At 38.9% G+C, this 144,179-nt stretch overlaps 9 protein-coding genes, 2 long non-coding RNA genes and 2 pseudogenes across 16 annotated transcripts in view; 8 read left to right on the top strand and 5 right to left on the bottom strand.

Annotated features, from left to right (window-relative positions):
* Positions 1–3,027: 3,027 nt before the first annotated feature.
* Positions 3,028–5,158, bottom strand: LOC121770876 (piriformospora indica-insensitive protein 2-like). Of its 2 annotated transcripts, XM_042167661.1 has the most exons (3): positions 4,754–5,158; positions 4,416–4,572; positions 3,028–4,203 (listed from the first exon to the last, which is right to left on the bottom strand). In XM_042167661.1, exons 2-3 carry the CDS (start codon positions 4,524–4,526, stop codon positions 3,037–3,039), a joined length of 1,278 nt encoding a protein of 425 aa, XP_042023595.1. In that variant the 5' UTR covers positions 4,527–4,572; positions 4,754–5,158; the 3' UTR covers positions 3,028–3,036. The 2 variants fall into 2 exon arrangements, with proteins under 2 accessions (XP_042023595.1, XP_042023594.1); XM_042167660.1 differs by having other exon boundaries at positions 4,416–5,158.
* Positions 5,159–6,531: 1,373 nt separating this feature from the next.
* On the bottom strand, positions 6,532–8,006 carry LOC121771556 (annotated as a pseudogene).
* A 465-nt stretch (positions 8,007–8,471) lies between these two features.
* Positions 8,472–13,109, top strand: LOC121769701. The gene is made up of 11 exons (XM_042166436.1): positions 8,472–8,939; positions 9,026–9,112; positions 9,221–9,388; positions 9,629–9,711; positions 10,951–11,039; positions 11,148–11,251; positions 11,341–11,440; positions 11,529–11,604; positions 11,721–11,835; positions 12,137–12,668; positions 12,747–13,109. The coding sequence occupies exons 1-11, from the start codon at positions 8,690–8,692 to the stop codon at positions 12,832–12,834; spliced, it is 1,692 nt and encodes a 563-aa protein (XP_042022370.1). The 5' UTR covers positions 8,472–8,689; the 3' UTR covers positions 12,835–13,109.
* A 10,274-nt stretch (positions 13,110–23,383) lies between these two features.
* Positions 23,384–24,571, bottom strand: LOC121771265 (transcription factor DICHOTOMA-like). Its single transcript, XM_042168046.1, has one exon. The coding sequence runs from the start codon at positions 24,407–24,409 to the stop codon at positions 23,468–23,470; it is 942 nt and encodes a 313-aa protein (XP_042023980.1). The 5' UTR covers positions 24,410–24,571; the 3' UTR covers positions 23,384–23,467.
* A 4,839-nt stretch (positions 24,572–29,410) lies between these two features.
* LOC121769704 (aspartyl protease family protein 2-like) lies at positions 29,411–31,209 on the top strand. The gene has a single exon (XM_042166441.1). It carries the CDS (start codon positions 29,575–29,577, stop codon positions 30,913–30,915), a length of 1,341 nt encoding a protein of 446 aa, XP_042022375.1. The 5' UTR covers positions 29,411–29,574; the 3' UTR covers positions 30,916–31,209.
* An 11,387-nt stretch (positions 31,210–42,596) lies between these two features.
* LOC121771170 (transcription factor bHLH30-like) lies at positions 42,597–44,835 on the top strand. The gene is made up of 3 exons (XM_042167956.1): positions 42,597–42,752; positions 42,920–43,329; positions 44,030–44,835. The coding sequence occupies exons 2-3, from the start codon at positions 42,922–42,924 to the stop codon at positions 44,498–44,500; spliced, it is 879 nt and encodes a 292-aa protein (XP_042023890.1). The 5' UTR covers positions 42,597–42,752; positions 42,920–42,921; the 3' UTR covers positions 44,501–44,835.
* A 1,489-nt stretch (positions 44,836–46,324) lies between these two features.
* LOC121770161 lies at positions 46,325–54,900 on the bottom strand (annotated as a pseudogene).
* A 1,063-nt stretch (positions 54,901–55,963) lies between these two features.
* Positions 55,964–59,257, top strand: LOC121772399 (SUPPRESSOR OF GAMMA RESPONSE 1-like). Its single transcript, XM_042169488.1, has 6 exons — positions 55,964–56,129; positions 57,257–57,398; positions 57,566–57,752; positions 57,850–58,343; positions 58,442–58,882; positions 58,969–59,257. The coding sequence occupies exons 1-6, from the start codon at positions 56,122–56,124 to the stop codon at positions 59,035–59,037; spliced, it is 1,341 nt and encodes a 446-aa protein (XP_042025422.1). The 5' UTR covers positions 55,964–56,121; the 3' UTR covers positions 59,038–59,257.
* Positions 59,258–85,398: 26,141 nt separating this feature from the next.
* On the top strand, positions 85,399–91,645 carry LOC121772366 (COP9 signalosome complex subunit 4). 2 transcript variants are annotated; one of them, XM_042169438.1, is made up of 15 exons: positions 85,399–85,516; positions 85,626–85,765; positions 85,846–85,997; positions 87,587–87,690; positions 87,786–87,846; positions 88,036–88,128; positions 88,204–88,304; positions 89,095–89,203; positions 89,585–89,629; positions 89,770–89,838; positions 89,938–90,029; positions 90,132–90,174; positions 90,502–90,561; positions 90,735–90,794; positions 91,397–91,645. In XM_042169438.1, the coding sequence occupies exons 2-15, from the start codon at positions 85,636–85,638 to the stop codon at positions 91,469–91,471; spliced, it is 1,194 nt and encodes a 397-aa protein (XP_042025372.1). In that variant the 5' UTR covers positions 85,399–85,516; positions 85,626–85,635; the 3' UTR covers positions 91,472–91,645. The 2 variants fall into 2 exon arrangements, with proteins under 2 accessions (XP_042025372.1, XP_042025371.1); XM_042169437.1 differs by having other exon boundaries at positions 85,416–85,551.
* A 17,622-nt stretch (positions 91,646–109,267) lies between these two features.
* LOC121771403 lies at positions 109,268–112,043 on the top strand. 4 transcript variants are annotated; one of them, XR_006044027.1, is made up of 4 exons: positions 109,268–109,415; positions 109,545–109,673; positions 109,841–111,498; positions 111,721–111,937. It is a non-coding gene; the product is annotated as an uncharacterized LOC121771403 (long non-coding RNA). The 4 variants fall into 4 exon arrangements; XR_006044026.1 differs by having other exon boundaries at positions 109,278–109,415; positions 109,578–109,673; XR_006044028.1 differs by adding an exon at positions 111,939–112,043 and having other exon boundaries at positions 109,371–109,673; positions 109,841–111,830.
* Positions 112,044–116,623: 4,580 nt separating this feature from the next.
* LOC121772065 (serine/threonine-protein kinase STN7, chloroplastic-like) lies at positions 116,624–120,120 on the bottom strand. Its single transcript, XM_042169010.1, has 10 exons — positions 119,538–120,120; positions 119,358–119,444; positions 118,830–118,949; positions 118,643–118,741; positions 118,081–118,249; positions 117,922–118,015; positions 117,641–117,734; positions 117,492–117,548; positions 117,010–117,423; positions 116,624–116,913 (listed from the first exon to the last, which is right to left on the bottom strand). The coding sequence occupies exons 1-10, from the start codon at positions 119,976–119,978 to the stop codon at positions 116,752–116,754; spliced, it is 1,737 nt and encodes a 578-aa protein (XP_042024944.1). The 5' UTR covers positions 119,979–120,120; the 3' UTR covers positions 116,624–116,751.
* A 3,055-nt stretch (positions 120,121–123,175) lies between these two features.
* On the top strand, positions 123,176–127,249 carry LOC121771167. Its single transcript, XR_006043948.1, has 3 exons — positions 123,176–123,744; positions 125,373–125,495; positions 126,760–127,249. It is a non-coding gene; the product is annotated as an uncharacterized LOC121771167 (long non-coding RNA).
* Positions 127,250–143,864: 16,615 nt separating this feature from the next.
* LOC121772145 (AP2/ERF and B3 domain-containing transcription factor RAV1-like) overlaps positions 143,865–144,179 on the top strand; it is a 1,339-nt gene continuing 1,024 nt past the window's right edge. The window contains exon 1 of the mRNA XM_042169137.1: positions 143,865–144,179. This exon is cut by the window's right edge and continues 1,024 nt beyond it. Within this exon, the coding sequence (XP_042025071.1) occupies positions 143,979–144,179 (201 nt within the window). The 5' untranslated portion in view covers positions 143,865–143,978.

Below are 144,179 nucleotides of genomic sequence, written 5' to 3'. Positions count from 1 at the left end.
CACAACATTAAAAAAAATTACAACTTAAACTTAAAAAAATAAAAAGCACACAATTAAAATCCTAAAAAAATAAAAGTACACAATTTTAATAATTTCATCCTCCAAAATTTGCCCAAATGTGCTCAATTAGATCATGTTGGAGTTGGGTGTGGGCACTAGAGTCGCATGTCCTTGCACGAATAGATAACCGTTCTTGTATAGACGGATGCGCTCCACTTCGAGGCGGACTACTTGCGGTTGAGCTTCCGGGGGATTCGTCGTCGAACCAATTTCCCGCCTCGGGTCCTTCATCTTGGACAATCATGTTGTGCAAGATTATGCACGTATACATGATGTCGACCATGTTTTCCATGAACCACGTACGAGCCGGGGCTTTGATGATGTTGAAGCGCGCTTGGAGAACCCCGAACGCCCTCTCCACATCCTTGCGAGCAGCCTCCTACTTCTGCTCAAAAAGAGCCTGCTTTGGGTTTGCAGACCCACTGCATGTCTTCACGAAGGTAGGCCACTTTGGGTAGATGCCATCGGCGAGATAGTACCCCATTTTATAAAGCCGGTTGTTGGCGACGAAGTTGATGGCCGGCGCTTTACCATCCAAAACTTCGGTCAAGAGGTCGGACTGGTGGAGCACGTTTACGTCGTTGTTCGACCCGGGGACCCCGAAGTACGCGTGCCAGATCCAAAGGCGGTAGTCGGCAACGGCCTCAAGTATAACGGTTGGGTGGGTGCCTTTGTGGCCGCTCGTGTAGGACCCCTTCCACGCCACTAGGCAATTCTTCCATTGCCAGTGCATGCAATCGACGCTGCCGAGCATCTCGGGGAATCCGTGCACTGTTTCGTGAAGGTCGAGCAGGAACTGACAATCGGTCGTGCTTGGCCTCCGCAGAAATTCGTCGGTGAAGGCTGCCTGGACGCCTTTGCAGAATTTGAGCAAGCACATTGCCCAGTGCTGTCTCCGATGTGGAGGTATTCGTCGAACATGTCGGCCGTTTGTCCAGTGGCAAGCTGGCGGATTGCTGCAGTACATTTCTGCAGCGTCGTGTGGCTGGGACGGCCGACCGCGTCGTACCCTTCCTGGAAGAACTCTTCCCGGGCTGCCAAAGTATTCGCGATGTGGAGAAATAAAGGTTTCCCCATGCGGAAACGGCGACGGAAGTACGTATCTCCCCAAACCGGGTTATCGCAGAAGTAGTCGCGTACTAACCTTGCAGCGGCTTCCTCCCGGTTACGATGGATGTACGTACGGGAGCGTCGTTGGGGCGGCGCGGCTTCTTCGGCCTCCCGTCGTCGATCTTCTTCAAGTGATTGTTGCAATATTTGACGCATTTGTTCAAAAGGATCCATTAGTTTGATTAAATTTGGGAGAATGAAACGAGAGTTGATTTGAGATAAAAATTGGGGTTGAAATAGAGAGGAATAGATGTGTGTTTGTGATTGAAATGAGTATGAAATAGGAGTATTTATAGAGTAAATAAATAAATAAAAAATAAAAAAATATATAAAACGGATATAAAAAAACGGTCACATTACCGTTGCAAAAAATTTTTTTTTATTAAATTCGTATTTAAAAAAAAATTGAATTATTGCGTCACCGGGACGAAGCCCACTCGCGGGGCAGCGAGTGGGCTTCACGCGTCGACACGTCGCCTAGGCGCGTGGCGGAACGTTTCGTTCCGCGTTCCTCCGGAACGGAATGCGGCACGGCATAGGAACGGGGGCGGCACGGAATGGCGACGGAACGCACGCTGCAACGCGTGCCGCCGCGGAACGTTCCGCCGGAACGGCATAGGAACGGGGGCGGCACAGCGTTGCGGGTGCCCTAAAAGTTGCATGAAAAGTCATGAACTTTACCATGTGTTGCAAATTTCCCGTACGACCCGACCCGGTACATTTCCGGCAAAAACTAATCCTACGTGGCTCGCCGGAGGCGTGACATGGCAAAATCTCCGGCAGAACAATAAAACGACGTCGTTTTTTAGTTTCAATTAAATTAAAATGTATATCAATTTAGGGTTTATGTCTCTTCTCTCCATGACAAAAATTTCAATTCTCGTCGAGATTTCAACTCTTTCTTCTCCATTGCGACATGTAACTGGTCGCGATTCGTCAATCTACAATCCCATCGTGTTTCCTCCATGGGTAGGGTGGCAATTCCTCCATCTGCAATTCCCGATAGAAATGTACCGGGTCGGGTCGTACGGGAAATTTGCAACACATGGTAAAGTTCATGACTTTTCATGCAACTTTTAAAGTTTACGGGAAATACCAAACTATTTGCAAAGTTGACGACTTTTGAAGCAATTTACCCTAATAAATAAACCAAATTTGATTAAAAGCAAATTAGAAAGGTGATAAAGTGTCGCCATTGGCCACATGAAAAGCATGCTTAGGCTTAGGCACACATTCTGGTGCGTGAAGCCGCCTGCTTAATACTTCATTCATCATCAGTATGCAAACACGTGTTGTGCTTATCACATCCATACATGAAAAATTACTACAGACAAAATAAGATAAGCCCGACTCATTGCGGGGCCCAGTGACTTTAGGCCCAATGAGATTCTAGGCTGGGCCTCTATAGTGGTTAATTTTGAGAGTATGAATCTCTAATCAACCAAATTGTAGGGAAAATATTAAATAGTAAAGCCCAGTTGGTAGCCCCCCTCTCTCTCTCTCTCACATACACATCTTTATCATCATTACCTTTTCTTAAATATATACATGGACCACTTGAATTGTATTCTGTGGGTCTGTGCAAACTGCAAAGTGCTATTTCTGAGATACAAATATCGACAGAGGAAAACTACAGGGTGTTGGCCCTATTACCATTGCTCTTTCCTTTTCACTGCATTTACATCACTTGCTTGCCTGCTTCTCTCTTATTCCACAATAACTAACTTGTTTTGTGCCTATTAAAAGCAATTTGCCAATCATCTCTTCATTCCATCATAATATATGACCTCAACCTTTAAATAAGTCATAACTTAAATCCTACTACCATAATAGAACTACGTCTATCATCCCCTCAAATAACTATATCTACAAGAAAGTGAAAACTATTAACATAACAAGAACCAAGTTCCTAACATAAGATGATACTACCAATATTGGTGATCCAAATGAAACAAGAGGTTTGGAATCACTAATCTTAAGATATCTCATCACATCCTTTTGGCATTGTTTCACCCCTTTAGGCACATAACTTGCCTGCACACGGTAGCAAAGATTTGGATTATCCCATGCACCGAATCTTCTCCCCATTTTGCCATAGAACAAAGCAGAGAATTTAAGCTCCCCTGTCAGATTATTACCATGAAGATACATTGCACCAACATTAGGCAAACTTGCAAGATTTGATGGGATCTCCCCTGTCAGCATGTTGTTGTTGAGCCCCAGAAATCTCAGCCCCCGGAGCCGGGCCATCGACTCCGGTATGCCACCTCTCAGGCTTGCGTTCGACAGCTCAAGCGCAGCTAGGCTCGTCATTCTCTCCCACTGGAGCTCCATTAGCCCACCTCCAATGGGGTTGTTTGAGAGGACTAGTTCTTGCAAGAACTCCAAATTCTCTAGTGACTTAGTGATCCCACCTCTCAGTCTGTTGTTGCTGAGGTCTAAAAGTGTCAAATTCTTCAAGTTCCCAAGACTTTCTGGGATATTCCCCTGCAGTTTGTTGTAGCTCAAATCAAGCTTCAAGAGTGATACCATCCCTCCAAAACTCAATGTCAAAGGGCCAGATAGTAAATTCCTGCTCAAATCAAGAATCAACAATTGCTTTAGCCCTCCCAAGCTATAAGGTATTTTGCCTACAAATGAATTCCCAGCAAGATTCAAACGCTCCAATTCCTTCAAATTGCCTACGAATGGATGCAATTCACCACTCAGTCCATTCTCCACCAGCACCATTGATTTGAGACTCTTGAGCTCCCCGACAGAAGGCGGGATTCGCCCCATCAGCCCGGGGTTTGACCGGAACTCCAGCGACTCCAAGCTTGCGCCGAGAGATCCCCAACTCCGAGCAGGGATTGAGACAGGGCGGCGCAACGCCGTGAAGCAGTTGAAGAATAAGAGAGATTTGAGGTGGATTAGTGCAAACAGACGAGGGCTGAAATCAGCATTTTGTGCGCAATTTAGGGAGTTTTCATGAAGTGATCCTATGCTTAACTCTGTCACATACCAAAATCCATCAAACAGATCGCATGAAACGCCCTGTCATCAAAACACAACCTTTTTCACTTAATCAAAACCACAAAGAAACAAGACAAGTGGAGTAATTAATAATGTCCTAAAAGATTCAAGTTTTTCACTTGTAGTATATAACTAAAGCTGCTTGAAATATGCTAAAAGCTGCATTTCCCTTTTCACTCCAAGAATCTTGAAATATAGGAAGAAATAGAAAACACACACACACAATGAGTTACCTCAATGGGAGTCCAACCACAAGGATCCGGATAAAGATCCGAACCATTCCACCATTTTCCCACGAAAGTTTGAATAGTAGAATACAGGGCTGCTTTCTCCACGCTCTTCATTGGAGCTGCCTCGCTCCCAGCCTCTCCATTGCACCACAAATTTAAGCTAAATATGCAGAGAATGAAGATGCAAAACATCAAAGATTTGATCTTTTTCATAATCCCAAAAAAGGGTTTTATTTCTAGCAGGAAAAGGAAGGTTAAACTTTGCAATCAGATTTGTAGTCTTTGACAGTCGCCTGCACAAAAAACAGAGCAGTCTACACCTCTATTGACTATTTATATACCTTCACACAAAAAACCTCTCTGTCCAAGTACATAACAACACCAAGAATTATGAGACGTTTGAGAAATATTTTACTATGAACTCTGATTTATTGCAATTATTTGCAAATAGGAGGGCGTATCCAGGATTTTATTGTAAGAGGGACAAAATGATATATATATGAAAAAAATTTATATTTGAGCAGGGGCAATAAGTGCAATTTTTAACATATATTTAAAATTTTATAACAAATTTATAAAGGCAAACAAGAATTGAGGAGGGGCATTTGCCCCACCACCTAATAGGCTAGATTCGCCCATGGCTGAATGTAAAATAAAGTCTACTCTATTTTTTACAGAAATATAAAATGAAGGTTAATTATATCTGCTTTTTTGCATCAAAAGTGATAAGCTCCTAAACATAAACTGCTGAAGAAATGAACAAAGAAAGGACTCTGTTTTTTAAAAGGGAAAATCTATGGGTTTTATATAGGTGGGAATAAAAAGTTGGTTGAGTTAATGCCTGGCCATTTTATCAATTTCATTTTCATTTTTATTTTTTGTTCGGGGATGGGGGGACTTGACTCTTGAGAATAGTATTTAATTCTGTTTTTATATACGAAAAAACTCTAATGGATTTATGAAATTTTAATAATGAAAGAAGGAGTGTTTTAGGATACTCTACAAGAGTTTGAGGGACCATTTTGCATGGCAAAGGGGCATGTAATGCATGCAAAATTGCAAACAAAGGCAGTTTTTGTCCGTTAGCGGCGTGTCTGAATTTCTTACAATCTGGGCTACCTCTTTCCTACATGGAAATAGGGATCTCATGCACTAACTTTTAAGTACTCTAATAATGGGGTTTTCAATTAGTTCTCCTAATAATGATAGTAAATGGGAGATATGTGGTCTATCATTGATTTGACACCCCACGTGACAATATATTCGAACCACCGAATTTTTGTTCCAATATACATTCATTTGAAAGACTATAGCAGATCAATACATTTGATGTTTGCTCAATCTACCAAATCCACCATTGTTCATTTTCTTTGTCTTTGCAAACTCTTCAGAGTTCATAAGAGCGATAATAATCAAGGGGGAAATAGTAAATTTGCTCATTTTCTTGGTGCCTATTTTCATATTCATGCCTGCCGATGAATAAAATAATAAAAGGAAAATTACAAAAGCAAGAAACATGAAAAAGTTCCACAGATATTACACAATGTGTGAGCATATGAATAACATGAAATAAAAAGAAAATTACAAAAACTAGAAACATTAAGTTCACACAGATATACACACAGTAAGTGTGCATACATCTATATATAAGAGGGACCGAACATATAAATGTTTGTGTCTGAAACAGAGGGTCCTTTTTATCAATTCTGTAAGCTTAGGACCACACTATTAACGTCATGATAAGTCCTTTTCTTGGCTTCTCCAACTTTTAAACGTTTGAGTTCTACTATTTCAGAACCCAAGTGATTTCATCTTTTTCTGTAAACAAGAATATGGTTTTAAATAGTAGAATCGTCGCGGATCTGTAGCTCAATTTTGGCTCCTTTCAGTTGCTGGATTTTTTACAATAACAAATTTCAATGATTCAATCCAAATTAGTATATCATCCTTTTGGGCTGGTATATGGGCTTTTTGTGCCTATGGTGCATATAGACTATAAAATTGGTGTTTTTTTATAATTTAAAACCAAACTATGTAGTAGAATTGTTTTGATGACATGAACAATATTACTGCAGTATTTGAATACACTATTTGAACCAATTATATATAGGTTAATGATTTATTTGCATGTAGCAACCAACACTTTTCTAGGTGGAAGAGAAGGCCTTCTACCGTGTGATAAAAATCCATGGGTTCCATCCTAAAACCAATTGGTGATAGGAAGAGGGGCCCATGAGACTTATATACTAGTTTCAGTTTTCTCTTGACACCGATGTGGGACAATTATATGTTATATTTTTAGTTTCAATTGCCAACACCATGCAGTAAAGCCAAGTTATCAAGGAACAAAACATCTCCCATTTCCCACTTGAACTGGATGCTCTCTTCTTCGATGATCTCTTGGCATCTCCTCACCACCTCATCCGGTATTTCACTTGCATCAGCCATGGTGGCCGAGCTGTGCTCGTTTCCATGCATCCCGACAACGGTGTTGAACCACATCCTCCTCCCTTTTCGTCCCTCGAACACCCTTGTCAAAGGCATCGGACCTAGTATCGTCTTCTCCCCACCGTCCGCCAGCCATTCCATCTCCATCCCTAATGCCTTGCCCCTCTTCTCTGCTTCTACGCGGTCTGAAGTCCCGATTGCATCTTCCCAGCCCCGGCCTCTCATGGACGATGTGTTGTATTTGCTGAGGGCCGTGAACGTGTATCTTAGTCCTTTCGTCTCCATCTCCTCCACCATCTCCGGGTACTCCTCCAGCATCCTCTCTGTCACTGTGTCACACGGAAGCTAGGCACGATCGGAGTCTCTCCCCCTCCCGGTGGAGGTACCTCACAGAAGAGAATCACCTTCTCTGGGAATTCTTTGATCTGGTTGATGTTGGCAAATGAAATAAAAATAAATTTAACAATATCTCACATCAGTGTAAAGAGAAAACTGAAATCACTGTATAAGTCTAATAGGTTACTCCTATCACTAATTGGTTTTAAAATAAAACCATATGAATTTTCTATCAGTTGAAAACCACACAAAGCCTTTTAACAAAGATTTCTAACATCTAATGTCATAGCACAGTGAACTCATGCAGACAGTTATAGACCAAATATGATAACTCATCAAAAATAAATTAGTTTGTTAGGAGAGGGAGTTTATTTAGTCTATAAATCTAACACCAGTTGCTCTTTTTGACCGATGTGGGACATTGAGTCCGTAGCACAAACTCACCAGGACCATCTCATGGTGGTAGTAGATGAACTCGGACAGGGGACCTTCGTTGGCTGTCCAGACCCTCGTGTACACATGTGTCCTAGGGGCGGGCCCCACGTACCGTATGTCCTCCCATCCGAAGGCCGCGACTACGTCGTTGAAGTCGTGGGCATTCTTGACATGGAAGCCTCTGAGGAGGACAGCACTGTTTTTTATCATCAACTTCTCGAACCACTCTTTGTTCTCCTTTAAGGCAGCCAGCAGCCCCACCGTGTTGCCAGAGCCGCTCTCGGGGGGCTGCAGCACGAGTGGGATAGCTTCGACTTCGACCACCTTCTGCCCTTCGCAACTTCCCACCTTGAAGTATTTGCAGCTCGACTCCATCAGTGTGTAATAGCTAGTGAACAATATGCTAAAAATGGATGGGGCATTTTGATTGAGTTGCACCAATATTTATACTAGTTTGGGAAGATGGAATCAGTTGATGATTGGCGTCAATTGAATATTTGGATCCCCTCTTTGTCGACTGCTACAAAGCTATGTTGACATTTGCTAGTTCTTGGCTTTGTTTGCCTACAGTAGTCCAAGTGTAAGACATGGTTTAAATCTTTGACTGGGGGATTTTTATTATAAATTTCTAACCACTTTCAACGAAATGATTTAAATAAATGTATGGGTCGGCCCTTATATGGGTCCAAATCGAAAAATAGTTATTGCATTTCAATTCCAGTTTGGTCGGGCGGCCGACTTTGGGCATAAAAATTTGTGGACAGCCCATTAAACTTGGGCCTGATCGGATCAAAATTATAAGTCGAGAGATTGAGAATTAGAAAAACGGCGAGCGTAATTGAGCAAATAGGCGTACATTGTCATCAATGGACGGTCGGTTATGCTACCAAAAATGTCTAAACCCTCCTCAACTCCATGATTCGCATTTTCTTCTGCTTGCCCCCTCAAGTATCAATTCCATCTAATTATCCCCATCTCCTTTGCTCACACAAATGAATTAACGATTGAAATAAGCAAGTTGAGAGAATGGTATAAAACCCCCAAAGTTGTGCTCCTCAATGTCATCAATTTCGCTCTGTTTGCCCTCAAAAACCTCCTTCTTATTGCATAATCACTTCAATTTCGTCTTTCATGGCAGCCCACTGCTAATCACGCGCAGAAACCCTAGGCACATTTCGCTGTCAGCTTCTGTTGCTGAGAAAAACTCGAGTCTTGAATTTTCTTGGGTTTCTTGGGACAAAGTTAGTCCTGATAATTACAATGGCTGGGATGTTTTGGAACCTGCTCCGAAAATAGCTGAAAAGAAAGGTGACAATTTGATCGTGTAGGTTTATTTTTATCTAGAATTTGTGGGAAATTCTGGGTTAGTAATGAAATGTGTTTTTATCTTATAGGTTGGCGGACATTTGCTGTAGTTGGTTTTGGCGCTTCAGTTGCTGCATCTCTTGGTTTCATTGCCTATTTTTGGTTCTATAGTAAAGGTTGGGTTTATGTTTGAGTAATGTTCCAGATATTGGGTTGATTTTGGTTAGTATGTAATTGAGTTGTGAGTATTTGTCTTTGTTTTAACACTCAATTTGTTAAGTCAGGTTTTGGTGTTCGATTCAGAAGTCCGCTTAGTGCTTTACATGGCTTTTCGGTGCCTTCTTTAACCATCAAGGATGAACAAGGAATTGGAGAAGTTCGTGAAGATGATGTGCCATCGGCAGAATCTGAGATGCCTGAGGAAGCACTAGCCGATCCTTTTGTGGTGACAGGTGATTTTGTGACTTTTTGGTGTTGATTTCTCTGTATTACTTTTGTAGTGCAATTTTAAAAAGTTGTCATGAGCATTTGGAGGATCAGAGTGTTTTATATATTAAGATTACATACTTAAATTGAGAAACACGTGATACTTATCTCCATCGGGTGGTGATTCTTCCTCCTATTTGTCCATAACATTTATAGCTACCACTCAGCATTTACTACTTCAAGAAATAAGCTTGAATACTGTGCAGAGCACAAGCGTGAGCGAGTCATAGTTCCATGTTCTGTGGATGTTGCTCAGCAAGAAGCTGTTTCATCACTTAAGAAACTCAAGGTGACTTTTCAGTTGATCTCTCATGATGATAAAACCTATGGTTTGCAGATTCTATTTAAGGCTTCTCTTCTATTCTTTCTTTCTTTTTTCGTAGAGAATTGCTGGTGTACAATTCTATACTCAGCCTAATATGTTAGTTGTCTAAGTTAGTGGATAATGTCACCCATAATAAAATGGGCATATAGGCATTGAATTTTGGATGCACACAGTGCAAATCTTAAGATTCTTAACCCATGTAAATAGGTAAATAGAATTGACCACGCTTGTTGGTAATAGGCATTGTTTCCTGAAGGTAAATGGAGTTTTTGTATCGATTATATACTCCATGTAATACCCATTCAAATTATGATGTGAGCATCTTTATCCGTGTATGAGTAATATGTTGTGGACACCCTTTATTGCCGCTTCAAGGCCTTAGGACAATATAACTTGGTATACCTGTCTCTGATGTTTGGACTCCGACATTATTAATGAGTAATGACTAACTACTGGAAGTTGATGATTCTCATGCATGTGAAAGAATGAGCTATATCCTGACAGTTACTCTACTTAATGTTGCTCTATAGTTAAGTATGTTTTGTACAGTTCTTCCTTTGTGCTCTGTGATTGGACTATTGATCATCTGATCATTTCTAGAGGTAGCAATGAAGAATGGTATTCTATAGTAATTCCAATACCATCCATATAAATTTCAAAGCCTTTTCCTTTTCTTCTTCAGGTTTAGCATCATGGTGTTGGATAATTCAACTTCATATTTGTTTTGAGGATTTATTTGGCTAGGGATTTGACTTTGTTTGTGCGATATATATAAGTATACTTGTTTGTGTGAAGTCATTCTTACCTATTCAGATTACACGGAAGATTTTGTGAAGATGAAGCTTTAGATTATAATTGGTGTTCTTACCTTATAGTTGAACATATTTTATAATGTCAATGAAAAAAATCAGTCATGACTCATGAGTTAATTACAATTGTTGCTTCCTGTTGAGTTTCTTGATCCACTTTAAACACTTACCATGGGAATTCCATTAAGATGCTAGTACACTTTTTCTTTTCCTCTCAGTTTTAGAGTACCACTTTTGAATTCATTTGGATAATCAAGACAAACACATGTTTCTTTCACAACTTTTGCCAGAATTAATTGCTAGGGTTACTTGTTCCTTTAATGTAGCTTTCACATGCCTTGTAAAGATTCTCAGTTTTCTGTTTGCTTCTTGCTCTTTTGATCAATGTGTACAGATTATCGAAGATTCTGTGGGAGCAGATGAATTATGTACTCGGAGAGAATATGCAAGGTGGTTAGTGCGTGCAAATTCACAGCTGGAGCGGTAGTGTAAACTAATCCTTATACATAATTTGAATACTATCAGCTAGTTCTAGTACTTGTGTTTTCTCTCTTATTCAGTTAATTCTTTTGGTTTTGGTTTTGGTTTCAGGAGTCGGAAGCATCGATTGAATCCATTTGCCGCACTTTGTGGATCTAGAATCACTGCCTTTGATGACGTGGGAGTTGAGGACCCTGATTTTGAACATATTCAAAGTAAGGTTTAATTGAGTTTATAAACTGATTGTTTAGTGAATTCTTTTGTAAGAAACATTGTTTGAATTGTATTTCAAACCTGCATGTAGCTCTAGCTGAGGCTGGTATTATTAGAAGCAAACTATCAGAAGGAAACCATGGCCCAAATCTGAATGGAGACAAAGAATTTTCCTATTTTTCTCCGGAAAGGTACCTCATGACTCTCCAAACTTCCTTGCCCCCTCTACCCAAAGCATAGTTCTTATTGTAACCAACACTGTATCATTTGCTGTGATAGGTTCATCTCTCGCCAGGATTTGGTTACTTGGAAAGCAAAAATAGAGTATGATGTTGTGTCTGAGATCGATAAAGAGGTAGGAAGAGTTCATCATAGTTGCCTCTATCCTTCTCTCTTTCTTACATAAAATTGGATGTTGGTATCAAATTTCTATTTTGATTCTCTAAAAATCTGATATTTTTTGCAGTTCAGATGGCAAGGAGGAGCATTGGTTTTCTAGATGTTAAGGAGATATCTTCTGATGTGTTGTTAGAACTTTTTGCGGACTATCGAGCTGATAGAAAGAGCATAACAAGGGGAGTTTTTGGTAAATTCTCTTCTCCATTTCGTCGTTCTTGCCTCTTTGTTCTTGGTTCCCCTTTCATCTGCTTACACATGTAAACTGGCATGTTGACATCCTTGAGATAATAAATGTCTAAATACCATTTTTGTCTAAATTTCACAGAAATAGCATTCTAACTTATGTCAGTATACATATTGCTTAGGGTTAGTCTGTGAATGAATCTTGTCGGCTGAATATAGGTCGTTTTAGCATATGTAATATCTCTCATCTGAGGGTTATGTGTAATTGCAGCTAGATTGACATGACAAAATTATATTCTCCGCAGGGCAGAGCAGGCGATTCCAACCAAGCAAACCGTGCACAAAGGCTCAGGCTGCAGTTGCACTGACATGCGGAAGAGTGACAGAATTCATACGGGCAGAAATATCTAGACTTGAAGCTGAAAAACTTGCAAAGGAAATCGAATTAAAAGAATTGATGACTGAAATTCTAGAGAGAGGCGACATAAAGGAGTATTGGGAGCAAAAGATGGAGAAAGAAAGAAAACGTGGCTTGGAAGTGGAATTGGAGTATCGTTCAGCCATTATGGCTTTGGAAGAGGAGAGGGTTGCTCAAGAGAATGGTTCGGCTGAATTGGTTAAGCAGAAGGCAGCTTTGGAATGCCAGGAACAGTTGCTTTCTAGCATAAAAGCAGAAGGAACGGAAATGTCTGAAATACTTTCTGTAGAGAAGGCCAAGTACGATGATGAGCTGCGTGGCATACAGGAAACACGGCATGATCTGCAGGCAAAGTATGAAGAACTGATCGATGCAAAGTCGATATTGGAAGCTGAAATAGAAGCTCTGCGTATATTGAGGTAATAATTTGTGCACATGGCTCAACCAGTTGGTTTTTCTTTGTTCCTAGTGGTGCATTATTGGAGCTATTTGTGCAGATCGTGGGTTGAAGATGAGGCGAAAAAAAGCCAAGCTCGTGCAAAGGTCCTCGAGGAAGCTGGGCGGAGGTGGAAATGGGACGGTTAACCAGACGGCCGAACTGCCAGAGAGCCTTTCCTTAACAAATAGAGATCCATCTGAGGGTAGGCAAAATCCCTCAAATGTGTCAAGAAATGACATTTTCTTGTACATGATCAAGATTTCAAACATTTATTTGTACCCCAAACTTTGTTGGTCTTCATGATACATGTCTTCAAAGTGTCTCCGGAATTTCCTTGTAACTTTATTTTATATTTCCCCTTATTTTTCGGATGGATTGCATTGACGTTTTTCAAACTAGATATCTAGATTATTTTTCCTTATGCGTATAAATTGATTAAAGTAATTAATGTTAGTAAAATAACGTGGATGAATATGTAGATGGAATCATGGAATAACTATCTCCAATTCTCCATCGAAATCTCGATTTTGTTTTCAATATGCTGGCACTCACCGATAAATTTCATGCCACGTTCTTTGATACGTATCACGTGAAAAATTGAGTATTAAGTAAAAGTGTGTATATTTAATCACCTATCGATGGTAAAATGAGAAATTTGTCAATGGTGTAGATATGTAGAGTATAGGGGACACAATATCGAAATCAAAGAAAAGTTTGAGTATATATGCAACTTATGTTAGTATTTGTTTAATCACATGCCCCCTCGCCTCGGTCATACTAATATGCATTTGTGCTTCCTTTTTTTTTCTCCCAAAAGTAATATCCTTTTGACTTAAAAATATTTATTAATGTATACGAAATTAATTTGATTTTAACGTATTTTTCTACGCAACAGAATTTGTGTCTTGATTCTTCTTCGCATAAATTTCTACCATTCCTATAATATCACATTTTGGAAATTCACCTTTGGTGCTTCATAATACTATTACTATAATCATAATTTCTAATCATAATATTATTGTATTGCATTGACAATGGAATCCCGAGTGTGAATGAGCGTAATAATACATATAGCCGTGAAGAAAAGGAAAAAATAAAATAAAAGGGACAAATCATGGTGAATGCAAAGCTAATAAATAAAAACATACCCACCATTACTTAATCAAGAGAGTTAGAAAACTATTACATCTCCTTAACTAATCAGAAAATCAGGATTAGGTTGTAGCAAGAATTAAGTGCAGGAAACATGGATTAGGGTAATAGGACATACACCACAGCTCACCACATGTAATTTCTTTTCTAAGTAATCAGAGGCTCCTAATTCTGACCAACCACTTTAATTAGTATCTTATTATGTTGTTAGCTAAAAGTCCAATTTATCAGTCATGCCGTGCCGTCACAGCTACTCATATGTTTCTTCATTTCTCATTCATTACAAGGTAGAAGATAATCAAAATTAATAGTACCAACTACCACCCAAAAAAAGAAGAAATAAAGAATCACTTCATATCTATTACAAATTCTATCATCAAAATTTACAGTGTCATCAAACTCAACCAGATCACTATTCTCATGATCTCAAAAGAGAAGACAAAATTTGAAAATAAAAGAAAACAATGAAAAAACATGTGACTAACCATTTTGTTGCATTATCGATAAGACCATGGTCATGCATAAGACTAATTAATGGTGCAGAGGGTTTGGGCCGGTAGGTACGAGGCGCTTCTCCACGCCATAACGAGGATCAATCTCGCCATCACCTGGTAGTGGAGGCGTGTGGTGGTCTGGTGGAAGTTTCCGGTGGTGGTGGAGGAACGGGGTGAAGTCGAACTTGCTGGCCAATGCTTTTCTATGAGTGTTGAATGGTTGATGAGTTAATAAAGATGATGAGGCACTGATTCTTGGGGGTTTTGGGAGGATTTGGAAGTTGTAGAATTCATGAAATAGTAGTAAGAGGAGAACAAGCCAAAGCAATGAATGGAATAAAGGAGGGACCTTCATGATCATGAAATGTAGAAAAGTGGGATGGAGAAAGGTTTTAAGGGGAAGCATGGAGTAGTGATATAAGGAGAAATTTATGCAAGATTTTTGTTTAGTAAATTGAGAAAATATGGTTGAGTCTAACTAATTATATAGACTTAAAGTAAATATGCACACACACACGTGTGTGTGTGTGAAGCGTTAAATTGGGTGACTTTTAAGCTGTAGTTTGTGTTCCAATTAAAGTAAGGTTGAGATGAGAAGAAGAAAAGGTGAAGGGGAGAGAGTTTCAATTTCCAATAAATGTTCCTTTAAATTCAAGTAACGAAAATGGGTCATTATGTGGATCGTCAAACCAAGATTCTTTCTCGCAACGTTTGATTTAATTTAACTATTAGGCTTAACAATTGGCATTTTATTGAAAAGTAACTTTCGGTTAAATTCTTATTTTGCATAGTTTTAAAAATTGTGCAATAATCAATTTATTTTGACAATCAATGGAGTAATAATTTGGAAATGATGTTATTTGATAACTTATTTACATGACAATATCGAGTGTTAACCAAAACAACGTCACATTTTAAACAGTGAAATACTATTGTGTTACACTAAATTAAATAATTTCATTTGTTGAATTAGAATTTAGAGTAAAAAAGAATGAAATGGAAGAGAAAAAAAAAAACACATGAAAAATGAGGAACGGGATACAACAAATGAATTAAGTATTTAGTTTAGTATAACATGTCTGTCGTTTCACTGCATACAATGCGACATCATTCTAGTTGGTTCTGATAGTGTCATGTTAAATTTTGATTGGTTATAAAATCAAAACATTTTAATAGTAGTAGTAGTATTTTCCATATCTGCTTTCTTCTTTTCCGCAAATATCAGATCACAATTACTATTTTCAGTATTTTTCTTTCAATAAATACATTTAAATTAGTAATATTCATTTTCAAAGAATCTTCAGTCCTCAACTAGGTTGAAGGAGCATTGCCCGCGGACCATGATTTCAGAGTCTTGTCATATTAATTTATCTAACTAGCTAAGCACTCGAAATTAGTAATGGACATATAGTCAAACTGAAAAGGACTCATAATTCACAATAAACCACTTGATTCCATAGCCTGGTACGTAGTACACTATAATAAGCTCGCCCTTCAATATTTATTGCAATTTATGTGTCATCAATGTTTCTTTTCCTTTCTAATTATGTAGTATATAATATGAATATAATACCCACTCGGTGAATAATCAATTGTCATATTATTTCATTTTGGTCCATATATATAGAAAATAGTCTTCAAATTAATATTTGGTATGTTTCTTTTTCTTCTATTTCTCCATTAATAATACTTCCATCATTTTATTTTTCTAGATATTAATATCATACCTTACCAATTTTGCGTTTAAATTTGTATTGTAACTTGTAAGTACATAACTAAGACAATACATCCAATAATAATTTTTATGTTTATGACAAGCATATATTATTAATAATCCAAATTAATCCATAATTACAATGTATAGGAAAATTTTATATTTTATACCTCTATATATTGACTGGTCCACACAGCATACAGATAATAAAGTTCATAATAAATGCAGAAAATTAATAGCATTTATTAACTTTTTGGTGCCACATATCATAAAGGGATCCGAATTAAAGTTTTATGAGGTTATTACTTAAATGTTAATTGACCATTGAATAGTGTGTTTTTAACATATATACATACATGATAAAACTCCTATATAGTGTTTTGTTCAAATAAAAACCATTTTAACCTTTAAAGAATCTGACCAGCAGTTACAGGAATTTCATATGATGAGAGAATTGAATACCCAAAATAGGGAGTATTTAACAAAATACTTTGGTAACTCAGAGCAGTACTATTTCATTTAATATAATTTTCTCAGTATATATATATATATATATATATATACATGTATCAATGCGATCATGTATTATCATGGAAATTAAATAGAGAATCCATCCTCACAGCAAACACGAGTTATAACGATAGAATCCGTGGTTAAATCGAACTGTGATTGAAAAATAGAAAATAAACATACTTCATAGTAATTGATTTTTGCATGTGTTCTACTAACCCATTTATTTAACATATATAGTTGTAGGACCATTTTGACTATTATATATATAGCTCAAAGGTGATTTTCACTTTAGCATTAATGACAAATTAATCAAATACTATTAGGCAAACAGGAGGTAAAATTAATAGAGAAACCAATTATTGATGAAGAGTTTGTACAAGAGGCCCGAGATATACGACTTTGATGATTTATAGTACTACTAGATTTTGTCATATTTAATACTCCATCCGTTCTTCAAATTTTATCACATTTTTCTATTTTTGTCCGTCCCATAAAATTTGTCACATTTCACTACTTTTGTTAGTGGATCTCATATTTCACTAACTTATTCTCACTCATATTTTATTATAAAACTAATATTCTCTCCGTCCCACTCAAGATGGTCACATTTTTTAGTGACACGGAGTTTTAGGTGGAATAGTTGTCTTGTTTGTGATAAAGTAGAGTGTAAAAAGTAATTGAATATTTTAATGGGGATAGAGGAGAGAGAGATTTAATTCCAAATATAGTGGACATCTTGAATGGGACAAACTAAAAAGGAAAGATGGATATCTTGAATGGGATGGAGGGAGTACTATATAAAAGTAGGACTCACTTTCCACTAACTTTTTCAACTCACTTTCCATTACATTTCTAAAAACCCGTACCCGGACAAAGTGTAACAATATTTAAGGGACGGAGGGAGTATATACTACTATATCGTACTACTAACTATCCATGGCAATGCTTCCACCAAGGCAATGCTTCTTTATACATATGATAATTCTTTTTATATTACGGGGTATTACATTTATGAGTCAGCTAGAACTTATTTTTGTTAACGGAGACAAAAAAAAATTAATCTATCCACCTCGTTGGATATCTTGAATTTAATGGGGTTCTATCGTAATTAAAGACTGAACGATCTCCAGTTGCCCAATATATTTCCCACCATGCACGGTAGATTTCCATTGAAGTTAGAAATTAAAGTAGTATTACTACCAATGCTCTGAGGTCTGAGGATTCCTATTTCGCTCATTATCTTTTAAGTGTACCATCAATAACCTTACAGTTTTCTGGGTTAAATTCTAGAGATATAAACAATAAACATCATGCACCTGTCGCATCATTTTTATCATTCAAACAGGTTAACCCCATTTATGTGAAAGTTTACCAATTAAGAGAAACTAATGTAATGCCTCAGTTCAACTTCAATGTTTTGTTTAGTGTTAACAAAATTAGTTACCTATAGTAGTTCGGTCGACTGGATTTATAACAGCTAATTATACTCGATTATATTGGAATATTAGACTATTTTCTAGGAATTAATTAGACTATAAACTGTTTTTAGCATTTTATTTTATCAGTTGCAGCGAGCATTGTACGGGAAAATGATCTAAAACACGGAAACTAAACTAAATGTATACATTCAATACCAATTGCAAATCAACATTTAGTTATATATTGTACATCTAAATCCTCCATAATAAATCAGTACCATATGAGTTCCTATATATATTTGAACAATTACTTATATCGCGTGTAGTTTATTTGCGCAATCAAATATTAACAATATGTAAAAAGGTGTATACAAACTAATTAAATTTGAAGGTGGCGTATTATACTTAAATTAAGAAAAGGCCTACATAGATTCCAAGTAATTTTTTCTCATATTTTAGCAAAAGAGAGCCGTTTCAGGAAATAAAAGTAATAAACCTAGCTAGTATATACGTATATATGTTGAATTCCACATTAACTTAGAGGTTACCTAAATTATGAGTACCGATCATAATTTCCTGCAAAACTCAGCAAGCAAAGTGATACGAGTCTTATACTATTAATATTTAGTTTAGATATATTAGGGATTTGCATATCTTTTTCTATATCTTTGTTTTCTTGTTCATTAAATTAGTAGCATTATAAATAGGAGTTATTGTTATCACTTTATTCATTCAATCAATGAATTACATATTTTCCCTAAACTTGTCTTGAGCAACAAGAATATTATCGTTCCATATTTGCTGCCCAACGGAGAACGTCCGTGGAACCGCAAATCGTGGCCTTTCCTTCGAGCACGTCGAAGGTTCGACCACCTTATCTCTCCGAGAAGTTAGCCATCCGGCCTCGTTACGGAGGACGTCCGTAACAACTGGTGCTTTCATCCCGTACTCATGACGTCAACATACCATGGCCCATCTACGTCGGAACGGCCGACGAGGGAAGCAACGCCGGCGCTGCATATAGGCCCGCCGCGTCGTCCCGACCAATCGGGGAAGGCTTCGGTCGACCCAATCACATTAGGGTTTGATAAATTAAATGCACGCCTCGACAGTATGGATCGACGGGTGGACAAATTGGAGTCGCGTATGAACGCGAACGACCGGCCACCCCCACTTCTGACTCCAGCACCGCCGTACGCGCAGCGAACCCACCACAACTATCTGGCCCACAGTCGGCCGCCCTACCCGCCGGACAGGTACAGGGGCGGGAAGATCCACCGAGCAGGTACATGGGAGCCGCCTTATTGGCTACATGATTTCACGGCCAACGATGGAGACCAACATTGCCGCGCAAGACAACCATGGCGAGAACCACTGTCGCTCCTGTTCTCGGATGGACAAGATCCTCCACAAATTCCTAACAGGAGGTATCGGGGGCGCTTTCATGACCAACCCCAACCTCGAATCATTGATAACAATTGGGATCAAGGGGGCTGGCACGATCGTGGAAACAACCGTCAAAGCCAGAGTTCTGAACACTATCCGTGGCGACACCAGCAGCCTCAAAACGGCCACGCCGAGCAGCTCCATCAGCCCTCGTGTTGGGACCCACCCGACTATCGCCGCCAGGGGACCTTCCACGCAGGATATCAGCAATGGCAGCCGACTTACCACCCGCCGGAAGTGCTGTACACGCAGCCTACATACCAGCCACCACGGTGCAACCGATCGTTGGATAACCGCACAGAACCGTTGCCTACTGTCGCCCCGCCACGATCTGGCTCCACGCACCGGCCTCAACAGTCCAGCAAGTTTATTGATTCAGGGAAGCAACATGGTCTTCCCAATATTTCCAGTCTCAAGGTTCGTTCGCCTTGCCCGGCCCAACCAGCTGCCGTAAGTGATTACAACGAGAAATTGCGTATTTATAGATTGGAGCAAGCCGCCCTTCTCGTCCGGTTGAATTGCGTATTTGAGGAGAATATTGATGACGAAAATCTGGTTGAAGATGTTTCCAACAACCCCGCTCACAACGGGGGCGCTAATCTTGATGTTCCAAACGACGAGTCCCTGGAAAAGGTCGTGAACGTCAAAACCGACAATGTGCCTCGGCAAGTGCTCGTCGGGGTATATGATGAGAAGATTGGTGATTTTATTGTTCCACCACATCAGGAATTGGAGATGACAGATGTCGTTGATTGGAGGAAATTTACATTTGACGTGGTGTTTGATGATGTCAAAAGTGGTGATCTTCTTAATCCCACACAATGGGAGTTAGAGATAAAGGAGGAGGTAGGAAACGGATCCGCATTTGCTCAACTCCAGCGACCAGGCACATTTGATCCGGGAGGAGATAAATCACCAATGCTTCTTCTTTTAACTCTCTTTGTTGCTTCGTGGTTTCCACCTTGAGGACAAGGTGGATTTTAACCGTGGGGGAGTTGATACGAGTCTTATACTATTAATATTTAGTTTAGATATATTAGGGATTTGCATATCTTTTTCTATATCTTTGTTTTCTTGTTCATTAAGTTAGTAGCATTATAAATAGGAGTTATTGTTATCACTTTATTCATTCAATCAATGAATTACATATTTTCCCTAAACTTGTCTTGAGCAACAAGAATATTATCGTTCCATATTTGCTGCCCAACGGAGAACGTCCGTGGAACCGCAAATCGTGGCCTTTCCTTCGAGCACGTCGAAGGTTCGACCACCTTATCTCTCCGAGAAGTTAGCCATCCGGCCTCGTTACGGAGGACGTCCGTAACAGTTGTTACGGACTTCCTCCGTAACGTGACCGGCTATCTATCTTCTCGGACGGATAGGGTGATCAATCCTTCGACAAGCTCGAAGGAAGGCTCACGGATTTGCTGATTCACAGACGTTCTCCGATCAGCAGCAAATAGGGAACAATAATTATACTTGATACTCAAGACAAGTTTAGGGAAAATATTATATTGATTGAATTATTCATTGATTAAAATGATAACAAGCTCTCCTATTTTTAATACTAGAATCTACTACCCTAACTTAATGAACAAGAAACAAATATCTAAACAAATATGGGAAAGATATGGTGAATAAGGGAAAAATAAATAATTAGAAGATCCTAAAAGATATGATAGATATGATCGTATCAACTCCCCCACGGTTGAAATCCACCTTGTCCTCAAGGTGGGGACCACGAAGCAAAAATGAGAGTTGAAATCAGAAGCTTCGGCAAGACGACTCCTCCTGGATCAAACACACACCGAACAGCTGAACGACCCCCTTCTTCACCTTTGTCAAAAATCAACAAAGGAGACCCAATGTTGTCGGCAAAATTCCATGCCAAAACGAAAAGCTTGTCCACGCTTCCAAGAATGCTCAAACATGACGTGTCATTGCGCGGAGGGATCAACCTCGCATCGGTGTCGAGCGATGTTGATCGAGGATTCAGACATGTAGAATCCATAACATGCAAATCCCCATAGATAAAGGCAATCTCCTTCAAATGTATTGGAAAGGACGGTGCAACTTTATTTCCAACTAATGCACATAGATAAGCACCACCATTTTCACTAAAACAATTCCCAACAACATCGGGAGATGTCATTCGAGCAGCATCGAGAGATGCGACGACCTTCTTCACTTCCTCAATGGAATCAACCTCCTCGTCGCCATCTAACAATGTTTCTTCCTCTCCACTGATATAGGGGCTGCACGGTGGAGAGATCATAGCTGGTGGAGGCAGTTCATCTAACAATCCGCCTTCCCCTCCGCTGTCGTCGTCGGGGCTGCAAGACGGAACTGTTGGGGGCAGATTCGAAGATGGGACAGCAGCTACAGCGGGCAGTGACGCTGCTGCACGGCAGTGGCTTGTCATGCTCAAGCAAGATGACGAGCGTTGTGGTGGTGGTGGCGGGACAACAATGACAGTTAGTTGTGAGTTGCTAGATCGGTCGTTGTGGACATCAGCGTCCTCACCATATCCAACAGAGTCACAATCATAATCAGGGTAATATATGGATGCGATCTCTTCATAATCCAGGTTACCCATCGACACCCCAGTGCCCGGCGGGTCCCAACAGGATGGTTGGCGAGAAGGCTCGTTCTGCAGCTGCAGAAATTGACGAAGCGGGAACCCCCTGTACGTTGGTGGCGGTCCATAGTCGAAGGGATGATAGTGCTCGGGCAGTTGATAACGAGTTTGGTGGAGGTGGTACGGGCGGCGTCTATCCGGCTGATATGGAGGCGACGGTGTGTACCTGTCCGACTGGTGGTGTTGTGGCCGCCAGTACGTAGGCTGGGTGTAACGCCGATGCCGCTTGTCCCAATCAGCGCGTCGTTCCAAGTTTGCGACCCGGCGATCCATCTTATCGAAGCGCGCGTTCAATTGCTCAAACCCTAGCGTGATCGGGTCCGTCGATTGAGGCCTACCTCCAATCTCGCCGATATTCTGCTGACGCGTCGGCCCCAATTGCAGTGTTTCAGTCACCGGCACTTCGGACTCCATTAGATTTCGTTTTCACAGATAATGATGAGTTTCGGGATGAAAGAATATGGAGGATTAGGTGTGGCCGTGGTGGTGGAGCTGCGGCTGATTGTTTTTCTTTCTTTTTTTTTTCTTTTTTTTTTTCGACGGGGGCTGGGAAATAATTTGGGGGATACGGATGAACGAAGACGGAGGATGAGCACGGGATGAAAGCACCAGTTGTTACGGACGTCCTCCGTAACGTGACCGGCTATCTATCTTCTCGGACGGATAGGGTGATCAATCCTTCGACAAGCTCGAAGGAAGGCTCACGGATTTGCTGATTCACAGACGTTCTCCGATCAGCAGCAAATAGGGAACAATAATTATACTTGATACTCAAGACAAGTTTAGGGAAAATATTATATTGATTGAATTATTCATTGATTAAAATGATAACAAGCTCTCCTATTTATAATACTAGAATCTACTACCCTAACTTAATGAACAAGAAACAAATATCTAAACAAATATGGGAAAGATATGGTGAATAAGGGAAAACTAAATAATTAGAAGATCCTAAAAGATATGATAGATATGATCGTATCACAAAGATATCCAACATTCCCAAAAATTCCATCTCTTGTAATGATTAGGAAACCCCAAAAATACATAGTACTCCCTCCGTCCCAAGGAAGATGACCCCTTCTTTGGGCGGCACAGAGTTTTATGCAGTTTTATTTTGTGTGTTAGGTGGAGAGAATAAAGTAAGAGATATGGAATAAAGTAGAGATAAAAGTGTTTTCATTTATAGTAATAGGTCATCTTGAATGAGACAAACCAAAAAGGAAAGTGAGTCATCTTTAATGAGACGGGAGAGTACTAAATTATTGAGTAATGCTCCATTGATACAACATTAAAGCACTGTATAGATATATATTCCTCAGAAATCCATACTTGAATAATATACAAATGGTGAGCAAAGCAAGAGGAGAAAAATCTCCCCAACAAAAAAATACACATGCTAAATTATCATGGAAATTCTGGCGTGGGCGAGGAGAAAAGTGAGTTAAGATTACCTGCAGTGGAAACATGATTCCCAACCGAATAGTGAAAGCAATTCGATAACGCATCCCAATTCCCTATAAATCCAACCAAACTCGGATCCGACACTGCGCAGTGATAGTCAGAATTCCCCAAAATCTTGTCAATCATTACCACGTCGGGTTGAGAAACCCTAATTTCCGAATTGAGCCCTTCCTCTCCTCCTTCAAATGGGATAATACTATCATTAGGGTTTCCACACAAACGGAGGCGTTTCAACAGCATTTTCTCTCGCGTCCGACACCTCGCCCTCGCCCTCGCCTTCTCCCTCGATGCCTTGGCCCGATCCGCAGTGGTTGGAGCGACAGCGTTGGAGTTTATCTCCTCGATTCCGGATTGATCTTCGCACTCGGACTCGCTCTTCACGTCGCTCGGAGGAGGCGGAGGCGAGTGGAGCTCCTTAATCGCCTTGTTCGACTGCGTGAAGAGCCACTCTATGGTCTTGCTGGCCTTGTCGTAGCCGAGCATATCTTGAAGATCGAAGAATTTCCGAGCCACTTGCAGAGAGAGGCGCATTCTCCTATCCCTGATCCCCTGCGCCGTGCATATCTTGCTGTGCCGGTCCTTCTTCCCGGCCTTCCTCCGCCGAGGAGGAGGAGGAGCAGCGCTGGGGATCTGATCATGATCAGTGTATGAATTCTCGGGATTGGTTGCCTTGTCATGATCGGCGAGGTGGCTTTGGTAAAAGATTTGATCCAAGGGCGATTCGTGCTCGTCGAGGAAGGGCGAGGGGAAGTTGAAGAGGATGTTGTCGTGTTTAAGGTTGGGGTTCTGATCAAAGGGGAAAGAGGGTGGTGATGGTGAGGATAATGATGGCCTTGTTTTGAGCAAGGAGCCAAAGGAGTTGTTGCAGTTGGGTGAGGGGAACATGTTTTGGGGGGTTTACAACTGGGATTGTAAATGCAACAATTATTGTCTTTTTCGGATTTGGTGGCGGGGTTTTAAGGAGAGATCTAACTCGGAAGAACTGAGGAGAGATGATGATGATGAAGAAGGCAGGTGAAAAGGGTTAGAGAATAGAGGGAATGAGAGAGAAATGGAAGTTGGGGCATTTAACGTGGCTTTAACTATTGAAAAATACATATGTATTTCAATGCTGTGGTGCTAGTATATATAAGCTATTGATGGAGAAGGCTGCTATTGGTGGGGTTGAACAATATCTATATATACACACACACAAATCCGAAAAAGACAATAATTTGTGAAATTAACGGGAGATCATTTAATAACCAATTTGATACAAATATCATATGGACTATTTATGAAATTAACCCTAATAGGAGACCATGATCAATACTAATATGAACCATATGGAGTAGTATTTGGTTTCTGGGTTTAGAGATAGGAGACCAGGATCAATAACATTCGTGCATGCATAAACACATCTTTCATTATTATTAGGCATATTTAAACCATGATCATAATCAACCTCATGCTGTTGAATATAGTTATGGTGTCAATGGAATTCAATTAATTATATGTAAATAGTTTTGGCAACAAAAAATTAAATTATTTCGTGAAATAATATGTTAAAAAATCCGTTTTGGAACTAATGGAATGAAACTTGTAGGTGGGCCATGGCAATTTATACTTATACCGAAGAAGACAGCGAAAATGAGCATCAAGTTTCTATTTTTTGTCAATTTGATTTTTCTTCCCATATAGAATGTGAACATTAGTGATACTTGGTAAATTTCAAACTTTTCAAAAAAAAATCAGACAATCAGTACTGATGTGATCATCTTTTCAAAATATTAGGGTCCATATACACTAATGTTTCTAAGAAAATGTTTCATTTTTGCTGAATTCTTCATGGTTAAATTTGAGTGTCCCTAATATACCCGTAAAGCGTTTAAACAATTTTTATTTTTAAGATTATACAAGTAATAATCTGTAATTATTTTAGTAGAAAGAAACTGAGGACAGTATATTATTTGAAACAGTTAATAAATTTTTAGCTATTTATACTTCAAAGAAGTATAATGAATGAAAAATAATAATCATGCCATAAATGGGTCAAAAAGTTTGACTCGTCAATTTAACCGGTCTTCGCTTATTGAAAACAATCAGCAGCCCATGCATGTTAATAGTGCAAGGTTCGATATTATTTATTTCTATTAAAGTTTGATGATCATTTTAGACATATTCCAAATAATGCACAATTGATTGTGGAGCATTTAGTTTAGTTGCAGCGATGGACGGTCAGGATTTGACGGTGAGAGATGCTAATAAAAAATGAAGTTGATAGCTCACCTCTTAAAACCCTATATATACTAGGTCAATTATTTGAATCAGTATTTATCTTGCGTTACTCCCATTTAAGCCCATATTTCTTTGACCATCTCTCTTTCTCTCTCTAATTAGGGTTAATTTAAACTTCAAACTAGCTAGTACTTGACTCACAACTAATTTTTCTTGCTTTGTTTAATACTCATTATTTAGCTGTGCTTTGCTTAACAAAAATCTAGCTACGCACTAATGATGCATGCCAACATAGTTTGTCTGTTTTAATTAATTAACTTTGAATTCTGGCCTAATCTCATTTTTTTGGACAGATCTCATTATAATATAGCTAATTGTTAATCAATACATCACGCTTTCAACTTATACAAATTAGACTAAATTTTTTTAAACATTGGAATAATATCTCAATCATTTGGTGCGTGTAGCTTAATCTGTCTCTCTCTCTCTCTCTCTCTCTCTCCTAATTTTTACATAAGTTTGGAGTTAAGATTAAACTTAATCCGACATCAAAAGTCGAAATTAATTACTAATACTTTTGAATTCCGATACTCTAGTTGTCCTTACGTACTAACTGCAACTCAAAATCTAAAACCACAAATTTTGTTTCATTTACGTATTATTATAATCTATTCATCATAATTACAATCTAATTGACGTATTTCACCGTGGATTTCGATGGACCATAGTGCACCTCAAGCTTCAATTAGCATTAATTAACTCGACAGTCGACATCATTTACATATTAAATGGAGTACTAGACTATCTAAAGAAAATTTTAATTAATGGGCATGGGACTGGTCCCAATATATGTTGGACTTTAATATGATAAATCAAATTAATTATCCCATGAGCCCAAATAAATAAATGATTCGCAATGTGCTAAGTAGTTGATAAAATGTGGAGTACTATGTAAATTCAACCTATCATTCACTACTAATTAAGTTTGCATTCAATGGTTTTAAGATTAGGCCAAAAATACGAAATAGACGATGCAAGAATATACGAAAATTATAAAATCTTCGTGAGTAATGAACTATACTAAAAGTTTTATTTTCCCACAAAAGGCCCTCAAACGTGTTCGAATTCGGTGTAAGGCCAACAAAGTCAATTGAAAAAAGCCCAAGAAAGAGATTGGGCTTTAACTTCTGAAGGAATTAGTACATTATACATTTTCATTTTATTAAACTATACTACATCTAATTTTTAACTAAATTTAACATTAGAAGTATAAATTCTTGTTAATAATTTCACCGGCTCAACTTCAATGATTTAGTATGTTCAACCGTTAGTGTGCGTTGGATTTGTACGTTAAGTTATTGTATGATTGTTTAGGCACTAAGAGGATTCGAACAGTATACTTCATGGTGGTAAGTCGAAATCAATAACCATTTGCACCAATTATCATTTCTATTCATGTAAATATATGTATACATAATATACTAAACATTAAAATTGGTGGGGGACCCTGGCCCTCAAGTGGCTTCGCTGCTAGCTGTTAGTATCGGTCAATTTACAATGTCCATCATAAAATATTTCATTTCAATCTTACCACTTTAATAAATAAATTATATATTATTTTACTCACATTTTATTATAACACTAATATTATATATAAAAATAATAATTTCACCAACTTTTCTTTATATTTCTTAAAACATATTATTAATTTTAATAACTGTAATCTTTAGGGTTGATTCCGTTGAAGAAATAATAGTTTATTATAGTTGCAAATTATGATAAACTTTTCAATAGATGCGTTATTAACATTCCTAAATTTTCCAGATTACAATAAAAAAGTAATGCAAAAAAAGTCACTATTTCTTTAAGTAGTTGCAAAGTTTGACACGAAATTTTAGAATAGTTATAAATTTTATGAATACATATATATTTTGGAAAAGAAATGTATTAGAAATGGGCCACTCACCCCTTAAAAGGCCTCATAAGGGGGATGGTTATCCACACTTATATAGATTAGATGGGATCTCTCATACATGGGATCTCTCATAAGGGGGAGGGTTATCCACACTTATATAGATTAGATGGGATCTTCACCAAGTCGATGTGGGATAGAATTTAGAGAATTTAACACGCCCCCTCACGTGTGGGCCGGAAAGGACATCGGTAATGCAAGAGAAACCATCATCGATGTGGGCCGGAAAGGACATCGGTCTTCCACTCGTGAGGTAGATAAGAGATAAAGAGAAAACCATCATCGACTTGGGCCCGCTCTGATACCATATTAGAAATGGGCCACTCACCCCTTAAAAGGCCTCATAAGGGGGAGGGTTATCCACACTTATATAGATTAGATGGGATCTTCACCAAGTCGATGTGGGATAGAATTTAGAGAATTTAACAAAATGTACTCATGACGTTTAATTCGTCATCGAAATTTAGAAGCTTAATTAGTCATCTAAATTTAGAAGCAAAAGTTATCGCTGTCGACAGCCGCGTACTATTCATGATATTTGCTCCTTCATTAAATTCTTCATCTAAATTTAGAAGCTTAACTTGTTTCGTGAAGAATTAAAGACCTTGCCATTAATGATGGAAAATGATGCTCCAGCATTCTTAATTACAGACAAATTAAAGTCCTTCCTATTGAATCTATTGATATTGTCCCCATCTCACTTGCCACGGTATTTACGTACTTATTTTTAATGAGTAATGATATTATGTTATATGATTTTTATTAATAGAAATAAATATGGACAATGTGAAAACTACATATACTCGTATTAATTAACTAATTTAGTGACCAAGGTTTATTTGGATTGGAGACATGAGCTCAGTGAGATTTTTAATTTAGATCTAAAGATATGGTAATTTTGAAAGCTCTACCCACACAAATTCGGTTTTTAAACAAAGAGACGGATTTGGGTTTTGGGTTTTGGGTTTTAGAGACCTTTGCAAACGATTGCGATTTAATTAGAAAGGTTGATTAGTAAAACATTTGGGGATCTAGTCATCTAGCTGCTAGAAGATTTGAGTTTTAGGGTCACATGTATTGGTGTCCTTTATTCAATAATTAAGGTAGGCCACCAAAAGAAGAGTTTTCTACCTCAATATAATTGTGTTTGGTATGCTTCATGAACCCAAACTTAAAATGATAGTAGTAGTTAAATTGCCTATATAGTCGATGATGCTTAGCATTTTGGAAAAGCGGTGATGCCACTCATGCATATGCATCAATATCACCCGACTATTAGCTACTCAAATATCTGAAATGGTGATTATACAATATGTGCCGCTAACGTGTCGATTATGCACACGACCATCATTCTACCTACACACACGATACCAACGAAAAAATTTCACTTTCTCGGTGCATGTACTGTACGTGATCGGTACATGAGGCATCGACAATACTATTGCCATATTTGCAATGTACCGTTGCAGCGCATACGCAAACTCCCCATTTTCTCCCACATGGCTTCCTCCTCGTTGGATGCCATGTCAGACCGCAACACTAAATCCGTCGGGATCCATAAATTTATGAGAATTATGTGAATAAATTGGATGGGGAGCCAATTACATGGTCACTCAAAGTTGATATAAATCAGTAATCATAGGATCAAATTGAACTCCAATCTAGATAAATAAAACAAATTCAAGTAAGTAGAAAATTAGGATTCCGACGAAGAGGAAGTAGGATGTTAAAAAAAAGTGGAAAGCAGGAGTTTGTTAAGTGTATGTAGCACATGTGTGAGTCTTAAATAGTAGGGGGAGTGGGCAACGCAACGTTACAGCTATATTGCAAAACGCGCTTCTTCCCCATCCAACTAATCTTTATGGCTCCTTTCATTTCATCCCCTTTGTCTCTCCTCACTTTCTTTCTCCTCCTCTTCCTCTCCTCCGCCGCCGCCTCCCACCACCTCAAGCTCCCCCTTCTCCACCGCAACCCTTACCCTCCCCCCCCCTCCGACGCCCTCTCCGCCGACAACCACCGCCTCTCCTTCCTCTTCTCCGCCTCCCGCAAACACCCCCGCCCTCGCCTCCCCGTTACCTCCGCTGCCTCCTTCGGCTCCGGCCAGTATCTCGTCTCCCTCCACCTCGGCACCCCTCCGCAGCCCCTCCTCCTCATCGCCGACACCGGCAGCGACCTCACCTGGGTCTCCTGCTCCGCCTGCCGCCGCCATTGCTCCCCTCAATCCGCCCCCTTCCGCCCCCGCCGCTCCGCCACCTTCTCCCCCCACCACTGCTACAATCCGGCCTGTAACCTCGTCCCCCACCCCAAAAACTCCCCGCGCTGCAACCGCACGCGCCTCCACAGCACCTGCCGCTACCAGTACTCCTACGCCGACGGCTCCGTCACCACCGGATTCTTCTCGACCGAAACGACGACGTTCAACGCCACTGCCGGTAAATTATTGAAGTTCCAGCATTTCAACTTCGGATGCGGGTTTTGGAACTCGGGCCCTAGCCTCTCCGGCCCAAGTTTCAATGGGGGCGATGGTGTTTTGGGCCTGGGCCGCGGCCCGATCTCGTTTACCTCACAGTTGGGTCGAGATTTCGGGCATAAGTTTTCCTACTGCTTAATGGATTACACACTCTCCCCGCCGCCGACGAGCTACCTCCTAATCGGCGCCGGTAAATCCAAATTTAGCTACACTCCATTGCTAGTCAATCCTCTCTCACAAACATTCTACTACATTAAGATCGAAAGCGTATCAATTAACAATGTGAAATTACGAATTACTCCCTCAATTTGGGCAATCGATAAGTACGGAAACGGAGGAACCGTCGTCGATTCCGGCACCACCATAACTTTTCTACCGGAGCCGGCGTATCGCACGATCCTAGCCGTTTTCGAGCGGCTTGTGAAGCTGCCGGAGTCGGCTAATCCGGTGCCGGGGTTCGATTTGTGCCTGAACGTGTCGTCGGGCGGGCCGAGGACGAGTCTGCCGCAGCTGAGTTTCAGACTAGGCGGCGGCGCGGTTTTCAAGCCTCCGCCGCGGAACTACTTCATCGACGCGGCGGAGGACGTGAAGTGCCTGGCTTTGCAGCCGGTGACGACGGACGCGGGGTTCGCGGTGATCGGGAACTTGATGCAGCAAGGTTACACCTTCGAATTCGATAAGGATCGATCGCGGCTCGGCTTCACCCGGCGCGGCTGTTCTGCGCCGCCGTGAAGTTGCGATCGGGGTTAATGTTTTAGTGTGGATTAATTTATTTTAGATGATGATTTGGAAAAAGCGAAATGTGATTGGATTTGGGGCAGGTGACAGGTGAGGTGTTTCATTTATTAAAATTTTGTGGTGTGTTTTTATGTGTGACATAAAAAACAGGCAATGTGCAGAGGAAAAGCTGTCTCGAATACTACATGTCTTGATATTTGATTATTCAAATTTGGGGTTTGTAATCTGGATTTTATTGAAACTCACTCCTAATTTGATTTTTAATAAATCTTTCAGAAAATTTAATGACATTGTTTACCGTTTTTTTATTTTATTTGAAGATTAGAGTAGAGTAATAGATTTTGATCCTTTGCTTGTAAAAAATGTCTGTCACGTGTCACGTGTCAGTGTCACTAGTCATTTTAATGATTCCAATTCCATATACTCCACTATATACAATCTGCTGTTAATATCAACATATTCTAGGTTCAAATATCATTAATATTTAATCACGTGGCAGCCCTGTTAATTTACTCAAGAGCGTGTGAGTATGTCGTTAGACTGCAATTACACTAAATATAACTATTTGCTCAAAAAAAACAAATTTATGAGAGTATATAAATAAAAATAAAATATTTTAAAAAACATTGATATGCATAAAAAATTATCGATCATGATGGTTAGCTTCTTACACATGGTTTGTATGTTATACCCTTTTAGCCTATCATAACTAATACCCTTTTAGCCTATCATAACTAATGTTATACCCTTTTAGCCTATCATAACTAATACTCCCAGCTACAATCGGTACGGAATTTAAGAAAAAATATTTTAAATGAGTTAAGTAAAAGGAGAATAGAGTAAACAGAGAAAAGGTAGAGATATGAATAGATAATAAATTAAGAGAAAGTAAATTACTTTTTGCCAAAAAAGGAAATAACCCAGCTACAGTTACAGTGAGACAACCTAAAAAGGAATATGACTCAGCTACATAGGGACGGGGGAGTACTACATTTCGAGATTCTAAAAAAATGGCACTACTGTTTTATAATTTAAGTGAAGAGAAAATAAATATTTAAAGAGAAAATATGTAAGAAAATAAAATAGAAAAAGAGTAAACATGAATAAAATAAATTCCTACTACTAAATTATTTTTGCTATAAAGTAAATGCACTCAATTACTCATATGGAAATAGGGCAATTAGGGCATCCACAATAAGAATAGCCCAGCCATAGCCCAGTCACAAACTCCTCTTGTCACATCATCAGCATTAAAAATCCTCCTGTCACATCATCAGAACAAACAAATAGCCCAACAATAGCCTAGCCACATCACTCAAAATTATATAAAACAAATAATTGACAATCACACAAAATACGGAATTAAATTTACGACACAGATACGAGAAAAATTCAATAATATTATTTAAAATTAAAAAAAGTACATTAAAAAAATTACATTAATTTAAAAAAATCCCGACCTCCTCCTCACTCCTCGTCTCCGTCGCCCCAGTCGCCGCCGTCGCCGTCGCCGTCGTCGTCGCCACCGTCGCCGCAGGTACCCCCCATGCCGCGGTGGCCTTCAAATCGTCACGCATGCTCACGAGCAATGCGTGAAGAAAACTCTTCTCCTCGGGGTCCTCTGCCGCCTTCCAATCGGCTATTATCTTGACCATCTGAGCACGCATTTGTTGACGCGCGAAGAATTTGAGATTCTCTGTCGACTGGCCAAGGGGGGATGCCGACTGAACCTCCTGGGACCCCCCGGCGCCCCCTCGCCTCCGGTTGCGCCCGCCTTTGACCAACCGGGCGAGTTCGACGAGCGAACGATGGAGGGGACGGGAGCTCCTTAGCACCCTCGGGGAGGTCGTGAGAACCGCCGCTGCTGCCGATGTAATCACCGGTATAGTTCAGTCGTTGCTTCTACGGCAAGCCAGCCAGCGTCGACACTTGCCCGGAACTTCACGGAGTCGTTCAGCACCTCATAGCAGTTCCAATAGGTGAACTCCTTATACAACCCGGGCTGGGGGAAGGCTTTCTCCGCTGTCCTCCTGCAGTCATCCTCCGTTTGGCCACTGCTCTGCATGCGGAGGGCGTTGGCGTACAAGCTCGAAAATCGGGATACCCCAGCCCTAATTCGGTCCCACGCCTTCTGGCACTCCTCCCCATTGCGCGGCCTCCCCTCCGGGCAAAATGCCTTGTAGGCTGCGGCTATTTTGGCCCACATGTTGACGATCCTCTGATTGTTCGAAGTGAGGGGATCATCGCAAACACTCACCTACGCCGTTCTCCGCATCCGTCCACTTCCTCCGTACCGAGCAGTCGTCCTCACCCGGCTGCGACGACTCGCCGACCCTCTTGCCCTTCACCTTGCCCTTCTTCTTTGGGGTCACCGACCCCGCCCTACTCCCCCCGTTTGAACGGGAGTTTCCGGAACACCGTGAAGATCAAACCCCAACTTCTCTAAGGAGAAAGTCTCATATTGCGTGAACTGCGCCTCCGTTGGGGTCGATGTGTGCGAAGAAGCAGTCGAAAAATCAAAACTGGGGCAATAGATGTTTCCCCCCCAGCGTCCCCTGAGTCGCCGGTACCCCCCGGCATCATCTGCATACCGGGTGCCCACCCCGGCATACTTTCCCCGGCTGCCATCCCGGACATCATCTGCTGCCACGGGTACATGTTGTAGTACCCGGGCATCGGACCCCATCCACCTCCCATGGGTACCGGGGGAGTTTGAGACCCGCTCGTCATTGGAGTACCTTCGTTGTTGTTCTCCATTTCACGTTGTTGATCTTGTACAGAAATTAAGATAGAGAGAGTACTCGTTAAAACAAGTGGTGCGAATGAAAATGACGTGCAAATCGCGTATATATAGTGTTTCGAAAAAAAAATCCGCTTGCCGATCGGGAGGCTGCAATAGCGCCGAGCCGATCGGCGAGCGCCCGAGAATCGGCGTGCGCTCGCCGAAATTCTCGCCGATTTGGCGCTCGCCGGTTGCAATAGTTCGGCGAGCAGACCGGCGAGCGCCAAAAATCGGCGAGGCTGTGTGCTCGCCGCTATTGTGGATGCTCTTATATCATTTTATGTGTAAATTATAATTATATTAATTTATACATAGTGTTCCAGACAGTACACGCTAGTTTCCATAAAAGTACTATGTCCTCTTCAAATTTATGTAAGGCTATCTTGTTTAGCCAAACTTGAAAACTAGAATTAAAAATATGATAAAACAAATTAAGTAAAGGGATATGACTAGAAAACAAACGAAAAATGGACAATACAAAGAGAAAAGAAGGGCTGCACAAAGAGGCCGAAATCATTATTAATTTGCTTTTGTCCCCATCGTTTCCATTATTCAAACTTTAATGCAAAAGATGCTCCTTTTTTAACAAGAAAATTTGATGCCATGTTTTTTCCTTCATAAGATGAATAGTTAGGCCAAATTCAAATTATGCCGCAAATTTCTGGATTTTAAATCCAAAATATTGCCATGTTTCTAATTTATTGCCCTCATGGTAAAAGCAAGATATGTATTTTCCAGATGCATCCGTCAATAAAAATTAGAATAAAGCTATGCGGCCACATTATGGCCAGCCATAAATTAATTAAATAACAAAAAAATTGATTTTTTTTAAAATTTTTGGTTTAATACTACTTGATTTTACTTTTATATCATGTTCATTATATGTTCCTCAACATGTTAGTGTTGATCTTTCGTAGTTTTTGCTCAACTTATTACTACTGTCATTTCTTGATTGTTGCTCAACGTATACAGTAATTCGTGATATTAATGTGTTTTACGTAATGGAATTCAAAGATAAGTATCAACTCACAAGTCCATTCACACACATATAAGTTTATATCGGTAATTCTAATTTTTTTTATACATGTAAATGGACTAAATTAACTCTTTATGGCCGGCCACATTATGGCCATTTAGCATCACTCTAAAAATTACTAGTACTAACTTAGATACGTATATCAAATTAACAATTAATTATAAATCTGTAACTATTTCAAGCCAATTAAATAGGCCAAAAGATTTTACCTCTGCTACAGATCTGAAAGATTGCTACTCCTATTTATGGACAGCTGTGGGAAGTTATATTATCAGGTTCGATCACGTGATAATAAATATCCTATTATAATATTATACTCCTAATTAGTTGATTCATAGGAAATTAATTTTGTTGAAACATTCATAGGAAATTAATTTTGTCACATTAGGTGTAATTCAGTTTTCATATTTACTTATTGAATAAAGATCATATCTAGACTTGTTTGTTTGATTTTTTCTTAAAAACTCGGTCCATGATAAAGTACGTTGGTTTGTCCTTATAATGCCAAAATTACATTATATCTCATGATTATATATCTCATATCCACTTCTATGACTAATTTAAACATAGGCAAATTTCATTTTAGTTAATATTATATTGTATTACTATTCTACTATTAATCGTAAAAAATAAGGCCAAACTAGTACGAGGACTATTGTCATATACCATTGAAAATAAAGTTAGAGACATGGTCACTAAATATGAGGTAGGATTATAACGTGCATAAATTAAATATGTCAAAAGATTCTCATTTCTTTGACAAGATGTAGAAAAAAACAAAGATTTTCAAGTGTCAACATTCACAGGACAATTTCCTCACTTCATAATTATCAACCAATGTCATTAATTCAAGTATGCTTCCATTTTATATTTATCAATCATATTCAATATTTATTGCACGTTATTCATTATTTGTAATTCCAATATGAAGTAGTACACTACACTTATATGTTTGAACCATTTCCCATAGTTGAGATATGTAGTCGTATGGTTTTATAGCAATTTTGAGGTGGACTATAAAATGTCTCCGTACAAACATAGTTTCAGTTGTCGCATAAAACTCTTTATACAAATTGTCACATAAATTTTTTGTTAAATCATCTCTTGATCCAGGCCCATTATTATTGGGGTCCTCTTAAAGCAAGTTTGGGCTACACAAATTTTACGTATCAGATTTGAAATCGAAAATAAAAGTCCAAGTCTCATTTTGCGTTATGCGCTCCTCACTTTTTTTTAAATAATTTTATAAAGGGGGTTAAGCATCCCTTATTAGATTTATTTATTTGATTTTTAACAATGTAATAATATTTTGTTTTACTTGGTGAGGATCTCACTTACCAAAGTAACATTTCATTTTGATGGGTAAATCAAGCTTCAACCCTAAAAACCAATTTAACAACTACTTCATTGATTTTAAATGATAACTCATTCACTGTAATTAATCAATTTTCTCATCTTTCTAGAATCACAATATCAATATATGCTGTAACAAAGATTACCGGCTCCCTTAAAATAAGTTTATAGATCATGGTAATATTTTAAATAAACTAGATGTAAATTAATCACCCGCCGATCAAGCATAGTCGAGAAAATTAAAAAATAAAGGCGTTTCACTTTCGGCTTTGCATGAAATGAGATAATTATAGAGCAAGTAGAGAAATCATTACAGTTTACAAGTATATTTATATTTGGTCAAAATTCACTTTTCACGTTGACGACATAATTTTTCTTTCAAATTTTTGAATGACGTGTCTTCATCCTCTGACTTTAGGGATAATCAAAGTGATTAACACTTGATTGAGACGGCTAGATTAATTCTATTCCACACTTTACTCGAATTTTCAAAATTATGTAGCGCAATAATGAAATACTATATTCCTTGTTACGAAAATAATATAAATATATACAAAGAATAATATTTAAACAAAAGAAAGCTCCATTTTCATTATATTGAGATTGGGATGGAACAGACGAAACCCTACTTCACTTTACAAAAATAAAGAAGATTATTAATTTATAATAATCCTTGTGACTAAGATAGCTAGATTTTTCATGGTCCACTAACACCAACTGTCTTATTCATCACATTCGCTCTTTATTGTCTTTATTCTTCAAAACATAACTTTGAAAATTGATTTATCCTTCACGACGCAATTGGAGGTTTTTTTATTATATATGATTTATGTATATATATGAATTAATTATTTACTCCCTACTAATTATAGAAACATGGGGAATTAATTAATATTCATATAATAAAGAAGCAACTCCCTCTACTTTTTCAAGAAAATCGATAATAATTGTTTTTTATAAAGAAGTTATTTAATCTTTAAACTTGGTCAAGAGCTTCTTTTACCAAGACAACTCTTTAATTTCTTGTTAAATTATCTAAATTCTATCCCACGTCGATTTGGTGAAGATCTCATCTAATCTATATAAGTGTGGATAACTCTCCCTCTTATAAGGCATTTTAAGGGGTGGGTGTCCCATTTCTAATATGGTATAAGAGCGGGCCCAAGTCGATGATAGATTTTCTTTATCTCTTATCTACTCTCTTGCATTGCCTACCCATGTGATGGAAGACCGATGTCCTTTCCGGCCCACACATGAGGGAGCGTGTTAAATTCTCTTAATTCTGTCTCACATCAACTTGGTGAAGATCTCATCATCTATATAAGTGTGAATAACCCTCACCTCATAAGCTCTTTTAAGAGGTGAGTGTCTCATTTATAATATTTTTCAATCCAAATAAAAAGCGAAAAAAAGGGAAGAACTTGATTCTGTAATTATAAAATTAGCTAGTATCAGATTTTTAAATGGAGGAGGGAACATACGTCATGACAACATGAGGCTGACGTCATAGAGTGGTGGAAGAGGGAAAAAACCATCATCATATATTTAAATGAGATATCATTAAAAATGCAGGAATAACATATTGAATAAAATGGAAAGAATACATTATGTAAAAAAAGAAAGTTAAGAAAGGGGAGTAAAAAGGCTAGGAAATGGGGACCGAAAGTGGCCATGCGTGTGAGCAATAGCGTGTGAATCGTGCTTTCGCTGTCCAAAGTGAGAACAACATGGTACCTTCTGAATTTTCTAGAAATTTTTAGTGCTCAGGCTTCACTAAATATAGCACAATATTTTCCGTACCACAACACACATTATTGGAGAAGAATGCAAGTAAATCTCACTCTGCTCCCTATTTCTATACATTTAATCTAGTTTAAATAAGTAATAAAAGTCATTTTAAAATCACAAAATTTTACTCCATTATATTTTGGTTAGTTTTTTAAAGTTTAAAGAATACAATAATTTTTTTTAAGTTTCATCATCAATGTATAGAACAATGTCATTGGTGCGGTTCAAAACAACATTTTTCATAAAATAAGAAAAATAAAAAGATATTACTATTTTTTAATAAATTATAGTATTATTTGTTTTGAGCATTACCAAATGAATTTATGTTATACTAGGACAATTACTAAAAATTGAAAAAATTTATTTGATTTTTCATTTTAAACTAAATTATGTAATTTAAATAACTATTATTTCTTCAAGCATCTCCCCGCTAGACTTTATGAAAGCGAAGCATTGGTTTTTTTGTAAGTATAGTAATCAAGTGTGAATTTAGTAATTACATAAGTCTAGTATAATGTTCTGAAACTTGATAAAAAGATACACTACTCCTACTACGATTTATGACCAAACTATATAGTGTAATGCTGCTATATGTTTTTTTCTTTTACCAATCGTAGTAGAACTAGAAACGTAGAGAGACATGTAGTTAGAAAACATAATAAATGTAGAAATAGTAGTGTTAGACAAGCGCAGTGAATTTTCATTATGGTGCTAGAAAAAAGGGAATTAGAGATGAGTAGGCTTAATCATCATAGATTTAACTTTAATCACCTGTGTGAAAACAATACTCTGACTCGGACTTTTCCATGAAAAATCAACTTTTCAGTTTTACTAGTGCCACTTTTTGTATCTATTTTAATTTCTCAATTTTATTTCTCTCTCACATTTTCACAACTTAAATTGGAACATGCATATGGAGTAGCTACTAGTGTTTGATTTTCATTGGTCATGATCATATTACATAATTATCATTTCCGAATATTTATATTGTTTTATCACTATACTAGTATTTTGGGCCTCTACAGTCTACCTGAACTACAACACTCCATTTATAAAAGGACAAAAATATAACCATAGATGCCAGAAATAGTGGTGCCTTAGAAATCAATGGCTTTACAATTTGCCGGCAGTTCCATAATTGCATTTGCATTTCCAAGTTCCCATTAAAGCATACATTACTCCATTTCTAAAATTAGAAAATAGAAGAGAGAAGAATATCAACACTACCATTTAATCATAATTTTGTAGCTTTTGTTAGAGCATTAACAATGGGGCGCCCTATGGCGCGTCACATCAGCAGTTTTATCCTCCTACCTCCCCACCTGCAGTGGGGCGCCTTAAGGCGCGCCGTATGGCGCGCCACATCATCATTTTATTGTTTTATTTAATTAATTTAACTGTTTTCAAATAACAAGTAACGAGTAAATAAAAAACGGTCTAAATAACAAACGGCGAAGTTTTAATAAAAAAAGTTACATTATTGAACTAATAAAAAAAACTAAGTCGGACCAATTCCCAACTTCCGACGCAGCTCATCGAGTAACGCCCGGAGATATTCGGCTTCGTCGGGGTCGGTACACTTCTTGAGGCCCTATGCGTCTGCAACATCGTCCTTGCCATCGACGCTGTTGCTAACGACTCAAACGCGGTGGTCGTCTGGGTCGGGAGCTCTACCGGGACCGGAGCTTGGGTTGCAGCGGTCGACGATGAGGTCGCGGTCGCCTTCCCCTTGGCCTTCGCAGCCTTGACGCCGGGAGGACGCCGGACGGACACCGGGTGATTGCCGCTGCCGCTGCTCGTGTAATCACCAGCTTCAGTGGTCTTCGTCCTCTTCGGCGCACCAGTGTGCAGAATTTCACCTTGGAACTTCTGCTTGTCCCTCAAGAGCGCCCAGATGGCCTCGTGCTTGAAGTCGCCGTACATCGACCGGTACGACAACAGCGCTTTAGCGCGCACGTCGCTCAAGCTCTCGCCGCTCCCCTATGACCGCGTGAACTTCTCGAACTCCGCCACGTACAAGTTCACTTGCTTCTTGACTTGATCCCAGTGCTTGCGGAGTTGCTCACGCTTGCGCTTGTACGCGGTCGGCGGCTTGACCGAATTGTAGAGGTCTGCGATGCGTTCCCAGTACGCGATCTGTCGCTGGTTGTTCAGGAATATAGGATCTTCCGATATATCTACCCAACACCGGGCCAAAGTGAGAGTTTCGTCGTCGTTGTAGTTCGTACGGCCGGGGGCGTACTCATCGCAATCACCAGGAGGCGGCAACTTCTGCGCCCGCTGCCGGTTCCGCTTCTTTCTGGCTGGGGCGGAAGCGGTCGCGGCGGGGTCGGGATCGGCCGCTGCGGTTGGGCGGTGCGGAGATGGCTCCATGTCAGACAACCCATACGATTCCGTACTGAAATCGGGATCGTAATGGGTGTTGGTGTCGAACGAACAATAATCGTCGGGTTCTGTACCTGGCCAATGCGCCCCTGCGCAAACGTAGGACTATTGGGGCTTGAATCCATTTCATAGTAATTATGTAAATGTAAGTTTCCAAAATGAAATCGAGTGAAATGAAATGTTACAAATGAACGGTATTTATAAAAAAACGAAACCGCGTGCCATCGTCCGCAGTTGATCGTCCGCGACCTCCACAATGGGGGGACGATGGCGCAGACGATGGCCATCATCCGCGACAGCCGCAATGGGGCGGACGATGACCATCGTCCGCGTTATCCTCCGCGACCGAAGTATAGGGCGCGACTATCGTCCGCGCCCTATGGCCCGCACCCGCAATGGGTGCGGACGATGGATGGCGCTGACGATGCGCGCCATCGGGCGTGCCATCGTCCGCCCATTGCGGATGCCCTTAGACTATGTTTATCGGGTGGGGTTGGTCGACCTCCACCTCACCCCACATTAAAAAAAAAAATTAAATTGAAATCAATCTCCCTCCCAGATGCCAACCGCGGTCGCCCAACACCCAAACACCAACCGCCTGGTCTCAATTCCATCATCCAATGAGATTGTGCCAAATGGCACAATCTCATTGGTTGATATATATATTTTTTTAAATTAATATATCTTTAATATAAAATATTATAAAATTATAAAAAATATATCAAAATTCATAATTTTTCTCCCTCTATAAATAGAGACCACATTTGGTATAGTTTTGCATAAAAAAAATATCATCTTTTCTCCTCCTATAATCCTTCTTGTTTGATAAAATTTCATATTTTTTAGTTTACTTTGTTGCTAACTATGGAGGATGATGAGAATAATATATTCTCCAATTCCCCAAATTTCTATCCGTCCCAAAACTACAACCCTTCCCAAAATTTTAATCATTCTCAAGATTATATTCCTAGTTTTGATGATTTTCCAAATTCTGATCAATTCCAAAGTTCATTTCAAAACCAACATTCAAGCCAAAACATATCACAAAGCTCTGCGAGACGATTTGGTTGAGCATATATGGGCAAAATTCGGCTATTGCAATTGAATGTCTAGTTTTCGTCTTATGTATGGGCACCAATTATGTATTTTGAATTTCATATTTCAATTATTGTAATTTATATTTTTATTAGTTTGTTTTTATAATTTTTAGTTTGTCATTTATTACGTTTTTCTATAAATTTACAATAATAAGTATTTCATATATTAATAATATTATTAAAAAATAATATAAAAATAAATATATATAGTGTGGTTGGGTGGTCATTGATAAACCATGAAAATGTGGGTGGTTGGGTTGGATGGATATTGATGATGTGGAAGATGATGTGGAAGAGATAGAAATGAATTAAATATTGAAAAGGTGGCTGGTTGGGTTGAGTTAGTTGGTTGCTGATAAACTTAGTCTTAGTTCATTTGCACGAGAGTACTAGTCTAAATTCTTTTATATCTTTCATGTACCAAACTTGAAATTAAACAGATTTTCTGTTAATTCGGTCAAATCATTTTAACGAAATTGAAATGAAAGTTTCATTTTAACGAAATTGACAAGTAGCATGAGTGGGAAATGGAGAATGTGGTGCGTCTGCAATATAAGCAGCTGAAACCGAGGAGACTAGTGCAATATAGGGACATAAACTGTATTTATGCATAGATAAAGAGATCCTCTGTTTCTCTCTCATGAGTAGGGGGTGGGGTTGGGGGAGGAGTGCGTTCCAAGACACAATGATTACATGGGCCTTGAAGAAGCAGAAAGGTTTGGCGTGGAAATAGCTATACAGAAAGGGTATATTATGGAACAACGTGGGAAAGCTTGACCATTCTCACATTTCACCTTATTTCAATTCTATTCTCCCTTTTCTTTTCTCTTCTTTATTCACACACTACTAATTAATTAAACTTTTCTTTATTTCTCGACAATCTCTGTGTGTTTTTATGTTGCTGTCTAAAACCAGCATGCATTCTTATACTCCACATACGTATACATACGACTATACATTAAAATTAAGTATTATAGAGTGAATATGTATTACTAGTAATAATGTAGGTGGTGAAAAAGGTAGTGCTTGTGGTGCAGAAATGGATCGTATATGATGCAGGAAAGAGAGTGCCGTAAGAGGAAAGGCAAGAAGACTAACAGTACTGTCACAAACTGTATATGATGTGTGGAGGGGCCATCCCATCCCACCACATTAATTTAATTTAATTAACAAACTCAAATACCACCAAAAAGATACAAACCAAAACAAAGCATGTAGAATTCAAAGGAAAAGCTATCATTCGATACAAGGATAAAAAGGCCTCCCCCCCTCTCCACTCTCTTCACCATTCACCAATATCTCCACTACTTTAATCTCTCAAAGCCTGTCCAACAACAACAACAAGAAGAAGAATAACAAAAAATAAATCAACCTTTAGTCATAAACAAAGGTACTTGTACTATCTTTCACTTCCTTTTCTCTGTTTCATTCCACCAAAGATATTTCCCCTTTTTCACCATGATCATCACCAACCAAACCCTAAAATTTCTCTATCTTGCATTGGCATGGATAATTGTGTGTGTTTATGTGATACTACTTTTTTTTAATAAATTGTAGAGATGCAGCAAGAAAACAGTGGGGATGTATACATGGGGATGTGCGGCGGAGATGGATCGGCTCTAACTTTCCCTGACGTGTCACAAATCCTGCCGTGGGCGCTGCCGCCGGTTCACACCTTCAACCCGGTCAATTTCTCTACCCGGGAGCACGACCAGTTCATGCTCTCGGGCGCGGGGCAGGTGGCCTACGGCGGCATGTTCAAGTCGGGCTACGAGCCGCAGCTGCTGGGGCACTCGGGCGCGCCATTTGGGCTGCACGCGGAGCTGCAGAAGCTCTCCGCGCAGGAAATCATGGACGCCAAGGCGCTGGCGGCGTCCAAGAGCCACAGCGAAGCGGAGAGGCGGCGGAGGGAGAGAATCAACAACCATCTTGCTAAGCTAAGGAGCTTGCTCCCTAACACAACCAAAGTAAGCTCCCTCAATTACTATTCACTTTTATTTTTTTAATCAGTTTCATCTTGTTTTACATAAGTGCTTAAAAATGCACCTCCTTTTTTGTTTTCAACATATTATATGAATTGTTGCAATAGTAATAGTACATTTTCAATAATTTTCAATATGGGATTTGATCATATATGCTAAGGTGTTAACGACTATACCACATCATTTTTCCTAAATATTTTATTAGTAGTACCCCATTAAATAATGTTAGTATTGCACCAAAATGGCGGTTTAAAATTTGTGATTTTTGTAGCAATTAATCTTATAGCTTAATATATAATGTAAATTGTAATGTGAATGGGAGTGGCGAAATCGAGGAAAGGCAAAAATGGTGCGGAAAAGGGAAATGGGTGGCGTTAATATCGGCCGACTGTAAGAAAAAGTGAAACCGTGGAGCTGCGGAAAAGCTTCCATGGAAAATTCTTGCCGAATTTGCAGTAAAATAAAACGAAGTAGGGAGATTGTAGGAGAATCAAAAAAGAGAGACAAAGAAGCAATATTGTCAGAATTAGCCTCATTTTCCGACACTATCACCGCCACGCCTACCCAAAAATCTTTACTCTATAACTAAACCTAAAGATTTCCAGTTCCCCCAAATCAAAACCCTAAACACTCATAGCCACAAAAATGTTCCAATTTCAATCAAATTCGATCTCAATTGTTGCAGACGGATAAAGCCTCATTGCTGGCGGAGGTGATCCAGCACGTGAAGGAGCTGAAGCGGCAGACATGTGTGATAGCGGAGACGAATCCTGTTCCGACGGAGATGGACGAATTGACGGTGGATAATGCGAACGAAGAAGACGGAAAATGGGTGATCAGAGCTTCGATCTGCTGCGAGGATCGATCGGATTTGCTGCCGGAGCTGATCAAGACGCTGAAGGCGTTGAAGCTGAGGACGTTGCGAGCCGAGATCACGACGCTCGGAGGGAGGGTGAGGAATGTGCTGTTCATCACCGGAGACGAGGAGGAGGAAGAGGAGGAGGTGGACGAGGAGCGTTGCATAGCCTCGATTCACGACGCGCTTAAGGGCGTGATGGAGAGGTCGTCCAACGCCGATGAGGCAGCGGCGGCCGCAGCGAGTGTGAAGAGGCAAAGGACTAATGTCAATATTCGTGATCACTACAGGTCTTATTAAGGAGTCATTGGAGTATTTATTTGATGCTTTGTTGTTTGGTGCATGTTTAGGTTTTTGTTGGGTTTGTTTGGTTTTGTTTGTGTGGTTTTTGGGGGGGTTTTAGGTTCTAATTGTACAAATGTGGGGGAAAGAAATCAAAAGCCTATTATAGAAACTTTGGATTTGGGAGGGTTTCTTGCTTCATTATGCTAGGATTAACAGTGTGATGTTTGAGGCTTCAAGGTCTAGTCTCCTATATTAATATGGATGATGAATTGTGTATATATGGTTTGAAATTATGTATTCAAGTGCAAGATTTTTAGTTGCACTAATTTGAATGATATATAATTTCAACACTTCTTGTTTTGCTTTATCAAATGTTTGTTAATTTAATCTGCCTAGGGAATAGCTAGATGTTCAAATGTATCTGATGAAAAAGACTCTTGGAGTGAAGAAGAACATGGTGAAAATGATGGAAGAGAGGATATGATAAGTATGCGTAATAGACTACGTATATACTATCCATGTTTTGAAGTAAAAGATATTTCATTAAATGAGGAAAAATAGTGAAAAGTTATTGTTCTGAGCAATGGTTTTGTGCAGAAAGTTAAAAAACCCTTGCCTACTGCACATATTTGTGTGATAAATGTATATACAACAGTTGGAATGCTTGGAAATATTACAAGTTTATTTAATGACATCCTCAAAGGTTTGTCTGTTTGTTTCAAGATTCAACTTATATAATGTACACAAAAAGCACAATCGTGATATAAACATGTCATCATATTTAATCGTGTCATTCTCTCCTCCATACATAAAGGATATTTGAATCGAGTTGCGTCGTCACTATAATAATTCATGTTCCCTATTATTTTTTGAAGTTTTTATTTGGTATAAATTTTAATGGTACTAAATTATTTTGAAGACAATTAGGAGTAATAAATAGCAATTCTGACAAGACAAAAAAAATAGAGGTTTTATACGTTTAATTCTGAACATAAAGTATCAAAGCAATACGAAATTGTCATGTTCAGTTTGCCGTGATTTCGTGTTCTTAATTATTATTCAAATGGATTCCACAAATAAAAATTCAATTATCCGGATATATTGCCTCGTAGTATATCCAATCTATCACAATTGCATAAAGAAAGAGAAAAAATGAGGTTTTTTTCTACTGAACTTTTACTCAGATTCTACACATTATGTTGTTATTTTGTTCTTAATTACTACTTTCTATGTCCTATAAAAACATACACTCGTTGCATTTTGGTTCGTCACATAAAATAGTCCTCTTCTATTTTGGGTATTTTTTTTTCCTTTGATGAATTGTGCTCATTCTCTAGTCTCTACCAACAATATTTCAATAACTTTTTATTTCTATCATTCTCATATTTTACTAATTGTCTATTACAACTCATGTCATTCCAAAAATGTCTATTTTTATGAAACAGAATGAGTATTATGTACTCCTTGTTGTATACTCCACTTCTTTGTAGGAGGAAGTTCTTAATAATATTCCAAAATCATTTTTGGCTTAGTCCATTTATAATGCTTCAAATACAAGAATGTGCGTAGTTGTAATGTTTCAAATTCAAAAATGTGTTTAAAAGTTGTCTTCGTATAGTTGCTTTACTATTCAGGATTATTAATGAAAAGTTACTATCATTATCTCTATAGGTCCCACTTGGTAAACGCATTTCTTGGTCCTCCATGTAGAATCAAGTGAATGCTAAACGAATCTCAAATAAGTACTCCGAGTGAGATTGCAATTAAGTATGTCATTGCTAGGCTAATTCCATACTTAATCATAAGTATGGTTGATGACTTGATGTACTAACGAGGTAGTATAGTAACCAAAAGAAAAGGGGTATTACAACGACACAGTTAAAGACTACTGTCATTATCAAAATTGTACAAACAAACATTAAATAGCTTCCTTGAGATTGAAGCTTCTTGACAATGCTCTTGCATGGTCATACTGGTTCAGCTCCACCAGCATCTTCCTCAATCGGCTCACCAGTTTACCCATTTCGTTCTCCATGCCACCACTCGCATGCTTTCTCTCCATAGTCTTCCCCAGCAGCAACACATAGTCCACCAACGGCTGCAGCTTCTTGCTACATTCAATCAACACCAAAACTTAGTTTTCTATTGATTGCATAGTTAAAAGAGCTATTCATATTTACTACTCCCTAAGAAACAGAAAAAAGTATTTCTAAAGGAATACATATTTGCCCAGTAAAATCCATTTGTACGGGATATAGATAGGCGATGAGTCGATGATATTACATAAACGAGCACAAAATCACAACATGCAACTATGGAAACTGAAACCAGAATTAAGAGCCTGAAAGTAATTATCTCTCAATATTATCATCAAGAATGAGCTGCAGAAAAAATTAAATGAACTTATGATATACAAAGAAGTCATACCTCCGATCCTCTGTAACACTAGAACCTGTCCATACATCATTAAGTGAAGCAATCACCCTCTCTGTTCGTATAACTGCTTCATGCACGTTTGTCTGTATGCTGCGCAGATGAGGAAGAATATTGCCGTACAACAGTTCATCAAGAGCAATCTTCTCAACGACAGAAATAGCAAGAACCTTACTCCACAAAGATATGTTCCTCAACAAACGAACAGAGGTGCCAAACCTATATGCAGCAACTCGTGCTGCATCAGGTACCGCCTTGGCTCCATGTGGGGACCTATTTGAGAAAACGCCATTGAGAAAATATTGATATGGCACATTAATACAAAGAAAAGCCAAGTTTATAAAGTTTAGAAACATTACCACCAAATCATTCACAGCAGTGGTGAAACGGTCACGAAGAACAGCTACCAATTTCCCAACAGCTGAATTGGAGGAACCTACAAATTCAGTGACCATGTCCATAGCAGAAATAACATTCTTTGTTTCACGGGTGCTAAGAATGTCCCAACAAAAGGCTACCTGATGGTGCAAAATAGGAAGTGCAACTTTTGCAACCGGCTCAGGAATAAGATTTGCATCATCATCATCAGCATCCTCTCCATTCTTTCCATTTTCATCTTCTGGAAGGCCATAATTGAAGAGCAATGAACACCTACAGAAAATACGGACAACAAATTTATTAATAAACGTATTAGTAGCCCATAAGCTTTATTTGCGTTGTACATCCTCAAAGCATCCCTAACATTCGAAGTTTCAACATGTTTCCTAGTGCAAATATATTTTAAACATAACATGTCTTTACAAGTAATGCTGTAAATTGTAAAGAAAAATCCCAAAATGTACAAATAGATAAAACGGCCAGACTACCAGTCAATTAATGGAAAAAGTTATGTTTATCAAGAAAATAAAGCCAAGAAATCATACACATGAAGATGTTTAGTTCATTATCCTGTTTTTCCGAACCACTATTTATTCTGCTAAATTATAGGGGGATAATAAGCAACAGAATGGGAGTGTTTTATTCCATGGCAAAGAAATAACAAACAGAAGCTCCAATCTCACATAAGGTGAGAAAATAGCAGGTATACTTAAGGACATATATGCATCGCGATAGCTTGTGGCATAATCTTTCTTCCACTTCTCAAATTTTCCCACAACCACTTGAAATTGAGAATATTCCTCCGCTGCATCACTAAAAATCTTGGCAGCAACCTGAAGTAATTGATTATGGGTTGACTCGTGAGCACTAGTCTCACTATCACTTTCATCAGTGCTGAATTCTCCTTCAATGAGTTGAACGGAACTATCACGTTCCATGGCCAACTTCCTCTTTGAATCAGCTTTCACTCGCCTTCGTTTCCGAGCTTCTGATCTTCTAGTAATATCCATCCGTTTCTGCAGATTCACATCTCAACCAAACTCATCCAGCTCCACTGGTGCACCTATAGCTGCTCTTGCATTAGCAGAGGCAGCCTGGGAAGCAGCTATGGCTGCTGATACTTTTTCCGCACTGCTTCCTTTGGAGAGTTCTGCCCGTGCTGCAGCAATAGCTAATTCTATCTCAGATATTTCATCATCATTATCTGCAGCTCTTCTTTCTACAATGGCTCTCGCACGTTCTTCATGAAGCTTCTGCATTTGTTCTTCGAGTTCCTCAATGAAAGGAGCTTTATGCTGTGAAAGCAAATAAAGCCAAAATATAAGGAAGGCTCTTTAGCCAAACATTAAATAAAGTTAAAGAGGGAGAATTACTAAGTTTCGAGACAGAAGAACTCATATTTAAGATATCAAGCCCAATTAAAATAGCAGATAGTAATATACAAATAGATGATGTATGTGCTATTCAATCGAGTTCACTATGGATAGATAATTCAGAGGGCTAAAGGAGATAAGGTTGTGAGACTAATTGGATGACAGTTGCAAATTATATAGAAATCATCGATAATTGCATTTAATGTTTTAGATATTGCTTTCACTAGTTTATATACTATTAATGAATAATGACTCAAATGTCTTGAATTCTTCAAGTTGGCCTTGTTATTTATTCAACAAATTCATGGTTTTACATCCAATCCACCATTCTACATCAGTTATCATAATGTTAAAAGGAAAAGTTCTGTCTAATTCACAATGTCTACCACAAACTTATAGATGCTATCATATTTTTCTGCAATTGTTCAATAGACTCTCGCCCCACTTATATTCTGTTTGTTTCGGCAGTGAGTACTTGATTGTGCCAGTGCATATAATATGCGTACATGACTACTTAATGTTGGTTAGTAGTCTCTCAAGAAACTCAAGGGAAACGGTTTTGTATTTCTACTATGACCATGATCAATCCAGAATTACATCTCCATGAAATTGTAACAAAGAGCAAGGTACTGAATAGCATAGCATGTTCACATATCAATGAATTAACGAGCTCTTTCTTCTTTTGTGCTAAGAAGTTAATGGAATTCCAAAATAATGAAGGAGAATAGATTCATTCTAATTAAGGGAGTGACGCATAATGTTTGTGCGTCGTTCAATAGCGACGCACAATACTTATGCGTCGCTTAAAGACGCACAAACCTTATACGTCGCTATTGAACGACGCACAAACATTATGCGTCGTTAAGTCGGCTTTTAACCCCCTCCAGGCAGACGCAGATCACAGAAGAACATTCACACACTTTCATTTCCTCTCTCGGCGATTTCCGGCGTTTTCAGGCGATTTCCGGCGATTTCTCCATAAGATCCGGTAATTTGTTAATCAATTTAGCTACATTCGACATTATTCATGTTTATTGTGCTTTCATTTGTTAGTTTGACCCAATTTATACAAATTAGGGCTTGTATGAATAATGTCCTTAATTGTCGTTGGTTTATATGTTTTTGATGCAGAAATCATGCAAGTATTTGTGAGTTTGTATTGGGGTGGTAGAGTAGTTCAACTACCACATATGGGTATTGGTTATGACCCACCTCGTGCGAGGAGCTCCATTATATTAAATTCAGGTGTTTCCTATTATGAGTTGGTAGCAATGATTTGTGATGCGATGGGAATAGATATGAACCAACACACAATTGAATTATTATGGAGACAATGTATAGTCTATGGTTCCGGTATGAGTTATACATGTTCTGTGATTCGCAATGATGATAGTGTAATGTTTATGTTCAACAATGCTCAAAATTCAAGTGGGTGTATTGAATTATTTGTTGAGTATTCACCTGTGAGGAGTGAAGAAATCCCACCAGTTGTTGATTATGGTATTGGAGCATCTGCGAGGTTTGAACAAATGAGTTTTGACTGTGGTATTGGTTCATCTGCGAGGGTGGACCAAATGAGCTTTGATCGTAGTATGAATGAGCAGCGAGATGTTGTAGATGTTGTAGATGTTGCTGATGTTGGGGTTGGATTGAATGATGAGGTCGATGCTGCAGATGATCTTGCTGAGCCAAGGCCACTATCTGAGACAGAGGCAGACCCCGATCTCAGTGATGGTGATGGTGCTGATGATGTCGGTGCTAGTTCTGATGATGAGATAGTACCATGTAAACCTGTTATGCAAGGTGAACAACCACTTCCGGAATACAATCCTAGTGGGTTTAGATTCTTTCGTGAATTACCAAGTCGTCCTTCTGGAGATTCGGATGATGTGGGTGGTAATGAACACAGCCTTTTGTATTGGAATGAGAATGAGCCGCAGCGGATTGTGTTGGGAACAAAATTCGATTCCAAGCTACACGTGAAGACTGCTATTACTATGTGGAATTTGTGGAATGAAAAACAGTTTAAGGTTGTCGAGAGCAAACTAAGAAGGTGGCATGCTGTATGCAAATTTCCAGCAGGAACGACAGTAACAGGGGCAGGCATCATCAGCACCACCGACGCTGAAAAGGCGAGGGAATGTAAGTGGGAGGTTTCGGTTACACAAAGGTCGCATGACGATATGTGGGAAGTTAGGAAGTGGAAGAATCGACATACTTGTATAGGCCATCGTGCTAATAGAGATCATGCTAACTTTTCATCCCCAATGATAGCTCTGTTGATTCGACATCATGTGCGACAATGTGCCGATTTCAAGGTCTTCTCCATAATAGCTGATGTTCAAGACAGATTTGGTGTGTTAATCAGTTATAAGAAGGCGTGGTATGCAAAGAGAAAGGCTATAGAGTTTGTATACGGTGGATGGGAGGAATCGTTTAGGCAGTTGCCAAGCTACATGTTTGAACTCCAGTCACAGAATATGGGCACAATTGTTGAGTGGAAGCATAACGATCTGTTGAGTCAGAGGCGTACAATGGTGTTCAACTATGTTTTTTGGGCATTTGGGCCTGCAATACATGCGTTCCAGAAGGCCCTCAGCAGTTGATTCCTAGAACGCGTGGCCGCGTTAGAAGAAGGAGGATACTTAATCAAATGGATGTCCAGGAGGAAGATGAACCAAGGGCTCCCCGCCGTTGCAGAAATTGCGGGATAGAGGGGCATGACCGAAGAAATTGCTCAGCCGGTGCCGTTCAGTAAAGTCGTGGTATTTGTGTTTGAGGCTGATGTAATAGGTACTATGTGTATGTGTCAACATATGTGAGATGTTAGTCGACACTTGTAATGTTTCTTATTTTGACAGTTAGTATGAAATATGTTTAAACAATGTTTCAACAATCTTCAAAAATCACAAGTTTGTGGACTAATGAACGATGCATAAGAGTTATGCAGAAACGACGCATAATCGTTATGCGTCACTAATGAACGACGCATAAGAGTTATGCGTCACCCAGAAACGACGCATAATCGTTATGCGTCACTATGTAACGACGCATAACTTTTATGCGTCACGATAATGATAATTGATCACGATAATGAGCTACTGAATGTTGGGGCGCATTTCCAATTTCAGTAACTCCGTGCCACCTACACGAAATATTAATATCAAAATTTACCCAAAAAAATACATAATTAAGTAAGTTACTTAAAAAAAATATTACTTGGCTCCACACGGGGTATACGGCGTGTGCGTAGGCGATATCAAGAAGGCTGGCCTCAATGTAGGCATTCTTTCCCACGCCCACAGCTGCAAGAGAACCATAGGGCCACCCACATCTCTTCTCTGTCTGCCTACAGAAGCTTCGCACAAATAATGATACAGGTATGCTAAAGCAGCACTACCCCAACTGATATTAGCCACGTCTTCCGGATCGTCAAAGACATTTATCCACATAAAGGGGACCTTGCACCCGGTAGTGTCCGGTAAAATAAGCCCTCCTAACAAGATTAGAGCATGTATACGTGCTCTTTGGACGTATGCATACTCATGCAGCCCATCACCCAAGGGCATAGTCGCTTGGTTGATCAGAGACGTCATCAACAACCCACCGTGCTTCGTTTCTGTTTCTGCGTCAGGTATCCATCCCAACACATCTCTACACTTGCTGGGCCAATCTTCATATCCAATAGGGTAGTCACAGCCAGTGAAAATACGACCGTCTGCTCTCAAACCCCACAGATTTTGCACATCCTGTAAGGTTACGGTTACCTCACCAACTGGAAGGTGGAAACAGTGGGTCTCAGGCCTCCATCGCTCGATCAATGCAGTTATTAGGTCATTGTCCATCCTTCTTGGCCTTCCACATTCAATCACACCTCTGAACCCCCAAACATCAAGCCAATGCATCACATCTTCATGTATTGGCAATGCCCAAACCTTACTCTCCGTCCTACGAACTCTCAACACATTTGTTGTGCCATTCGCCAACAATGAGGCTGAAATATGTTCGTTTTGATGAAACAGTACGGATGGATCCTCGGGTCCATAACATAACTGTTGTTCAGAACTTGCAGATGCCATCTACTTCAAAACATTCACCCAACATATAATAGCATAAGATAACTAAAATTTTCACATTTTTGCAGAAAATATATCTATTTTCTGCACTTTGTGTATATAATTTCAATTGAACCACTTACTTCTACAATTGACCCTAAATTCATGTGAAACACACAAATACGCAACAAAACAACACAAATAAGCAACACACTAACAGAAATCGTCCGTAAATTGAGCAATTTCATATAAACCCTAACTTTACTAAATTAGGGAAAACCTCCATAACTTCAGCAATTATTGATTTATGTAGCCAAATGGATGAATAATTACCGAAATATGTTTGGTATTTGGTTGAAATCTGTCGGAAAACGCCTCAAATCGCCGGAAATCGTCGCTGAAATCGCCCCTCCTTCGCTGCTCCTGCGTCGTCTGTCAATTACGAGCATTCTGCCCTCTTAATCCCTATTTTAACGACGCACAAATAATATACGTCTTTACTGAAAGACGCATATATGTTATGCGTCATTCATTAACGACGCATAACTTTTATGCGTCGTTTATCGACGCATCATCTATATGCGTCGTTTGTTACAGACGCATATTATTTGTGCGTCTTTCACTAAAGACGCATAACATTTGTGCGTTTCATTAATAACGACGCACAAATGTTATGCGTCACTCACTGTGCGGGAATTCATCTATTGCTCTTCATTAAATTGGAAGTAAGTTAACATGCATTCCCTAAAATAGAATTGATCCATGAATTAACCAACATTACATGAGAAAACGCTATTCGCACCCGCAAAAACGCACATATAACAGAAACAAACTCACGAAGCTTTTGCATAAAGAGGAATTTCTCACCGGCAGCAGACAGGGAATCCTCCAGGCTAGTAACATTCAGTAAAGAAGAAGAGAGATTTTCATCTGTCTTCGCCAAAGACACCATTGTTCGGTCATGAGATTCCTGAACCTCTCTTCAGGTTCTCAGTCATGGCTTTTCTAGCAAGCTCAGCCTGCTGAGAAATAGACATATCACTACCACCAAACATGTCAAAACTTGCCCCTCCAACATTGTTATAGCAACTTCTACCATCCACATTTTGGGTAGGGTGATGCATTCCACTAGGTGGCAACCTACTTAAACCGCCAACAGTAGCACCTGCTCCTTGAATTCCAACACCATCATCCAGCCTCTTCCCCAACCCTTTCCTAACTTGCTCTTCCTCCCACATCTTATCCTCATCGTCTTCTTCATCGCTAACCACTTCCATTCCCCTCTCTTTCGGCACATATTTATGATTCCCGAGCGCTGGCCGATGCGCTCGCCGATCGACTGACCGCCATTGCAGGCTCCCGATCGGAGAGCGATCGGCCAACGGATTTTTTTTTAATTTTCGAAACACTATATATACGCGATTTGCACGTAATTTTCATTTGCACCAATTGTTTTAACGAGTATTCTCTCTATCTTAATTTCTGTACAAGAGCAACAACTCGAAATGGAGCACAACAACGAGCCTACTCCAGGGACGAGCGGGTCTCAAACTCCCACGGTACCCGTGGGAGGTGGATGGGGTCCGATGGACGGATACTACAACATGTACCATTGACAGCAGATGATGCCCGGGATGGCATCCGGGGATGGTATGCTGGGATGGCAGGGGATGCAGGGCGGGCCGGCGATGGCGGGCGAGCAGGGGGTACCGGGGATGCAGATAATGCCGGGGTGGGCACCCAGGATGCAGATGATGTCAGGGTACCCGGGGATGCAGGGGACGCCGGGGATAGACAACGTCTATCGTCCCAGTTTTGATTTTGTGACTGCTTCTTCGCACACATCGACCCCATCGGAGACGCAGTTCACTGCGTGTGATACTTTCTCCTTAGAGGAGTTGGGATAGATCTCGGGGATGCGGATACTCCCGTTCAAACGGGGGGAGTAGGGCGGGGTCGGGGCGCGCCAAAGAAGAAGAAGGGGAAGGGCAAGAGAGTGGTCGGCGAGTCGTCGCAGCCGGCTGATGACGACAACCCGACACGGAGAAAGTGGACGGACGCAGAGAACATCGCGCTGTCCAAGGCGTGGGTGAGTGTTTGCGATGATCCCCTCGTTTCGAACAATCAGAGGATCGTCAACTTGTGGGCCATCGCGCTGTCCAAGCCTACAAGACATTTTGCCCTGAGAGGAGGCCACGCAGCGGGGAGGAGTGCCGGAAGGGGTGGGACCGAATCAGGGCTGGGGTCTCCCCATGTTCGGGCTTGTACACCAACGCCCTCCGCATGCAGTCCAGTGGCCAAACTGAGGACGACTGCAGGAGGATTGCGGAGAAAGCCTTCCCCGTGCCCGGGCTTTATAAAGAGTTCACCTGCTGGAACTGCTATGAGGTGCTGATGGACTCCGAGAAGTTTCGCGCAGGTGTCGATGCTGGTTGACCGAAGAAGCAGCGACTGAACTATACCGGTGATTACAGCGGCGACAGCAGCGGCGGATCCCACGACCTCCCCGAGGATGTTCAGGATTTCCCGTCCCCTCCCCCGTTTACTCGCCGCACTCGCCCGATTGGTCAAAGGCGGGCGCAACGGGCTCGCCAGGTGTCCCAGGAGGTCCAGTCGGCATCCCCCTGTTGGCGGGTCGACAGCCGAGCTCCTATTCTTCGCGCGTCAACAAATGCGAGCTCAGATGTACAAGATCTTAGCTGAATGGAGGACGGCAACTGACCCCGGAGAGAAGAGTTTTCTTCACGCACTGCTCGTGAGTATGCAGGCCGATTTGAATCCCGCCGCGGCACAGGTGGGGTGCTCAGACGCGTGCTCAGATGCCGCAGATTTGGGGGTCCCAGATAGCGGCGACAACGGCGGCGGCGACGAGGAGTGAGGCGGAGGCGGGTGGCTCGTGTGTGGCGGAGGAGTTTTTTTTAGATTAATGTATTTTTTTTAATTAATGTACTTTTTTAAATTTCAATATTATTATTGAGTTTTCTCATATCTGTGTAGTAAATTTAATTTCGTATTTTGTGTGATTGTTAATGATTTATTTTTATGATTTTATTTATTGTGGCTAGGCTATGACTGACTTATTGCTGATCCAGTTATTTGTCCTGATTATGTGGCAGAAGAAGTTTTTAATGCTGCTGATGTGATAGGAGAAGTTTGTGGCTAGACTATGGCTGAACTATTCTTATTGGAGATGCTTGCAAAGATAAAAAAAAAGTCTTGAAAGCAGTGAGAGGGATATTTTCAGACAAACATCCCCAAAAAAAAAGTCTTGAAAATTCACTTCACAATATTCAAGACAAATCAGACTTTATTGGACAAACATCCCCAAATTCGTAATTCAAATAAGTAGGAGTAGAAGTTTTTGGTGTTTACTTTGATTCTCACAGAGCATTTCACTATGGCTAGGTATGCCCAAAACTCCAATTCTTGCTTTACATTTTGTGAGGATTCAGTTTAGGTTTTCCCCCTTTTTTTTGTTCTTGGAGAATGCTATTGTATAGATGGAGAAAGTAGTTTAGTTACCTTTTCTTCAGTTGTTGAATCTTGAAGCGGCATAAGATTCTCGCGGCAAGATTCTATTTTTGTAGAAAGCTGCTTTGTTTTCGAGCCGTATAATTGAAAGTTTTGATCTTTATTGTATCAGTGTAGTATAAGTTGAGCTGCGTTATGTTGCTTGTGAAAATGTCTAGCTTATAATCGAGGGTTTTCATTTATTATTATAGTTATTGGGTTTTCGTTTACCCTTTCACCCTATGCTATTACTCACTTATTTTGTACTAAGCCCAAAGATTTACTGATTTAGGGCAATGGGTGTATTTAAGCTTTAAAGTGGAAGTCTTGGATCTGTCTGCTCACATTGTTCGATTTAAATTGAGTTTCATTAATATTGCGTTGTGGGATTCTTTGATGCATTAATTCAATCCCGTGTTTATTCGCTTGTTATGCTTTTTGTGATAGTTAAAGGAGAAACTCTTTGAGAATTGGTGGTTTTTCTTAGCTATTAAAATGTGTCAGGACGGAACTTATGATTAGGGTCGTGGATGAAGAGTGTTTGTGCTAAATATATACAATGTTGGACTGAAGTGTAAATAGCTGTGAGCCTGTAATGCTTGTGGGTTATTCTTCATCCTTGTGAGACAAATTCCGTCTCACTTAGGTTACTTTCTTGTGAGCGAACTTCTGTGAGCAGAAGACATGACCGTAGTTGGTAGCATTTCCGGAAGTTATTTGTATTGTAATTAGTCATAGTTAGTTTCTACGAACGGAATACAGTTAATGGAACTCTCTTTACTGATTCTGTCAGGTTTTTGTAGCTTTTTGTGTAGGCAAGTCTTTTGCAAAGCCAAATTGCAATTGTCAAGATGTGTTCATATATGATTCTGCTGACAATCGATTCTTATAAACTGTATTAATTCCTTGATCTGTATTATTTCATTTCCTTGTCAATGTCTCTCCAATTGATTTGAGAATCATGCTGCTTTGCCTTAGCTTGGTCGTGTGATGATCAGAACATTCTTTTTTGAGACGTGCAGGCCATCGTGGCTGGTTGACCCAAACAGAATTGCTACTAAAATTAGGATTGCATCTGGTGCAGTTGATCCACAAGAAATCCAGTGGAAAAGCAACCCGACTAAAAGTTGCCCAAATTGCCGCTATGTCATTGACAACAGTGATGTATGTTGCGTTTTGATGAAATTTTTTTTTGTCTTATTTCTGCTCATTTACTAAATTGACATGCTATTTCTCATATAATGTATGTTCAAAACTATGCCTATAGTTGATTGAGTGCGTTATCGCCCTTTAATGGAGTAACAGTTTAACCGATTTTCATCACTTGTCAGGCTCCTCATGCATGGCCGGGATTGCCTCGTGGTGTGAAATTTGATCCTACAGATCAAGAGATTATCTGGCATTTACTTGCAAAGGCTGGTATTCAAGATTTCAAGCCTCATCCCTTTATTGATGAATTCGTTCCGACTGTTGAAGAAGAAGACGGCATTTGTTATACCCATCCTCAAAATTTACCTGGTATATGTCGCAATCTACCTTCTTCTATTGTTTTCTCTCTCCCCCGGGACACATAAGTCATGACACTGCGAGCTATATTTGTCACAAAAAAACGCAGGTGTAAAGCAGGACGGAAGTGTGTCACACTTTTTCCACAGAGCAATCAAAGCATATAGTACTGGGACAAGAAAGCGTAGAAAGATCCATGGCGATGATTCTGGCGATGTTCGCTGGCACAAGACTGGCCGCACGAAGCCTGTGCTACTCGACGGTGTACAGAAAGGATGTAAGAAGATTATGGTTCTGTATATAAGCCCTGTGAGAGGAGGCAAGGCTGAGAAGACTAGTTGGGTGATGCATCAGTATCACCTGGGTACTGGGGAAGACGAGAAGGAAGGCGAATACGTGATCTCCAAAATATTTTATCAGCAGCAGCAGCAAACCAAACAGATCGAGAGGGGTGAAGAAGATGTTCCCGAAGCAGCCATTCACTTGGCGACTCCTAAGGTGGATCCAATCACCCCAAAGTCTGTGACTCCCGAGCCTCGTCCGGAGATGAGACTCTCCAATCACGAGGCGTTGCAAGATTCCACCGTTCCCCTCACCATTGAGGTAAACTAAACTCATGCAATGCAATCACTGTTATCTCATGTTGTCATTGTAAAGATTTTACATGTTTGCCTTTCTTGTTTCAAATGCTCGCCATCTAGAATGATGAAAACATTATGGAAGACGTGATTGAAACTCCCTTTGGGCAAGCCGATGATCAACATCACGAAGATGTGGAGAATGACGCTGATAAAGCGATGGCAGACAAGAATGACGGAGAAGGCGCTGAAGAGAACAAATGGTGGGAAAACGAGTCGCAGTATTTGCTGAGTTCACAGCAGCTCGTGGAGGGGCTATCCCTTTGCGACGAGTTTCTGCAAAGCCAGTCTCCAGGCAGGGATGCCGACGGAGATGGTCAAGGAAAGAAAGGTAAAGCTCTACTAGGCGAATACGCTCATTTGGGACCAGAGGACTTGAAGAGGGACTTGGAGGAGTGCCAGAATATGGCTACCGATGCAGAAAACATTGAACTCACTCCTTCCGAGTTTCGCTTGAGCCAACTCTTAAACGACACCCCTCCAGATTTTCGCTTGAGCCAACTCGTAAGCCTTTTTCATCTGAATTCGTGTCTTTGCATTTAACCATTTCTGTTATGAACTTAGAACTCGATGTTCTTAAATTCGTGCAGGAGTTTGAGTCTCAAGACAGTTTTGTCGCATGGGGCGAGAACTTCCGAGGAGGGAAGGTGATCGACTAGTTCCAAGTGATAATGAATCTAACGAAGCATTTTTTTTGTTAAGCTTGGGCATGTTTGTGAGTCAAGTGAGTAACAGCACTTCCTTTTGCTGCTGGTATTTTGCTTAAACAAATCTATCCGTTTTGAACTTTCATGTGTTCACAAATCACTATGTCTTACTCAACCAGTATCCTGCCCTGCTTGTATAGTTTATGAAATCGTATTTTTTTGCATTCTAAAATCTTGCAATATGCTGTAAAGTTTATGCCTTTGTTTATCTCTGGGGAAATATAGACAGTTTCAGGCACATTATTGATAAAATGCGTAGACAAATGCGATATTTGAATTTAACATGTGAAGTTGTCGAAATGATCGGCCCGGCCCGGCCCGGCCCGGTTTGGAGGAAGAATTTTTTCCTGGTTACCAGTCCTATATCCCACAACCCAGTGAAAGTGGACGGATTCTAAAATTTTCTAGTTTGCGAGGCCGGCCCGATCAGTTTATGGGGCTAATTTTCGTCGGGTCAACAAATTTGGAGCCAATTCAGCCCAAATATATATATGTACCATGATTTTCATTATGGAATTAATTAGAGATAAGAGAGCATTTGTCTTTGAAAATGATGGTACATATATTTATTTGGCATATAGTTTAGTTTTGTGGAATACTTTGGCATATAGTTTAGTTTTGTGGAATACTTACTAGATGAGGATTGAAGAATGATTAAATAATTAATTTAAGTTTTGAGTGACATTTATTTGATTGGATGATTAGAGTGTGGGCTGAAATATTCATGACGTGTTCAATTATGCAAGTAAAATATTTAATTTAATTGATTTACTTTATAAAGAGTTAATTGCATATAAATTATGAAGTTTTGTTAAATTCTAAGAATTTAGGTTTTCTATATTTTAAAATTCAAACGACTAATTGTAAAGCTTTAAAAAATTTCAATTGTCTAACGATGTTATTTTTTGTTGTAAATCTGTTGCTAAATTGATGCATACATTTCAATTTTTGGGTGACGTCGATAAATATTGATATAAATATAATAACAAGGACTGCTAAACGAAATCTTTTTAGAGGTATTAAAAAACAAAAAATTTTGTCAATTGGACAATTGAGAATTTTTGAAACTTATGATTTATTATTCAAAATTTGAAAGGAGGAGAGATTTCAGAAAAAATTGACTCAATTAGTAGGCCTTTTCGGAACTTGGGAGGAATAAACTAGAATTTAACTAAACTACTTGATTTTAAAGGCAATTGACTCTTTTATAAATATAGAATTCATATTATAGCCGTGAGCAGGGATGAGTGCAATCTAGATTCAATCTGACAAAGAGAGTTTGAGTTGACCAAGTGATAAACAGGTTAAGGTCATTCAAATCCGTGTCTCAATACCGTCTCTTAACCGTCTCATCCCTTCACTGTTCATGGGTCCCACTGTACTTTTTACCCCATCTCTTAACTAAGAGACAAAATCTGTATTCATCCATCTCTTAACCATTTCATCCCTTAATTATTCATTCAATTTCATTTTTTATTTTTATTTCCAACAAATTCAATTAATAAAAACACACTTCATTAAATAAAAGAAAATTACAATTTAAAATCCTAAAAAAAACACATAATTAAAATCCTAAGAAAATAAAAAAGACATAATCTAAAATGGTGGGGAAATTGTGTGTGTAGAGTGTTATTTATAGATGACTGTGGAAAAAAAAGAAAAAAAATTCAAAAAAACGGTAAAAAAAAACGGCCGAAAAAACGCGGTCAATTTTTTTTAAAAAATAATAATAAAAAATAGTCTAAATCGACCCCCACTCGCACAGCCGGCGAGTGGGCGTTGCTCACCACGTGGCGAGACAGCCCGCCTCCCGCCCCTCCCCCACGAGCTAAGTGACGAGACGGAGCATCCGCAGTGAGACGCCGCTGTGGATGCTCTAATGCATGATGCTAAAGAAAGGTCTTAGGTTCGAGTTATCACTGGCGCGATCTTCCAAATTTAAATTCATTTACCCAAAAAAAAATTCCAACCGACAAAAATATCTCTCGAAACCAATGACTGTAATTTTGGTTGGGAAATTATTTGGGGTCGGTTTTGATCGGACATATCAAACCTTTAATAATAATAATAATAATAATGATAACAATAATAATAATGATGATAACAATAATAATAATAATAATAATAATAATAATGAAAATATAATTTAAAGATATATGTAATGCAATGACAGATGTGCACGTTTGAAATCATATAAAAAATGATGAACCTGAAGAAAGATAATTGTGAAGAAAATACAAAATTCACGGGAAGCATGATTGCGTGATGGGGAACTATCCAAATGTGGCGTAGCAGCATCTTCAATTTGATCAATCACATGTAGATAGCATAGTAGGAGTATATATTCTTGTTTTGTAGATAATGAAATTGGGGCACCTGTTGTATGTGATAACCATGTTTTATTTGAATTTCGATCACGAGGGTGGGTTGTTTTTCTCTTATCTAAAATTCATTTTATTTGGAAATACTTGGGCTCCAAACAACCTGGTTGGTGCCTCCAGCTGGAGCTCATAGATATTAGGTTCAGATTAATTTATGTATGTATGCCAATCATTTTTCTTTTGATCATGATTTGAGTAGAGATCCAAAATGAAAAGAAGCATAGAAAAAGAGGTCATTGATTGCACCCCTCATTCTTGACTTATGGGTGCTCCTACTTTATATCATTACTGCTATATTAGATGTACACAGTTTATCACTTTCATTAACTCCTAATTTATTGATTGCATTTAGAATTTCATCAAGGGTTTCTAATTTTAGTATTCGATATACTCTGGACTAGTAGTGAAGTTGAATATAGTACTAGTATTTTTATATTAAGAGTATATTAAATGACAACAACAATTTATTAGATCAAGTACAAAATTTAGGAGGCATGTGATATCTAATTAATATTTTGACTGAGATTTGTACCAAATAAAATCTAATGATTACCTAAAATTATTAAGCATGTTATAAACCTTTAACTCTAACAAAGCCTAAATATATGGATAAAGTTCAAGCATCTAGTCAAGCATGAATCAGAATTGGAAAGCGTGGGTTTCTAGTGAGTGGCCCCAAATTACAAGAAAAAAAAAAATTCAAATAGTGACAAAATGTAGATGATACTATCAATGAACCAAGGACAAAATTAAGAAATGAATCAGCACGCTGGGCTACTACATCAATCTGACAATTATGTAGTTGGGTCTGTGTCAGTTAATTATACTCCAAATATGTATTATATATTTTATTGTAAAACATAATGTTGTTAATAATTGGACAGTGTATGAATATAATTTATAATATAATATTAATAAAACATACTGCTTCTAAGTTCTACCAAATTCTTTAATTTTGCAATTTGACTTTATACTTAAATTCTAATTAATTATATTCGATGACTCAGCCATCGTTATTCTTATACCTGATTAAATTTTGGGTTGATAAATTAAATGACTGGACAATTAATAATGCTCTAAGTTGGTAATGGTTATAGAGAAAAATAATCTTGATTTGGGCCTACATTTTGGCACTAGTGTTAAGATTCTAATATTTGTTTATTTGTTAAGTGGAAAATACTAAGTGCTTGATTGACTATTTGCTCTTAAATTTGAGATTACATAATTGGAAAATTTGTTTTAATCTTATTTTGGTGGAGGGGTGTTAGATATAAATATTTGTTAGTGCTTCGGCACAGAACATTTGATTTGATTTTTACAAAAATACCATTCCATATGATAACGAGTTCATGGTATTTTTGTTGTAGTATCAATATACTATATTAGTATTAGTTATTGCCCTTAAAAATATTATGTTATTAATTGGGATAATGTTGACTTGAACCAGTACTTCCAAGTCATGCATTAGTTAGAATATATAAACGCAGGTCGAAAATTTGATTTTATGATAGCTTATAAATTACTTAGTTGGATTAACATGATTTTTATTGTTAAAAAAGTAGTGGTTAACATAAGTACTTAAAAATAGCAGTAGTAGACAAGTACTTATATGTCTCATAGAAGTTAAACCCGAACGATCTAATCAGTGGCGAAGCCACGTGGGGCCAGGGGGCTCATGGTCCCCCATCAATTTTTCGATTAACTATATATCATATATGCCAACAACAATACAAATGTTATATAATGCTATTTTTTTCACTTTTCTTTCTACTTATACAATACAATGTGATTATTCTAATAATAAAGTTAGTTCTCTCTACTTTTCTATTTATTTGCTTTTACACCACTAATTATGCTAATTTTAAATCTTATCATTTTATAATTGAAAATTGTTTCCATCTATATTATATTTACATATAAATTGAAAATAATAAATATTAATTATTTCGAACTTCAGACGTCACCGACATCGAATGAACTCTATAACTATTAATATTGACTTGGGTCCCCATCATATAATTCCTTACTTCGCCAATGGATCTAATAGTAACTATTTATCCTAGCTAATATTATGAATATTTTAGTAAAGGGGACCTGATTCGCCTGGAAAATTTGGGCATATTCTCAGTTTTAATAGAGCAACACTCGAGCCAATATTGTTTTGAAAAACTTGGGGCATATTCTGATCCAAATTAGTGGTGATTCGAATGTTTATAGTACTCCATGTTATGTGTATATGTAGTGAAATGCTGAAAATATTTGTGATTGAGACAGCTGAGTAAGTGTAAAATAGAAAAGATTGTTGACATTGTGCTTGTATATTAGTAGGTCGTAAGAGCATCCGCAGCAGTGACACCACGCCGTCCGTCCGTTAGTATCAGCGGCGCGGCGCACCGCTGCTCGCGGCTGCGCTCTTGCCGCTGGCGCAGCGCTGCTCGATGCATCGAGCACGTCCGTGCCAGCGAGCAACACACGTGTCAACGCCTGATTGGCCAACGGTAATGCCATTGGAATTTCTTTTTTTTAAAAAAAATCAGATTTTAATTAAAAAATCTGATTTAAAAAAAAAATTCCAATGGCATTACCGTTGGCCAATCAGGCGTTGACACGTGTGTTGCTCACTGGCACGGACGTGCTCGATGCATCGAGCAGCGCTGCGCCAAGATTTAAAAAAATTCCCACTTCCCAAAAAATTATATCCCTTTTCTCCTCACTTTTAATTTATTTTTCAATTTTTTCCCCCCAAAAACTCACATTTTCATCTATAAATACCCCCACTTCCACACAAAAAATTTCACACCACACTACACAATTCTCATCTAAATTATCTCATTTCCATTCTTACAATTCTCAATCTTTCTTTCACTCTTACAACAAAAAAATGTCCGACTTCGGCGATCACCCCTCCAACTCCCGCGGTTGGAACCACGAATGGTTCAGCTCGCAACCATTTCCTAGTTCGGAAATGGAATTTTCAGCCCCTCCTCAAACCCAAAGTTCGCATGCTCCGGGTGGCTATTGGCCTTACCCGGTGGACGACCAAGATGCCCCCGATGGGCAATACGGGTGGGCACCCGAACCACCCGTACCTAGAGCGGGAGGGAGCGGCAGCTCTCAAACTCCTCATCTTCCTACTCGTGGTGTCCGCACCCCGTACACTCCGGGGGAGATGGATCAATTATTCAAAGCGTTTTTGTCTATCTCCGAAGATCCGGAGATTGGCACGAACCAATCCGAGGACCATTTTTGGTGGCACGTCAGTCGCCGGTACAATCAAACCGGCCGGCTGGAACAATCGAGCGCAACGAGAGTATGGTGCGCAATGCCATATACAGAGCCAACGAAGAAATCCAAAAGTTCCAGGGGTATTACCTCCAGGAAGAGCGGTCGGCGGGGAGCGGCAGAAGCGAGGTCGACATCATCAGTGCCGCGTTGGCGACCTACCAATCCCCGCGTTGGCGACCTACCAATCCCAACACTACAAACCGTTCAAGTACCTCAATGTTTGGCAGGAGGTGCGTGTGCATCCGAAGTATAGGGGAGTCGTATCATCCTCCTCTAGCTCCTCCAGCAAACGGTCGAGGTCGGTATCCCTATACGACGCCGGCTCCGATGAGGTGTCCACCCAGCTCGCCGGAGCTAACTTGGGTAGCCCCGACGCCGGCCCGAGTATTTCTCAACGCCGGCCGCAAGGAAGGAAGAAGTCGACGACCAACCGCCGTCGCGCCGCAACTCCATCCGCCCTCGATCCCGCTCCCGCTCCCTTTGTGCGACCTCAACCCCCACCAACTCGTTGTGGGGGGTTTTTGCCCAACTCAATTTGGCCGATAGGTCAACTATGACCCCCGAGCAACTTCGATCGCATGTGGCAATGATACGGGGTCTCCAAAGAACATTGGGGGTAGAGCCGGAAGAATAGTCTTCCACGGGGGTATTTTTAGCCTTTAATTATATAATTTTTATTTTTTAGGAGTTTAATTATGTAAATTTTATTTTTTAGGAGTTTAATTATGTAATTTTTAATTTTTAGGATTTTAATTATATACTTTTTAATTTTTAGGATTTTAATTATGTAATTTTTATTTTTTTTGTAATTTGTAATAGTATTTCGGATATTTTTAATGCATTTTAATTTTGTGGAAATATTTTTATCTAAATTGAATAATAGAATAGTGGGACCTTTAAGCTTGTCCTTGCGGAAGAGCACGAATGTGGGTGTTGTGCTCTTGCCTAAGAGCATGGAGTAAAAGTGGATCCGGGCCAACATCCGTGCTCGTTGGCAAGAGCACGAATGGGGATGCTCTAATGTACCTGCCCAAGGTATAAATTGTATTTTTTAAGACCACCTCCGATCATACACCAAATCCCATATTTGGTGTAAAAAAGTTGGAGTTGTATTTTTTAAGACCACCTTCAATTATACACTAAATCCCATTTTTGGTGTAAAAAAGTTGGAGTTGTATTTTTTAAGACCACCTCCAATCATACATCAAATCCCATTTTTGGTGTAGAAAAGTTCTCCAACCATACGCCATGCCCAACCCCATTTATGAGGTTTTTAATGAAATAACACTAAATTTAAAGCAAACCCCAAAATTGAGTATCTACTGCAAAAAAAAGTTACTGCAAAAAAGTTTTAAATATTGCATAATAGTCCTTATTATTATTTTGAGGTCTACTGCAAAAAAGTTTTAAATATTGCATAATAAGGACCAAAAAAGTTTTAAATATTGCATAATAGTCCTTATTATTATTTTGAGGTCTACTGCAAAAAAGTTTTAAATATTGCATAATAGTCCTTATTATTATTTTGAGTTACTTGAATTAGCCGGCCATAATTTGTGTACTAGTACTTGATAGTAATTTGCACATATTGAGTAGAGAATTAGAGATATGTTAGCGTTGTACTAGGGTCTAGGAAAGCTATTTTACACAATTTTTTCATTGAATTTGAATTCAAAATATTTTTCTATTAAAAAATAATTAGATAGGAATTAGCAAGCTGATCATATTATAATAAATTATGTTTTTTTTGTAAATAATAACTAATAAATTTACTAATATAGGAATGAATATTGCTAAAAATCTTATATCAATTTATATTAATTTGAATTTAATTATAATAAGTTTAGTGTATTTTAATTTTAAAAGTTGTAATTTTTTAAAATAAAGTATATTTAATACATAAATATATTAAGAAGAATTTTTTATTATTATTTAATTTACATAAACTATTGATAAAATATTGTGGGATTAATATGTAATTTAAATAAATATGTAGGTATAATTTAAAAGGTATAAAAATTATATAAATATGGAACATTCTTTTGGGTTTAGTTTGAAGTAAATGATTGGAGTAAAATTACTTTTTGTTGTGACCCATACTAAAAAATGAGTTTCAGTTTGGTGTAAATGGTTGGAGATGACCTAAGGGTGTCCACAATAGTTAAGGCCAAGGCCAAGCCCAAGCCACAAAAAAACTTATCCACCCTAATAGTGGACAAGCCCAAGCCACAAATTAATTATTTATTTCATATTTGGTATACTTTAATTTAACTAGAATAAAAATTATCAGACTATAATAATTTAAAAAAAAATTGTATAATTTAATTAAAAAAGTAAAACCAAATCTTCGTTGTATAATAGAAAGGGGAAAATTATACAACGAAAATTATCGACATCACACAAACAACACCGCGAACGCATATCACGCTGCGCCCCCTCCCCTACGATTCCAGAGCTCTTCAACCAAATCAGCCTGCAGTGTCGTATGTGATGTCTCCCTTTGAATCCAGAAGTGAACTACCCTTCCAAGCCACCGAGCAGTTCCTCCACTCCCAGTGCATGCAATCGATGCTGCCCAACATCCCTGAAAAATGGTGCACCCTCCCGTGCATATCTATCAATCTCTGGCATTCATCGGCATTTGGCTTCTGTAGATACTCCGAACCGAAGATAGCCTGGATGCCCCCACAAAACTGTCTCAGCGCCTGTTGGGAAGTCGTTTGACCCATCTGTAGGTATTCGTCGAACATGTCAGCGTGCCCGGCATAGGCAAGCTGCCTAATTGCAGCGGTACACTTCTGATATGTCGACAATCCGATTCGGCGGCTGGCATCATGTCGCAGGGTGAAGCACCTGAACCGCTGCGCCAATGACGTCGCTATATGGATGAAGAGCCGTTGCGACATTCTGAATCGCCGACGGAAAATTAATGGCGGATAACGGGGTTATCGCCAAAGTAGTCTTCCATTAGCCGTTGGTCGGCCCCGACATGGTCACGGCGGATTGTCCGCCAATGATGGATCGGCCGAGGGACTGCCGCCGCCTCCTCGTCAGCTTCACGTTGCACCTCTTCAACTAGTTCATCGAACTCCTCATCAATCATTTGTTGATACTCATCATCGTCGGTATTCATTTTTTGAAAGTAGAATTGAGATAAATTGAAAAGAGTGGAGATTGGAATGAGGTAAAGAAATGGAGAAAAATGGGTATATTTATAAGAAATAAGAAAATAAAAAAATCTTAATTTCAAGTTCGATGTTAACTTGAAATTTTAAAAGATCTATAGGAGTGGATTACTTGCGAATTTTAACTTGATTGTGGTTTATCACGTGTATAAGGCCATCCACGCCCGTATCCCTTCATCTCTTAACCATCTCATCCCTTATCTATTCATTCAATTTCATTTATTATTTTTATTTTCAACAAATTCAATTAATAAAAACACACTTCATTAAATAAAAGAAAATTACAATTTAAAATCCTAAAATACAAAAAAAAACACATAATTAAAATCCTAAGAAAAAAAAACACATAATTACAATCCTAAAAAAATAAAAAAGACATAATTTAAAATACTAGAAATTAAAAATTGCACCCTTAAATTATAAAAACTACTCCGCCGGCGAATCATCCCCCGAAGGCGGTGGCGGTGCCCTCAAGCTAGGTGGAGGTGGAATACCAAGTTGAATTGCCAGATACTCAATGCCGGCAAGATGGGCTTGATATTGGGGAGGCGTCATGCGGGAAGTGTCAGCCATCGTGGCGGTGAAGTACATGGACATTAGGGAGGACGGCGGCCCTTGGGAGCCTGCCTAGCTTGATTCGCCTCGGCCCCTCCCCCTCTCCCTCCCTCTAGCCGCCTTCGGCGCCTTGTTCCCTTGCGGCCGACGTCGTGTACCGGAGGAGCCCCCTGCATCGGATGTCGGGAACTCAACCTCTTGTGAGGCGTTGGCTTCCCCGCCATCACTAGACAAGTATTGGCCACTAGCCGTATGCTTCATGCGTTTCGAGCTCGACCCCGTGGAGGAATCGACACCGCCAGCCCACCTATCAAGATGTTTGACTGCCTCCCAAACATCGGGAAATTTGAAATCTTTGCCGGTGTCAGATTTGAAGATTCGCTAAGCCGCTCTCAGAATGTCGGATCCACTGGCTCCGCTTTGGTATTGCTTCGCTTCCCTCTTGTAGATCCCACAAAATCTTTTGACATCTCTGTCGGCTCGCTCAAAATGAGCGCGAAGCATCTTCAGGTTGAGGCAGAAGGCCCTCCTCGGCTTATTTGCGTTGTATACGATGGTGACCTTATCCCAAAAAATCTTGCAGTTTTGTTGATTCCCGAGAATGGGATCGTTCGACGTATTGATCCAAGCGTCGAGTAGAGCCATCGTCTCCGCTTGTGTGTATAGATGGTGGTCGCCGTCGTCTCCGTCAGGCACCGCCTCCGGAGTGGGTTCCTCCGGAATATCCTCCATAATTTGGGATAATCCCTGCGTTTGCGATCTCCCCAGACCCAAGGGAGGGGGAGGACGATAGTATGCATCAACTGGAAAAGATGGTGTTTGGTATGCCGGCGTCGCCGAGCCTTGGGTGCTCGGCGACGAACTGGAACCGGAAGCACCCAAAACATTGTATATGCCCCCAATCGGCAAACGCGTTCAAGTCGTAGCCGCTGCCCTCGTCGCCGGAGTTTCCGTCACCGAACATTTTTGCAGAAATTGGAGAGGAAAGAGAGATGGTGTTTGTGAGAGTGTAGTGTTTGTGTGTGAAAAAAACGGTGGGGGAATTGTGTGTGTAGTGTTATTTATAGATGAATGTGTGAAAAAAAAACGGGCAGTTTTTTTAAAATTCAGAATTAATTTTTTTTTAAAAATATCAAAAAATCGACGCCCACTCGATTGTCGCGGGTCGGCGAATGGGCGTCATGCCCCGCGCCAGAGCTCGCCACGTGGCTCTGGCGCGTGGCGAGACTTCTCGCGGCTCACCCCTCCCCTTGAGACACGCGACGAGACGGAACACTTGCAGCGGTGTCTCGCTGCTGTCTCGTCTCACCGGGACGAGAACGATCCCGCAACGAGATGCCACTGCGGATGCTCTAAGAAGAGAAACTTGTTTCTAACTATTTTACACCTTATATTATGTTTGTATCTATCATAGAGGTGTTTATATTTATAGGCTTCTTCAACGTGTTTCAATAGGTGACTCTTGTATGATAGTATATTGAATCCAGCTAGAGAGCCATGTGCAATTCGGTTTTTCTAAAACATTATTAGAAGCTCTCCTAGTCTGTTTAACATGTCAAATTGTCAACAAGCATCTTTAATCCAAAATTATAGATTTTTCTAAAATAATTAATAATAATCCCTTATTTAAATCACCATCATATACTGACTCAAACGTCCAATAAATTACCGATACTTAATGTGGTAAAAACAACAAAAGCAAGTCAAATCTCTTTGTAACGTTGTTATTCATATAGTACGAATTAATTTATTGCAATCCTCAAAATCAATGAGATAAAGTTTCACTCAGTGCAATCATCAGTTCACTATATCGATGGGAATAACTATATACGATCATGTTTGTAAAATCAGAATAAACTGAATTAATTTATGTATATGTAGAATCGTAGTATATGTAGAATGTGGAGGTTGTGAGAGCATGCACAACGGTGGCGCCGGGCCAGCGTCCGTCCGCCCCGCTGGCAAGGACGAGGCTCGCCGCCGCTGCGCTCGCGCCGCTCGATGCATCGAGCAGCGCCGTACCAGCGAGCAGGACACGTGGCGAACGGCGATTGGGCAACGGCATAGCAGTTGCCTTTGAATATTTTTTTATTAAAAATCGGTTTTTAATTAAAAAATCGATTAAAAATTAATTTTTTTTTCACTTATCAAAAAAAAATATATCCGTTTATTACCACTTTTTAATTTTTTTTATTTTTTCCCCCCCAAAAATACACACTTTCATCTATAAATACCCCTACTTTCACATCAAAAAATTCACATCAAACTACACAATTCTCATATTCATTCTCCCATATCCATTCTCATCTTTATTCTCTCATATCCATTCTCAATCTTTCTTCCACCATACAACATAACAATGTTCGGCCAAGGCGATGACCACCCGTCCTCTCACGGTTGGAGCCCCGAATGGTTCGGTTCACAACCGTTTCCTAGTCCGGAAACAGAATATTCGGCCCCTCCTCAAACCCAAAGTTCGGGCATTCCGGGTGGCTACCGGCCATACCCAATCGACGATCAAGGTGCCTCCGAAGGGCGATACGGGTGGACACCGGAGCCTAGGCCGACCGCCCCCTCCTAAACTCCGACTCCTCCTACTCGCGGTGTCCGCACACCGTACACTTCGGCGGAGATGGATAAATTGTTCAAGGCGTACTTGGAAATCCCCGAAGATGCGGTGGTTGGCACGAACCAATCCGACGAGCACTTTTGGTGGCGCGTCGCTCGCCGGTACAATGAAAACCGGCCGACGGGAACAATCGAGCGCAATGAGAGTATGGTGCGCAACGCCATCGGCCGAGCCAATGATGAAATTAGCAAGTTCAATGGCTATTTCCTCCAGGAACAGTGTAATGTCGGGAGCGGCTGGAGCGAGGTCGACATCATCACTGCCACGCTGAGCACCTACCAATCCATGAACTGCAAGTCGTTCAAGTACCTCAACGTTTGGCAGGATACGCGGACGCACCCGAAGTATATGGGAGGCGTAACATCCTCCTCTAGCGGCTCCTCCAAACGGTCAAGGTCGGTATCCCTATTCGACGCCGGCTCCGAAGAAGTGGCTAGCCAACTCGCCGGAGATAACTTGGGTAGCACCGACGCCGGACCGAGCGGTTCCCAACGCCGACCGCAAGGAAGGAAGAAGGCGGCGGCCAACCGCGGTCGCGCCGAACCCGCTCCCTATGCGCCACCTCCACCCCCGAACAACTCGTTGTGGATGCTCTTAGGCCAACTCAATGTGGCCAATAGGTCAACTATGACCCCCACGCAACTTCAAACGCACGAGGCCATGATATTGGGTCTCCAAAAATAATTGGGGTTAGTGTCGCCGGATCAGTAGTCTTCCACGAGTAATATTAGTCAATAATTATGTAATTTTTAATTTTTAGGAGTTTAATTATGTATTTTTTTATTTTTACGAGTTTAATTATGTAATTTTTAATTTTTAGTATTTTAATTATGTAATTTTTAATTTTTAGGATTTTAATTATGTCTTTTTTATTTTATTTGTAATTTGTAATATTTATTGTGGTTTTTTTAATGAATTTTAATATTATGGAAATGTTTTTGTTTAATTGAATTTTAAATTATATTGTGCTCGTACTTGTGGAAGAGCACAGCTGAGGGTGTTGTGCTCTTACCAGAGAGCAGACAGGAATAATGGTGCCGGGCCTACAACCGTGCTCGATGGCAAGAGCACGGGGTGAATGCAAGATTGTAGAGAGATAATGGGTGGGAAATGCACGTGGGAATGCCGTTTGGACTTTTGAACTTTATTTATCAATTTTCCTCCTCACCAACAATTAATTATCGGCCGACACCACCTACTTTTTCTCCCCATTCATATCTAGTACAACCCCCACTCTCTTCTCTCATCATCCCTTCTCTATACAGTTTTTTCTTATACTCAACTTTCAAAATGAAATCACATAATGATGCCTTTATTATTTATATAGCTTTTATATCTTGCAATATTATTTAGTTGCATTATTTAATTAAATATTTAAGGAGTGCATATCTTTTATCTTGCTCATTAAGTTAGTATCTACTATTATAAATAAGGGTTATTATTATTCATTCAAGAAATATCAAATTATCTTATTTTCTTTTTATCGTGTTTTACTTTCTTTTGTAATCCTAAATCTTGGTTTGATCGACGGGCAAAGCTCCCGCGACTACCGTTTATCGTGTTAAGGGGTGAAGTTAAGGGAACTTCACCCTTAACAATTGGTGCTTTCATTGTCGTACTCATGGCTCGTTACACCACCGAGGATATCGTTTCCCTATGTGACCGGGTAACGACTTTCTGCAATAGATTACACATGAGATTGGATGCGGCCGATCATCAGGCGTACATGGAGTGGCAGCTGCCCACCCATAATCAGTATGTCGTTGCTCCCTCGGGGCAGCAGGACCGTACTTCCTACTACCAGCCGGACAGGTACCCTCCCCGACCTGATCCAGACCCGCCTTATGCCCCTCCAGCTTACACCAACCACGCCGATCACCCCCTGGATTGGCAGCACCTCCCGATTAGGAACCTCCGGCCGCTAGATGCTGCGCCGCCCTACGACATGACTCATCAATTCGACCACCAATATTGGCACACACCATCGCAGCCATCAGAGCTGCGTCCGCTCCAGCAGCACACCTACTGGGAACAACACCAGGAGACTATGCTTGACTAGCCACCATCGCAACGCTGGCCCTCCTGTTGGCCTCCACCGAGCCAGCACCGTTCAGCAGCACCGCTGCCTGCAGCTCCGCCACCAGCCGCGGTCTCCCTACCGTGCAGCACCGATATGAGGTATGGATCAGTAGAGTTATTTCACAAGGATATTGATGAATCAGTACAATCTCGTCAAGTTCATTATGATGATATCTTGCTCATTAAGTTAGTATCCACTATTAGAAATAGGGGACATTATTATTCATTTTATTCATTCAAGAAATATCAAATTATCTTATTTTCCTTTTATTGTGTTTTACTTTCTTTTGCAATCCTAAATCTTGGTTTGATCGACGGGCAAAGCTCCCGCGACTACCGTTTATCGTGTTAAGGGAACTTCACCCTTAAAAATTGATGCTTTCATTGTCGTACTCATGGCTCGTTACACCACCGAGGATATCATTTCCCTATGTGACCGGGTAACGGCTTTCTGCAATAGATTACACATGAGATTGGATGCGGTCGATCATCAGGCGTACATGGAGTGGCAGCTGCCCACCAGTAATCAGTATGTCGTTTCTCCCTCGGGGCAGCAGGACCGTACTTCCTACTACCAGCCGGACAGGTACCCTCCCCGACCTGATCCAGACCCGCCTTATGCCCCTCCAGCTTACACCAACCACGCCGATCACCCCCTGGATTGGCAGCACCTCCCGATTAGGGACCTCCGGCCGCCAGATGCTGCGCCGCCCTACGACATGACTCATCAATTCGACCACCAATATTGGCACACACCATCGCAGCCATCAGAGCTGCGTCCGCTCCAGCAGCACACCTACTGGGAACAACACCAGGAGCATGTGCTCGACCAGCCACCATCGCAACGCTGGCCCTCCTGTTGGCCTCCACCGAGCCAGCACCGTTCAGCAGCACCGCTGCCTGCAGCTCCGCCACCAGTCGCGGTCTCCCCACTGTGCAGCACCGATATGAGGTATGGATCAGTAGAGTTATTTCACAAGGATATTGATGAATCAGTACAATCTCGTCAAGTTCATTATGATGCAGAAGCAGGCTCGAGCTTATGCAATGAGGCAGAAGCAGCCCGAGCTGAACCAGGGAAATTTGGCAGGCATGGGTAAGCTCGGGCTGCTTCTGCCTCATTGCATAAGCTCGAGCCTGTGTTGGGAGTTTCGGCCTCTCCTGTTGATTCCTTGGTATCTGCTGTGAATTTGATCCAGCTTGGACATTCATTGCGCGCAGTTGCGGGCGCTGAGCTGACGGGTTAGGCCTTACTCCTGTCCCTGAGTTCTTGCTTGGACAGTTCTTAGCAAAATGTCCAGCTCTCCCGCAGTTGAAACAGGTATCAGCCCCTGCCTTGCAGGTGCCTCCATGCAGCCTGTTGCATCTAGGACACGGACTGGGTCCTGCCACATTCCCTTGGAATGATCCAGGGTTAGCTTGGTATCCGCCATATTGTGGCCTGCTTGGTCCATAACGTCCTCTTTTTAAATCAGGTTGAGCTCGTGGTCCTTCCCACTTTCTCTTGTCCCTAGATGGTTGGGACTGAGTAGGGTTCACGGCTGGGGCAGTCTTTTCCCCTGGCATGGCTGCCTCTATGTCCAGTGCTCGTCTTAGAGCCTCAGTGTAGGACAGTCCTCCGTGGCTAGCCAGCGTCATGCGTATCTCATGTCTCAAGCCAGTACAAAATTTCTCAGCCATCTTGGCATCAGTATCTACCTGATCTGGGGCGTACCGTGCCATTTCACAGAACATTCGGTCATAGTCTGTTACCGACATTCGTCCTTGCTTCAGATGATAGAATTCAACCTCCTTTTTCTTCCTGTAGCTCTTGGGAATATACTTCTCATAGATCTCAGTTTTAAATTCATCCCAAGTCATTTCCTCTACATGCATTGAAGCCACAGTCTTTTTCCTCGCCTCCCACCAAAAGTCTGCGGGTCCAGTCAGTTGAAAAGTCACACAGGACAACCGCTCCTGGTCTGTGCAGTGTAAAAAGTCAAATATACGTTCCAGTGCGCGAATCCATGTTTCTGCCACCGTTGGGTCTCCTAACCCGTTAAAAGTTGGTGGATTCTGTCTCAGAAACATTTCCTCGACCCGACGGTTCTGTGGTTGGGGTGGTGGCGGTGGTGGAACTGGAGATGGAGGTGGTGTTATCTCATTCCACCCCTCTTGCACTTCCCCTTCAAAGATTGGAAGATCGTTTCGGGCTTGACCTCGGCCCCTTCCACGACCTCGGCCTCGTGGCCTGCCAGCCCTTCGTGGTGGCATCCTGTTGGTTTATGTAACTTCTTAATAAGCATACAACACCACGATAGCTAAACAGAAAATGTGGATCTTCAAGATATAAATGAACACTGCTTTTCAAGATAATGAGATTTCATATATAATCGCAAATCGGGTACATCATCAAGAAGTTTGCCTCGAGAGGTCTTTTTACAAAAGAACGCACATCCAAGTACGCATCATGAAGTCCCGGTACTACGGAACATCACCAAAAGTACTTAGCCACTGCCCTTCTAACAGCTCAGGTCTTACGTGCTAATCAAAAGTAATCTGTTGAAATCTCCCAAAAGAAAACACTACATCAGAACGCCATCATACTAGGACGTTTCTGATGGTACAATCCACCTACCACTCCTCAGTACCAAACCCACTTCCCAGAAGGGGTGTAGTAGCCACAGTCCAGGATATCTTCACTGTTGATGTCGCTATCGCTGTCCGATGAACGCTCTCCTTTTGGCCCTCGCTCGTCATCACTGTTGACGAGTATGGGGTTGTTCTCGTCCTCTCCGCATGCCCATTCCCAGAGGAGGTGCGGGTCCTCCACGCTCTCATCAGTGAGGGCTGGGGGCACGGCCTCATTCTCGGCCTTCCTGAGGTGCGGCCATATAGTATCCACGCGCACCATACGTCTCCCCATGTTTGGGTGGTCGGCCTCAGTTGCCGAGCGAATGTGTGAGCAACTGCTCGGAACTGTGATGGCCTGCAGACGGGAGCTCCCGACTGGTGCGACCACTGGCGGGCCCTCCTCCCCGTCCCCCTCTGGGTCAGTCGCATGGGCCTTCCCTTTTCGGGCAGCCTCCTATGCCTCACGCTCTGCCTCTATGGGGAAAATGGGGTCCTGCATACAGGGTGGGCGTGCCGGCGGTGCCCTCGGAGTCCTGCTCCCAACTGGTCGCCGAGATGGCCCTGCTTCGGACTCCCACTGGCTGGGACGTCCTGGCTCCATTGGCGCCGGAGGGTCCTGTACCTCGGGTGCGGGCGAGTCGATCAACAAGGGTGAAACCGACCCGTAGCACACAAAGCGAGTGAATACTGCTAACAGGAATCTAGGAAAGTCTCCTACCAAGTCATAAGCAGGGTAGGCAGTGACTATGTACTTATCGGCCACCATTGTAGCCCACTCTCTCCATCCATCGGGGAGCAAACTCAGCAGACGAACTATGCCGTCGCATCCGGTGACGCTGCCATGGAAGGCCGCATCCCACCATAGACGCTGGTAGTGCGCCAAAAACTCGCCCAGTGAGTCACCATAGCACCTCTGGTAGGTCTGGTAGGCCCTCACATACTCCTCGGGGCTAGCACCTCTCCTCACCCGTTTCCAGGCGGTAAAACGACGACGAGCCATCTACACAAGGACACGTCTCGAGTCAGAGGAGGCAACGCATGAAAACAGAACGCGAAACCATAACGTAAAGTGATGCATGCGAGCCTAAGGGGTCATCCTCTAGAGCCACTATACTGCGTGAGCTAAAGTCATCAGACTAAGTTCTCATCTCAAACTATTGTTCCATAAGGCTTTCGTGGTGAAGAACACCAATTTCTTTGGATTTAAAACGAGTGACTTGGTCACCGTGAGGATCCATCTCGTGCTATTCCCTCATAGCACCGTTCCTTGTCTTTCTATCTCAACAGTTGCCCCTCTTGTGCTCTTATGCACTGGGCGTCGGATTTTCTGGTGAAACTGTGTTTCCTTGGCTCACACTTTCATAATCAATCTTGTCTTGCCATCATTCGGAAAACAAATTGCTCAGGAAAGCAATAATAGGATTTATGGTTCATCCCTTGTAGTTCCAGTTTGAACTACATCCTCTAGGAAAGTACTTATCCTTTCTCCGTCCTTTCTATTTTCTTTACGAGGTGGGCATTCTCGTCGCACTTTGTGTAGTTATTTCAAAATTTTCTTTCTCTTTCAACTTTCAACTTGGTTGAACGTCCTGGAGCATTGATCGAGTCGATTGCTTGGAAGGATCTAGCGAACAAGTCTAGATCTTGACTGAAGGAGTGTGTGGATATCAGAGTAAGAAAGAAACTGTTGCTCTGATACCACTCTGTCACGACCCAATTCTCATTAAGGATAACAAGAATGGGTGATTCGCGACTAATGGGGGATTAAAGAAGCGGGGATAGAAAAGGGTAAAATCTGAAGAACTTGTCGAAGGACAAATGTGATATTACCAAAATAACAGTCGAGTATTTGGTACAATCTCAAAATAGAATGTTTGATATGTCAACTGAATCAGAGTTCAATGATGAGACAATACTATTCTCATTCAACAAAACACAGCGGAATAGGTCCCAACTGAACGACTTCGTGTATGAAGACACTAATCGTCGAGATATCCACAGGCTTATTAATGAGCCTGAAGACACTAATCGTCGAGATATCCACAGGCTTATTAATGAGCCTGTGGATATCTCGACGATTCGTGTCTTCATACACGAAGTCGTTCAGTTGGGACCTATTCCGCTGTGTTTTGTTGAATGAGAATAGTATTGTCTCATCATTGAACTCTGATTCAGTTGACATATCAAACATTCTATTTTGAGATTGTACCAAATACTCGACTGTTATTTTGGTAATATCACATTTGTCCTTCGACAAGTTCTTCAGATTTTACCCCTTTTCTATCCCCGCTTCTTTAATCCCCCATTAGTCGCGAATCACCCATTCTTGTTATCCTTAATGAGAATTGGGTCGTGACAGATCGACGGGCAAAGCTCCCGCGACTACCGTTTATCGTGTTAAGGGAACTTCACCCTTAACACATAATGTCATATACTCGTATATACTCCCTATTTCTCATAGATAACACAAAAATATTGCAAATATTTAGTTATATATCGAGAAAATATCACTACGTGAGATGATAAAATTATCCGTGGATTGATCTAAAAATACTTTGTTTTTGTTTAGTGGTACATACATTTCACTTGTGGCTCGACAATTATTATGAAATAAAGTCACGCTAAAGTAGTTTTTTTCCATTTTTCTTGAAAAACCACAATTCTCTGATATAAGTGAGTCATGCGCATTGACGGGCATAGTACAAAGGTTTATGGACCCACTGATTTTGAATAAAACTTAGTGATATTAATTTGGTGATTTAAAATTAGTACTATATCCGCAAGAGATGTGATCAGCTGCTAATTATGTGCTAGTTGCTAATTCGTAGCTATGTCAACGGTCTGTATGTTATAGATGTCAACACGAAGACATTTGTACGTGAACTAAATTCTTATTCCCCAAATCTTTTTCACTCATTACACATCTTATTCACTATCATATACGTGGAGCTACTTCCGGCGACACAGACACCAAGTGATATCCCATAGTACTTCTGAAAATGTCGACGCTGATATACAAGGAGTAGTTGTTTGTAATGGTGAAGCTAATATTTTTCTTTTTCATGTCCAAACATCAAAATCTGGCTTTGTCACTGGTCATGAGTGAGCCATGGATACAAAAATTAGTTTAAAATATTACATCTAAAATTTGAAATATCTATAATTTTAAATTACTAATTCATCCGCTGTACCCATTGGCCGTGGCACCGTACAAACAGCTGATGTTAGTAATTTTCTATTCCTACACATGCATATATGTACTCCATATCTATTAAGCCTGAAATGAATTGGAAAAAAAAGATTATTTATTGCAGTTTGACCAAATTGGAGTACTCGTATTTATACAATTTCAGTTCAACCGCTTGCGTGGATTTATATACTTAGTTGGAGGAGCGCATATATGCACACACACAAATTAAAGATATTCATGTTGTTTGGTTGAAGACAATGAAATAAAACAAGATTATCTTTGTAAGAAAATTAGAAACAAGATTATCTCGGCAATTAACAACTACGTTTAAAGCTAAGACAGTTATATGTCAACTAACATCCAATAATCAGCGAAAGCAACAACTCTATAAATAATTCTAACAATAATTATACTATATCTTATCTTTAAGCACGTCATTCTGCTTTAATTAGCGGCGATCAAATGATTAATGATAATAAAGCACCATTTATTTCTTACTAAAAGGATTTGATATAAGGCATAGGCATGCTCCTACAGTCACAGACGTGCCTAAAAACAGTGTTGGAAAAAGAGTTTGACCAATCAAAAAGGAATTTTTGCCATCATCAGAATTCCCTAGTTTTTACTTTTTTTCCATTAACCAGATACAAAGTTTAGTTAAGTAATTCTTATATTAATGTGCATAATAATAATAATACTATAAAGTTTAGGAATATTCTTTGTGGCTACGGTTAAAAGTGTCTTTATATATAGGAGATGGTTTATATCAAAACTCTTTTTAAAGCTGTAATATTAAATTATATTATATATATATATATTAATATTAGTTGATATTATAAACTATATTAGTTTCTGACTCAATAAGGAATTGATATTAGGAGTACTATATTAGTAACTGATATAATGAAGTTCTATTTTAAACAAAATTTTCTAAGGAAATCATGGGATACTAATATTGCTGTTTGCGGCGATCTAATTAATCATTTGCTAGAAGTTAGCTTGCACTTCCACTAGTGAAAAAAGACTTACTCTTTTTCCTTCTGTCTTACTAATAATATAGACTCCACCTTCCACTTACCCTACTTATTTCTTACTTTACCAATTTCACATTAAAACTTTTGCCAATCATAATGTGTCCTATTTTTCATGGACGGAGAGAATATTAGTTAAATTAATAGCTAAATGTCTTGATTCAATAATTGTCCAAAGTAAAAGTAAAAGCAAAATCAAGAAAATGTTCATTTGGTTTTGTAGGTAAGTAGTTAAATTAATAGCTAAATATCCTGATTCAATAGTTGACCAATTGGTCTGATATTCAAGAATATCCCAGCTGATTGCAATCTTGGAAAAGTGGTCCCAATTGTAAAAAACAGATCAATTTCTTGAACGCTCCAAGATGGAATTGATAGGAATGTAAAATAAATCAGAAATAAAGATGAGCATTATACATGATAAAAAATAGAAATAATAATTAATTTCAATTGGTAGCTACAAAAAGGGCAGTTGATGGATGGGATACAAAATTGTGAAGGATTTAGGGCGCTAAGTGTATTTACAATCAAGATGGAAGGAGAAGAGGATGATCAGTCATGGTAGCAAAGGAGCATGACGACGCATCGCCGAATGATGTAAAGTCTTGCCCTTTGTTCTCTTAGGAAGCATCTGCTGCTCGAAATTCTTCTCTTGCTACTGCTGCTGCTCATCTTCATCTTGATTTTGATCTTGATTTATTGGTTGCTTGATTTGTAGAGAGAGAGGGAGAGAATTAATGAGTGATGATATTCAATTGTGAGAAAGAAGAGAGAGGGAGGGGGTTGATTTATAGGGTGAGTGGTCGAGTAAAGAGGCAGCGATGGGGCATCAAAGGGCGTGAAGTGCCTGCCAGTGCCCCCTATCTCGCCACACTGTTCCCTTATGGGCCCCTCGCTTCCTTCCTTCCTTCCATCAGACTTTTTTACATATATTGCACCTTATAGTATTGGTATCATTCACCACACATCCTCGTATTTTAAATTCAAATTCTAGTATTATTCACCTGCGAAATTATCATTCTAAATTTCAGACAAAATACCAAATTTGTAATGTATAGCTGGGAATTGGGAAACAATTTTTTATACCCGAACACATTGCTTGTGAAGATCCTCGTCATTAATTCCATTCAAGTACATGTTCTGGTTTCATTGCGTATTGTTTTTAAGTGATCGTCTCCCTCAAAATTTAGATCCTTTGCTTGTTGTCGATCAACGGGTCTTCGGAGACGTCGACGTAGATGTGCGTTAATATCTTTGTCTCCTCCAATGAATATTGTACTTCTCATTGTCTTCATTTGGTGTGTACGAATTCTTCTTGCCTTTCGTCAGCTGGAATTGGTGGCATCTTATCGTGATAACTGAAGTGAATCCTAGATAGACGAGTAGAGTTTTATTTAAACATGTGATCAGAATAGATGGAGTTACATATTTGATTATGAGGAACAATATCCTTGATCACAAATCAAAAGGCCAATATCTAAACTATTCAAAAAATGTATCCTATAAAACTAACTGTCTCATTAATTTGAAATATTGTATACATTCCTAAATGAGGTAGTTTCAAACGATTATGAACCTCGCACGTATTTAGTACATGTATATAGATATGATAGCAAGGTTGAAATTAATTATGAATTATCATCACAAGAAATCATCTTTCCCTTGACTGGTGAAATCTGCCCCGTGGGGGTTCATTCACTGGTCTTCATTGCCATTATGATTCAATATACATTATAGTATAAAATATAAAATAAAATTAATAAACTAATTAATTAAAAAATCAGTGAATAAATTTGTGGTGAGATTCTGAAGCAATAATAATATTATCCTTGACATATAGGTGTAGTAGGGTTTACCAACCAACCTTGGGTCGTCCATTTCTTCCATGATTAATTATAAATTATACTTATATTACAATATGTTGAGGATAAGAGTACTACTTGTTTGGACCTATTTTCCTATCTTGATATACACTTAGATTCTTAATTCGTGATTTATTTGTATTATTATAATTTTTGTACTTATATATAGATATTGGTTGTATCTAATTAAACAGGCAAACAACAGGGACAAGTATTGTGATTCAGTAGTTGAAATCCTACTTAACAAAATATATGTATACTTACTTTATTATTTGCTTTCATAAGGCGACAATCATGTCATGTGATGATGTGAGGTAGCATATGAGTGAGCATTTATGTGGAAAATCACACTTAAATCATGGAATTTGATGTAACCATAGCTCTATATTCAATAGGGTATAGGTCAAATGTTAATTCTCTCCTACGATAAATGAATTTGCTTCATGTCTACATCATCTCAATTATCGGACCACGATTGTATTCAATTTAATTCGATTCTATCAACTACATTGATTTTAGTTATATACAAATAATAGTACTCCTACTATAAATCTTGAATACAGAAAATTACTCATTCCAGCAAGGAGACCTATCAATATTCAATACCCTTATGCATCAGTCTTTAATTATAAGTTAATCTTGGGCTAAAGGTTAAATTTTTTTAACCACGAATTATATTTCATGCATTAATATCGGTAGCAATCAGTAATAATAAAAAACGTGATTGTTAATGAAATTCAATCTCAATTTATGCTAGATAATAAAAGGCAACATTCATTTGTGAAAGGAATATTTTAGATTTTTAGTTATCGGTTACTGTTTTTTTTAGTACTCCTACAAATTAACAGCTCAAAATCCAATTAAGTGATAGGATTCTATATTATTAATCTGACACACACATATTTTAATCCACTTGCCTTCTCTCGTGTTCCTCCCATTTCACTAACGACAGCACATTAACCCTAATTTTAATTAACACGAACAGCTTTTATTTTCGCACCATTTTATTAGGTCAATCTTGATTATTGTGCTCACAACCCTATTTTTTGTTTATTAAATCATCTTTGTTGCTATCATCAAAGGCAATCAGCAGAAGCACTGTTTTCGTTCTCCTATAATTACATGTATAGTATATTACACTAATACTCTCTTCTCAAATTTACGTAGGAAAAATGCAAATGTGAATTAATCATACAATCACAAATATAATTCTTCACATATGAGTATGTATTATTATAAAATAATGAGAAGTGTCGTACAATAAATCAAAGAAATTTAAGAGATCGTGAAGAGAAGTGTCGAACAATAAATCAAGTCACAGTTATATAAATTTAAATTAAATCAAAGAATTCCAGGCGTATTTGAAGTGTCCCATGTATGATAAGTAGTAGTACTAGTATATTACACAGTAATTTATTAAATAAATAAAGTTCAGAAAATTCATGTGGGTTGTAGTGAACAACAAAGTCTTGCCACACGTGAAGGTCTCGTGGTTGGCATCGTTGTTGCCCCTGCAATTCACGACATCATTTATTTAATTACTATAATTTTAATCATCCCTAACGTTTTTTATTTAATCCAAGTCTAACACACTAGCAGGTCAATCACTGTTCCAACTTTGGGTTAATATTGTTTTATGACAATAAAGTTTGGGAAATCTGACAAATTGGCTCGTGTTTGCATCTCGCACGTACGCTTAAGTAAATGTTAATGCTTACTCGTTAATCGAAGCGATTAATTTAAGCAGCAACTAATTTAATTAAGGGCTCGTGTTCCCATAATAATTGCTTAATATGGGAGTGAACTAGTGTGATTAAGTTGTCTTTAAGACAATAGCGGATCTAGGCACAAAATATCGTGGGGTCGAACAAGATAGTAAATATTTATTTAAAGTAATTATTTTTTATAAATGTATATTTTAATATAAATAATTCATGCGATTATCGATATTCTTAAAACAACATACTCCACTTTCTTCGTCCCGTCATAAGTGAGACGCTTCTTTTGGATACATAATTTAAGAAAAAGACGTTTACGGATTTAAATGAAGAAAGAATAAAATAGGAGGTTAGATAAAACAAAGGTACAAATAAATAATAAAGTAAGAGCGAACAATTATGTTATGGAGTACGTATTTTGACAAAAAAAATGACATCCATGGGTTGGGACGTACTAAAAATAATACGAGTCGCTTATGGTGGGACATAGCATAATTTTTTTGTAACGCACCAAATTTTTAAAGATTTAAATAATTGAATATGAATAATAAGGTTGAAAGTTTAAATTATAAAACTAAAATTAGAAGAAATTAAGAAATATTTACTTTATATAAGTACGTGTTTAATTAAGATAAGTTGATTTTGATATACTGTACTACTACTATTTAACATTAATTGATATTTTAAGATGAGAATACATAATGGACTTCTAAGAATTAATGCAAATAAAGAAAGAAATTTCAAAGCATATTTTACAATTAGATAACATATTTAAGATATTTAATCTTTTAAATTTAGTCAAATTGTGTGCGCATATATATTTATTGATGCCAGTTTATTCTAGTTCACGTGAATGTAGGGATGGGAAATCAATAATGACATCTCCAATTCGATTCCTCTTTCTCTTTGAAAACAAAAACAGCGGAAGGACTCTTCCCCTCCAACTCCTTCGTTCTCGACAACAGTCTCCCTTGCCGGCTACCGTGATGCCGACATCCGGCTGCCTCACTTCCTTCCTTTCTTTCTGCTCAGTCTCCTCATCATCTCACACTCACACGGCGTGAGGACGTGAGGTGGGGGCGGAGACGTGAACGCCGTAGAGTCGGAGGCCGAAGAAAGTAGCTTTCCGGTGGCCCTGCGGGCCAGGTGGGGGGTCGCCCGACCCCACCTGGATCCGCCGCTGGTTTAAGACTTGATCATACTGAATCTTTCGTGATTTGCACCTTCACCTAGTTTAAATTAAAATATATGCGTCCCATCTCCCATATTCAGACATAGCATGGAAAATGTTTCGACGATTTATGCAGAGATTAAAAAATTGAATGCCTTATATTAAATGCCAATTATGTTTACATGCATCAATAAACCAAAAATTATCATATCCAAATCGTCCAATAAATCATTATATGTGGACATAATAAGATAGAAAATCAATTCAAGCCATGCGAATAGGATATATTGAAAACAAATTATATCATAAATGGAAAATCACAATGTCACCTAAATACCAAAATAATTGTCGAATTCAAATTGGTATCACCTATTTAATTTCATCAATTATTTTTTAACTTGTTGGGTTTGGATACTGATAGCCGTATTGAATGATGAAGATTGGGCTATTCTGTTATAGTTGCGAGGCATCCTTGTAGGGCATATATAAGCCGAAGCCCAATAAGGAAACCCACTTACGATTTGGACTCGATAAATGAAAGCCCAAGTTAGAAGATTTACATAGAATAATTAATCAGGAGTATAATTTTTAATTATTTAAAAAAAAGATATAATCCGATTTTAACCTCCTAGCCCCCGAGTGACTGCGTCCCACCCACCGAAGAGTTCTCACATCTCTCACTCCGGTTCCTGCACGCAATTTCCTAATCAACTTTAAATTTCTCGAAACAGGGTGAATTGCATAATCAATCTCAAATTAGATTATTTGTGAGTTTCCATTTATCGAAAAGTTCACAGTATTCTATTGGTTTGTTACTGTTAATTTGAATGCCATTGTTTAGAATTGAAGCGATGGAGAGCGCGTTTGCCAGTGCGTCGGCAATCACTGATCAACGCCAGAAGATCGAACAGTACAAGCACATTCTCGCCACCGTACTCTCCTCAAACGATGTGGTACAAGCCAAACAGTTCGTCGACCACAGTTGCGTTTTCTAGCTGGTCATATTTTCGACTATTAATTAACGTTTACATTGTTTGGACTGTAATTTGTATGTGTTTCAGTGTTATCCGACGATGTGCCGCTTGTTGTTTCGAGACAGCTTCTGCAGGCATTTGCCCAGGAATTGGGAAGGTTGGAACCGGAGTTTCAGAAGGAAATTTCCCATTACACTCTCAATCAGATCCAACCCCGAGTTGTTTCCTTTGAGGAACAGGTTATTTTTCAAAGATTTTTTATTGTTTTACTTAGAGTTACTCCTTCGTTTATTTTGCATTACTATATTGTGTTGGTCTTGAATTTGTGTGTTGCTTAGGGGTTTGGGTCATAATACAATGCTATACGCCCCTTTTGCTTAATGTGTGCATTAAAGTGTGGATAATTTGTTGGCAAACGCAAATAAAATAGCTGTATATCATGATTTTGTATATTTTAACTGAGACATGTTTATGGGTTAGTTTGTAGAGCAGTAGTTTAGTTTTAAACATAAGCAACTTAGGTTTGTGGCCATAAGAAAGAAGTATAGTTTAGAAAAGAAAAGAATAGACATCATAGAAAAGAAAGAAGTTGGAGGAAAGGGAGAAAGAGAAAGTTTCTAACAATTGAAACCTAATGTTGAACCACCTTTCATTGTGAAGAACTTTTGGTTCTACTGTGCTTCCGAGACATGGCAACAAATAATATAAGCACTTGCATTCTTCATCTCCAGATGGAGAGAAAATTGAGTTTCTGTAGATGAGAGCAACTGAAGGGACTACAAACAACAAAACTGAAGTAGTTGTTATTGCATTGACATACTGATCACTTACTAGTTGTTTTAGTAAATGGACCTTTAAGCACAGACTTCACATTCTATACTGTCTCATTACTGTTCTCTATGATTAGATGCAAGAATTTTTTTCATGCTAGTTTCAGTGGGAAAACATTATTGTATGAACCTGTGTGTTCTCCAGCCTTGTTTGACCCACTTCTTTTGCCATACCAAGTTGGCATAGGCCAATTTTGGTCACTTGAAGGGAACTTGTTTTTGCGAAGAATGGGACACTGCAGGGAGAAAGTGAAGGGAAGTTTGTATACAATGTATAGGAGGAGGCATAGGCGCATAGTATGTTATTAACAGAGTCAAATAAAAGAACATCTTTTACTGGCATGACCCATACATATGTGATTACCTCGTCCACCATCTCATATCCAATTGAACAAAATTAACACGACAACCCTTCCCTTATTGAAATAAATAAAATAACTAAATTAAAGAAACAAAAGACAAAAAGAGAAATCCTTACCTGATCATTCACTGTATGTGATTTGCATTTTTGATTGATTGATGCACTTAGTCATTATTCAAGTCACAGTACTCAATTTCTAGTTCTTTTTGGGTGATTGGTGTAGGCTTTATCCTTAAAAGATTGCACTTTAGTAAATACCTTCTCATTGATCCACATCTTTTTTTAGTCCCCTCCAGATGATTGATAAAATTTTTCCAAGGTAATAGAATATGCTCTTATGTCTTACAAATGAAGCATGTACTCTCAATGCTTTTAGTTTTTAGGCTTGTAGCATGTCAAACAAAGAGGAATGCAATAGCTTTTAGTGTTGCTGGTTTGTAACCACATGGCCAGGTAGATAAAGCAGTGAAGCACAGTAGTACATGCGACTGATAGATGGTAGTTCGTAATTCACTAATAACTCTGTAATGATTACTTTTTTTAGTCTCTCTCTTTTTTGTTAGCTGGTCATTTTATTTTCAACCTGTACTCTCATTTTGATCTATTATTTGCCCATTAACTTTTGCAACCATTTCAGGTTTTGATAATCAGAGAAAAACTGGCTGAATTGTATGAATCTGAACAGCAATGGTCAAAAGCAGCACAGATGCTTAGTGGCATTGACCTAGATTCTGGGATGAGGTTTGCTTGCAGATTTCGCTCTTGAATCATTACTAAGCATACTTAGCAGAATGCTTTTGGAAATTCTTACTTGTGCTCATTCTCTGAATTTGTAGAGTGATTGATGATACATTCAGGCTTACAAAATGTGTCCAAATTGCTCGTCTTTACCTCGAGGTAGGTCTCCTCTATTCTGTGTCTTCATTCTTTGCACATTCTTCACAATCATAAAATTTTCAATCAGATATTGATCATAACTAGAATGGGATTATTAATGAAGCTATCTTTGAGATTTCACTTATTGGAATTTATTGTCTATCAATCACCATGGGCCCAATTTATGAACTCTTGTTTCTTCTGTTATAGGATGATGACGCCGTTAATGCTGAAGCTTTTATAAACAAAGCTTCTTTTTTGGTTAGCAACAGTCAGCAGGAAGTGCTGAATTTACAATACAAGGTTACTATTTGGCTGTGCTGTGTTGGTAATCTGATATGTCAACATTCTGGTTATAATGTTCATTTTATTTTTCAGGTTTGTTATGCTAGGATTCTAGATCTAAAAAGGAAGTTTCTGGAAGCTGCACTACGGTATTATGACATATCCCAAATTGAAAAGCGGAAAATCGGAGATGAGTAAGTATGAGTAATTTCCGTACACTATTATTCCACATGGTCCACAAAAGATAAACAATCAAATATTCTAAACCTTGACAGCAACTTGTGAATTCACATCCATTAGTGGATCGATATCAACCACACAGGACAATTTTGTAGCAATGCATTTAGTTCCTACTCTCACTACCTGTAGTGTATAGTCGTCTTCTCTGTTATCCTTAACGTAATCTTAAACTTTTAATGATGGATGACAGCGTGATTATTTAATTTTCTCCCGTGGTCGTCAAAGAGAAGGATGGGTTGCCTTTGTTGCGTTGCTCTTCATGTTGTTTTAGTTTATTAAATTGTATTTAGGGCATGCTGTCATCTTTGGCCCATCTCAGTTTGCCTCACCATTTCCCTGTCAATCATAATTTTAAACTCAATTGTTGTGAATGAATAGAGCTTTCAACTTGTGGCTATTTATATTGGAGTAAGCAGAGAAAATATGTTATTTAATGATCCCTTTAACAGTTATCATTGTCAAAGAGAATCAACTAATGTTTAGCATTTTTGAGAAGTTTGAAATCCCTATGTTTTGGCTAAGCTTGGCCAACCACTTTCTTAAATAATGTAAATGCAATCACAACTTGGTATATTTCTGTTTTCTTTCCTCTGAATATGCTTTGGTTTATAACAATTTTTTTGGGTGTGACCTGTGACTGAGTGTGTTTGAATGTGAATCATTGCATATTTTTCTCTTAGAAATATTTTGCATTTCCACTTGAGAGTAGTACGAGATTGATGTACGCTTATGAATATATTGCAGAGAGATCGATGAAGAAGCACTGGAGCAAGCTTTAGCTGCTGCTGTGACCTGCACAATTTTGGCAGCTGCTGGGCCTCGGCGGTCTCGTGTTCTTGCAACTCTTTACAAGGTATAGAAATGTTTACGTGGAATGCTTGTCTGGATTCTGTTGATTGACTATGAAGATTCTATTATAGATTGGGTCTTTAGATTCTTGTCCAAATGTCCCCTCTGCTAAATTATACACTCATTGAATTGATGCATTTTTCTCATAATTGTATTGCATAACTTACTTTGTAGTACTTGTTTATTTGTTGAAAAAGGAAGTGCATTGACTTCTTTATGATATATGTGCTGTCTGTCATTCAAATACACACATGATTATTCATATTTATCGCCCTGCATGATGTTATTATACATTCTCCACTGCAAATGGCACACCTAATAGTCATATTAGTGTGAAGGATCATACATTACGTTTAAACTTAATTCATTGTTTCAATTTAACCAGGATGAACGGTGTTCTAAGCTAAAGATTTATCCAATCTTGCAGAAGGTAATCTATTCTTTCTTGATTGTGCTGACTCCTTCTCAGTTCTCACCAAAAATTGTTTCGAGAGCACAGTTGCTGCCTAAAATAGTAGGGACACACTCAAATATAAACTGTCAGTTAAGTCCTAATATCAACATTCCTAGGTATATCTGGAGAGAATTTTGAGAAAACCTGAAATTGATGCGTTTTCTGAAGAACTGAAGCCGCATCAGGTTGGTGCATTAAAGAGTTTACATCCGTTCCATTTTCAATTTCATTTATTGGAGTATATTTTTTTGACAATCTTTACATGTGATTCTGAATGTTGACAGAAAGCAACTTTGCCTGACAATTCTACTGTTCTTGATCGAGCCATGATTGAGCATAATCTCCTTAGTGCTAGCAAACTTTATACAAATATTAGGTGGGTGGACGTGTCTTTGGATCCATTCTGTTGACTGAATATGCTGATTATATAATCTCTTCTGGTTTGTATAGTGTGGTTGACCTTGATTCTGTTGTACAGTTTTGAAGAGTTGGGCACATTGTTGGGCATTGCTCCTCAAAAGGTTCTCTTCTATCCTCAACCAAAAATGACGCTATTACTTTGTTGAATTAGATTATTAGAGATCTAAAGTAATAGGCAAATTTGTCTCATATCTCAATTTTCTTGAGTTGGATACTTTTTATCTTGTGTACTTAGGCGAACGAAAGCTTATTCTATGTGATATTTTGGGTGCTGCTTCATCCTGGGTTTTTTTCTGCATTTAGTGCTATTTTTCATATGCTTACTAGGTAGTGACTTGCTAAATTCTACCACATTGAAATCATCTGGTTTTGAGAGACTGAAGCCATAAATAGTAGTAGTGTTTACTAAAGCTTCAATCTTTTGGCAGGCTGAGAAAATAGCTTCTAGAATGATATGTGAAGATAGGATGAGGGGTTCTATTGATCAGGTAAAACTGGACTTTTAATTAATTTTCAATCATATTGTTACTTTGGTGAGCTTTCATCTTAATTTTGTTTTAAAGTTATTTGATATTTGGTAGTCAGTTATCAACCCCTTTTTATCTGGTTCTTTGTTCTAAGATATTAGCAATTCTATTTATTCAACAACAAACTTTACCAGGTCGAAGCTTTTATACATTTTGAGGATGACGCCGAGGAATTGCAGCAATGGGATCAACAGGTAATGCATGATATTCATCATTGAGTAGGGTTAGTTGGACTTGGTGCATGCATCTGTTAAAGTTTGAAAATACTAGTATATATTTTGAAAGACATTAGTGGATGCACAGGAATGACTTGGGATATGATTTTTTTTCCTTAGCCATATATTCTGAAAACATGTTTTACAGCCATTTTGGATCCTTTTACCGTTCATTAGTATATTACTTTTTCCCGAATCCATGTATGTCTCAGCTTATCCTCTTTAAAATCTCAAGCCACACATCGGTTGAGCTTTTGAGCTCGACCACTCTGCTTTAACAGTTGATGTTTAAGCAATGTGTCTTGGCCCTCCAGCAACAACCATGACTCGAGCTTTGGAGGCTTGAGCTATGATGCCTTAATTACTGAGACACATGATCAAGTCTCAAAAGCTCGATAAAGGGTCAGGAATTTGCTATCCTTGATTAGCTAGTTAGAATTGCTAAACTGTCGTTATTTAATTTCCAGTCCACTAAGAAAGGTCCTAGAATTCTTGCTCTTCGAGTTTAGATTTGTAACTAATCCATATTCAATTTACGTTTTAGCGAGATCCACAGGCTAACATTTAATTTGTGGTGGCAGATATTTGGCTTGTGCCAGGCTCTCAATGAAATTCTTGATAGCATGGCGAAGAAGGGTTTGGCCATTCCTGTATAATACTCTCGCATTCTTGTAAAATTTATGATGATCAAATCAACTCTTTTTGATGTAGTGCTCTATATTTTTAGCTACTTAAATCAGAGTTAATAGCAGTTGTTTTATTGGGCCAGATACCCCCCACCATTTTAATTTGTATCTGCTGTCTTTCATCAACTGTATATCTTCTTTGGTTGAGAGAGAGCGAGAAAACTTCCTTCCATATGTCTGAGAAAGCCTTCAAGATGGCCTTATGATGCATTATTGAATCTAAAGATGACATCTTGAACACAGTCATTCGCCTGCCTGCCTGCCTATGCACTGTCTGCTCATTTATGTTGATGTCTTAACGTTCAAACCCCCAGTTGTTTTGAGAGGCTCCTTCGCTACTTGATTGAAGCTTAGAATATATGAGAAGATGAACCAAATCTTATGAGACAGTAGTCTCTTGATACTATTAAATGAGAAGTGGAACCACCATTTTTAAAAAGGAGGAAGAAAGTATGGCATTCGAACCGAGTGAAGATATGAAAGAAATAAAGAAATGACTATCTGATTTTTTTGTCTGTTGAACTATGTATGAGTATGTGTATTTACTTATTTTATAATTTCTTCTTTGAAAGTAAAACAACCTACTACCATCAATAAATAAACAAGCATAAATTCTCGACAATGAATTGCTCTCTTATTTTTCATCTCCTTCATTTACTCACTGCAAATTTCATGGATGTCCGACATTGGGATTGTCGTATGCGTAAACTTTGTCGATTATCTTCAAAGTTGATTTTTTCACAAATTGTTCGACCATATAAAATGCACATACAAGTTCAAACTACTTTCATAAAATAATTTCAGTAATCACCTAGCCACTTTGCCGTCAGCCACTTCGAATCCAACACCTGAGAGCATGTGTGCGCGTGATCGCGTTGCATATTCATCACAACGTAATCATGACCGTTGTGTATTTCGTGCTTCCTCAAGTATACATACCACTCACACCCTTGCCCTTTACAAATGGCTCGAAGCTTGTCGCCGTCATTTATTTTCACGTGCACCCGCCTTCTGGTCATTATTGCGTACTGTCTCAACACGTCATAGAAGAAATCCCTATGCTTAAAAACATCACCCGGCTTCCACACCGGAAGCTCATTACTCTCGAGCTTGAATAGGGTAAACTTTAAGCCGCTCTTCTTCAAACCCTCCAAACCCTCCAAATCCTCGAGGTCATCAACATCTTGTAACTCGTCCACAGCTTCTTCCTCGAAAAGTGGGTTGTCTGTCATGTTCCTCTTGTCCACATAAGGCGAATACTTCCTCCGCCGTTTATCCCCTGACCCCCCTGACCCCCCTGACCCCGGCTGGTCTTCATCTTCACCCGGCTGGTCTTCGCGTCCACCTGGCTTGGCTTCGCCTTGACCCGGCTGGTTTTCGCCTTCAACTGGCTGGGCTTCGCCTTGACCCGACTGGTCTGCATTTTCTGGCTCCTGTCTCGCCTGTTGTTGGAAAATGGATTTGTAATATGAGGTGAAAAGCTGCTCATCTCGGCACATGTGTGCCAATGAGATAAAATGGTCCATCTCATCATCTTCATCATCAGTCGGCGGTCCCTCGTTATGTATACCTCCTCTTGAGGTTCTACTCCCGGAACATCATGTACTTCCGGAATACCTTGTACCTCGGGTCCAGCTTGCACTTCCGGTCCAACATGCACTTCAGGCCCATCATGCACTTCCTGTCCAGCTTGTTCCACATCACGTTCAAGTCCGGGCATTAGCAATTCATCCGGAATCTCCTCTATAATGGGAACTTCCACCTGCAGTTGACATTGCGGTTCGGCTGAAAAATCCAGGGTCGGGTTGTACACACTATCATCAACATGCTGAACATCTTCACTATGAATAGATTGCCCCATCTGATTTAACATAAAATCACAAATGAACACCATACATACAAGCATAAATCACAACTATATTACAAAAGGTGTGCACTAACCTCTGCCACGCTATAAGGGTCTACAATTGCTTCATCTTCATGCAGGAGAATCTGACCAAAAGATGAATCACATATGAATACCAAACATAAACAATAAATCACAAACATATTCCACAGTGGTGTACTAACCTCTGCATGGTCTATAACTGCTTCAACCTCAACCTCATGTTGTTTAACGTGTTCACCTTTGCTACCTTCATCTCCATCTTCTACCTCAATCTCATCTCCATCTTCACATTCATGGACATCTCCTTGTCCAATAACTCCATCGACTGCATCATTCTCTTCAACCTCCACCACAACAGCTTCTGCTTGGTCTGCACTACATGATGCAAATGCATCCATCAAATTCTTACTTGCTGCATCCTCTTCCCTCTTCCATTCGCGACGTTTGTCTTTTAAGCTTTTGGTCAAATACTCTTCAAACTCGATATCCCTGGGGTACCACTCAAGCATCAATAATGGTGCCGATGGTTTCCTTTGCTCCTCATGCTGATGTTTCTTCCTTTTCAGTTTACTCTTACTCTTCGGCACAATTGGGTCCGGTTCGTCAAGCTCTTCAATGACCACAGTGGTTTTTTTACAAGCGTTCACAAATTTTAGAAGCTCCTCCGCTTCTTCCCTTCCCTTCTTGAGCAAGGCGGCCGCCTCTGTTAGCTCCACGAGATGGATGTGAACAAGCTTTGTGCTAGTAGCCGCGACTTCGAGAAAAGGGGCCAGATGTGGATCGTCCGTAATGGGCAGCAATGGACCTCATATGTCCACGCCCATACAACCATAACTGTACATTGGATGAACGTAATAGAACTCACAGATGGTTTTCCTACCGCAACACCATTGTGGAAAGATCTAAGAGCTCGAATTGGTGAATCCAGCAATAGTCGAAGAATGTCAATTGCCCCCAAACATACTTCTTCTGTCCATTGATTTCGAAGATTGACCCTCCGTGATGAAAAGCGACAGAAAACATCCCGACATGGTCCCCTGTTAGGGGGTTTGTATAGAATTAGAAAGCTTCCAAATTTAAACCAAACAATTTCACATATAAAGTCCTAATTTCCCAAACGCGACGACATCAAAACAATTTCACAGAACAACCAATTTTCGGAGCCCTAAATCACAGTCAAAATCGCTTGCTTGGAATTTTAAATTTGAACTTACTATATTCGTCTTCCGGAACAAAGAAATCCAACCGAGGATCGCGAAGGCTCCACGTTTCTGGGTCTACGTCGATTATCTCCGGTCGACCCCTTCTACCGTATCCAGGTGATGCCGGAGGTGATGGTGACGCAGAAGATGGCGTTGGCGGCTTCTTTTTGCCCCTTGAAGAACTACGGCCGGAACTTCGTCTCCGTTTTGGAGGCATTGATGAAAATGGCGTGAAATGCAGCGGCGTTTTCCGAGAATTAGTAGAAAATTGTGGTGAGATACGGTTATGCAGACGGAAATGATGCAGTTAAAGTGGATTGGAGAGAAAAATGAAAGAGAAACTACCGCCTAATTGTTTTGGCGAAATGGCTACAAAATTGGAAATTACAATGCAGGTCCGAGGGTTTGAAAATAATAGGGGACAAGAACCATGCTTTGCAGTCACATCAAATATTTTCGCAGGTCCCATCAACAGTCCATGCAGCAGTGGCGGCCATACAAAAGGCCGGTTTTGCCCTTCCAAGCCCTGAGGGTATTATGGTCCGAAAATACACGTTTTGTGATTACATATTTTGTTAGATCCCTCTGGTGGGATTTTTAAAAGTTAGGGGCCTCTGCCATTACACAGCGAAAAGTTAGGACCATTTGGTGCAGTTCACCAAATTTTATAAAAGTAAAAATAATATTTTGTACCCATGTAAATACATCGAAGTCCATTGATAAGGCTAATTTCATGCATGGGTCTAGGGATTTAATTCGTGATTTTACTGGGGCTAACGCACGTTTTAAGCCAGGTGTGTAAAGGAATTCGCCAGGTCCAAGAAAGAAGACCAAAAAATCACAAGGTCGAGGAACTGGCGATTTAGTGAACGATTATGAAGAGAATTGCTCGACGGAGGAAGCTCTAGAGTTGAAGGGTAGAATAGGGATTTCTACGAAGACTCAAGGGCTATGTCCGCATCTATAAAAGGCAGAAGCATGCAAGCTGGAGGGATCTTCTCGGTGGAGACCTCACCACAGCCTGTTGCTTAGTTCATTTTTCCATACACACACTTGGTACTAGTTTGAGGAGATCTCAGTTCACACGTTCGGGTTTCATCTTAGCTTCCGATATGGTGTAACACCGCTCTTGTTAGGAGCGAAGAAACAATTTATTTTCCGCTTTCCGTATTTTACTTACTCTGCCGAGCTTCGTTGTTCGAAGCTCGGTTCTCTGTTTTCACCAAATAGTTTCTGGTTTAAATGCAAGTTTGATTTTCCGTTATGGTGATTGTGTTGATTTCTAGTTTGATTGCTTCGTTTATTGAGATTTTGGTGTTTTAAATTGTCTGAGTTGGATGCGTTTCGCAGCTGTTTTTGAGTCATTGCAGGTTAATGGTCAGATCTGGGAGATTGGAGTTGGATTGTAGAGGAATCTGTGTTTGATCTGCTGAATTTGTTGGTTGTTGGGTTCGGATGCCTTGGATCCGGAGTGGATCAAGTATTCTGACGTGAATCTGAGTAGTTTCGATCTGATTTTCATGCTTAGTTTACGAGTTTTTTCTTTCATTCCGTCTAGTGTACGCAGATCTGATGTGTTTCCGTTTTGTGGCAAGTTTCCGACGACCAAATTTCTATATTCTGTTCGAATCTCGCTTTGTGCTCTGTTTTGTTCATCTGCAAGTTTAATTCGGTTGAGAGGCTGCGAGCTAGCGTCAGAGTTTGTTATCTGCAGTTTTTTCCGTACTTGCCACTTTTGGAATTATGGTCCCCACTTTCAGTTATCTTCTGTTTAGCTAGATTAGGTAGTTGTTTACACTGTCTAGGAAGTGGTTATGTTTCTTGCTGTTGAAGTCTGAATTTACAAGTTTAATATGTCCTAGGTCTAGCATTTACATTTCCTGCCTAGGTCTAGAGTTAGTTTAAAATTCTCAACCCTTTTGCGTGGCAGCAGCCATTTGTTTGTCCAAAGCCTCTGAGCACTACTTTGCGAGTCCATCTCTGTGGGATCGACCCCACTTCCCTATACTAATTCATAGTATTCGGGTTGAGGGATTTATATTATTTTTTGAAAGGGGAGTTGAGAGTGCCCAACGACTGAAGCACTGTATGTTCTCTTGAGTTCCTGGACCCTGTGCTCCAGTGGACTTAAGAAGCATGGTGTCTTGACCGAGCGCTTGCATTGATCAATTTCTGTGCATACGTACGAAAGAGCCTCTCTGTTACTTTCATACGCTTTCAAATGGCGCCGTTGCCGGGGATTGATGGCGTACTTTGTGTTAGTGCTTAGAGTAGTTGGTACGTATAATTTTAATTTACTGTTTTTTTTTCGTTTTCTTTGTAGTGCATGAGCAGGAGCTTCTACCGGAGTAACTCGTCTGGTTGGAAACACGGTCAGTCCGTTTGGAAGATCAAGGATACAGCCTCCACCGTAACTACCAGATCAGGGTTCACGACGGGAGATCCGTTCCCGACTGAGTTTTTGAGTGACGAATCCTGGGAATCTTCAGGACGAAAGGATCCGGAGTCCCCACCAGAATCAGAAACAGAGTCGGAAACAGGGGAGGAAGAGGAAGTTGAGATGGCGCACGTAGCAGACCCAGATCCAGAAATAGGGTCACTAACGGCTCATCTCGATGGAGAGCCAGCGCATGCAATAGTGATGAACCCACGTCAGAAATCTATTGAGATCAAAACGAATGTGTTAGGCGTCTTGCCAACATTTTCTGGGCGAAGGAGTGAATGCCCGTACGAGTTTTTGAACGAGTTTAGCAAGTTGTGTGGCATTCAAAAGAGGCCTAATGATGCGACAGAGGAGGACTATCGTTTGCGCGCGATTCCTTTCACTCTAAAGGGGGAGGCAAATACATGGTTGTTGAGATTACCCCCTGATTCTATCCGCACCTGGAGGGACTTTAAATTGGAATTCCTAGATTACTTCTTTCCATCCAACAAGACGAACGCTCTGAAGAAGGAGATAGTGGAATGCAAGCAGGATTACGATGAGTCATTGAGCCAATACTGGTCAAGGTTCAAGGGATTGCTGGACGCGTGCCCGAATCATCGGATGATAGAGGCGGAGACATACTCTATGTTTTATGAAGGGGCAACTCCCGAGTCTAAGGATGATGAACTCCTCGAGCGGGGGGAATTTTACAAGGAAGAGAGGAAGCGAGGCAAGAGAGATTTTGGGAAGATTAATCGACGCCAAGAAGGCGTATGACAGCACGAGGAATGCTGTGAGAAGAGGCTCTGCGAATGCATTGAGGGAGCTGGAGGATGACAAAGTTGAAGCAAGGATTGATAGGCTGGAGAAAGCCTTGCTGAATGCTATCGAAAGGACTAATACAGCCGCACTAAAGGAAACGGCTAAGATGTTAGGTCCAGGAGATAATCAACTCCAGCAATATTACGGACCTCAGGAAGGTGATTACCAGGCCCAGGCGAACGCGATGGGAAGTTGGAATCCTGATGGAAGTTGGAACCAAGGAAGACAAAGAGATGCACCCTGGAGAAATCACCCGAACTTTAGATGGTCTGAAAATGAGCAAAGCCAGCCAGCACCCCAATTGAGTATACAGTCCGCACCGCAGCCCGAGAGGCAGGGTAACTGGAGAAATCATGAGGGGCAAGGAAATTGGAATAACCGTAACCAAGGAGATCACTCGACCTGGGGAGACAAGAATCAGAATTATCAAGGGAACTCTTATGTACCACCACATCAAAGGAATGCCAAAGCACCTTACCCAGGTCAAGGAAGTAATTTCAACAACAATCCAGGAGGTCAAGGGCACATTCGCCCAGGCCAAGGAAGTGGAACAATCCAGAATATAGGGCCAGGTCCCAGTCAGCCAAGCTCTAGACCAAGGAACCTTGATGAGATGGTTCACGACCTCGTAAGTTCCCAGCAGCACATTCAGAACAATTTACAGTCGAACAATGATGTGGTCCACAAGCTTCAGGATGCGCAGCAAGAACAGAAGGCAGCAATGGATATGTTGGCCAAACAGTTGTCTCAAATAGCTACTTCCTTGAGTGATATGCGGGGAAACGAGGGCAAGATTCCTGCATCGGTAAGACCACCTGACAGAGCCAATATTAGCCAGATCACACTAAGATCTGGGAAGGAGTACGAAGGGCCGGTCATGAGGTACAGAGAGGTCACGACCCCCATTAAGGATAAGGGAATAGAGGATACAACCACTGAATCAAGGGACTCGGTTGAGAGCAACCCTGCGGTTAGAGATGAACTTCGGGCAGGAGATTTAGAGAAACAGTTGCCTAGGACAATCGAACCCTTTTTCCTAGATCCAGAGCCGGAATTGGTAGAGAACAGAGGAGTTGATAAATCTTCAGCAGGTGAATGTTCCGGAACCGGGAAACGACCAAAACCTTTCCCGAACCGAGGAGAGGCAAAGAAAAAGAGGGATGAGCCAGTGGATCTTATGGATATTTTCGGGAAACTGGAGATAAATCTACCCTTCTTACAGGCTTTGAAAATGCCAGTTTTCAGCAAATTCATCAAGGAGTTTATAGCTGGGAAGGCTCGACCTAGTGGAAAAATCTTGATAGGCGAGAATGTGTCCGCGGTGATTCAGAAGCGGAGGATGCCCTCGAAATGCAATGACCCGGGTATGTTCACTTTGCCCATTTCTATCGGCGATGTAAAAATTGAGCATGCTATGTGTGACTTGGGAGCATCCATAAATGTGTTACCCCTGTCCATATACAATAGGTTAGTGGGAGTAGGTATGGTGGATACGAAGGTTGTGATCCAATTGGCGGACAGGTCATGCATCTGCCCTGAAGGAGTGCTCGAGAACGTAATAGTCAAGGTACACGACTTCCTGTACCCGGCTGACTTCCATGTGATTAAGATGAGCGATAATGAGTCTGAAGAGTCTGGCGGAGTATTATTGGGGAGACCTTTCTTGCGAACCGCTAAGACTATCATTGATGTCTTTGATGGTACTATCTGTCTCGATTACAATGGGGATAAATATACATTCAGCATAGATGATGCAATGAAGAAGCCACTTGATGTTGAAAATTTGCATTCCGTAGATGTCATTAACCCCTTGGTCTAGGAATACCTCGAGACTGAATTAATGCAGGGACATATTGAGAACTCAGAGATGAGTCATGCTGTTGATAGGGAAGTGGCCAGTTGGTGCCAAGCAATGAATACGAGCAAGTTGTCGGATGAAGAGCTAGCAGAAGCAATTCTGGAGTTTTGCACCAAGCCCGAGCTAACCAGATCGAGGGAGACACTTTATGGGGCAATCAAGGAAGATCTTCCTGGATCGACTAAGGGGACGACGACTGGAGCAGCAGAAAAGAACCCCTTGCCTCAGGAAAAAGATGTTCTCAAGAAGGAGTTGAAAACACTTCCGCCAGGCCTAAAGTATGCTTACCTTGAGGCGAATGAGACTTTTCCGGTGATTATCAACAGCAACTTGATCAAGGAATAGGAAGAGGAGCTGCTGAAAGTCATCCGAAGGAACAAGAACGCTATTGGTTGGACACTTTCTGACTTGGTGGGGATTAGCCCTGATCTGTGCATGCATCACATTCGACTAAATGAAGGAGCGAAACCCTGCAGAGACCCTCAACGCAAATTGAATCCCAATATGAGGGAAGAGGTATTGAAGGAAGTATTGAAGCTGCTATCCCTAGGAATCATTTATTCCATACCAGACAGTGAATGGGTTAGCCCAGTACATATGGTACCCAAAAAGTCGGGAATCCAGGTTGTTAGGAACGACAAGAATGAGTTGGTACCGACCAGGCTAGTCACCGGTTGGAGGATGTGCATTGACTACAGAAAATTGAACGAGGCAACCAAGAAAGACCATTTTCCCCTTCCGTTCATTGACCAGATGCTGGAGAGATAGCAGGCAAGCAATATTTCTGTTTCTTGGACGGATACAGTGGGTATTTCCAAATTTACGTGGACCCCGAGGACCAGGAGAAGACAACTTTCACGTGTCCGTTCGGAACGTATGCATATCAGAGAATGCCGTTTGGCCTTTGCAATGCACCAGGCACTTTTCAACGGTGTATGATGAGTATTTTCTCAGACCTGCTGGAAGATTGCATTGAAATCTTTATGGATGACTTCACTGTATACGGGGATTCATTTGATTCATGTCTGGCGAGCTTGGATGTAGTACTGAAAAGATGTCAAGAGAAGCACTTGGTCTTGAATTTCGAGAAATGCCACTTCATGGTCCCTGAAGGAATTGTCCTAGGGCATGTAGTATCGGAAAAGGGCATACAGGTGGACCAAGCAAAAGTGGACGTGATATCAAAACTGCCCCACCCGACAAATCAAAAGGAGGTAAGGGGATTCCTAGGTCACGCAGGATTCTACAGAAGATTCATAAAGGATTTTGCCAAAATTGCTCAGCCACTCACTCATCTGTTGCACAACGATGTTGAGTTTGTTTTTAATGAGGAGTGCATTAAGGCTTTTCAGCTGCTGAAGGACAGATTAGTATCTGCCCCCATCATCAGAGCACCTGATTGGGGTTTGCCGTTTGAAATCATGTGCGATGCGAGTGACTATGCAGTAGGGGCGGTGCTAGGTCAAAGAGTTGACGGAAAAAGTTACGTGATTTTCTATGCGTCAAAAACGCTAAATCAAGCCCAGAAAAATTACGACACCACGGAGAAGGAAATGTTGGCAGTCGTGTACTCTTTTGAAAAATTCCGACCATATCTGCTCGGGTCAAGGGTGATAGTCTTCACAGATCACGCTGCGATAAAGTACTTACTGGCAAAGAAGGAGTCTAAGCCAAGGTTGATCCGTTGGGTGTTACTGTTACAGGAGTTTAACTGGGAAGTCAGAGACAAGAAGGGAACGGAGAACAAGGTGGCTGATCACTTGAGTCGCATTCACCAAGGTGAGACGGATGAAGCAATACCTGATGCGTTCCCAGAAGAACATCTTTATTATCTTAACGATTCTCCTAGACCTATCGATTTTGAAGAAGTAATGGCAGCGACAGGTCCAGGAGGTGCTGAAAAAGGGAAATGCCAGACGAATGCAGAACCATGGTTCGCTGACCTAGCAAATTACTTGGTCACTAAAGAAGTGCCCAGCTCCGACGAAATTTCCCGGGCCCAGAAGATGAAATTAAAAAGTGAAGCCAAATACTACTTTTGGGACGATCCGTATTTGTGGAAAATGGGAGCTGACCAGGTAATTAGGAGATGCATTCCGGAGTGGGAGCAAAGGGATGTGCTGAATCATTGCCATGCTCTAGCTTGTGGGGGTCACTTTGGACCTAGGAAGACTGCAAGGAAGGTTTTAGACAGTGGTTTCTACTGGCCGACATTACACAAGGATGCATTCGAATTCTGCCAGAATTGCGAAAGGTGTCAGCAGACCGGAGGAATTTCTAGAAGGGACGAAATGCCACAAGTCCCGGTGATTGTTTGTGAGATTTTCGATGTTTGGGGTATGGACTTTATGGGTCCATTTCTATCTTCATATGGGAATACATACATACTTGTGGCGGTGGACTACGTTTCGAAATGGATAGAGGCAAAAGCTACGACCTCCTGCGAAGCTGTAGAAGTAGCCAAATTTCTGCGATCTAACATTTTCAACAGGTACGGAATCCCTAGGGCTGTCATCTCAGACCAAGGAACCCATTTTAAGAACCGTACAATAGAGGCTCTCATGAAGAAATACGGAGTCCACCATAGGTTGTCTACACCTTATCATCCTCAGTCTAACGGCCAGGCAGAAATATCAAATAGGGAGATAAAGGCCATTCTCGAAAAAACGGTGAACCCGTCTAGGAAGGATTGGAGTAAGAGACTGGATGATGCATTATGGGCTTATAGGACAGCTTATAAGACACCTGTTGGTATGTCACCATATAGGTTGGTATTCGGAAAAATGTGCCACTTGCCCGTGGGAATCGAACACAGAGCATACTGGGCGGTCAAAGAGATCAACATGAACCCGCAGGCTTGTGAAGAAGAGAGGAAGATGCAGCTCCAGGAACTGGAAGAGTTACGGCTTGAGTCTTATGAATCTGCCATGTGGTATAAGGAAAAAACTAAGCTTTGGCATGATAAAAATCTCCGGGGCAAGGAACTCAGGGTAGGACAGAAAGTCCTTTTGTTTCAATCCAAGCTCAAGTTGATGCCTGGAAAGTTAAAGTCTAAATGGATTGGGCCTTACATCATCGTGGGACTTCGAGCAAACGGAGCAGTTGAAATCCAGGGAAGTGCACCAAATTCCATACCCTTTCTTGTCAATGGACATAGGATAAAGGTCTTTAGGGATAGCTCGGAGTTGTGTGTAGTGGACGAAGTGCCACTACGCGCACTCTTTGATATCACCTAACCAGTCTAGGAAGGAAGTGTTCTTAGAATATCTCCTGGGTCTAGCACTTAAAAGTTTGACCATACCCTGATCCAGGAAATTTTGAGAACACTTAAAAACAAATTTTGTAAATATTTAATTGCTTTCTTTAAAAAAAAAAAAAAAAAAATTTCAAAAATATTTTCGAAACACCAGACCCATCGGGAATGATTTTGATGCTGTCATATCCTAAGCCCGGGGAGTTTGGCGTTTCATTCTTTTTAGTTTGATGTTTTCTTTTAGTGTGTTTTGGCAGTAGGGATTTACTTGAGCAAGGAATTGTGGGGTAAAGGAGTTTTGGAGGGAATTGGCACCGGTTCGGATTTCACATGGCACTTTATGGGGAGGCGTACGGTCGCTAGCGTCACCACCTGCCACCGCCTGCAAAAGAAAGATGTCCTCTCCCATGCCTACACTATAATCGGTTTTGGCATTCTTATCTTCTCTTTACTCATTCTCTCTCCAAATATTCTCTCTCTCAAATCAAAAAACCCCAAATTTCGCTCTCTCTCTTTCTAACCCTAATCTGCAAATTTCGCACAAATTTCTTTTCAAAAATTTCTGCAGAATACCATGGATAACAAACAAGAAGCTAGCAGCGCCTCTGGATCCGCCGAGAAGAGTGCGGCGGAGTTTATGAATGAACTATTTCAGAAGTTCGGAGGGGCCGATAAAGCGATGCAGGCGTTCGCAATGTTCGCAATGGGACAAACCATGCCAGCCGGTCCAACAACCACCGTGACACAACCGGAAGCTGTCGAGACACCGCCCACTGCTGTACAAGAAACCGCACCGGAGGCTGCTACCATTATTCTAGAAGAAACCACCTCTGCACAGGACACAGTCCCAGAAACCACCACCAGGCCGGAGGACATTACAGTACCCGCCGTTCCAGAACCTTCCATTGCGGAAATTCGCGAAGTAGAGACAGATCTGGCCGCGGGACTGAATTTATTGGCCGTAAGTGAACCCAGGTTAGTTTCTGCTTCTCAGAGGGAAATCCCCGTTTTAAAGGATGGAGGTGATGATATTTCTGCTGTGGGCTTAGTGGAGAGTGTTGTTGAGGGGGTAAATGTTCTTGTGGCGGTAGTTGAGGACACCGCTATCACTGTTAGTAAGGATGTTGAGGGGGGAACCCCTGTTCTGGAGGCGTCTGTTGAGAAGGATGCCGTTGTTGATGGTGATGATGTTCAAGTGGGCGAAGCCGCCCTAATTTCTGAGAAGGATGTGGAAGGGGAAACTCTAGAAGTAGTTGAGGGCGATGAAGCCCAAATTGCTGAGGAAGATGTTGTTGCGGGAAGGACTCCCGACAAGTCTGTGGGCACTGATGCCCAACCTGAAGGAAATCTTAAGGGGTTGGAAACCCCTGTTTATATCGCGGGGGCAACCCCATTATTAGCAGAGGAAGGTGGAGCACTCGATTCTGAGGATGCTCAAGAAACTGTTGATGCAGGACTCAACATGATAGTGGATCTAACTGAGGTCCCTGAGGAGGCCGATTCGCAGCTAAATCTAAGGGGAACAAGGAGACGGACACGTCGAAGTATACTTGATGACATTGACGAATCCGCACAACAAAAGGATAAGGAAACGCTGGACCTAGCGACAGCCGTGTCTGAGCAGGAAGACTCTCCCAGACCGAGTGGTAGGGAGAGTGAAGAGGAAGGGCGCCGCGCGACGGCTAAGAAGAGGAAAGGGAAACAAATTGCTTCCTCCTCGACCAAGAAGGCGAGGGGGAAATCTACTGAATCTCCACTTCCTCCACCCGCCAAGGTACCATACGCCACAGAGCCCGAGAGTCCTGCCAGGTCCAGTGATTCAGAGGAGGAGCAAGAAGAAGATGTTCTGAACTTTGAGCCGACGGAAATTTGGGTTACAAGGGAGCTGCTAGACGATATGAGAAAATTTGACGATCCAAAACGTGTGGCCGTATACAAGGAAAAGAGTGCTGAGGGAAAGGTTGCGAAGTCCGGTAAGATGTACCACCCGGCGGAGCTCAAACATATTAGCTCTAACGATGAGTTCAGGGGGTTTATAGATGCAATCGGTTTTGATTGGTTACTAAAGCACAGCACTTTCGAAGTTCCGGTTGACGCGGCCCGTGAATTCTTCTCCACATTCCGGTTCAAATCCACTGCCGACTTGGATACGGAATCCATAACTTTCAGGCTTTTTAATGAAGAACATAGGATGAGTATCCGGGAGTGGACCTTGCGGATGGGCTTGCTAACGAGAACAGAAGATGATGAGGGCCTGTGGAACGACAGAATGGTTGGTCCGCCGAAGTTGACGCCAGGATTTCAGGCACAAGGCGCGTGGGAGTTCTTGACTCACTCAAGAGTGGGTCAATTTAAAACAAGTTTTTCGAAGGCACACCATATAGAGAATCGGGTCCTGCGATTCGCCCAAACTTTTGTCAGCTACAACTTGATGGGCACTGCCAACAACGCCCTGACGACCGCCGACCTATATTTTACGTGGTGCATGGCTACAGGAGTACGAGTTCATCTGGGTTATTGGTTAGCCCAGGCCTGCCATCAAGTCACCTCCAACCCGTCCAGGCATCTGTACACGTGCCATCTTCTCGGGGCCTATTTGCAGCGCAACGTTGTAATCAAAATCAGCAAGGCCTGCCGTGAAGTAAAAATGTGCTCAGCTCCGGAAGTCTTCAATTTCGACTTCTTTTTCAACAAGGGGTTGCTGATCGCCCGAGGGAAGGAGGTGTGTTTTTATGAGGTCGGTAAGTCAGAGGCACAAATTAAGCAGGAACCCGATGGTGTGGAGGTAAAGGATCAAGCCGCTGAGGACGAAGTCAGGCTAATGGTTCAGGGAGTGCAGAAAGAAGTTGAGGAGGTAAGGAAAGGAATCGATGGGGTACGCAAGGAAATGACCGAGATCCGAAGGGAATTCGGAAGAAGCAGGGAAGAGGCCGCAGTCCTGAGGGGACTGATCACCGATTGGGTGGCTTCGTCAACTAAGCAAACCAACAAGATGGCGGAGGGTGTTGCTTTAATGACGACAATGCTGAAATGGCTGCAAAAAAAGTTCCCGGATACATCAGAAATTATTCCTGGGTCTAGCGGCAACATTACAACGCCGAGTCCAGGAAGTGTATCCGCGCAGAAGCCATCGCAAGGCCCGAGGCCTCACACCACCCCCTCTTCTGCTAGACCCGTGATCCTGAGAACAGCCATACCCCGACCCACTGATGACAGACCAGAGAAGCCGGAGATGCCGGCCAGTAAGAAAGCAAAGGTGACCCAGCCGACGGTGCCACCAAAGTTTGGCTCCCGCGGGGGCCAGACACCGAATTGAATTTCCCCTCAAACCCAAGTAACTTTTTCTTTTCTTTTCTTTCAAAGTGCTTTCGTTTTTATTTCTGTTTATACCTGCCAGCATGCTAGGTTCTGTATATACGTGTTGAACCCTTCCACACTTAACCCAATTTTTGGTCTAAGTGTGAGAAGGGGTTGTATGTCATAACATGTTTCGTGTTGTATGTTGTCCCTTCTCCCACTCAGCCCAATGCTTGGTCTGAGTGTGAGAAGTTTGTGTTTTGTTGTGTTCGTTTCATGTCGCCACTAACTGTCCTGTTTTCCACTTCATTGGGATTGCTTGGGGTCAAGCATGGATGAAGTGGGAGGGGGGGAAACAGTTAGTGTAGTTAGTGTCTTGTACATATTCTGTTAGGCCTAGGAGTTTGCAGTTTTTTTTTAGGTTCTGTGTTTGCATAACTGGTATAATAAATAGCAAAAGCCCCTTAGGGAGAGTAATTGAAGAGAAAATACATGCTAATTTGTGAATCCTTTTCTCTTAATAAATCAAAGTCAGTTGGATGAAGTAAGAACGATAGAGGATGCCTTAGATAACCTAGTTGTGCAGCCCTACTATAAAAGTGAGTTATAAGCCAAAACACTTTGAGCTAACATGTATAAAAAGGGGGCCGCCACTGGATGTTTAGGGAGAAGAGTCCGAAGGAGAAAAAATTGGGAATAGGGTTCTGGAGGTATAAGCTGGACGAAGTCCAAGAAATGAGGTATAAGCTGGACGAAGTCCAGAGAAAAAAAAAAAAAAAAAAATTTAAGGGGCAAGAAGCAGTAGTAACCTGACCCAGGAAATAAAAGTACAAGGAGGATTGTAGGAAGGAGAAACTCTCATAACCCGACGCATCAGTGGTGTAACTTTAACTTAAGAGCGATTCGATCCTAACATCCCTGGTGAGGAATGAGTGATCGAGTGATTCTAACAATTGGGAAGTCAAAAGGCTATCTTGACGAACTGACAACTTGACTAGACAGAAGAAGGGAGGGGGAGGAATCTGAGGCTGTAAACGCTTGGATTGACCTTAAACTTGTGGGGATGGCTGCTTGGAAAATACCAGTTTATGCGCTTATGTGATTTCTTTTCTTTTGTGATTTTTATGTGTTTCGTGTTGTAGTTGTCTAGGTCTAGGAGCCTGTTTTGTTTGTGGAATAGTACTTGGGGGGACCGTGCATTGAAATTCGCCTTATTTCTTTTTCTTGTCTTTCATACTTGAGGACAAGCATGGTTTAAGTATGAGCAGTTTGATAAGGCTAATTTCATGCATGGGTCTAGAGATTTAATTGGTGATTTTACTGGGGCTAACGCACGTTTTAAGCCAGGTGTGTAAAGGAATTCGCCAGGTCCAAGAAAGAAGACCAAAAAATCACAAGGTCGAGGAACTGGCGATTTAGTGAACGATTATGAAGAGAATTGCTCGACGGAGGAAGCTCTAGAGTTGAAGGGTAGAATAGGGATTTCTACGAAGACTCAAGGGCTATGTCCGCATCTATAAAAGGCAGAAGCATGCAAGCTGGAGGGATCTTCTCGGTGGAGACCTCACCACAGCCTGTTGCTTAGTTCATTTTTCCATACACACTTGGTACTAGTTTGAGGAGATCTCAGTTCACACGTTCGGGTTTCATCTTAGCTTCCGATATGGTGTAACACCGCTCTTGTTAGGAGCGAAGAAACAATTTATTTTCCGCTTTCCGTATTTTACTTACTCTGCCGAGCTTCGTTGTTCGAAGCTCGGTTCTCTGTTTTCACCAAATAGTTTCTGGTTTAAATGCAAGTTTGATTTTCCGTTATGGTGATTGTGTTGATTTCTAGTTTGATTGCTTCGTTTATTGAGATTTTGGTGTTTTAAATTGTCTGAGTTGGATGCGTTTCGCAGCTGTTTTTGAGTCATTGCAGGTTAATGGTCAGATCTGGGAGATTGGAGTTGGATTGTAGAGGAATCTGTGTTTGATCTGCTGAATTTGTTGGTTGTTGGGTTCGGATGCCTTGGATCCGGAGTGGATCAAGTATTCTGACGTGAATCTGAGTAGTTTCGATCTGATTTTCATGCTTAGTTTACGAGTTTTTTCTTTCATTCCGTCTAGTGTACGCAGATCTGATGTGTTTCCGTTTTGTGGCAAGTTTCCGACGACCAAATTTCTATATTCTGTTCGAATCTCGCTTTGTGCTCTGTTTTGTTCATCTGCAAGTTTAATTCGGTTGAGAGGCTGCGAGCTAGCGTCAGAGTTTGTTATCTGCAGTTTTTTCCGTACTTGCCACTTTTGGAATTATGGTCCCCACTTTCAGTTATCTTCTGTTTAGCTAGATTAGGTAGTTGTTTACACTGTCTAGGAAGTGGTTATGTTTCTTGCTGTTGAAGTCTGAATTTACAAGTTTAATATGTCCTAGGTCTAGCATTTACATTTCCTGCCTAGGTCTAGAGTTAGTTTAAAATTCTCAACCCTTTTGCGTGGCAGCAGCCATTTGTTTGTCCAAAGCCTCTGAGCACTACTTTGCGAGTCCATCTCTGTGGGATCGACCCCACTTCCCTATACTAATTCATAGTATTCGGGTTGAGGGATTTATATTATTTTTTGAAAGGGGAGTTGAGAGTGCCCAACGACTAAAGCACTGTATGTTCTCTTGAGTTCCTGGACCCTGTGCTCCAGTGGACTTAAGAAGCATGGTGTCTTGACCGAGCGCTTGCATTGATCAATTTCTGTGCATACGTACGAAAGAGCCTCTCTGTTACTTTCTTACGCTTTCATCCATACATTATTCAACTTTTTTACAAGGTTTACCAGCCGGGCAACATCAAATTAATAATTTTGCATACATGAATTAATGAAAGGAATTTGGATTTAGGATATTCCCAAGGTGGTCATACTACAATTTCACGAAATCTGAAGGACTTAATGCAAAACTTCGGATATTCTAATTGTGCCAGGTGAAACACGTTACCTAACTGCCCTTATTTTCGTTCACCGTCAAACACACACCATCCAGAACCTTCCCCTTTCCATTATGAAATAACAGCCGTCCGATTATCCCACCCACTCATTTTCAGCCGTTGGATCATCAACCGCCTACAATAAATACACATTTATCAATTCGTTTCATCTCATCTTTGCATCTATTCATTTCCACAGCCGCCTCGATCTACAGGTTTCTGTCCTCCTACCTCAGGCCTGATTATTTTCTTGTTTTTTTCCGTTAGATTCATTTAGATCGTCTCGCGATCTACGTTGTGGTTATGGTTTTTCCGACTTTTGTTTCGTCGCTGGTTTTTCAAAGTTTGATAGATCGGTCGCCTGGTTTGTGCACTAGCCTCAGTTGTGGAACGTAGCCTCTTATGCGCTGGATGCGGCGGTGAAACACCGAGGTTTTGCTAGATCTGCAACCGTGTTTGGCGGATCGTTGAAGGTAAAACCTAGATCTGCTTCGTGTGTGTTCTTATTGGATTTATTTAGTTGGCTTTGGCCTGGTTTCGTAAATTCTTTGAGCGATAGTTTGGATTGACGATTTTCTCTGTTAATTAGGCGGTTTTCAGTTTGAATTTTTGTATAACTAATTATTGGCCTCCTATGCAGATTCGTTTTTCCGTGATTGATTGGAAACATCAATTTACTGGATATGGAAATACAAAGGCATCTTGAGAAGGCACGATCATTTGACGATGGGCATTATCTGTGTGGAGTCCTCTTGAGTTTTATCTACATGGCTCTGGTGCAGCAGCTGAGTTATTCAAGGGAGGTGAATTGATTTGTGTTATGTTGTTTCATATGTTCTTGTTGTCTGTAGACTCGGCGAACTGTTGAGGTATCAGACTGTAAAAAATGAAAAATGAGTGAGCGAGGTAAGGTGATATGTGAAAAGTGAGGTGAGATGTGCTTGTCTGCATGACCTTTGCCATGATGGGTGCGCTCGCATGGCAGGTCGCCCGTTAATAAAAGTTGTCATTTTTGGTTTTGAGGGGAGATGGTACGGGGATTCGCCCGGCGCTCCCCTGTGTGTGGTGTCCTCTCGTCTCCATTCACTCTCTGCCCTCTTTTCTTTTCTTTATTGTTAACCCACACGAAGCTCAAATCCAATCACGCCAAAATTGTTTGGTCTTGAATTGGTCGTATACCATATAATAAAACATACAACCAATTCAAGACCAAAACATGTCACATATTTGAAAGCGATCAAGCAATTTTGAGGGTTCAGTTTTCTTCTCAGCATCCACTTCAATCAGCATCCACCACAATAGAGGTACCGATTTGCGATTTCTCAGTATCTGCTTATCTTGTTCACTTGCATATCTTTAACATTCTCAATTCTTTTATTAGGACTAACACTTTTCTGGTAACTAGGAATATTTTAATTACTTAATTTACTAGTTAAAATTATCTACATACAGTTACTGTAGGTTACTGAAATGGCGTATTTGTTTATACTGTTTCCATTTCATCCCATAATAGCAATACACTAGATGTTCTAATCACTGGATTAGCTATATTAATTTGAAAATCTTTTTGTTTCATCTTTGGATCGACTGTTATTAATGAACAACTGGATAACATATATTAAAACATAACTCATAACTTCATTTTGCGTTCTCAATTTTTAATTTCCAAACTTGTCAATCTGGAAACGCCAATCTCGACTTAAAACTGGAAGCATTTACATTTACCATCACTGTCTTACATGGTTCGTATCTAGTATTTGAAGAAGAGCTGCGAAGTATATAATCATGGAGACAATATTAATCGATAACCGAGTATGCCCTTTTTGTGTTTTAGATTCCTTTAGTTAATTCTTTATTGTTGTTGGTAAAGCACATGTTCTAGCTCTTTTGTTACTGAGGCGCCTCTGTTGAGGGTTGTAGCTATTGCATTAGATTATTGATGTGTTCTAGTTTATAATTATCAACCATCTGGAAGGTTGTTGCTATTACTCTGTATGTGTTGTTTATAGTATAAAGCTGTAGCATGGTTGTAATAGATCAGCTATTCAGTAGATGGTTGGTTTCTTATTGGATTCGGAGGAGTCCCTTCAAGTGGAGTATTTCCCCTCTTATTGAGTGGAGGCTGACTGTGTTTGATGTTGTGCTGCTTCTGCCCGTGACCAAATTTTGCTGCTTGGCGAGGGAATGTTCGCAAGGATAATGGTCCACATTGGTGCTGTGATGTCGATGCGTGTTTATTCCCTGTGAGCATGTACTTCATTTGTCTCTCCAAATGTAGTCACTGAAGATAATTGTCAAGTAAGCTGCAATTAACTTCAGCTGTTCTCTCTTTATGTTGCAAAGTACACTATGCTAAGCAGGGTAACTTTTTTTTCTTTTCTTATTTCTGCTAAGCAGGGTAACTTATGTTGTTAGATTTTACTTTGGCTCCCTGTTACCCAGTTTGTCTAGATGTTATTATTTATGTGGTCTGTTTTCTCTGTATTTTAATTGATTCTTTTGTGGTGGTTTGTGTCCCAGAAATCTTGATCACGTGTGCATTAGTCTAAAGCACATGTCATTGGAAAGCTTACTTTGGGAGGGATATGCGCTTTGCATAACATATTGGTTGGATTTGTTGGTAAAAACTGGTAATGTTTGATTTTTCTAGTGAGCGTGCTCTTTCATTTGATATCTTGTAATCATTCTTGAAGTTCATGTGGTGTTTTGTTGTTATAATACTGCTGTGTGTTTTGTAGCTTATGGTTTATCGGTTGGGTCATTTGTCGACTCTCGATCGAAATGACATGAGGTGTTAATCATGACAATGATATACGTCTATGCCAAGCCAGAGTTTTGGATAAGCTCGATATTAATGTTTAAAGATGATTAAATTAATGATAAGTTTGAATCGTGTTGATGGAAATGCATCAAATAATTAACGAATAAATCATTTTCTGTAATGTTTTCCAAAATTTTCTCTTTACCATATAAACGTTTTTATTATTTTATTGTTAAATTACAAGTTATGTTTTTGTTATAGGTGCTAAACCTATAATGGCTAAATAGATGGTAAATAATTGAGGCAGAATTGGGTTTTTAGTAAAATTAGTTGTCGATTGTGAAAATTGTGATGGATGGATCCATAAGCTCGAACGGGAGAGCGCTCAATTGCTTCCACGCGTTGAGAGGGCGGCGGTTCGAGTCCGCCTGGATCCCTATTGATTGTGTCATAAACTTATTTCTATATTTTTGATATGTTTAGAGCTTATGATCTTGAGAAAGAGGGGTATATGAATTTTGATCTCAAATAAATAAATGTCGTTAAAATAGTCAAATATCATTAACTTTTAGCTAATTATATTTTTAAAAAAATTAAAAATAATATAAAAAAAAACAGATCCCTAAAAATATGGCTGTTTTTTTATCGTTTATCTGGATTTTTTTTGATTTTTTATTCTCAAAATCATCTATAAATACATACATTTATCATCAATTTTTCACATCAAATCATCTACTATTCATTTCTCATTCATATTTTTTCATATAACTTATCTACATCTTCCTCTCTCACTCAAACCCTCTCGAATGGATTTCACCAATCTCATTGCGGAAGCGGAACGCGAAGAACAAGAATACTATGAACAATATCGTGCCGCGAATACCCCCGCCCCTCCTCCTCGACCAACTAGATCAACTCGCCGCTACATCCATCGTGACGGGAGGGAGCCAACGAAAGGCTCGTTCCCGACTATTTTTCCGACCAGCCGCGGTTTCCGGAAGATTACTTTCGGCGCCGTTTTCGCATGTCAAAACGCTTGTTTATGCGTATTGTCAACACATTATCCGACCGTGTTGAATACTTTCAAACAAGTACAGACGCAACCGATCGGCAATGTCTCTCGGCGTTGCAGAAGTGTACGTGTGCCATCCGACAACCTGCTACTGGACAAACGGCTGACCTCTTCAACTAGTGTTCAGCTTTCGGTGAGGAATTCCTTCGGGCACCCACCACCGATGATTGTCAACGGTTGCTTCGTCTTCACGAAACAGTCCATGGTTTTCCCGGTATGCTTGGCAGCATTGACTGCATGCATTTGAGGTGGAAGAATTGCCCGACTGCTTGGAGGGGGCAACACTTAGGCGGCCACAAAGGCGGCGGCCCAACACTTATCCTTGAAGCGGTCGCCGACTACCGCCTATGGATTTGACATGCATATTTAGGTATTGTCGGATCCAACAACGACTTGAACGTGCTTTATTCTTCACCACTCTTCAACAATGTTTTGAATGGTGTAGCACCAGCGATCGACTTCACCGTCAACGGAAATGCATACCACATGGGTTACTATCTCGCCGATGGTATCTACCCAAGGTGGTCGACTTTCGTGAAAACGCTCAGCAACCCGCAAGACCCGAGATGGGTTCTTTTTGCGCAGCGTCAAGAGTCCGCTCGGAAAGACGTCGAAAGAGCTTTTGGGGTCCTTCAAGCCCGATTCAACATTGTGAAGGCCCCGTCTCGGCTGTGGTATGTGAAAAATATCGCCGACATCATGTACACGTGTATTATCTTACACAACATGATTATAGGTTACGAAGGACCGATGGCGGCTAGCTTTTACGACGAGGATGAAGCCGGAAATTCAACCGCGAGGTCTCCCCCACGCCGAGGTGTGCATACGATGGTGGGCGAGAGGATCGAAACAAGGAACACAATGCGCGATACCCGAGCCCACATTGAGCTACAAGGAGACCTAATCAAACACATTTGGGCAAAATTCGGCCACGAGTAGTGATGTTTTTATTTTATGAATTTAATTATGTAATTTTTAATTTTTAGGATTTTAATTATGTACTTTTTAACTTTTAGGATTTTAATTCTGTAATTTTTAATTTTTTTGTAATTTGTAATAGTATTCCAGATATTTTTAATGCATTTTAATTTTGTGGAAATGATTTTATTTAAATTGAATAATAGAATGGTGGGACCATTGAGCTTGTCCTTGCGGAAGAGCACGAATGTGAGTGTTGTGCTCTTACCTAAAAGCAGGGAGTAAAAGTGGGTATGGGCCTACATTCGTGCTCGTTGACATGAGCACGGATGGGGCTGCTCTTAGAGGTAAAATTGAAGTATATCGATTTTATATAATAATATGATGCAATATAAAATTGTTCATACAAAGATGGATTATAACAAACATAAAATACCTATGCATGTTATGTGGAATAAGAGTATAACACGTCTATATGGTAAACTTATTCCTTCAAATATTATGAAGAAGAAGAAGTCAAAAAACAATAAGAGAAAAAAAAGTGGAATAATATAATCTCCATCCGTCCCAACTTAGGAGTCCTAATTAGTTAGGACACGAATTTTAAGAAATTTAAAGAAAAGTGAGTTGAATAAGTTAGTGGAATATGAGTCTCACTTATATATATTACTTTTATAATAAAATGTGAGTGAAATAAGTTGGTGGAATGTGAGACATACTTATCATTTATGGTAAAAGTGAAATAGGACTTTAAGTTGGCACGGACGAAAATAGCAAAACATGACTCTTACGTTGGGACGGAGGGAGTATCTCTTAAGATTCTTGATCGTTTTTAGATTTGTGAAGGACCAATTTATTTCTAAAATTTAGAGTATAGTAAAGCTCAAATGTGGTCCTAAACATATGACGTTTTTACGATTTTGGTCATGAACATTACGTTTTGAATTATTAGGTCCCACACATTTAAAAACGGTCCGAATTTAGTCATTTTCGGACGGTTCCGTTTAAAATTGACGGTCAACGGTTGTTTAAGCTAGTTTAACTAAATTAGAGGCAAGATTATAGTATTAAACTTTTTTCTTATGTTTGAAGTACAAATTCTCTATCAACACAAAATCATTTTCTCTAACTGAAGCAAAGACAGTGGATCCCCTCCACCAGATCGCTGGAAACCCAACTCACAAACTCCTCCTCAAGCAGTGGCTCAAAGAGGAAAAGCTCATCCTCAACCGCATCTCCTTCCTCTTCCTCTTCCTTGTCCACTCCACTGCCTCCTCGTCCCCTTCTCTTCTGCTGCCGCACGCCCCACCTCTGCCGCCCTCCTGATTCCCCTCCCTCAGCTCCTTGCTCTTCTCCTTGGGTTTCATCTAGGTCATCTAGTACAAGACCGACTTTGAATCCCATCTCAAAGAAGAAATAAGGCCCGCAAAAAGCAGAGTCTCCTTCCCGAAATCCCCTTATGTATCGTGGTGGTCACGTGCATCCCCCTCAGCAGCACCACCGAGAACTCCAGCACTGCGGCGATATCACCGCCCTCCTTAGTGATAGCGCCCCCTCCCCTTGTATCTCTCTCTCTAATCTCTAATGTTTTCCTTGATTCACATAGAGATGGACGGAAATCGAACTCCCTAGATTTCCCTAATCCCAGATATATAAATTTGTTCTGTTTCTAGCTAAGAATCCTCTTTTATGAGAATGAATTTTTAGCAGAAATGGGAAGGGATTTTGTAGATAGAGAGAGAATGAGGGAAGATGATTCAAATTGTTTTTCGAAATGGGATGAAGAATTGTCGTCGCCGGAGGATCTGTGCCGCTATCCCAATCCCTAATAACTCCTGACTAGCGGTGGCTTTCAACATCCAACCGTTGCCGGCAACGTACTTCAAAAATAAGAAAAAAATTAAATATTTTAATCTAACCCTAATCCAATCAAAATAGCTAAGATGGCCTTTGACCGTCAATTTGAAATGGAGCCGTCCAAAAAGGACTAAATTCAACCCGTTTTTAAATGTGTGGGACTAAATAATTCAAAACGTAATGCTCAGGATCAAAATCGTAAAAACGTCATATGTTTAGGACCACATTTGGCTAAAGCGAGACCGAGGGAGTAATTAATATACCCGACTCAATAATTCACATATTTGGCTAAATAATTCAAAACGTAATGCTCAGGACCAAAATATGTATCCGACTCAACCGGGACTGCTAAAGCGAGATGGAGGGACTAATTAATAACCAAACCAGTTGGAAAAAAATATGTTCTATTCTATTATATACTACAAAACAATGGCATTGTGTATTTTAATGCTATATAAATGTGTGTTTCTTATCATTAATTACTAGTATTATGGGATATATACATTCAGAGTAGTGATCTAGGGAAACCACTACTTAAATCATTAAATGCATAACTAGAAAACACGAATTTAGTTCACTATAGGAAGGAGTGAACCAACACGCTTTTACAGTGAACTAAATCCTTCACGAAGTAAATACTTCACTATAATGGTGTTTTGGTTCACTCCTTCATGTAGTGAACTAAATCACTCTTATAGTAAACTAAATCGCCTATATAGTGAATTAGATCATTTTAATCTAATAGCTGAAATTTATTCTCTAGTTATACACTTAACATTAGTTATACTCTGATCATCTCCCTATACATACATTAATGGTGCAAATCTATCATATATTTTTACTAAATATTTCCTCTCTATCAAATTCAAGCATCCAATCCTCAACCCACATTAAGCTGCACAAAATTTACATTAAGCAAGTGCGTTTATATATTTACAAGAAATTACTCCTCTTTGGGAATCCACCTGCTCCACCAAAAGCTCTTCCTCCGCCTGTTGAGCTCATCAACGCTCTCGTTTATCGTCCTAATGATCTTCCGCTGCACACGAAGAGCCGATGCAAGAGCATTCCTCTGCACGTTCGACTTCTCTCTCGGCTTGATTTCCTGCACACCGGAACAGAACAATGTTCAACCCATCCTCTGACAAAACACAAGAAAAGAATAAGATCTTCGACTATATATGCACGTCTAGAGGCTGACCCTGAGCTCCTGCAGCTGAGCTTCGGTGAAACCACCATCTTTCTTCGTTCCTGACTTTGCCATGAGCTCGATAATCCACTTGGCAGCCTCACTGTAGTCTTGTTGGGTGGCTCGGAAGAGCTGCAGGCGCAGGCTCTGCGTGAAGGATAAGACGAGTAGGCCTTCCTTGTCGAAGTAGGGATGAGCAAGAGCTGCTTTCGCACTCAACCTTTGGCGTGCCTTGTAACGAACCATGGATGTTAGAAGCTCCCATCCTATGCCTCCATCCAAATCCAGCAACTCAAATCCACGCCGTAGCTCTGCCCCAGCACGGGGCTCCACAGTTTCTCTCCACGCCATAAGATCATAATCGCACCTCTTCAGCTGACGGTTGAATTGTATGAGAGCGCTGTCGCTTCGTAGCCCTGGAAACGCCTGCCAGAAAACATGTCATTTTTGTTTTGTTTCTTTTCAAAATTTTGAATTCATGTTCAGTTACTTACCATTTGCATGAATATGAGGCCAGTGCTGTAGATATCAAATCTGTCGGGAAGATTCAGCTGTTCGAAGATGTTGGCAGCGAATAGAATGAGATGTTGATGATCAGATATAAATTAATTTAAACTTGCAGCAGAGAAGAAATCTGCAAAACCTGCCACAGAACAGGGGAAAGTGCAGTTGCAACGGGTGCAGATGGAGCGGAGGGTGTTTGAGTACTCATAATGTATTGTTCGGGTGCACAATATCTGAGTCGAATGAGGATAAATAAATCATTACAATCATGCAAATTAGAAGACAACATATAAGTAGGTAAAATCTTGAAAACAATTGATCATCTGTTTCAGACAACTTCTAGTGAACATTCAAAGAGATCAAATGAGAAAAAAATGATATAGTAGCAGAAAGCATATGGGCTGCTTTATTTGAGAGTACCTGGGATCCAATAGAAACTCTTTGGGAATATAATTGATGCCGACTCTCAAATCTGTAGCCGCTCCAAGATCAATGATCTTGAATGTACGAGATTCTGTTACAATTTTTTTATTATTATCAATGAGTACATTGTGAGCTAATGAAATATGGTGTTATTACCTTCAGAGAAGATGATGTTTTGGGGCTTGATATCTCTATGAACAATTCCCGTCGAGTGCAGACTATCTAATGCAAACAAGAGCTGTCTCAGGATAGTCTGTATGATTCTGTTTTCACTTTCAATCCCCTTAGGCATGTCTTGGACCTTATCAAGAATCAAAGCTTCTACCTGAAAATTTGTTACCATTGACTCATTTCATTGGCAATTCATAATACAAAATTCGCAGATCGCGATCAATACTTCAATACAAGATTGGGGGCGTATAATAAGAGAAAAATACAATACGCACAAGCTAATCTATCATTTACTTTGGTGGAATGATTAGTTTTGCTCTTGTTTAATCATCTAAACCTTCAAATAGTATAAAGGGGTGAGGAAATATAACGAAGAGAACAACTGTAAAGAAAGCCAACAACATAATGCAGCATAGAAGAGCAGTACATACAAAATTCAAGAGAACTTAATAATACCACATATTAAATTCACAAACATTCATAAGATCTACGAGACGTTAACATTATCATATAGAGAAAGAACTTCGTGATTCAAGAAAGTACCAACATTGTATGGAAATTCTCTACTCTGAATTAAATCAGCAAGCGTGGATTCTCCTTCAAATTTCCATAAAAGCCAATATTCAGACCCTTTCTTTGCCGAAGTCTGGGACAGATACAAAAATGCATAAATTAGCTCTCTCAAAATTTTATCAGGGAAATACTTGGAAGACAATGGGAGTGCCATAGCAAACCTCAAGAAAGCCGTACATAAAATCAGCACAGCTATTTGCACAAGCCCTTCGGACACGCTCATTCATCCATATCTCCACCGCCCCATATTCAGTAGCCTTCTTTACCACTATCTCACCATCCTACAGTTAGAACACAAGAAATCTTTGAGTGCAGAATACCTAAGTTCTCACAAACACGGCTAAAAACACGAGAAAACCACTATGTTAACTCAACCATTGAGCACATAAAACATAACAGAGTGCCTCAGTCAATCCCAAATTAAGCACCACATACCAATTCACTAATTCCTGAACACCAAATAGATATGGTGGAATCAAATCCTTAAAGTCCAAAAAGAAATCGTTGAGTTGACATAGAACTTTCACATCATACAGCCTCTATGACAATAGACATAAAACGCAACACAATGCCCCAGTCAGTCTCAATTTAACCACCACATGCCAATTCACTAAGCACTCAAGCACCAATAGAAGCAAAATATAGAACAAATCCTTGAACTCCACAAACAAAATATGGAAAAAACATACTTTGGAGGAAGGCTTCTTCACCAATGATCCCCTATAAACCACTCCAAATGCTCCCCCACCCAACTTCTTCCCCAAGACAATGTCATCCTGCAATGCAATCAAAAACCACAAAATCATTTCACCAATTACCCAACAGCTCAAACCATACCACAACAAAAGTAAAAGACTCAAATTTCAGACCTTTTTGTAAGTTGGCCTAAAGAGTCTCTCAACAAAGGCAAGAACAAACATGTCAAAGAAGCCAGGCGCCACACCGGGAGTGGCCCACAAGTAAGAAATAGTGCCCAAAGCTAAAATCACGCCGGGAACTGTAGGTGAAATCCCATTTGATTTAGGAAGCGTGCTTCTGTAAATCATATCTCCACACTCCATAACCGTGCAGGGCAGTCCAACCCCAACTCCCACAAACAAATCGTGAACAAAATTGAAAATCTGACCTCCCGCAGCAACAACTGCGAGATTCTTGGATTTGGGAGAGGCTAATTTCTTGTGGGGAGTTGATTCAGTTAGGGTTTTGAAATTGAGCTTCTTGCCCAAAAATGAAGAGAGGGGGGTGGAAGTGGAGGAGTGGAGTGAAACTCCACACACTCCAAATCCTGTGCTTGTGCCAACTGTAGCCATGGGGAATTTGCAACATAAAATGGTTATTGGGGCTAAGATTGGTTTTGGATGAAAGGGGGAATCATCAGTGTAACAATTTTTGTTTCCATGAAATGAAATCTTATTCTCTGTGTGGATGGACTTTGATTTCTTCTCTCTGTAGTTTGTGATATTTTTATGATATTTTATTTTAATATATTGACGGTTAAATTAGGTATTTTTTGTGGAGGGAAAGGGGTGTCGTGAGATGGGAAGGTAATATTAACCACACATCACACATAGGCTTAATTATTGGAACGTAGTCTAATCTATCAATATATAAAGTGCCAGTTTTTTAAACTGCCATTTGGCACCATTTTTAGCTGGAAAATGTAGTTTCATCTCTTTTCTTTTTGTTTTTAATAATTTTTGTAGGCTTTAATCTATCAATATATAAAGTGCCAGTTTTTTAAACTGCCATTTGGCACCATTTTTAGCTGGAAAATGTAGTTTCATCTATTTTCTTTTTGTTTTTAATAATTTTTGTAGGCTTTAATCTATCAATATATAAAGTGTCAGTTTTTTAAACTGCCATTTGGCACCATTTTTAGCTGGAAAATGTAGTTTCATCTCTTTTCTTTTTGTTTTTAATAATTTTTGTAGGCTTTAATCTATCAATATATAAAGTGCCAGTTTTTTAAACTGCCATTTGACACCATTTTTAGCTGGAAAATGTAGTTTCATCTCTTTTCTTTTTGTTTTTAATAATTTTTGTAGGCTTTAATTTTAGAAGGATGTTATAAAAATTTTTGGACTTGTTATTGCATCGTTAACTGCTGTTAAATGCTGTGTGATGACTCAACTTTTGAGATTTTTTTCTTGGTTGTCCCACCATCCATGTTGCAGCCTATTTGAACATAGTGATTAGCTTTTACATTGGAAATATAAAACTCAAATCTATTACAAATCTTGATTTATCTTTATTAGCTTTTCAATCAGCCGGTCATCCTCGGTCATCCTCTTGTGCGACTCTTTTATGCATCTAAATCTGCAATTTAAAACAATTTAGAAGCCATAATTAAAAGTATAATCTTCATGTTTCTGTTGGCAAATTAAAATTTAACACAAATCTAATCCCTACTATCCCTTCAAGCATATCTGTCATCAAAATAAGTATTCCAACGCCCCAGAACTTGGTATAAACTTATTATGTTTCATTAGAGACAGAATAATAACATCTGATATTACATGGGCATAATTCTAAAACTAATCATCTGAAAATCAAGATTATTAACACTATTTTGAACTGGCAATCATATATTCTGCATTTTTCTTTTCTAAAGTCATAACATAAAATGAAAACAAATTAAATATACACTTTTACAATCTTTCTATTTCGTAAGAGAAGTTATTGTCAAAGTATGATATTGTATGGATGTAAATTATAAAATTTTTTAATGGGTGCAATTTTTAAATTTTTTTTTGCAGAAAGTACCAAGTCTTAGGAAGCAATATGCGATTTTGTTTTGAAAAAGTATATGCAATTTTAGAAAAAGTTTAGCACATTAACAAAAATAAAGCCCTATGCGTTTTGTATAGAAGAATTATGAATGAAATTTTAATAGTACCTTATTATCTTCTTTTGTCCTCATTCTTCCTAAACCAGTTTAGGCTTTTAGGCACTAGCCGCACTACCACAAAGGAGGAGGCGGCTGCTACTATCTTTTTAGGTTATCCAAGCCCTATTTAGAAAATGCATGGTGTTTCCAATTGTCGTTTCCAATTGACACCTGGCAGCTACTCCTTAATTCTAATATTTGGTGAATCTTTTTGTTTGTTTGTTTATTTGTTATTACTTTTAGTCTATTTTATTTGTCTTACAAGTTAAATGGAGTATTTGATTTCTAAGGCATTATTTAATCTGTTTATTAAGATGTATACTAAGATTTACATAAGCTAATAAACAATTTCATTTATACTTTACTAACAATAATTATATGTTTGCAGGTGGCTGCAATAAATTCTATTTATTAAATGCAATGGGTTTCCAACTGACAGGCTATACTAAACTCGATTTATTCTAAGATTTACTAAACCTAATTATATAATACATATTTAATATTTTACTAATCATAATAATATATTTCAGGAATGATAATTTATATTTGATTCTTTTTTATTGTGTTATTTGGAAGGTCCTTTCTATGATTATGTTTTTATGGGGAACATGCATACTTTTGTAGACAACACAACAGGCCCACCTATTATCATGAAAGCCCACGTTTTGTCCTCTATAAAACCTACTGATTATTCTTCAAAAATTACTATCAACTAAAACAAGCAACTGAAATATTGGGTAGTTCAGCCTTTTTACTCCCACATTTCTTTCTTCCCAAATTTGTTCTTTTTTCATCTGCTTCGAATAGATCTTCTTCATTTCATGATTTTTAGTTGCTTCCTTTCAAATCTGCAATATTCAAAAAGTAGCATTGATGAATATTTATTTATTACATTGCTACATTCATATGAACTCAATTGTGCAACTGTTTATTGATCTTAGCTTCAGACTCTTTACCTTATTGTTTTATGCTTTTTGAAACACTCTTGATCCTCTGTAGTGGATGTTTTTCGTTCTCTGTTTGTTAAATTTTCTTCTCAAACCAGCAAGATACAATAAAAGTTAGCACAGAGTGGTTCCTTTTGTAGGCAGATAGTAGCTCCTTTTTGCTGCAGTGAGTGGCAGCTGTTTTGTGCTACTAGGGTTTTACTTTGGCTTTTATATCACTGATAGGCTACCTATAATATATATATATATATATATATATATATATATATATATAATAATAATAAAAGAAAGGTTAGTTAATGCTGAAATGATATGGGACTCAATTGAACTTTATATGGTTTGGCCAAATTAATTAGAATATTTCTATGTAATATTAATATATGTTCATATTAAAACAGAATGTATTATATTTTTCATGCAGGTTTTAAAAGAGTTTTAGGTCTATATATTATGGTTTTATGTATTTTATAATTCTCATAATAATTAGTTATTTGGAAAGTTTCTTATCATTCTATTTTTTTAGGACATACACAGATATCTAGGATAGCATGGTGAGTAGGATTTTTTTGGGAACATGCACAGATTTCTAGGATAGCATGCTGAGTAGGAGAGCACTATAAATATTAAATACTTTTGCCCACTCACTCCTGCAGTCCCTTACTCATCTCTCAAACGAAGATTTTCCATATTAAAGCAACATAAATAGTTCATTTGCTCTCTTCTTCCTAATTCATCTTTTCTCACTCAAAGCCTTCTGTTTTATTCTTTAGCTATTCTTTTATTATCGGCACTATTTATTCTTCTATATAAATGAATGTTCTAATTCCAACATTATGAATGTAGTTTTCTAACCTCTTTTCTCCATTGCGTTATATATCATGCTTCCTGACTCATTCATGTTATGGTTCCATTTTGTTCCTGCAAGTAATGATTGAGATTATTTTTGAAAGTTCCTGTATTAATAAATACACTCATTGAAGATATGTGCATTCTAACCTTGAATAAGCCATTGTTTCCCTGTAGTGTAGTAACAAATGAAACCTTCAATGCCTCATTTGTTTGATGTTTTTGTTCAATCTGTGTATGCATTTACAATCTGTCACTGCTGTTTCAAGCAAAAAAAAATGTGTTTATCTATTCTACTATTCATCTACACTCTTTATTCTTAAATTGCTGACTGATTTTTGTTTTCTTTTTCTTATCATAGGTAATATTTTAGGGTGTGTGTTCTACGATTCGAAGGTATTATTTTCTTTTTACCAATCTATGTAGTTAATTACAGTAAACTGCATTTGTAATATTTCACATAAGTTACAGAAATCTGACCATCAATCTTATATCAATATTAAGATATCATATTCAAGAATGCAAACTTTAGAATTCAATTAATGTAGTCAGTTACCTTGAAGCAATTTTTTCTTCTAAATCTCTTGTCAGCTGATAGATACATTGGAGCCAAAGTTGTCCTCCAAATTACATGTACCCATATATTTAACATATTTGAGACCTATGTGAGAACAGATATTAGCATTCACTTAATCCATGCTGTAAGACCTAATCTCAGGATAATTCCACTTTTTTTGCGGTAAATCCAAAGGTTATGTTGGTATCTTGAAGCTTTAACTGTTTAAATCATTTTATGAAAAACTCCTTAGAGAAATATGCATAGCAACTGTTTTCACAATTTTCAGTACCTATTTAGTGGAGTATTACATTAGTCACATTTTATTTTGAAAATTCGTACAGAGCATTTAGAATTCAAGTGTTGCAAGTATATGATTACTTATATAGATTTTTTTTAATCCTATAGACAGGTACCTTGAATCAGTTCTTTTTTCTAAATATGTTGTGATCTGATGTCAGATCTGTTGTAGCCTCAGAGACAATCTTTGAGTCGTCGTTCGTCCTCTACACCTTGAATCGTCGGTAGATGTCCATTGTTGCTCCGTGCATGTAAAATAATAAGTGAAATAGTTAGAAACTTGAGAAATTTCGATGATTTGTTGATATTTTGTTCAAATTTGCGAACTATTTTCCGATTTTACCTGAAATCGCTTCCTTCGTCGGTCTGTCGACTACAAGTTCACCGGCGTGGATTGAGGCTAGGGTTTGTGAATCTCTTCCATCGTCGGTTGAATGTCATAGGTTTTTGCGGCGTGCTTAAGTCATCGAGGCTACGCTTTGCGGTGGCTTCGTTGTTCATCGGGGCAAGCAGATAGCTCCGATTTTAGGAACGAGAGAGAAGAATAACTCTTGAACGCCGATAGTTAGGCTAAAGGATAGAATTTTTGCGCCGTTGATGTCGGTATCTCGGTCGGTGAGGTTGATCTCTTGCGAAATCGTGTCATTGGATCTAGGGTTTGTAGGGGTGGGAGACGACGGTTCATATCAGAGAGAAAGAAGATGGTATTTATATTTTCTATAAAATATGCTCTGGTTGCTAAGTGTGTTAATTTAATTAATGCTCTTCCACTAATTATTTTAATTAGCTCATCATGTCAATATGTTCATCTCAATGTGCCATTTCCGATCAGCAATGTTATGTTTAATTGGAAAAATGTTTTGGTCCTCTTTTTTTGGAACTTTTGGGCCATGTAGGGATAATGTGTTATGTGTTCGTACTTTTATTTAAGAGTTATTTGGCCATTCATGTAACGATATTGGGTTGTTTTATAATTCTCTTATTTTTTGGCAGGATATTATTTTTTTTGTCCTTTTTAAAGTTTTCATTCTAGGTCTATAATTTGTTTCTTATATTAGTTCTGATTATTTTTTTAGTATAATTTTTCTTCTTTTTAAATTTTAAATCAATTACACTTTTTATTACATTTTGTTTAATTCGGTTGTACTAATAATTATTTTTATTATAGGCGATGTTCGTGGAGGCCTTTAAAGTCTTATTATTATATTTGATGTTGTCCATGATAGTGGACAACATTCTTTTGCTGTGAATGAGAGTAATATTGTTCCGTCAACTTTAAATCGTAATGGAGGTATTTTTTATCCGTTTTTGTTGAATACTCCCTCCGTCGACGAAAAATATGACACATTGTGAATGACACGGGTTTTAATGTGAAATCAGTAAAGTAAGACAGAAGTAGTGTTAGTGGAATGTGGGGTTCATATTATTAGTTAGAGAGAAGTGTAAAACAATGTGTATATCCGTAAAATAGAATTTCTATAATAAAACTTTGTGTATCCATAAAATGTAATTTCCATTACTTTTGAGCTTTCATTTGCTAATTTATTTAAACATAGTTATGCGAGTAATGTGACTTTTTGTGTATAGATTCATGTTCATCACCCGTTATTTGTTATATTAAAAATATTTTGAATTATAAAAATTTCAGTTTCTTTTGAACAATATTTTCCATCTTATTGGTAAATTTGGTAAAAAATCACGCAATATTTTTCACGTGAAAGACATTTTGTTATAAATGCTAAAAGTTTTCTGTTTCATATTTAGTATAGATATATTATCTTTATTTATTCTTATAAGTCGTATAACAATAAGTTCGTCATTAATTTTTTTATTATTATTTTCACTATTTGTTTTCATTTTTTTTCAAAATTTATGATTTATTGGTTTTTTGTTGTTTTTCTGATTTTTTTTTGTTTGCAGTTATGAATAAGTATGTTTTGTTAATCGAATAAAAGCATGAACTTTTTTATCGTTCAAAAAAAATTCCTTTTGGACTGTGTTTTATATTTTTCCTTTATTTTTGTATATCTGATTCTATTTCATCCATAAATCGTCTATTTTATTATTTCATTCAATTAATACTGCTACACTCATATTATATATTAAAATTGTATAAAATCGTATGCTGAAGTTTCCAGTATCTTGAGGGAAGTACAATTTTACCATTTTTCCTAATCATTATATCTTTTCTTAAAAATTCACATATCTCAAATTTGGATTATGATTGTATTGATGTATCAGAATTTATGGCCACTTAATATTGCACACCAAATGGTGATGTGTTGTTCCCTGTTATTTATTTGTGAAATAGAACAATGTTAACTTTATCCACTAATATATCAAGTTCATTAAACTCCATGAGAAACATTCAAGGATAAAACACATAACTGTCAAAATTGTGAAATTTGGTCATTTGCTTTCGGTCACTTCTGGATTGGAATCTGCAAATATGTTTACATTTTTTAGTTATGTGTATGCGTATTTTCAAAATTCTAATTTATAATTTAGACATGTAAATCTTAACAATTTAAACCTCTATTGTTTCTGCTTAACAGATGGATTCAGAGCCTTTGAACTATTTAGCAATTGTAACCGATGTACTTGCAATTCTAATTTTACCTTGGAATGAGAATCATTTGATTCTTCTTCGTCTCTCGTTCGTGTTTGTGATCCGTCACCAGATTTGGGGCTGAGCAGATGGATTTTGAGGGTTTTGTTTGTTGATCAAGAAATGTTGTAGCAAGTTTCCGCCTTTTGAACATCAATCGATGACTTTAGTTGCCGAAGCACCAAACTTTTGAGGGCAATTGTGTTAGTCGACTCGAAGTCAGCGGTTGAAGATTTTTCGGTTAAATCTTCAATTGTCGATACTGTCGATGTAATTTTGTGTCGGTGGGTGTTTTCTGTAGAAATCGGACTTGAAAATGAGTAGTTCTTCGATTTTGATTTCTTGCTCGATTGGTGAGCTGTTGAGAGTGTGACCGATGAGGGTTTCAATGTTGGTGGAAAAGACGAAGTCTCTCTCATTTTTTTTAAAGAGTTAACTAATAAATGGTACCAGATATTTCACTTTAGTACATAAATGATACCTAATCTTAGGAGGCATAATATTTGTCATAAGATTTTGATTCCGCGAATGTAATTGATACCGTATGATCCAAGGCTACCATTTAGATTCTAACGACGCAAATTTCCATTGGTTGTGTTATATGCAATGACCATTAACAAAAGTCAAGGCCAATCTCTGTCCCATGTTGGATAAATAGTTAAAAAACCGATCTTCAGTCATTGAGAACTTTATGTTGCTATATCTAGAGTCACAAGTTGTGAAGGTTTGAAGATCTTAGTTTGTGGGGATGAATATGAAAGTAGAAGTGATTCTACTCTTAATGTTGTTTACAAGGAGGTCTTTCAAAATGTATGAATTACTGGTGTTAGAGGGATATTTGTAACTATTTTGTTGAGAAGACGTTTGATTTCGATATTTTGTTGATCGAATTTATAATGAACTATTTATTTTTTCAAATAATTTAATTTATTTACTTTGGTCTTTAGTATTTCTTAATCTTTTGTTTGTATATCCTATTCTATTTTTATTTCTTTCCCTCATGTCCTTTCGTTACAGTAGACAGATAGACTGATAGATGTAGAAGTAGAAGTATGTTTTTTAAATCTTTATAATCTTATGAATACAAAATTTAAATAGTTTCTATTCATGATTTGCAGTAATTTTTCCATTTTCTTAATATATTTTTTATTTGATTTAATTCGTTTTAAATATATTTTTTTATTTTTTGAAAATCATTTGGCCCGTGCATAGCACGGGAGGTAACACTAGTGTTCTATCATTCCTCACATGAATCTTTTACTTTTGTTTTGACGAATAAACATTTTCTTAAATTTCTTTGGTACTACTATATTTTATAATTTAATTGGGAAATTTTCCAAGTATTTTTAGTTTTCTATAACATCCCATTTTCCCAAAAAAAGAAAGTAAAATTACGAAACGAAGTACTTACTCTTTGTCTAAAGCCCAAAGGCTTATGTGGGGAACAAGATGGTTCTGGGCCGAGTGAGGCCCATTTTCTGCTACATGTTTCACTATTGATTTGAGATATTAAACTTATAGTCCAAGGTTAGTATATGCTTGTTCATATTAATTCAACCTTTTCCTTTTGCCTCCACTAAAAATAGCAGTGTTTAACTCAAAAAGATATATCTTGTGTTTGCTATTGATAAAGTGGATGGCATGGGACTACACAGGATAATAATAGAACCCCCATTGTGTCTCTATATTTCCCCACCAATTATATAGTATTTGGTTAAATTTGGGGCCAACTTCTTTTGAACATTGGTCCATTTATTATACAGTATATTGTTAGGTAAAGAATTAGGACCGAAGGCCCAAACTCAGAGTGGCCTAATAATTTTGTTCTAACCATGGGCATGGAGGAGGAAAAAAATCACCCATTCTTAATCAAAGTTTATGTTTTAATCCGATGAAAGATGAATATCATGATCTAAACAAATATAATATCTCGTCGCTGCATTGATGTATGACCATTGATGTTATATATTACTCCATATCAAAATCCCTAGTTGTGGACAAGAACACAATTACATATGTGGAGAACATAAGAAAATGAATAGAATTAGTTAAGATGTGACTTTGTTACCTAAGAGGGAGGACTCATCTTTTTGCCCCAAATGAATTATATTGATAAACCAAATTGTTTGTATGATGCAATGAATGCTATCTCTATTCATCAAAAGCAAACATTTATATAAGCATTGTATTTGTGAACCCATTTTAGCATTTTGTGAATGTTGGCTGGAGTTTGAGACCTCATTCAAATTACTTTGGCCCCATCACTTTATCATCGAATTGTCATTTTCATTTTCATTTTTGATGTATCCTTATCTCATATCAGATTATTATTCAGCGTACTTTTTCTGCATCCCTTGCTCAACTCTATAGTTAAAGTTCATTATTGCTAGACTAGATATAGATATACATAATCCAACAACAATTTTGATCAATAATGCATCATGGAAAGCTTCAATAATATCGTACGTAGTTCTGTTAACTGATTTATTTAAGTATCCTTGGCCTTCAATGCTTACATATATGTAAATATTTATTTATCCTCATACTTTATTATGTTTTCACTTAATTTATTAAATATTTTTTTAAAAAAATTATGCCGACTTATTGATAAAAGTCTAAAAGGCAACGTTTCTGCTGACATACCGAAATTAAAAGAATATTACAAATCATACGTAAAAGTTATTGTTATTGACTAGGAATGTGACTAAACCTAATATTGAATATTGATGTCTTATTATGAAGATTACGAATTCTTATATTGTACATTTAAGTTATTATGCATTCATTCTCTAAAAAAGTTATTAGATATTCAAATAATTTTAAGATCCATGGCATATAGTATAATATTATAATGCATCTTTCTCTGACTTTTGACTCCACGAATTATGCAACAAAATAGCCAAGTTGACAATTCTCCGTGAGACTTTCTTGTGTGCTAAACTGCTAAGACCATCCACAACGCGTCTCGCGCCGGGCTCGCGTCTCGTCTCGGAGAGACGAGACCCCCGCGAGACGCATTGCAGCGCCCATCTCGTCTCCAGCTCGCGACCGTCTCGTCGCGTAGCTCGTCTCGGCGAGACACGAGACGAGATGTCTCGCCACGCGCCAGGGACACGTGGCACGTCCCCATGCGTGCGTGACGTCCACTCGCTGGCCCGCGAGTGGGCGTCGTCACTGATGACGCAATAATTCATTTTTTTTAAAAAAAATCGATTTTTAATAAATTTTTTTTTTTTCAAACGGTAATATTACCGTTAAATATTTATTTTCATTTTTTAAATTTTTAATTTTTTTACTCTATAAATAATTCTATTCCACTTGCATAATCTTGCCCCGGCTCGTTCGTGGTTCATGGAGAGCATGGTCGACATCATGTATACGTGCATAATCTTGCACAACATGATTGTCCGAGACGAAGGACCCGATGCCGGAAATTGGTTCGACCCCGAATCCCCCGGAAGCTCAACCGCAAGTAGTCCGCCGCGAAGTGGAGCGCATCCATCTATACAAGAACGGTTGGCTATTCGGGCAAGGACACGCGACTCTAGCGCCCACACCCAACTCCAAGAGGATCTAATTGAGCACATTTGGGAAAACTTTGGCGGAGAAGATTAAATTATGTCATTTTTATTTTTTTAGAATTTTAATTATGTCTTCGTTTTTTTTAATGTTAAGTTGTAATATTGTTTTAATTTTAATAAAGTGTGTTTGTTTAAATTGAATTGGGTTTTAAAAAAAATTATAAATTAAATTGAATGAATAGTAATTAAGAGACGGTATAGAGACGGTTAAGAGACGGAGCGTTGCAGGTTCCGTCTCTTAGTTAAGAGATGGAGGAAAAAAGGACAGTGGGGCCCTCAAATAGTGCTCAAATAGTAGTTAAGAGACGGTTTAAGAGACGGTATAGAGACAGCGTTGTGGATGGCCTAATGAACAAAAAGAATGACTTTTCTATGCTTTTTTGATAAATAACAAACATTAGAGCATCCACAACCGTGCTCTTGCCAAGGATTACGGTTGTGGGTCCGGCCCCACTTTTTCTGCCTGCTCTTAGGCAAGAGCAGTTGACACCCACAACCGTGCTCTTCCGCAAGGACAAGCACAAGGGCCCCACCATTCTATTATTCAATTTGAATAAAAGCATTTTCACAAAATTAAAATGCATTAAAAATATCCGAAATAATATTACAAATTACAAATAAAATAAAAATTACATAATTAAAATCCTAAAAAATAAAAATTATGTAATTAAAATCCTAAAAATTTAAAATTACATAATTAAATTCACAAATGACCGAATTTCGTCCAAATGGATGATGAATGTGTGTATTTATAGATGGTTTTGGGATTAAATTTTTTTTAAAAAATTTCAAAAAAATTTCAAAAAAACGGTAATAAAACGGCTATATTTTTGGGAATCCAAAAATATTTTTTATAAATTTTTTGGTATTATTTTCGATTTAAAAAAATGTCAACGACCAATAGAAACACGTCACGTCACCCTGCTCGCTGGCACGGACGTGCTCTTAGCTAAGAGCACACGTCCGTGCCAGCGGCAAGAGCGCAGCGGCGAACAAGCGTGTCCTTGCCAGCGGCAAGAACGGACGGAGAACTTGTGCTCACCGTTGCAGATGCTTTTATATATCTGTCCTATTGAGTAAAAATTCAACTTACAGGATGCAACTTGTACACAATAATGATCAAAATAATATTATCTAATATTCTTTTCGACTATATGAATCACGATTCAAATCCTGGTTCATTTATTAAGTTAATGCTATAATGTTGTAACGATTTAGTATTACAATGCATGCTCCTTTAAATCCACCTCATTTTTAAATCGCCATTACAAATTCAATTTGTAAATAGTATAATCAATACACAGAATATTAAATATTATAGCAACAATTTAGATTCGATACTCTTTAAAAATCACGTCACTATCTAAAGATACATTTTGTTATTTAACTATTAAAAAATATGATCAACCATGATTCAATCAATATGAGGTTAATTAGCTCAAATGTTTCATATCGCACCACTAAATTTAATATTTTTGCACGACAACTACACTCGTGAAATCCATGAAGTTCCATGTCATCGATGAACTAGCTAGTTCACCTATAATTTCTCCATGGAAAGTTGGAAACCGATCGACACGTAAGAATTACTATGTAATTCGTATCAACTTGCGCAAATATTAATACCATCAATTATGTCAACTACAATGCGAGTATGTAATGCCCGTGAAGAGAGATATTACCAGTTTTGCATAGTTAATTCTACCATAGACCTCGAAGTTTGTAACAAAGTCTCCTCACCCCTACCCTACACCTATTTCCTCACCTAAGTCCACATTAATCAGCTGAAAGCATAGAATTTTGTAAATGTATGATCTCAATCTCAATGATATAAATCTTGACTTTAGATTTATTTTAACTAGGTGTAATGGTTGGCAAATTATCATTTTTTATCGAAATATGGTATTTTTCGGGAATTTCATAAACTTTGACAGTCCATTGTTGAATCTCTCATACCAATCAATTAGACTCTTTTCCGGCCACATTAATTGTAATATATGGACATCATGCCTCTTAATACAATGCGGTAAAGCAAGGGAGGGATGTTTTAGAAAAGTGGTAGAAGAATTATTAGTTGAATTATTAGTTGAGAATGAGACGCAACTAATTATAGGAATACACTTACTCTAAATGGTAGTAGATACTAATTTTTGTGGACGGATAAAAATAAATATAATTATATGACTATTGATTGTGAGCGGAGAAAGTATTTATTATGTAAAACGTTGCCGTTTTAACACTTCTTTTAATTTTATGTCATTAGATTAGACTACCACATAAATACATAAGTTTTGATTTGGTCAGAAACCTAATTTAATAGTAACAAATTTTATGAGAAATACTGGATTCTATCAAAGTTCATAATTATTGAGACTATTATCCATTTAAAATATGCATGAGATGAGACTATGACCAAAACTCAATCGATAATAAAATATTATTAGGATGGTTTCGACCTCCGATTGATTATTTTTGTTTGTTTCATAGTTAACAAATCGTGCAAGGCCACCAAAAAAATATCGAGCTTATGATGGGAGTAGCAAGTGGTGTATAGATGGGGATTGACCTAGGGAATGCTTATCCTCAGCACAAGATAACAAATTGAGCACAGCTCAACATAAACCAACTTGCCCATAACACAGATGTTGACTTGCTAATTGACTTGGAGTTTATGCGTGCCATGTCGGCAACATATTACTATTAACTAATAACTACTCCTTCAAACTACTACTATTACTCTACATAGTACTCCTACACTAATAACTTAGCTAGGTTGTTTTCTTCTTTAACAAGTGAGAACATAGGATGCCATAAGTAATCCAATTCCACACCAACACCGAAAAAATCAAGGCTAGATCAAATATACTTATTGAAATTGAAAAAGACGGATATCAAATTTCTCTTTAGACATTGTAAGATGCTTCTCCTTTAATCATTAGGTCAGTCATCACGAGAGTCAATAAGAAATCACTATTATTTTTTTTTTTAAAAAAAAAAAGAGAGAGAGAGAGAATGAGTAAATGCATATGCATAAATTTTAGCTAGATTAGTAGTATTTGATGATCTTATATGGTGATATTTGTTTTATTTTTTATTCTGAACTTATTTGTGTTTGGATATTCTAATCGTGCAATTGACCAATGGGAAAACACTTTGTGCCAAAGCTCAAGTATAGCAGTAGCATGGTCCCTATATCAATTTGACAGTCAACAAAAGCCACTTGGCTAAATAATGCTCTGCCCAACTCCAGCTTGCATCCCTCTATGGCCTACTTTGATTTTAATTCCACACAATTTTTTGTTTAACCTTTTACATAATGAAGTTGTGTTTTTTTTTCGCGTCTATTTTTAATGTCAATTATTAGTGTTTGACCTTTTCAAAATGGGATCAGTTATAAGTTATGTTTATAATTTTTTAACAGGACAGCATTGATATACAGGTTGGTGTGTCACAGTTTTCTTGCACGGATCTTCAGATCATTAAATCTTGCTATTTATTTTGCCCAAGTCTTCTATCGGTGACAAAAGAATTGAGCCAAAAATTCTTCCAGACAACGACATATATGGTCATCTTTTGAAAAAACTGATTTAAGGAAATTTAAGTGTTCTTTTTTCTAAATACGGATTATAATATTGGAGTTGGAATTAAGGGGACCAGTTGATTTGTTAGTGATCTCATCGTTTCAAATTCTATCCATTTAGACTAATAAATTTAATTCTTTGCTTTATGTCATTTGAATGATCCTAAGGAGTTTGTTTTGATAATAGTATTAAATATGAACTCGAAATCTATTATAATTCGTGAAACGAGACTTAGTGAGACTTAATTAGTAGTGCTAGTAGCTTAAATGACATTTCATAGCTCTAGCTATCCCATTTTCTTCAATTTTAGTTTCTTATGTTCACACTTAATTTTATTACTACTATCTATCAATGTCTATACTTATTCTCACGTTAAATTTGTTATTTTTAGTAATAATTGATTGTTAGGACTGATTATGCAATAAATAGTTTTAAAGCTTCAGTGTTTATAGTTTTAATATTAGCTAGTGAGACTTTATGATATTATTATAATAAGTAGTATTGACTTATTATTTGGTTAAATTTATGGGAAAATCGGTGGGCTGACTCGGGAAAGGCGGGTCTGCGTCGGTGAAACACATAGTAAACAATATACATGGAGCAACAGTCAAAGATATGCTTGTCTTCAATCTTCATAATCTTATTTCTAAATTCCATATTTTCATTTTAATTTCCTCAAAATGACTTATGTAGTTATGTGTGTATTTTATAATTAAGAATCGAGGAAAATAGTATAAAATTGAAGAAAAGATGCGTTTGTTCCGGGTTAAACCGTGTGAAATGCTTAGAAGTTAGAAACAAGTTAGAAAATACAAGATGCTTTTTTTGGTTGAGTCTTACTCTCTTAGTTCATAAATAAATGAAAAGGAACTCTTAAATGGACCAAAATGATAAAAAAAATTTTTTTACTATTATGGAATGGATAGAGTAATAAAATGAGTGATGAAAGCAGTCGAATGTCGCGCATATTGATAAATAATAATAATAATAATAATAATAATAATAATAATAAAAATATGACATTTAATAATGGACATCCTAATTAAAGAAAATATGATATATTTAATAGATCGGAGGATGTATCAATTTTGTTATCACACTACTAGTTACTAATTCTATTTATTATAATTATTATTATTATTATTATTATTATTATTATTATTATTTAATTTTGAACATTTCTAGTTTGGTCAAAGATAATTCATTTTAAATGTATATTTATTTTAAATAAAAAATTTATACTGTCCCCATAAAGAAAAAGAAATGTGTACACATTCATTATTGTCGTAATATTTAGCTAATTATAACTTTATTGGTAGTTGCACTGTATATATATAGTTCTCTATTTTTTGTCAATAAAGTCAATCTTACCGTATTAAATTGGTCAAGAATATTACAGGGATACTTATTGATTCAGCCAAAATGATGTTGCGATTGAAAATAGGGCAGGCAAGTAAGGACAACATTAACATTTATTTTAAAGGAAAGTTCTATGGGGCACATTGAATTCTCAACAAGGTTGGACATTTAAATAGTCAGTGACTCAGCATTTATAAATTAAAATTACGCTTGGATAAGAATATCTCCATTTATATAGTATAAATCGGGGTTTTGATCTATGCAAAATTAGAAATGTAGAACAAAATCGTACGGAGGGCATGTTTAGATCATTGTTAGTACTATATTCTTAGGTCATTTTAACAATGTATAACCTAAAATGAACTAAAAATGACATCAAATCCAAATTTTGTAATAGGACCTAAAACTGATTAATAATGACCTTTCGTGTTTTTGGTTCATTATTGACCATTAGATCACCTAATCATAAGGTCAAGATTTGGGCTGCATTTCTGGATTTAGATGCATTCTTGTTTGGATCATCTCCCTTCTAACACGTAACTACTAGTCAAAATTTAATCAATAATATATTGGGATATATTCATTTTTAAAATCATAAATTTTGATCAAATTTATACTGGTATTTTTCACAAACTTTAAAACCAATTTAAAATATCACAAACTTTACATTTTGTTTGTTAATCTCCATCACGCCCAAAAAATATATTTTGAACAAAAACTTGTTCTACATTTTGTTTGTAATTAAACGAACGAACTGTCAATATTTTTTTATTTTTTCTAAACTTCTATTTTTGAATTTAATACACGAATATTTAGTTTTCTGATTTTTCAACCAAATAAAACTTTTCTTTAAATTGAAGCTGACATGTTAGTTGGAAGTACTAAGTGGCAAAAAGCGGCGAACATTAAAATTACATCGTTTGAATAGAAAGGGTAATTTGTCTGGAAATACAACATTTGAGGTTTTCATTTCCCACAAACTTTGAGTTTTTCCTGAATTTCCCCAAAACAATGAAACTTTTTTAATTTTCCCCCTAATGATAGATTGTAATTTTTTTTATTAGTATCAATTTATATTTATTTAAATTTGTAAAGAGTGAAATATTTTAAATAATACTCCTCTGTTGACTATAAGACCATCCACAATAACCGCCCAGCGACCGCCCAGCCGAGCGCCGGCGCTGGGCGGTTCGCTGGGCGCCCAGCCGCTGACTGGAGAGAGAAACCGCGCAGCGCTGGGCGGTGGCGTGGCGCTGGGCGGTCCTTTCGGCGCTATTGCAGCTCCCGGATCGCCCAGCGCACCGCCCAGCGCGAAAATTAATTTTTTTTTTCCGAAACACTATATATACGCGCTTTGCTCGTCATTTTCATTCGCACCACTTGTTTTAACGAGTACTCTCTCTATCTTTCTTTCTGTTCAAGATCAACAACGGGAAATGGATCTCAACAACGAGCCTAGTTCCGGGAGTAGCGGGTCACAAACTCCGTCGATCCCTGTGGGAAGTGGATGGGAGTAGCGGGTCACAAACTCCGAGGAGTGAATTGTCACTCTTTTTTATTAATGTATTTTTTTTTAAATTAATGTACTTTTTTTAAATTATTGTACTTTTTTAAATTTTAATAGTATTATTAAACTTTTCCCGTATATGTCTCGTAAATTAAATTTCGTATATTGTGTGATTGTTAATTATGTCATTTTATATAATTGTTATTAGTGATATGGCTATTGATGTGGCTGGGCTATTTATGATGTGGCTAGGCTATGACTGGGCTATTTATGATGTGGCAGGAGGATTTTTAGTGCTGATGATGTGGCAGTGGCTGGGCTATGGCTGGGCTATTGCTGGGCTATTCCTATTGTGGATGGCCTAAGCGTGTCACTTTCCTTTTTGGATGTCCCACTATAAGTGAGCCATTTCAATCCTCTATTTTTCTCTCACACATACTTTGGCTCTTTCCAATTTAACTCTTTAACTATCAATTCTTTAAATTCTGTCCCCAAAAGAAGTGGCTCGCTTATGGTGGACGGAGGAAATACTAATTTATTAGTAATTTTTTTAAAAACATATTTTAAAAACCACTTTTAAAATTTAGTAGTATTAAATTTTCAAGACATTAGACATAGTTCGATTACTTCGATATAATTAAAAAAGATTTATTGTTAAAAATAATTAAATATTATAGTACTACAATTTAGAAAAGAGCAAAATTAGAGCTTTTAAATAAGTACTACGTAAATGGTTACCCCTTGAATCTAACTTGAGACTTCAATCGACATCGATAAATTATTTAAATAGAAGCTTCTATCTATACACGGTTTCTACGTCAGCAAGATTCATCTTATTATTTCCTTGAAAAATAAAGTTCTGCGATTAACTATAAGGAATAAAACAAATGGAGTAACTAACTCAACTTGCAACAAACGTCACACAAAAGCAGCAGTCATCTAAGATATGATGGCATGATGATAAAAAGCATTACTACATATATGGTTAATTATATAATATATCTCAAATTTATAGCAGCCAACAAATGAATCATGTGCCGAAATTAATCTACTTTTCCTTTCCGCAGGCGCAAACCACAATCTTTATTATTATTATCACTATTTTTTTTATCGAACCAATCTCCATTACTCGTCACACTATTTCGAGATAATATTGAAAAATAATGCATCCAATTAAAGAGCCAAAATATCTATCCAAGACAGCTCAAATTAAAGATTCGCTTTTAGTATTTTCGTCCTTTTTATATGGGAGTATTTATTTTTATTTTTAGCTTAGCGTGCTAACTTTAGTACTACTACTATTTTAAAGTGGTGCGATAATGGTAAAGTCGCGTTTTCAGTCGGTCATTTCTGGTCATAAATTAAGTCATCTCCACTATAAAGAAGAAAAAGAAAATGAAGCATGAGGAGATGGAAAGTGCGCTTTTGTTGTGCAGGCATATATATATTATTCAAATGGACGTTTTATGTGAGATCTATCAATGGATTATGTGTGTGTAAATAAAGGAGGTAGATATACATGAATCAACACCTCTTTTTTGCTTTCGGACTAACTTGGGATTTGATGATGACATCTATATATCTTTATGCTTAATTCTAAAGATTTATGCGATAATTATAACATATGTAGCATAAACAAAACAAATATTCTTCCTTGGTGATCAGATATATATTAGCATAGATTTTAATATGAATGATTAATTAAGATTAGAGGGAAAATGATAAGGGAAATACCCTTATCAAGTGAAAAAGACAAAGAAAGTCGCAGAGAAACCGTGCTCTGTCGACAATCAGAAATTATAAATGGAAAAACTAAATAAAGATAAAAGACAATAATTATGATTTCATTGATTCCCTAATGAGAATAACAATAGGTCATATTTATAATACTCCTGTGAATAACCTAACTTACTAAACAAGATAATAAAGATACGGAAAAGATATAGTAATATAATAATAGAGATATGGGAGATATTTGGAAGATATAATCGTATCAACTCCCCCACGGTTGAAATCCACCTTGTCCTCAAGGTGGAAACCAACAAGCAACGATGAGCGTCGAGGAATCCTCCCGGGTCAAACATACACCGAATAGTTGAACACCTCCATTCACCATTTTCAGCAAAAATTACTAAGGACAGACCATGTTGGGTGCGAGTCAAGCCGGGTTTTGAAGCATTAGTCAATTCATACACTAACCTTGCTCGTCTAAGTGAGGTTAGATACCTCACCTCCAATTTCAAGCCCTTGTATGTTTCCTTTACCCCCTTGAACTTTACATTAAATTCCTTTTTATCTTCTCTGTTCTCTAGGTTTAAAGAAAACAACTCAGTCCTCTTCTGTTCAACTTCACAGACACTCTCTTTCTGCTCGACCAACTTTTTATCTTTCTCATTACAATGTCTCTCCAGAAAAAATCTCCATTCACCATCACTTTCACGCAATCCCCTTCCCCATTCCTTTTTCATTGAACACGCGAGATGTAGACGCGATGGGTGTTGGGTGTCGTCAGTGTTAGGCGGGGCCTCAGCAGCAGGCAGCAACGCCGTCGTCGAGCTTTGTCGACTCGGTGGAGAGATTACTTCACAAGATGAAACTCGTTGGTCTTCGTGGCTGCACGGAGGAATCATCGGGGCTCGTGGTGGCGGCGGGGCCACAACTGGAGGGTAAATCGGTTGGCCCTGTGGCGGTAGGTTGAACCCCGACAACAGTCCTAGTCCTGAGGTGGACTGCTGCCAATCCGAGTGAGCATTCGGTGGTTCCGGCCCAGGAAAATCAGGCGGATGGAGGCTGTCCACGCGACGGTCGGTGACAGCAAGATGAGACTCCATCTCGACAAACATCTCCATCCTCCGATCAAGCGGTTTAGTGAGCGGTGGGTGAAATCCCGCATCAACTAACGACGATTGGTCGTATGGTGGCGCCGTATATGTGGGCTGATTGTTGGTCGGTGAGTGACAATGCCAATCTGGTGGATCAGGATTGGGTTGCTGTTGTGGGCAGGGATTCCAGAAAGTCTGATCAATTGCGCCCCAATTGTAAGGCTGGTATGGCTGCTGCCAATCCGGGGGGTCGGGCGGTTGAGTGTGCGGTGGGTGAAACCCTGCGTCGACTAATGGCTGGTGGCTGTATGGTGGTTGTGGGACAGCAGATGCAACCGGCCAATTGGAGGATTGTTCATGGTATGCGTGTTGCTGTTCATCAATCTCGTCCAACTTCTTGTGTATTCTGTTGCAGGCAGCTATTATCTGGTCACATAGGTATGATATATATATTTCATCATTGGAAGTCATGGTGAGATCGCAATGAAAGCACCAGTTGATAAGGGAAATACCCTTATCAAGTGAAAAAGACAAAGAAAGTCGCAGAGAAACCGTGCCCTGTCGACAATCGGAAATTATAAATGGAAAAACTAAATAAAGATAAAAGACAATAATTATGATTTCATTGATTCCCTAATGAGAATAACAATATGTCCTATTTATAATACTCCTGTGAATAACCTAACTTACTAAACAAGATAATAAAGATACGGAAAAGATATAGTAATATAATAATAGAGATATGGGAGATATTTGGAAGATATAATCGTATCAGAAAACCTAGTCACGGAATTGAAGTTAAGCAAGTCCACTAAGTTAAGTGATTTTCCAAGACATAATCACTGAATTTACCAACCCAACCCAGTATGAGATACGAAGAAATCTTAAAACGAGTTTATCTAAATATGTGTGAATAAAAACGGGCGAATAAAACCATGATATATGCACTAACATGAGATAGTAATGATGACTAAGCTCCGAACTCACAATATTTATTGGACTATAATGTGTGAGGATATGATGATGATAATGATGATTGATGACTAAGAAGAGCACAAAACAACATAGGATATCAATCAAAGTAGTATTTCGTTCCCTAATCCCTAGTATTATGGAGTATATGTTTAGCACATATTAATAAAGAAAATGTCTCGTATTTGGGTCCAATTCAAAAAATAATTCTCAATTGTGACACAATAATTTTGAGAATGATTTTTTGAATTGGACAAAAATGATTTAGATACGAATGTTGCCTGAAAATTTTGTGAATTCAGAGTTCAAACCAAACTATTACTAGAATGGTAGTTATAGATAATAAAAGAAAAGGGATAAATGTACAATAGGGATTGAGTTATCCTCATGTTATATAACTACTGTTCCACCAACTAATTTAACAGAAGCATCATTTTGAGAGCAGCATTTAATTAGTGACGATTAGAAGATAATATAATATAATGGGTTTGATTATCCTTTACTATTTAAGGTGGAGAAGGATTTGAATAGTCTCACTTCAATATAATGTTTTTTAGTAAATACAAGAAATTATTGATCATAGACAAGTTCCCACTAGAAGAGAAAGCAGCGTCACAAAAAAAAAGATTAATTGCAACAATATTTCCTTTGAGAAACTATTTTCTTATGTATTCAAAGAATCTATAGGAAATATCATTGAAAATATTAAATTAATCACGATAAAGATAGGGTAGGCATATTGAATATATTTTCATGTTTATCTCTTCTTATAGTAGCATCTACTTTGTGATCTCAATGTAATGTATAGTGATCTAATGATTTACATTGTTACATACGGCCTATTTAATTAATAAATCAAATCATCAAAATATAACTAAATTCAAGAAATTTTATTTTGTAAATTAATGATATTTTTAGTGAAACATGCTGCAACAGGTATATATTTATTTATTTGTGGTGTTTCGAGTAAACTGAGAAAAGACAAAACATAAAGATTCATATTTCTAAGAATGACGTGTAATCTGATTAATACGTATACCTCCATGTACATCGAGAGAAAAATTGTGTGCCATATTTAATGACACGTCATTCAATGTGTAATAGGTGGTTAATAAAATGTGTTGTCTTTCTGGTGTAAGATAGTTGAATGAAAGTGACATGATTTGGAGGAATTTTATTTAAATATTGTAGCATTGTCTATTAGTGACATTTGATTTGCTACAAATCCAGTATCGACGTGGCAATTGCTTCATCCAAACATGGAAGAAAAACACGTTTATAAATTGTCCTCATTGTATCATACAAATGTACAAATAATGTAATAAGTAGAAGATCAACATTGCAAATTTTAAATCTTACCGTAAAATTTATTTATGCGGCTTATATTCAAATTTACCTAATAATCTTTTTAGATAACAAAAGCGAACCAATGTTAACAATGAAATGCAATTAATTTTTAAGACTGTTTTCTCTCCACTTAAAAAATCAGCGTTCAAATCATTAAATGGAAAATCATTATTGAATTTCTTTATTGAAAAAACAAAAGCAAATTATCCATGTTATTCACATGCAAAGTATAATATCTAAAAAGAAAATTTTAATATTTTTTTATCATTATACATATATCTTGAGGTATGATTAACAACATAACGAAATAAATACTTTCTTACCAAGAAAGTTGTCCCCATAATTTAATTGGTTTAATAATTTTAATTTAGTAATCAGAGATTCTCTATCTCTCGTTCCTGCTCAATTAGTAATCTGTTCATATTCGTAACATGTTATATTGATATTTTACATCTATTTATGATATATTAGCATTATACCGACGGTCAAAATAAATTAAATTCTTTTACCTATGTTATTTTGCCACCAATTAAGCTTTGTATCTTTTAAATCGATCCATCCGATTCCTGTGATGGTAAAGGCCCATCGACGCCCATTTTGTTTATTACTACTACCTTCTAGTAGGTTGCATTTCTCTCTAGTGTTATTTGTGGATAATATATCAATCTCAGCTTACATTGCATTTCTCTAGTGCCTTTCCTTTGATCACAAAGGCTCTTCCACTGTCTGAGATGTTTCTTGCTCATACAAAACAGTTCTTTCGCCACATTATTCAGACTCAACCCGGCGGTGTGTGTCACCATATATCTCGATTCCCGTACATTTTTATTTCAGGAATGTAACCTTTTGGAGGAAATTGGTGGCAATACATATATACTCCATGTCTGTAACTTCTCCATGTTTCTAGATCTTTCTCCTATTCAGTATTTTCCTCATGTTCTCTTATCTCATGAGTATCATATTGTTCGGAGATTCAAAATCGAGTACCATTAATTTTAGAATTTCTTACCTCGTGTATCAGAAGTGGAGAAGATTGTGAACATGGTCATATTGAGTTATTGGACTATGGTTTTACTCTCTCCTTGACTGCTAAATTGTTTGTGATGAAAATAGTATCTAATTAAAATTTATAGATTGTTGATGTTCTTGAATTTGGTTCCTCCCATTTTTTTATAACTAATTTTATATAGTGTTATTTTTTATGTTCAATATAGAGAAAACAAAATAGAAGAGAGCATAAAGTAGAGAGAGTAATATTGGTAATTTTTAGAAATGTGTTATATTGAGTGGGACATGCACATGAAGAAAGACATGTCACTGGACATAGACAATAAGTAAGGTTTCCAGGCTACGTAGTTAATTTGGCAACCGAGTTCATTGTGACTCTATGATGGAGTTATCTTGTGTGTTTTTATTGACATACTCGAGTATTAAATAATTGAAATATTGAATAGGGAAATTTTTGGATTATATTGCTCGGTTGAGTCACAATTTAATCCAATATTTACAAGAGTACATCCAACTCATACAAACATGTAATTTGATTAGGATCTAAATTCGGAAGCGATGCAACTAAATCTATATGTTGGTATAGGGAGCCATGCTGATATAGTGAAATATGAAAATACAAAAGAAAGGGGGGATGCACTTACACTCATGTGAATCCCTACTACTACTACTACTTGTTATCCCACATTCTGCTCCTGCAGACTATAGTTATCCCACATGAATCTTCCTACTTCCTCACCATCTCTAGGGTTGACCCACCTCACCCACATCTCCATACCTCTTTTTATGAGTATTTTTTCCAATCCAACTATTTTACAACATTATTTTATTTTCCACACACGGCTGCTCTCCCTATATATATATATTCCACATACTCACATTCACCATCAATTCAACACCTCACTTCATACATAGTATTTCCCCACACTTTTCTCTCTCTCAAACATCCTACCTTTCTCTCCAAGAATACCCAACAAAAATAAAAAAAAATGGACGGAAGCTCCGTCGACGAGAGCAGCACCACCGACTCCCTATCAATGACGCCGCCCCGGCCCCGGCCCCCGGTCAAGTCCCTTGACCGGGTCGGCAGCGGCGCCAGCGTGGTCCTCGACGCGGAGCACGGCGTCGAGGCGGAGTCGAGAAAACTCCCATCCTCCCGCTTCAAGGGCGTCGTCCCCCAGCCCAACGGC

This window comes from Salvia splendens, chromosome 16, assembly GCF_004379255.2.
Source record: "Salvia splendens isolate huo1 chromosome 16, SspV2, whole genome shotgun sequence".
NCBI lineage: Eukaryota > Viridiplantae > Streptophyta > Magnoliopsida > Lamiales > Lamiaceae > Salvia > Salvia splendens.
This window is presented reverse-complemented; position numbering and strand designations above follow the sequence as displayed.

Bases quoted from the DNA above. Each gene is read 5' to 3' on its own strand.
- LOC121770876 (XM_042167660.1), bottom strand. From the start codon at position 4,625: ATGAAAAAGATCAAATCTTTGATGTTTTGCATCTTCATTCTCTGCATA. The intron at 4,204-4,415 runs GTAACTCATTGT...TTTTGATGACAG, and splicing joins GTGGTTGGACTCCCATTGAG to GGCGTTTCATGCGATCTGTT.
- LOC121769701 (XM_042166436.1), top strand. From the start codon at position 8,690: ATGTCATCAATTTCGCTCTGTTTGCCCTCAAAAACCTCCTTCTTATTG. The intron at 9,712-10,950 runs GTGACTTTTCAG...CAATGTGTACAG, and splicing joins CATCACTTAAGAAACTCAAG to ATTATCGAAGATTCTGTGGG. The intron at 11,605-11,720 runs GTAGGAAGAGTT...TTTGCAGTTCAG, and splicing joins TGTCTGAGATCGATAAAGAG to ATGGCAAGGAGGAGCATTGG.
- LOC121771265 (XM_042168046.1), bottom strand. From the start codon at position 24,409: ATGTTCCCCTCACCCAACTGCAACAACTCCTTTGGCTCCTTGCTCAAA.
- LOC121769704 (XM_042166441.1), top strand. From the start codon at position 29,575: ATGGCTCCTTTCATTTCATCCCCTTTGTCTCTCCTCACTTTCTTTCTC.
- LOC121771170 (XM_042167956.1), top strand. From the start codon at position 42,922: ATGCAGCAAGAAAACAGTGGGGATGTATACATGGGGATGTGCGGCGGA. The intron at 43,330-44,029 runs GTAAGCTCCCTC...CAATTGTTGCAG, and splicing joins TGCTCCCTAACACAACCAAA to ACGGATAAAGCCTCATTGCT.
- LOC121772399 (XM_042169488.1), top strand. The intron at 57,399-57,565 runs GTATGTTGCGTT...ATCACTTGTCAG, and splicing joins ATGTCATTGACAACAGTGAT to GCTCCTCATGCATGGCCGGG. The intron at 58,344-58,441 runs GTAAACTAAACT...CTCGCCATCTAG, and splicing joins CCGTTCCCCTCACCATTGAG to AATGATGAAAACATTATGGA.
- LOC121772366 (XM_042169438.1), top strand. From the start codon at position 85,636: ATGGAGAGCGCGTTTGCCAGTGCGTCGGCAATCACTGATCAACGCCAG. The intron at 89,204-89,584 runs GTATAGAAATGT...CAATTTAACCAG, and splicing joins TTCTTGCAACTCTTTACAAG to GATGAACGGTGTTCTAAGCT. The intron at 89,630-89,769 runs GTAATCTATTCT...CAACATTCCTAG, and splicing joins TTTATCCAATCTTGCAGAAG to GTATATCTGGAGAGAATTTT.
- LOC121772065 (XM_042169010.1), bottom strand. From the start codon at position 119,978: ATGGCTACAGTTGGCACAAGCACAGGATTTGGAGTGTGTGGAGTTTCA. The intron at 118,250-118,642 runs GTTGGTACTTTC...ACAAATTTTCAG, and splicing joins GTAGAGAATTTCCATACAAT to GTAGAAGCTTTGATTCTTGA. The intron at 117,424-117,491 runs GTAAGTAACTGA...GTTTTCTGGCAG, and splicing joins GCCTCATATTCATGCAAATG to GCGTTTCCAGGGCTACGAAG.